At 51.6% G+C, this 120002-nt stretch overlaps 2 protein-coding genes across 2 annotated transcripts in view; one reads left to right on the plus strand and one right to left on the minus strand.

The window, feature by feature from the left end:
- The first annotated feature begins 40469 nt into the window (after positions 1–40469).
- On the plus strand, positions 40470–116345 carry MYH14 (myosin heavy chain 14). The gene is made up of 42 exons (XM_090261199.1): positions 40470–40598; positions 43733–44143; positions 50751–50907; positions 52789–52816; positions 52960–53062; positions 53729–53752; positions 54974–55066; positions 55377–55440; positions 58083–58181; positions 59077–59217; positions 68600–68695; positions 69508–69626; positions 70841–70993; positions 71278–71451; positions 71779–71952; positions 73543–73657; positions 77479–77666; positions 80536–80657; positions 83031–83100; positions 83236–83396; positions 84363–84471; positions 85345–85476; positions 86290–86496; positions 87913–88050; positions 89970–90093; positions 90655–90826; positions 92419–92631; positions 93160–93304; positions 93922–94128; positions 96151–96255; positions 96336–96488; positions 97711–97959; positions 101457–101669; positions 103377–103589; positions 104342–104503; positions 106242–106370; positions 106976–107064; positions 107152–107275; positions 110166–110374; positions 113894–114002; positions 115176–115348; positions 115632–116345. The coding sequence occupies exons 2-42, from the start codon at positions 43736–43738 to the stop codon at positions 115783–115785; spliced, it is 6018 nt and encodes a 2005-aa protein (XP_090117325.1). The 5' UTR covers positions 40470–40598; positions 43733–43735; the 3' UTR covers positions 115786–116345.
- Positions 116346–119848: 3503 nt separating this feature from the next.
- KCNC3 (potassium voltage-gated channel subfamily C member 3) overlaps positions 119849–120002 on the minus strand; it is an 11968-nt gene continuing 11814 nt past the window's right edge. Inside the window, exon 4 of the mRNA XM_090261196.1 lies at positions 119849–120002. This exon is cut by the window's right edge and continues 247 nt beyond it. The gene's annotated coding sequence lies outside the window, so the exon portion shown is untranslated.

Below are 120002 nucleotides of genomic sequence, written 5' to 3' on the forward strand. Positions count from 1 at the left end.
AAAACTGCTCTGCATGAAAGAGTTATTGAAAACACAGGAACAGGAAGGACCTCCACAGTCAAAGCCGATGAGAATGAGGTGGACAGACGGTCGTTGCCAACCACGTCTGCCTCAGGAGAGGGAGCAGAGGGACCCGGAGCCCAGGGGCAAACCCCCCTGTCCGCTTCATTCCCCAGACCCGATCTGCGCAAACACGTGGAAATGAAGTCTTAACATTTGCCACTGAGACCTCAAAAATGTGCAAAACTACACAAGCGGTGTGCAGTATTTGGAAGAGGAAATAAAATGTCACCTGATACAAAAATAATTGCTTTTTTTTTTTATTTGGAAAGTCATATGCTGATATCTATTAAATTGAAAAATACATACAGCCTTTGACAACGCGGGTTCACCCGAGAGCTCAGCCTTCAGGAGCGAGCAGCGGAAGAAACCCGGGAGGAGCGAGCAGGCGCCGGCGGGATCGATCGCGGTCCAGGCAGACGCTGTGACCGTATCGCGGTTCCGTCAAAGGACGGGAGCTTCGGACTCAGCGGATGTCTCTGGATTCCTGTCAGCGAGAAAAGCAAGTCCTAGAGGGAAAAATGGGGAGAGAGACTCATTAATGAGTTTCCTTCTGAGGTGATGAAAACTTCTAGAATTAGATAGTGATGGTGGTTGTACAACATTGTGAGTGAGCTAAAATCACTGCATTGTACATTTTAAATGGTTAAAATGATGAGTGCTATGTTATAGTATTTACCACAATAAAAAAGAACACCTACTAAATCCTATAGATGTGTGCATTTTCAGAGTGCTGCTCTAAGGACCCTCCTCACTCGAGGAGACCCTTGCTATGACGAGTGAGCTGTGGGAGGAGGAATGCGTCCCCCAGCCTGCCTGGGACCCAGGGCTCCGGTGCAAGGAAAGAAATCCCTCCCAGGGGGAAAGGAAGGAGCTGGGAAGAGCACTGTGGGGTTAAGGGTAAAGCGGAGAGGCCCCCTGGCTGGGGCTGGGAGGAACCCGTCAGGCAGGAATGTTTTAGACAGACGTGCCGAAGAGCGTGACCTCTCCACCATGACCTCACAAACCCTCAGTAGAGCACCGAACTTGTTTACGAATGCTTAGCTGGTGCACATTTACTGTGTCAAGTTTTCCTCGGAGGCCAAGGAAGAGGATGGGGTTTAAGTGAAGGTCAAGAAGCAGCTAAAAACTGGGTGAGCCCATGGAGACCTGGAGGATGAGCTTCAATGGGGCACGCTTCTTTAGAAGTCATGTTCCCCTGAGCCTCAGTTAACGGGGAGGGGGCACACCTGTTACAGATGGACATGCTTGGGGTCTTGCCCATCTTTATGGTCCCCGTACTACTTAATACAATGTCAAGCACATAGTAGGTGTCCACTAAACATTTATGGAATAGAATTGTATTACTATGGATCCTTATCTAGAGATATAATTGATATGCAACATTATATAAGTTTAAGGTGTACATTGCTCTATTTCTATATTGTAATGATTACCACTACAGCATTAGCTAACATTTCTATCTCATCACATAATTATCATTTCTTTCTTGTCGTGAGAACATTTAACATTTAAGATCTAGTCTCCTAGCAACTTTGAAGTATATAATACAATATTATTGATTATCATCACTATGCTGTGCCTTAGGTGTCCGGAACCTATTCGTCTTCTACACACAAATCTGCGCCCTTTGACCAACATCTCCCCAATCTTCCCATCCCCCAGCCCCTGGGAACCACTGTTCTACTTTCTGTTGCAACAAGTTTGACGTTTTTAGATCCCACATATTAGTGACGCCACTCGGTATTTTTCTTTCTCTGTCTGGCTCATTTCACTTAGCGTAATGTCCTTGAGGGTTCATCCATGCTGTTGCAAATGTCAGTATTTTCTTCCTTCTTGTAGCTGAATAATATTCCATTGCATAGATATACACCATATATTCCTTATCAATTTATGCATTAAAGAACACTCAGGTTGCTTCCAAAGAATGCTGCAATGAACATGGGCTACAGATACCTCTTCAAGGTAGTGGTTTTATTTTCTTCAAATATGTCCCCAGAAATGAGTTGCTAATTCATATACCGTAGTCCCTCTCTATATTGTGGTTCACTGTATCGCGAGATTTTTAAAAATATTATTTTTAATTATTTATCGCGGATTTTTTCCTATATCATGGGATTTTGCAGTGGTGTATATATATGCTGTTAAAGTTACATAGGTTTAAGAGTGTAGAATAAATGTAAGGTTCCTACTTCGCGGGGGCGGGGGGGTCTAGAACATAATACCTGCAATAAGTAAGGGAATACTGTAGTTGTATTTTGAATTTTTTGAGCAACTTCAGTAGCATTTTTGACAGTGGCTATATAAATTTACATTCCCACCCTAAAACAAGACTTATCCTTACCAACACTTATCCCCACATCCTTACCACCATTTATTTATTTTCTTTTTGGTGATGGCCATTCTGACAGGTGTGAGGTGACATCTCATTGTGGTCTTGATTTGCACTTTCCTGATAACTCGGGATGTTGAGCATCTTTTCACATACCAGTTAGCCATCTGTATGTCTTCTTTGGAAAAATGTCTGTTCAGATCCTCTGCCTATTTTTTAATTGAAATGTTTGTGTTTGTTGTTATTGTATGTGTTCTTTATATATTTTTGGTTATTAACCCCTTACGCAGTATATGGTTTTCAAGTATTTTTGCCTATTCCATAGGTTGCCTTTTCATTTTGTCGATGGTTTCTTCTGCTGTGCAGAATCTTTTTAGTTTGATGGAGTCACACTTGCTGATTTTTGCTTTGGTTGCTTATGGTTTTGGTGTCATGTCCAAAAAAATCATTGGCAGAATCAGTGTCAAAGAGCTTCTTTCCTCTATGTTTTCTTCTAGGAGTTTTATGGTATCAGATCTTAGTTTAAGCCTTCAATGTGTTTCAAGTTAATTTTTGTGAGTGGTGTAAGACAGGGGTACAATTTCATTTTTGCACATGTGGCTGTCTAGTTTTCCAGCACCATCTGTTGAAGAAACTATTCTTTCCCCGTTGAGTATTCTTGGCTTTAGATAAACATTTTTTAACATTATTTCTAATCAAAACGTGCCGGTAGTGACACAGTTGATGCCTATCCCCAAAGCCCAAAGGACTTTAAAGCCTCCGTTCAGTCTTCCATTGGAGGCTTTGAAGCCGTTTGTCTGTCCATTGCCGTACCAGGCGCTGAGACACCTGATGCGTATCTTCATCTAGTACTACAACCTGTGGGCATTATATTCAGACCACGAACCGAAGTGTGCTGATGAGCTGCCACTGCTCAGGTGGCCAGCAAAAAACCACTGGGCCACTTTCCAGGCCAGATTCCTTTGCCCTTTCGGCGCCTGTGCCCCATCCCTAGTCTTGCTCTCCAGCCCCCACACCTCCAAACAGGAGCCACTGACCACGACACATGAGCAGAGCACACTGCTGGCCTCACACCATCTGGACCAAGTTTCAGGTCAAGGTAATAGCTTCTGGCATCTGCTTAGCTCTGTACATTTCCCTCAGTTCTTTCATAGGCAGCATTAATTTGGCCTCTCAATAAGCCTAAGAAATGCACAGGGCAGGTTTTATTAGCCCCATGTGATGGATGATCAAATAAGAAGTCAGAAAAGCAGGAAACACAGCAAGCAGTGGGATTCCCTTTGGGACTCTACATCACAGGACTGATTTTATGAGTAAAGTCAACCATTCTGGGAATGAAACCTCCCAGTTGAAACCAATGTGTTCATTCATCTCACCCTTCTTCTGTTCGCTGATCTTTGCATTCCTCCCATCCGGAACAGCGTTTACAGTAATGGTAAGCCTTACATACGTTTTAGAATTAAATGACACATTTTCTTCCCTAAAAGAGGAGCATATGATCAGGTAGTAATGACAAACCAGTAAACAATCAAAATGCAGTGGTGTAACTATAATTATATTCACTAATTCCATCAAAGTAGTATTTGTTAAGTACTTCCTATATGCCAGGAGCTGGGAAGAGACAGGCGGTGGCATGTGGGATTTCAGCAGCATAGACTCGAGTGGCTGCCAGGAACCAAATCCCAGCTCTTGGGTTTTAGTTTTGGAACATGGGCAAATTATTGAACGTCACGGAGCTTCAGGGTCCTCATCTATACAATGGAGAGCACAAAACATTCCTGACAGGGTAGTAGTGAGGATTATATTAGTTCCTATACATAAAAGCTTCAGAATGGTGCCAGGTCTGTTTAATATGCATTAGCTAGTCACCATTACTAGTTATTACGACTAGGAAGCAGTGATGTAAAAGGCAGAGGCTGAAACTAGGAAAAAAGACTCAGAATTTTTCAAATTACAAACTTAGATTAAAATATATTATTTTTAAAATAATCACCACCACAGAAATATACATATGGTCGGTTGATTTTTTTATAAAGGTGCAAATGGAATTTGACGGGGAAATGAGAATTTTCCATAAGTGATGCTGGAACAACTGGACATGCAAAAAAAAAAAAAAAAATTCAAGCTTTACCTCACACCATACACAAAATTTTACTCTTAATGGACCGCAGACCTAAATGAGAAAGTTAACGTTACAGAACTTCATCCCATAATGCTCCCCCATACCCCGGTGCAGTCGGCTCTCCCCTCCCCACTCTCCCCTTGCCTTCTGTCCTCTCGTTTTGCTTTTCTTTAAAGAAGCTATGTGAAATGGAATCGCACAATATTTGGTCTTTGGGTCTGGCTTTTGGGTTAGACTAATGATTTTGATTCACTCGTGTTCTTGCACATGTCTGCAGTTTGTCTGTTTCCACTGCTGAGCGGTATTCCATGGTATAGATACACCACATCGGTTAACCCAGCTACATGCGAACACTTGGGTGATTTGCAGTTTGGGGCCATTCTGCATAAGGCTGCTGTGACAGGTCCTTGAATGGACTTAGGTTTTCTTTCACTTGGGTAAACAGCTGTTCATAGGGTAGGTGAATGTTTATAAGAAACTCCAGGCTCTTTTTCAAAGCAGTCGTACAATTTTGCCCTCCTGCAGCCTTTAAGCCAAACTGGGAGGATGATGAAGATGGGGGGGGATCACTGAGCTAGCCTCAGGCCACCTGAGGAGTCACACATACGGTGTCATCTTGCACAAAAAAGCAACCGTTCCTCCCGAGACAGACCCTGAGGAAGACAGACGCGGAACTGAGGTACAGAGCAAACTAGCGCCCCCATCTGAACCCAAGCCACACACGAGGCCTCACGTTGGCCTCGGCCCCAAACATCTGAAGAACAAGAGAGACAATTTTTTTTTTACCTTCCAAGCTTGCATTCTTTATCCACGTGCTCACCCTTTGGGATACAGAATTGAAAATATTTAAGAAACTGGAGGATGGGACTATTCCGTATGTAGACCAAGGGCCCTCCTCCTGAATTGTTTCCATTTCATGTGAGTATTTGATTCCTATTTGCCTCATTCGCCTAGATTCATTTAGGCAGTGACCGAAGTCCCGTGAAATCCAATAGTGCTATGAAAAGCGACAGGAAACCCGAAGAGCATTCTGTGAAAAGGTCTCTCTGCAAGTTCTTCACCGACCACAGCAGCCGTGAGGCCACTCCGCCCCGGGCTCAGGGCCAGAGCGAGGAGAGCGCTGAGCACCAGACAGGGCTGGGCAGGGCCGGAGAAGGAACAGGGCGGGTCACAGGGCTAGCTGGCTGCTGCTCAGGGCTACAGCATGGGGCCAGAACCAGCAGGCAGTCGCAGGGCCAGAGTTGAGACGGGCTCCCCGGGTGTGGGGTGGGGCTTTTCAGACGCCATCCTGCAGAGCTCCCAAGTTCCCACAGAGGACGTGAAGGGGTGGGTCTATGAGACTCTGCGCGACTCTGTCTTCACCCAAAGCATCTCTGACTTTCAGTGGTTTGTATCCTAAGGGTTGTACAAGGCTCATTGCTCTTTTTCTAAGACCAAAAAAAAACCATCTTCTTACTAAAAACAATTTTAAAATGACTAGTTGAGAGGTAGAGCCCAAATTTTAGCCTCTACAGAGGCAGAGAGAAAACCTACATGTTTTTAAGCAGGCTGGCGAATATATAAAAGGGGGTGGTGGGGACTGTGGCCGACTGGAGGGTCTATACGCCCTCCATGGGGCAGCTACCACAGGGCCCCAGTGAGCTGTAGCTCTGAGGGACTGAGGACCCAGTCTTGCCAGACCTGCTGATTTGCAAGAGAACCCAGCCAAACAGATTTTTACATAAAAGCGCTCAATTACTAAAGATCACCAACTAATTCAGTTTATCTTATAATATCATGTAGATCCAAAAAGCATATCAATACCTGGATTGGCCTCTCAATCACTAACTGGCTCTGGTTTGGAAAATACTAGAAATCATAGCAGCTTTTCATTGTTGCGGTGGGGAACTCACACCTTTCTTGAATGTAGAAGAGCTAGTTCTGTCTTTATGTTTTCTGCTAATCATCGTGTCCTCCATGCTTAGCCCGGAGCCTGGCCCTTCACTGCCCAAACCAGCTGTGGAATGACGGGGTGTGTCGTTGTCACCTGGCTCTCTGTTGCACCCACTTAGGCCTCAAATCTCAAACAAATCTCCACTTCTGCTTTGATATTCCAGGTGGCAACCTTGTGGGAGGTAGACCATTCATGGGTGGGCAAACCTGGCACATCTGTATTTTTCTGGGCACTGCTGAATAATCTAAAAAGACAGGCTGTGTACTTAAGCCAGTCCAAAGCTGTGCTCTGCAGTTCCCAGGTCCTTTTAGGGTACAAGAAACTTCGGTTCACGCCAGGAAACCCCCCACCAGCATCATTTCCACTTAGGAAGGATGGAAGCCTCACTGCTCTGAGGAACAACTCCGGGGCAAAAACACTGATGGTCCTGTGGCTGGAGGTCCAAGAGCTGGCATTCCAGAAGATGCCCATGGTAACTGGAAGCAAGTCCTTCCACGCTTCAAAGTCAGGGGTTCGGCCGACTCTGCCGGACTTGCACAGGATATAACTGAATGATTCTGTGACCCATAGCTCACCTTGACCTACCTAACAGCTAAAAAGAATTGAAGTTGGAAATCAGAGAAAAGTTGTCTTTGTAAGAGTATTTAATGAGCAGTGAGCACCCTTCCCAGCCCTGTGCTGGAGATGTATTCTGTCTTCATCTAAGCCCAGTGACGGGACATCAAGGAACCATATGGAGTCCTTCCCTTGCGTTACCTGGAGTTTGAAGGACACCAAGAACTTTCAACCTCCCTCTAATGGTGCCTCTTCCTAAACAGGAGCTGCTATGGTCTGCGCCAGAGACGTAGACATGTCCTCTTCTGTCCAGGGCAAACGTGCATGAGTGTGTCCAATGAATCAGACATGAGCCACAGGAGAGGAAGGCCCTTTGCAGAACTGCTTAAATTCTGCCCAAGAGATAGATCTGCCCCAGGAGGCCTGATGACCCCAACCAGCGGTGAGTGGCCAGACCTAGATTCCTAAGAGCAGAGGGAGAAAAACAGAACTGGCACTCAGAGAAAATGTAATATTCCCAGTACAGACCCAGAGAAACCCACAAATGTACCCCAATAAGTGAAGTCAGTTTTGCTCATCTACTAACTTGCTGTAGTCCGAAGTAGTCAACACTTGATTCCATGAACACCGGGCACACCAGCCCTTTCCTGTCCCTCACCTCTCCTCCCTCCTCTGTTCAGACCTGGAGGGTCAGAAGCCTCATCTAGTCAGCTGGGGGCAGGACAGGAGGCAGAGAGAAACAAGGTGTAAAACTGAACAGGGAAAACAGGGAAGCCTGTTTTCCATGCTCTGAAGTGTGTCCTTCATTCTGCTGGAGACGCAGCTCTCTGACGAGGCAGAGATACAGTCTGTTGGGTAATTGCAGAAGATAACCCTGGCAACGGCATGGACAGAGACTGGAGTCTCTTTGGAGGTCACTGCTGTGATTCACGTGAAAGATGAAGGCCTGGATTAGGAGAGCTGTGGCTGGAACGGAAAGAGCGTGGATCTGAAAACCTGTCTGGAGGCAGCATTGTCGGGAACTAGCCACTCTTTGGCTAGAAGGAGTGGAGGAAAGAGAGAAGTCAAGGGTGACACCTTCTTAGAGGCTGGGCAACAGGTAGCTGAATGTGCCAGGAGCCTAGATAGGAAATAGAGGAGGAGGAGGAACTCGGAAGGAAAATAATGAGGTCAGTTTCAAACATGGTGAACCGGAGGTGCTATTGGCAGGACTTTCCTGGGAAGACGCCTGAGAAGCAGCTAGAAGTCCGGTCTTGGAACAGCAGAGAGGTTAAGGCTGGTGAGATGGATGCATCTGTCCCACCTCGGCATCCTCTGCAGGAGTGGCTCCAGCATGAGGCACTCATCCACACTGGAAAAATTCTTCCAATTACTTTTTGGCACATCTTAGAAGCAGAAGAGAAAAATGGATCGCTTTTTTACATTTTCATTACATTCATTCTAAAATTATACTCTCCTGATTTCCAAGGACTTCCAGTGCCTGGTGTTGATATATAACCACGTAACTTCACCCTCTGTATATAATGCTGAATTACTTACGCCTCTCCCAGGGCTCACTCCTGACATGGGATGTCAAACAGAAATAGAACATGCATCTCCTGCATCTGGGCTGAAACCTTACAGAGAAGTCTATGGGCGGCCATAAATAACCCCGCATGTTCCTGGAAAGGAGCTGTGTGTGCGGACAGCGTAGGGTCACTGCAGATTTATGAGCGCGTCCCCCAGGCCGCGGCTCGCACAACCAGCGCAGGGGCCCGCGGACGGCGGGAGGTCCGAGGCAGCACCACGATGAAAGGACGGCTGGTCCCAGGGCTGTGGGACACCTGGGCACCCCAGGGTCACAGGACACCTTTCCATTCCATTTTCTAGCGTTTCTACTGCTACTCTTACAGCCAGGAAAAGACCCTGAGGGTCACTGAATCCTGAGTGTGTTTTCTTACAGCCGTTCGAATCTGTCACCAAGCGCACTAGACAAACTTCTGCTATTGTGGCTACAACGTCTCCCCGCTCTTCCACAAGCGCAAAGGTCGGCCTTAGATGAACTGTGCGTGGGTGGGCACTGCCTTCCCGTCTCTTCTTGCTTTTCTTTCTCATTTCCCACACTCTTGGTTTCCTCTCTCTCTCTCTCTCTCTCTCCCCCTCATTATCCTATGAAAATCCTCTTCTTGTGCATAATCTGGAGTAAATGACTTTACCTCTCAAGCCCTTCACTTTCTCACTTGTAACATGAAAGTGTAAGACCAAGTGCTTGTCAAACTTGAATGTGCAAGTGATGCCTCTGAGGATGCTGTTAGAATACAGATTCTGATTTAGTATCAGAACACTGGAGGGGGCCCAAGGCTCCACGTCTCTAACAAACTCAGGTGATTTTCATGCTGTTGACCCGAGAACCTCACTTTAAGTATGAAAACAATCCCGGACGGCAGGGCTCCCTTTCCTTGTACCCGCCGTCCGTTGGTAGAGCCTGCGAGGAGAGCCGTGGTGGGAGTGCTGGGGATACTTCAGCCTCCGTGGGGGGAAGTTGAACGTGGTAAAATGCTTTCAAAATAAGCACATCAGATATCTGCCTTCAATGAAAGAGATGATCTCTAAGGACTATTATCATTCCATATTTTAAAACATTTGTGTTTTTCTTCAACATGGAGCATTTCTCAGAAGCTGTTTACATATGAAAGAGTCTAATGAACTCATCAGTGTTGAGGCTGAATTATGGAGGACTTTTTAGAAATAAAGAGAGTGGAAATCATAAAATAAGGGTCAACAAGCAATCAAAAAGGATAGACGGTTAACTAACCAAAAGTTGGCTCATAGAAAATGGTCTTAAGATAGCACTTTGGGAAGAATGTTCAAGAGAAAAGAGAAGATGTAAATAAACACTACAGTAAGTAGAAAGGGAAAAATAACTACAGACATAGGAGATGTTTTAATAATTTTAAGGAAATATTATGAGTGAACAAACACCAGAAAACGTCAGAATCCAGAAGCAATGGGTATGTTGTTTTAAAAGTATAAAAATGAAAAAATTTTAATGTGAAAGAATGGAAAACTTATTCAGACAAATAATATTTAAGAAAACGAGAACGTAATAAAAAGCCTTCTCCCCAAACTCACACCCAGACACAAAAGCCAGGCACAGAGGGACTTACAGGTGTGTATTATCAAAACTTCAAACAACAAATAACCCTTATATTATACAAGTTTCCTAATAAGAAATAATAATAAAAAGGTTGTTTACTTGACTTGGGGTGGTGAAGCCATAACACATATACAGATGATGTATTACAGAACTGTATACCTGAAAGCTGTGTACTTTTATCAACCAATGTCACTTCAATAAAGTCAATAAAAAAGTTTAAAAAATAATGTTGAAGAAGGAAAAAATGTATAATCTAGGTGTCAAAACAAAACTGGGACAATACAAGGAGAGAATATTGTAGGTCCATTTCACTTAGAAATACAAAAAAAAAGTAAAGAAAAGAAATATAAAACACTAACAGAATGTAACATATATTTAAAAATAAGTCATCATAATAGTTTACCCCAGATATTGGAGGATTATTAAACATTATAACATCTATCAATCCACTTCAAAATTTAAAACAGAAAAGTCATGGTTATCTCAATAAATAATGAGAAATCACTTTATTTAAGTCAGCACATTCTTAGTAAAACTTCAGAGGATAGGGATATGAAGTTTATCTTTCAAAAACCTATAGCAAACAAACTACATAATGAAGATATTTTAGAAGGTAGGGAATAAAGCAAAGATACACATTTTAACCACTACTGTTGACCACAGTTTGGAAGGTCTTACCCAATTCACTAAGATTTAAAAAAAAAAGCAAAAGATTGCCCTGACCAGTTTTGGTCAGTTGGTTGGGCATCGTCCCACAAGGTGAACGGCCACCAGTTGGTTTGATTCCCGGTCAGGGCACATGCCTAGGTTGCAGGCCTGGTCCCCAGTCGGGGAGCATGCGAGAGGCAACTGATCGATGTTTCTCTTTCATGTCAATGTTTTTCTGTCTCCCTCTCTTCCTTCTCCTCTTAGAATAAATAAAATCTTTTTAAAGAAGGCCAAAGATTGAAAAAACAGAAAGAGTTGCTATGCTTTGGAGAGACACTGCTCATTTATACAGAGAGCTAAAGGAAATTAAACTAACAAATATTTAAGTTGATGAGTAGATGAATGAATGAATAAATGAATGAATGAATGAGATGGTTCAGCAAGATCCCTAGACAGGAGGTCAACACAGAAACACAGCAGTATTCAAGAAGCACTCCTAGAATGGCAGCTTGGGAAGTTCCACACGCCTCCTCTGTCTTAGTCTGTTCAGGCTGCTGTAACAAAATACGACTGACTGGGTAGCTTTAAAACAACAGAAATTTATTGCTCGTAGTTGGAAAGGCTGAAGTCTAAGATTGTGCTGTCAGCATAGTCATGAGGGACCTCTACCAGGTCCCAGACTTCTTGTTGTACCCTCACATGGTGTGGGGGGCTTGCTGAAGGGTATCTCTGGGGCTCCTTTCATAGAGCAGTCATCTCATCCCCCAGGGCTCCGCCCAGTCACCTCCCAAAGGCCCCACCTACTAACAACACTGTGTTTGGGAGATAAGATTCAGTGTATATAGATTTGGAGGAGACAGATTCAGCTCATAGCACTCTCGCCAGGGGAATAACCATTATCGGTGAAATTTATAAAAACAGTAATCTAAAGTCTCTGGGAATTTTTCTAAAGGCATACAGCAAATGGAGAAACATTTGTTCACGAAAACCTACTAAATCTCAGTGAGCCAGTGGTATTTGAGTCACAACCTACTCCTTACCTGGCTCTCTCCACCCTGTCCATCCACCAGCACAGTGTGAAAGAAGTTCTACTGTGGGCAGATGTTGCCGGGAAGACAGGGCTCACTCTCACCCCATTTTCAGTCTAGGGATATAGTTACCCCTTGGGAGGAGCAGCTTGTCAGCAGTTCGTGTCCCCCAAACCCAGAGGTCTGGGCCTCCCCCACACTCATAAGGTGCAAAATCTACCCTAGACATAGCAGGCCAATAATACTTGGCCCAGGTCACCCTGACCCTAGCTCACTTGTAGGGTGGAGGCTCTGTGGTTGAAGAAGTAAGGCAAGAAAACCAGAGATTGCCACTATGCTCAGAGTTGTGCTCATGGAGCAAGGATACCGCTCCAAGGGCAGTGGGCCATTGTCCCCGGCCCCAGCTCCAGAGCAGCAGTGCAGAAGTTCTGCTCAGTGGGGAGGCAGGCTGTAGGAACGGAGAGCTGAGCTCCATTTATCTCCCTAAAAAGTCTGACTTTACTTGCAACAGAGAGTGGAAAAGTTCAAGCTAAAAAGCATTTTGATAGACAGTAAAGATTTTGTTGTGAGGCAGTTAGAGAAGATGTGTAGCGTTGGAATAGCAGTGAGCAAAATGGTGGATCAGTTAGAAGTTCAGTAAAGAGACTCAAGGAAGACAGGGAGACAGGTCAGAACTGTCGTGGGCTTGAAACAAGCTTCAAAGACTGGCTTCAGCAACTTGCCTCTGCAAAAGGCCTGACTTTAATCTGATCAAATTGTGGAGCAATATACACTCAAAAGCAATGCAGAAAATTCTATGTTGTCATAAATGCCCAGTTTCGGCAAAAAATTTGCAAGATATGCACAGAAATGTGAAAGTGTAATTTATACACAGGAATAAAAGCAGACAAAAGAAACTGCCTTTGAGGACAGCCAGATGTTGACTGGACAGAAACTTAAAAATAATTATTACAAATGTGTTAAACTAACAAAAGGATATAACATTTAAAGAATCAAAGGAAGGTATGATGGCAGTGTCACATTAAATAGAAAATATCAATAGAGGTAGAAATTATTTAAAAGGACCAAATGAAAAGTTTGGAGTTGAAAAGCAAAATAAACAAAACGAAAAATTTACTAGAGGGGCGCAAAAGCAGATTTCAGCTGGCAGAAGACAGAATCAGCCAACAGAGAGAAAAAGAGGAAGAGAAAAATATAAACGGAGCCTCTGAGAAATATGAGCCACCATTATGCTTAATGGTAACATCAGATGAAGGAGAGAGAAGGGACAAGAAAAAGTATCTGAAGAAATGCGACCACCCATCAATCTATATGCTATACAAATACAAAGATATACTATGCAAATAACAAACACAAGAGAGCTGCAGGGGCTATGCTAATAATAAACAAAATGAACTTTTAAAAATGTTACTAGAGATCAAATAAAACATATTATAATAGAAAGGTCAATCCAATCAGAAGATATAACCATTATAAACATATAATGAGTTGGGCAGGGCCTCAGAATACATTCCCCAAAATGTTTTTTATAATATTAGTCTATACATTCAAGAAGCTCACCAAGGTCAGTCCAGAGAAGATAAAACACAAAGAAATTCACCTTCAGATGTATCATAGTCAAAATGTTGAAAGAGAAAATTTTGAAAGCAGCAAAAGAGAAATAATTCCTTGCACACAAGGGAACCCCAATAAGTTTAAAAACTGACTTCCAGTCAGAAACAATGGTGACCACAAAGGAGTGGGATGGCCATATTCAAAGTGCTGAATAAAGAAGCTGTCAGCTAAAAATATTACATCCGGCAAAACTATGTTTCAAAATCAATGGAGAAACTAGGACATTACAAGGCAAACAGAAACTTCTAGCAGACCCAGTGAACAAGAAATTGTGAAGGAAGTTCTTCGAACTATCAGCAAATGGCACCATACAGTAGTTCAATTCACAAGAGAAAACAAAGAGCTCTGATGAAAATAATTTCATATGTAATTACAAAATACCATATTAATGCACATTTGTCCTTTCTTCTCTTAACTGACTTAAAAACAATTACTGATATACAGGATAGGGCAAAAGTACATTTACAGTTCTGAGTACATGAAACAGAGTTTATTCTCATATTATCACTTACTAATTATTCTATTATTTTCCACACAAACAACTGTAAACCTACTTTTACCCCATCCTGTAGATATCTAAACACATGTGAAGATATAAATTATATATATATATCTAAACATGTATCTATTCGTCGTCGGCAGCCGTCCGTCTCGAGAGACGATGGTGTAGCTTCCTAAGAGTCTATCTGCACCGCCGAGAATGGCTGTGCAGTCCGACTCGGGAGTGACACGGTATCTGTCTCCTCCCGTGTTGAAGCTACAGAGCCTGGGCAGGGTGATATGGAGGGTCTGCTGTTGCCCATGCAGCAGACCCCCCCTCTCTTCGCAGCTGAAGGATCCAAGGGAAAGACGGAGTCAATACAGCTTGGCTTCAGGTGCGCCGCAGGAGTTGCCGGTGTTGACTACAACGTCAAACCGCCTTAGGGACTCCGGCTCCGGATTTTCTGTCGGGGTTTACTCCCTTAGCCTTTCCCCTGAAGAGGTATGCCGCAAGGCAGCGGAGGTTTTTTGGAGTCAAGAGTTTTCCTTCTCTGATGTGCCCTGACTGGAAGATCGAACCAGCGACACTTAGCTCGCAGGCCGACGCTCAATCCACTGAGCTAAACCAGCCAGGGCCATGTATCTATTACATGTTGTATATCTAAACATACATAACACATATATCATACGTGCGTGTTTGTGTTCTTGGACCTCTAATCTACAGAAAGAGCCGTGTACAGCAGGAGGCGGGGACAAAGCTGCACACTTCCCAGTAACAGTGGGCGGGACAAGGGAGCACGGAGAGGACACCAGGTGGCAATTTGAATTCACAGAAAGAAAGAAAACAAAATTCTTAAATAAAGGGATTAATACAACAAACTCCATAAAAGTACTTGCTCTTCTCTATTCTCTCAGCTTCACTAAAATACACAGAACTATAAAAAGTCATAATTATAACAATGTACTGATGGGCATGGGCATGCAGCATAAACATTACACATCTACATATACATGTACCAACAGCACAAAACACAGTGAGTAGGGACTAGAATTGTACAGGTGCAACATTTCTACATTTTGCTGGAACTGAGATACTATAAATCTGAAGTAGAGTCTGGTAAAATCTATAATGGAGACCTAGAGAAGCTACTAAGAAGCTGTCTCAAAAAATATAGATTAAAAAAACCAGTAAAAGAATTAACATAGCACAATAAAAATATCTGCTTAATGAAAAAGAAAGCAGTAAAGAAGAAAGGAAGAAAAATGATATGAGACACGGAAACCAAAATATCAGACATAAACTCTATCAATAAGCGTACCATGTGTGAAAGGATTAAACAGTCCAATTAAAGGAGAGAAAGACTGGATAAAAAACAAGACCTAACTGTATGCTGACTAAAGGAGCTACATTTTAGACCCAAAGGTACAAACAGGTTTAAAGTAAAAAGAGGAAAAAGATATACCGCGCAAAGAGCAACCACAAGAGCACGGCAACGGCTGTACTAATAACAAACATACTTTAAAGCAAAGTGCTACACATTATAATGGAACTTATTATAATGAAAAGGTCAATCCAACAAGAAGATATAACCATTATAAATATATAATGAACCTAACAGAGGATCATAACACATGAAGCAAAAATTGACAACACTAAAAAAAAAAATACACAATTCAACAATAATTATCGGAGACTTCAATATTCCTCTTTCAATAAAGAGGAAAAATGAGAAGATGCGCAAGGATATAGAAGACCTGAAAAACATTATAAACCAAACAGACCTAACAGACAGGCACAGAGAGGTGTTCAGCAGGCAGAATACATCTTCTCAAATGCACATTCCCCCGTTCTCAAATGGAAAATTCCCCAGGATAAGCCATTTGGTAGGCCATAAGGCAAGCTCCATTAAATTTTAAATAACTGAAGTCCTATAAAGCACATTTCTGACTACTAGGGAATTAAATTAGAAATTAATAACAGAAGGAAAGCTGGAAAATTCTCAAATAACTGAAAAATAAACAACACACTCTTAAATCACCAATGGGTCAAAAACATCATGAGAGAAACTGAAAGCACTTTGAGACAGACGAAAACAGAAACACAGCACACCAAAACTTACGGGATGAACAGCTAAAGCAGAGCTTGGAAGGAAGTTATGACTGTAAATGCTTATGTTAATTTAAATTCTTTCTCTAATTCTCCACCTCGAAAAGCAGAAAAAGAAGAGCAAAGTAAACCCAAAGCGAGCAGAAACAAGGATGTATAAGGATTAGAGTAGAAATAAATAGGAGTAGAAAAAACAATAGAGAAAATCAGTGAAAGCAAAAGATGGTCCTTTGAAAGCTCGACATTCACAAATCTTTAGCCAGATGGACTAAGCATAAAGGAGGGGAAAAAACTTGAACTACTTAAGTCAGAAGTAAAAGAAATAACATCGCCAATGCCATTGCCAAAAGAAAAAGAAGTATAAATGAGTACTATGAACAACCATACGCCAACAAATTACGTAATTTAGATGAAATAGGCAAATTTCTATAAAATTGATGCAAGAAGAAACAGTAAATATGAATAGGCCTATCTAAAGAAAAGCTCAGGGATATTAGTGGAATGAACATAAAGTTGGGCCAGGTGGATCAGGCCGACTTTATTAATTTAGGACCACTAAGCAGAGATTCTGGACCTGACGTTGTAGCTCGAGGGGTTAGAAAGCATTCTCAGTTAGTTTGGTCCGTTGGACCAAAAGGGGATGCACACTAAGTGAAGGTGAAACATCGAGGGAAATTAGCCTGTTAGAGTGGGTTTGTCATGTAGGACCTGCCCACCCATGCCAGGAGGACCCAAAGGACGCACTTCTCACAACTGGGAAAAATACATGTGTGAGGGGAGCTCCAGGGTCCTTGAATAGCCCTGGGGCTCCTCTTTTCTGTAGTGAGAAGTTACAGTGAAAGCTGGGGCCACTGAACTGGGATCCTTCATCGCAGGAGGGCTAATTGCGTCTTGGAATGGCAGGGGCCAAATAATGGTCCTCACCGGTCAAAGACAGAGGGTGGCGGAGCCAAACGCATCACCAGGACAATCTCATTCACAGACGCCTTTGGCTCTGGCTAGTGGATCATGGTGCTCCTGGAAGAGAAGCAGATGAGCTGTCTGTTTGGTTCTTTTGAAGATTTTCATTTATTTGTTTTTAAAGAGTGGAGAAAGGAGGGAGAAAGAGAGGGGAAGAAGATGTGAGGGAGATACATCCATCAGTTGTCTCTCACACACACACCCCAGCCAGGGACCTGGCCTGCAACCCAGGCACATGCCCTGACCAGGAATTGAACCAGCAACATTTTGGTTCACAGGATGACACTCAGCCCACTGAACCACACCAGTCAGGGCTAACATGGGCAGTCTATTAAACTCCTACTTAATCTATATAAGCAGAAGAGTCCTAGGTCAAGTAAGCAGAAATATCAATTGAATCACCAACACAAAGAGTCATGGCTCCTTAACTGTGTTCCTCACTGAGCCAGTCGGCAGACCCCTTGAGGAAGGACCCCAGTACACTACCCAAACTGTATACTGTTAATTTTTCTCCTGGCTTTCCCCCAAGGCACCTACAGTCTTTCACCCATGTAACTCTGCCGTGGGGAAAGGAAAATAATCAGACTCGGGAAATTCCTGGCCCCTGCCATTCCAAGACGCAATTGGCCCTCCTGCAATGAAGGATCCCAGTTCGGTGGCCCCAGTTTTCACTGTAACTTCTCACTACAGAAAAGCGGAGCCACAGGGCTATTCAAGGACCCTGGAGCTCCCCTCACACATGTATCTTTCCCACTTGTGACAAGTGTGTGGTCGGCGCGGCTGCTCGGCGAGGCCCGACGGCCCGGTCCGGCGCGCTGCGCGGCGGCCGGCGGCGGCACCATCCACGGCGGGCTCGGGAGACGGAGGCCGGGCTCAGCGCGGGCTCCCCGGCATGCCCCGGCCGGCCGCCGCCTCAGAGCCGGGCCGCGTACGCAGGGTGGCTCCGCAAGCGCCGGGATGCGGGCCGGGCCTTCCCTCGCACCACGGTGCTCCGCTGCACCGCGCGCCCGGGCACCTCCGCCCCGTGCCCCGCGCCCCCAACAGAGCGCGCGGTCCCTGCCGCCCGGCCGTCGCGGGCCCATGGACGCGGCCTCCTGGGCCCGCTGCCTACCTGCGCTCGGGCCCGCCTCTCAGGTGCCGGGCCGCTTCGGGTCCCTGCGGTCGGGGCGCCACCAGTGTCCCGGGCGCCCCGCGGCCGCAGCAGATGCTACTGGAGCCTCTACGCACTCCCGGGGCGGGGCAGTCTGGTGGGGGGCGCAGGGAGGAGGAAGCCAGAGGGGCAGTGATCGGCGGCCCTGTCGGCCAATGGCAGCGCCGATCTTCGCCTACCAAAGGAAGCCCTCGGCCAGTGGCAGCCAGGGGCGGGGACAAAGGGCAGGGCGTAAGGTCACTTGCGTACGGTGGGGCGCGGGGATGGGGCCTTCAGGTTGGGTGGGCTGGTGTGGGGCCAGCAGAGTACTCCCAGCAGCGACGGTGGCGGAGGCGGTGGGTCGCAGCGGCCGGAGCGGGAGCGGTGGCGGAGACGGCCCCAGCGGCGGCGGAGGTAGGAGAGGCCGTCGGAGGGGCGGTGGGAGCGGGGTCGGTGGCGCCGCCTGTCGGATCAGCGGCGGCATCTTTGACAGAAGCGGGGACGGCGGCGGAGGTGCTATCGGCGGGAGGGCCCGGAGCGGCGGCGGAGGAGGCGGGAGCGGGGGCGGCGGGAGAGGCGGTGGCTGATAGCACCTCCGCCGATGCCACAGGTCCTGCCGACGCCCCAGCTACCGCCGCCGCTCGCGCCGCCGCCTCCGGCCCCCGTCCCACCGCCGCCGCCCCGGGTCCCACCGCCGCCGCCCCCGGTCCCAGCGGCGGCAGAGGTCGGAGAGGCCGTCTGAGGGTCGGCGGGGGCGGGGGCGGCGGCGATGGATCGGTGGGGCGGTCGCGGTGGGACCCGGGGGTGGCGGCGGTGGGACCCGGAGGGCGGCGGCGGCGGGACCCGGTGGCGGCGGCGGAGGTGCTATCGGCGGGAGGGCCCGGAGCGGCGGCGCTGGGACACGGGGCCGCGGCGCTAGGATGGGGTCGGGGGGGCCGCGGCGGCGGGAGTGGGGGCGACGGCGGTGGGACCAGGGCCGGAGGCGGCGGCGCGAGCGGCGGCGGGAGCTGGGGCGGCGGTGTGAGCTGGGGCGGCGGCAGGACCTGGGGCGTCGGCGGTGGTGCTATCGGCCACCGCCGCTCCCGCTCCGGGCCCTCCCGCCGATAGCACCTCCGCCGTCACCCCAGCTCCAGCTCCCGCCGCTCCCGCCGACGCCGGCCCCGATTCCACTGCCGCAGCCCCCGTTCTCGCCACCGCCGGCCATGGTCCCACAGCCGCCACCCCCGCTCCAGGCGCCGCCGACCCCGGCCCCAGTGGCGGCAGAGGTAGGAGAGGCCGTCGGAGGGGCGGTGGGAGCGGGGACGGCCGGCGGAGGTGTTATCGGTGGCAGCGGCCGGAGCGGCGGCGGCGGCGGCGGAGGCGATGGGAGCGGGGGCGGCCGGAGAGGCGGTGGTCGATAGCACCGCCGCCGCCGCCCCAGCTCCCGCTCCCGGCGCCGCCGTCCCCGCTCTCCCACCGCGGACGGCGCCGCTCCGGGCGCTGACACCGACCGCCTCCGCCACCGTCGCTGCTGGGAGTACTCTGCTGGCCCCACACCAGCCCACCCAACCTGAAGGCCCCATCCCCGCGCCCCACCGTACGCAAGTGACCTTACGCCCTGCCCTTTGTCCCCGCCCCTGGCTGCCACTGGCCGAGGGCTTCCTTTGGTAGGCGAAGATCGGCGCTGCCATTGGCCGACAGGGCCGCCGATCACTGCCCCTCTGGCTTCCTCCTCCCCTGCGCCCGCCCACCAGACTGCCCCGCCCCGGGAGTGCGTAGAGGCTCCAGTAGCATCTGCTGCGGCCGCGGGGCGCCCGGGACACTGGTGGCGCCCCGACCGCAGGGACCCGAAGCGGCCCGGCACCTGAGAGGCGGGCCCGAGCGCAGGTAGGCAGCGGGCCCAGGAGGCCGCGTCCATGGGCCCGCGACGGCCGGGCGGCAGGGACCGCGCGCTCTGTTGGGGGCGCGGGGCACGGGGCGGAGGTGCCCGGGCGCGCGGTGCAGCGGAGCACCGTGGTGCGAGGGAAGGCCCGGCCCGCATCCCGGCGCTTGCGGAGCCACCCTGCGTACGCGGCCCGGCTCTGAGGCGGCGGCCGGCCGGGGCATGCCGGGGAGCCCGCGCTGAGCCCGGCCTCCGTCTCCCGAGCCCGCCGTGGATGGTGCCGCCGCCGGCCGCCGCGCAGCGCGCCGGACCGGGCCGTCGGGCCTCGCCGAGCAGCCGCGCCGACCACACACTTGTCACAAGTGGGAAAGATACATGTGTGAGGGGAGCTCCAGGGTCCTTGAATAGCCCTGTGGCTCCGCTTTTCTGTAGTGAGAAGTTACAGTGAAAACTGGGGCCACCGAACTGGGATCCTTCATTGCAGGAGGGCCAATTGCGTCTTGGAATGGCAGGGGCCAGGAATTTCCCGAGTCTGATTATTTTCCTTTCCCCACGGCAGGGTTACATGGGTGAAAGACTGTAGGTGCCTTGGGGGAAAGCCAGGAGAAAAATTAACAGTATACAGTTTGGGTAGTGTACTGGGGTCCTTCCTCAAGGGGTCTGCCGACTGGCTCAGTGAGGAACACAGTTAAGGAGCCATGACTCTTTGTGTTGGTGATTCAATTGATATTTCTGCTTACTTGACCTAGGACTCTTCTGCTTATATAGATTAAGTAGGAGTTTAATAGACTGCCCATGTTAGGCCTGACTGGTGTGGTTCAGTGGGCTGAGTGTCATCCTGTGAACCAAAATGTTGCTGGTTCAATACCCGGTCAGGGCGCATGGGGGTGCACAAGAGGCGACCACACATGGATGTTTCTCTCCTTCTCTTTCTCCCTTCCTTCCCCTCTCTCTAAAACTAAATAAACAAATAAACAAAATCCTTAAAAAAATAAAAAGGAGTGAAGCCCTGACACATGAGCTTTGAAGACATGTAGACATGTTCAGTGAAAGGAGCCAGACACAAAGGGTCACATACTGTGTGTAGGATTCCATTGATATCCAATGTCCAGAACAGGCAAATCCAGGGACAGGAAGCAGATTAGTGGTTGCCCAGAGCTGAGGGAGGGGAGGAGTGAGGTGGGGGGTGGGGTAAGCCGGGCGGCTTGAAAGTGACTGCTAAGGAATGGGGAGTTTCTTTTGAGGGTTAAACTGCTCTGGAATCAGACAGTGATGTTGATCACACAGCATTGCGAATGTACTGAAAGCCATTGAGTTGCCCATCTTAAAATGGTGAATTTTATTGTATGTTAATTATGACTTTTCATAATTTTTAGTTATGAAATTATAAAAATAATTTTATAAAAATAAAAAATATTTTATTTAGTTATTTTTATTTATTAGAGAGAGAGAGAGAGAGAGAGACACATTGATTTGTTGTTCCACTTATTTATGCATTCGTGGGTTGAATATTGCATGTGCCCTGACCAGGGATCGAACCTGCAACCTTGGTGTAATGGGACGGCACTCTAACCATCTAAACTACTGAGCCAGTGCCCAGAAAGTGATTTTTAAAAAGTAAAACAAACAAAAGACTAACGAAAGGCTATAAGTTGTGGAGTCCGATTCCCAGCCTGACTCCATATGAGCCGCGTGACCTGGAGCACAGTTTCTTCCCTGAGTCTCCGTGTTGCAATGAGGATGTATTGGTAGATCTACCACACTTTCGTAGTCAGGGGCCAGTAGCTTGATGAATTTAAGTCCTTGGCACTCAGACCTTGTCCCATAAACGTGAGCTGGAAGCAGCAGGTAGTGTCCCACTGGATCCACTAGAAATTCTATCTGCTGAAGAGGACTCAGCTCCCGTCCCTCCTCCGCCCCAGGCCTCCCTGCCTCCCGCCAGTCCATGCCCCTCCTGGGCCCCCAGAGCTGACCTGGCACCACCTTTGCTCACAGCCCTGCCAGGGCTCCCTCGTGCCTCCGGGACAGAGCTCAGCCTGGCCTGTGAGACACCAGCCACACTCTCCCCTCCCTTGAAGGCCTCACCTCACCTGTCACATTCACTGTGTTGACTCAAGCCCTCGGCAGCCTGACTCACACCTGCATACCGTGCTTCGTCCCTGCAGGCCCCTCACCTGGAATGCTCGCCCATTCGCTCCTCCCCACCTTTCCGGTGAACTCAACGCCATACCAAAGTCGTTACCTGGCACATGTCCTTTGACCCAGCCACTCCGAGTCTAGGAATTTAGCCTTCAGATGGCACTCACGCGGGAGCTTCGAGAACGGAGCACAAGATGTTCATCGGGAGGGGACTCTTCGATGAACCCAGAAGGACACTGTTAGGTAAGCAAATGTGACTGATAGACTCCGTTACAGAGAGAACTCTCTCCAAGATGTGTTACAAAATGAAAACTGTAAGGTGCAAAACCAGGTGTCCTCTGTGCTCTGCCCCGCCCTCCCTCGCCGTGTGACCTTGGGAAAATTATGTCACCTCTCTGAACCTCCAATTACTCCTCTATAACATGGGATATCCATGCTCTCAAAGGTTACGGTGAAGATAAAATAACAAAACCATGTATATAGCATATAGTAAGCATTCAGAAAATCTGAGCTTTTAATATTAGGGCGACTTTAATATTAAAGTTGGCCAACTTTTTCTGGAAAGAGCCCGACAGTAAATATTTTTGTCTTCGCAGACCATATGGTCTCTATTGCAAACACTCTGCTCTGTTGTAGCTGAAAGCAGCCGCAGACAGTGCCTCAATGAATGGACACAGCTGTGTCCCAATAACACTTTATTTGATAAGACATACAGCTGTTGCGGGGGCGGGAGTCAGCTGGTCCATGCGCCATAGGTAGCTGGCACCTGGATTAGAACTGAAAAAGAGGTGACTGTCTATTTCCACAGGCTTTGTATGGTCCTGCAACCTCTACACTCTTCTCCAACATAGTCCTTCTCAGACCGCGCTGTGCTATCAGCTTCTCTTACGTTTAGGGCTCCAGCACTCTCCACCCCAAGACATTGAACTCCCCCAGGGCAGGAGCCTTCTCTGAGCTACCTGGGTCTCCAGAACCCAGCCTCCATCCCTGTTCTAGGAGCAGAGCAGAAATATTTGTTGAATTCATTCGCTCACAGAGAAAGAACACGCACCAGCTGTATTCCAGGCATGTTTTAGACACGGAGGTTATAAAAGTGACCAGCACAGACACAAACCCCCAGAACTTATGTTCAAAGGGGGAAGATAGACCCCAAGGAATAAACACAAGATATATAACCTATTAGATGGTCTCATGCACCGAAGAGTAGATAAAGCCGGAAAGGAGGATGAGCAGTGAAGAGGAAGGTTGCTCATTTCCACGGTTCTGCCAGGGAATATCGCCCTGAGAAGGTGCAGTCTGGAAGGACATGAGGGAGCCAGTAATGGAGGTGTCTCAGGGAAGAGGCTTCTGGACAGAGGGAACAGCCAGCACAAAGGATCCGGGATGCGAACGTGCCTGGCATTTATTTCAAGGAATGGCAAAGAAACCAGAGTGACAGCAACTGAGTGCATGAGGGAAAGAACTAAAGATCCGAGACAGGGTCAGAGGGGGATGGGGTGCATCAGGCAGGACTTACAGGCCTTATGGTGAGCACTTTGCTTTTAATATGACTGCAGTGGGAGCCTGGGAAGATGTCTTAGTTGGCTTGGGCTGCCATCCAAAATACCACAGACTGAACGGCTTAAAAAACAGGAATTTATTTCTCACAGTCTGGAGGCTGGGAAGTCCAAGATCAAAGTGCCAAAAATTAATTAATTTCCTAGTGGGAGCTCTCTTCCTGGCTTGCAGTGGCTCCTCCCTCTGTTATTCTACAGCAGAGAGAGTGTGGGATCTGGTCTCTCTTCCTCTTCTTATAAGGGCACTAATCCCATCATGGGGGCCGCACCCTCGTTACCTCATTTAAACCTGATTCCCTCCAGAGACCCCACCTTCTAATATCATCCCAGTGGGGGCTAGGCCTTCACAGGATGAATTTGGGAGGGACACAAACATTCAATCCATAATGGGAGAGTCTGGGGCAGAGAGGAATGAAATCTGACTGAGGATTTGATGGGATCCTCTGGCTACCGGGCAGGGAATAGGCTGTGGATGGAAGCAGAGAGCCCAGCAGAGGCCAAAGATGGATCAGGAGATGACGGTGGTCTGGACCAGGGTGGTGGCAGATGGGTAATGAAGAGATAGAATCTGGAGCATATTTTGAAGGTAGAGACTACGGAAAGTTGGGAATCAGGTGTCAGAATGCTTGGGTGAGGGCCACGCATGTGTGAGAAGGGGAGAGGGAGCTCTGCAGGGTCTTTTTTCCTTAAATATTTTATTTATTTATTTTTAGAGAGAGGGGAAGGGAGGGAGAAAGAGAGGGAGAGAAACATTACTGTGTGGTTGCCTCTTGTGTACCCCCAACTGGGGACCTGGCCCGCAACCCAGGCGTGTGCCCAGACTGGGAATCGAACCGGCGACCCTTTGGTTCGCAGGCTGGCGCTCCGTCCTCTGAGCCACAGCAGCCAGGGCTGCAGGGTCATTTTATAAGGTCACAAATTCCAATCAGAAGGGCTACACCTTCATGACATAATCACTTTCATGACATAATCACCTCCCAAAGGTCCCATCTCCTAATATCTTCGCTGTGGGGATCAAGATTTCAACACTGAGATTTGGGGGCGGGGACACAAACATGCAGACGATAGCAACAACCCAGATGGTATCCAGACATTGCAAGGGTCCCCTGAGTGGCACACTGGCTTCCCGCTGAGAATCAATGACCTGATGCGATTAGAACACGTTTCATAGCCCCCAGAGGAGACTGTCCTTACCAGTCCTGTTGTAATCACCCCAAACTAGAAACTCCACAGATAGCCATTCCCAGGTGGATGAATAAATAGTGTTATATTTGTACGCTGCAATGTCATCCGGCAGGGGCTGACAAACTCCGCGAAGGACCAGATAGAAAATATTCTCCACTTTCCGGGCCATATCGTCCCTGCCGCAACCCTGCAGCATGCAGAGCGACAGACAACGGCAACTGGACGGCGTGGCTGCGTGTCAATAAAACTTCATTTATACAGACAGGCAAGAGGCTGGATGCGCCCGCCTCCCGGCTGCGGTTTGCAGACCCTCCGCTCTACAAGGTGAGAACACACACAGTTCCCGCCAGAGGCCCCGGGACCCCCCTTTCGCGGGCATGTCACTGGCCCTAAAGCTGGCAGGGGTGCTGGCTGGGGCAGCCGGACGTCTGGCGCGCACCAGAGGTCCCCAACTCTGGCTGCAAGCGGGGCTGGCGGCTGCTCAGCCTCACAGCTGTCGGGGCTTCTCCGAGCCTCTGACGGCGTGAACCCGACACCGCCGACCAATTCTCAGGTTCTTAGGAGAACCACGCTGCCTGGCTCACTCGTTTCAAACCAGGAAATGAGCCGGGGGGTGGGGGGTGGGGGTGGGGGCAAGATTAGACACCTCTGAGACGCAGAGGGAAATGCCACAGATTCCAGGCGAGGAGGTTCATGTTCGTCTCTCGGAGGAGAGTGTTGTCAACAGCTCTCTTCAGGCTGCAGTGGGAGTGTCCCCTCCGCAGAGACGCCTTCCCAGGCCACCCGATCCGAGGGTGCAGCTGCTCACCCCACCACTTCCTGTCCCCCTTCTCTGCTTTGTGTGAGGGGTTAAATTATGTGCCCCCCCCCAAAGGATATGTTAACGTCGTAAGCCCCAGGACCTCCGATTATGACCTGACTTGGAAATAGGGTCATTGCGGGTGGAATTCGTTAAGATGAGCTCATACCGGAGCAGGGTGGGGCCCCTAATCCAACGTGACCGGTGTCCTCACCAGAAGAGCACCATGTGAAGACACAGATGCAGAGGGACCACGCAATGGGACAACAAAGGAAGAGGTTAGGGTAATGCAGTTGGAAGCCAAGATGCATCAGAGATTGTCAGCAACCTTCAGAGGCTGGGAAGAGGCGAGGTCAATTCTCTCCTACAGGGCTCGGTGGGAGCTGACACCTTGACCTTGGGCTGCTGGCCTCCGGAACTGCGCAGTAATATGCCTCTGCTGTTTCTGAGCGTGTTTCTCACGTTGGGAAAATTGAGAAGTTCTGGCTATTTGCTTTGTAGAACGGCCCTCAATTTAGATTTGATTGTTTCCTTTTTTTTTTTTTTAAAGATTTTATTTATTTTTAGAGAGAGGTGAAGGGAGGAAAAAGAGAGGGAGAGAAACATAGATGGCTTGTCCCTTGCACGCCCCCAACTGGGGACCTGGCCCGCAACCCAGGCTTGTGCCCTGACTGGGAATTGAACTGATGACCTTTCAGCTTGCAGGCCAGCACTCGATCCACTGAGCCACACCAGCCAGGGCCGTTTGGTGGTTTCCTTATGATTAGCATGAGGTGAAGCACCATGGGCAGTGACAGTGTGGAAGTGGTGCTGTGTCCTTCTCTGTGAATCACATCAGGAGGACCATGCTGTCAGGAGGGCTTGTTACTGATCATATTAGCTTTGACAACTTGCTTGAGACACTGTCTTCCTAGTGTCTCTGTGGAAACTTACTCTTTTAACATAGGGTTAATTCGATGTTAACTATTATTTATCATTTTTCCCCCAACACTCATTTACTGATCATGTACTATGTGCCAGGCCCTGTCCAAGATGTTGTCGCCACTAACATGAATAACACTGTACCCTCTGGGAGGTCACACTCTTCCAAGGAAGGCTGATAAATGGTCAGAAACTCACAACTGAGAGAGACTTGTAGATGACCATAGTGTCACAGGGTACGCCAGGGGCTCAGAGGGTGTGTACTGGTCTGTCTGAGGGAGTCAGCTTTCTTCCTGGAAGAGGGGATATTTGAGTTAGGTATTGAAGGATGAGTAGGAGTTCACCAGGGAGCGATGGGGAGGGAATTCTGGGTAGAGGGAGCTGTGTTTATGCAGAGATGAAAGAGAGCACTTCCAACACCACATTGAAGGGCTGGGATATTTACCTAGAAGTACTGAGAGGGCTGTGAGCAGGGGATGGACGGGTCGGCTCTGGATGTAGACAGACCCTCTGGGTTCACATGAGGACAGGCCAGAGGGGAGAACCTGCAGATTTGGGAGGAGGCTGGGATAAGGATCCAGCGGGCAGAGGAGGAAGTCTGAATTGAAGTTGGGGCCATAGATGGAGAGCAGGGCTTGGAGCAGAGACCAAGGTGGGGGGTGGCAGGAGGGCCCACCTGTGGGGGATGGGCAAGGAACAGAGAGGTGGTGACAATGGTGTCCCTGTTATCTAACCTAGGTAAGTGGACATACTGAGAGGCCATTTATCATGAGGGAATATACAGGTATTGGAGCAGGTTTGGCAGGGAAAGTAATGAGCCCTGTTTTAGCATAAATTCTTGGCACATTTGAAAGAGATCTCCTTCCAGGATGGCTGGCCCCAAGAGGGGTGTGGAGTTTAAAGAGTTAATTCCTCTGCTCTTTGGAAAAAGAAAGGGTTGGGCTTCAGTGTTCTCTCTTCCTTCTTCTGTTTCTCTGGGAATAAACACATGTCAGATAATATGGACAAGAAAGTACCTGGCATTCCGCAAATACTCATTAGATGATAGTTATGTGGGTATTTTTAAAAAATGTAATGAGTACTTACCAAGTGCCAGACAATTATTACTGTGGTTCATGGTTCTTTCTCATTCTCCTCTGTCTTTTATGTTTTCCTTTCCTCATCCCCAGTGGGAAAGCAGTTGTCTGGCACCATAACATATCCGTGTAAGGCAGTCACTACGGAAAGAGACAGGTCGGTTTCCCTGTACATACTTCTGGAACTTTCTGCAGTGTTGGAAATGTTGCCTATCTGTGCTGCTAACATGGAAAGCCACCAACCTCCTGTGGCTATTGGGCACTCGATATGTGGCTAGCCAGACCAGGGGACTGAATTTTCAATCTTATTTAATTTTAATTATCGGAACTTAAATGTACTTACGTGACTAGTGGCTACTATGTTGGGCCTACTCCTGAGGAAGTGTAAAAATGTACCCTGTTTTCCCTGAAGGCACTAAGCTTCAAGGACTGCTGAGTTGGGAGGGGAGGGAGGAGAGGAGAGGAAGGGAAAAATTGAAAGGGGGAATATTGGGACTTTTCTACGTGGATGATGGGAGTATGAATTGAATCCGCCAAATAAAAAAGGCACACATCCTTCCTGGAACTCAACAATGAAAGACAAACAACCCAATTCAAATACAAGCCAAAGATCTGAACAGACACTTCACAAAGGAGGAGACACAAATGGCCAGTATGTGCATGAAAAAAATGTCATTAGTCATCAGGGAAGCGCGAATTGAAACTGGAATGAGATCAACAGACACAACGGCTAATATTCAAAATGACTGACAATGTTGCATGTTGACGAGGATGTGGAGCAACCAGGACAGCTGGTGGGGATGTAAAAGGCAGGCAGAATAACAGCCCCCAAAGGTGACCATGTCCTAATCCCCAGGGCCAGTGAGCGTGACCTTACAGGGCAAAAGGGACTATGCAGATGTGATTAAATTAAGAATCTTGAGTTGGGGAAATTATTCTGGATTAGCTGATGGGTCCTCAATGCCTAAATGTGACCACTAAGGTATTTATATGAGGAAGCCCAAAGGGTCTAAGTCAGAGAAGAAGATGTGACGATGGACGTAGAGGTTGGCGGGATGAGGCCACGAGCCAAGGAGTGAAGGCAGCCTGGAGAAGCTGCAAAAGGGACGGAAAATTCTGCTGACACCTTGACGTTAGCCCCAGAACACCCGTTTCAGACATCTGACCTCCAGAACTAGAAGATACATTTGTGCTATTTTAAGCCATCAAGATGGCGGCAAGTTGTTAGAGCCAGCGACAGAAAACTAATACAGCCACCTTGGGAGAAGTTCTGGGATTAATGTTATTTTTCTTTAAAATTATTTATTTATTTATTTATTTTTAGAGAGAGGAGAAGGGAGGGAGAAAGAGGGAGAGAAACAGCCATCGGTTGCCTCTTGTGTGCCCCCAACCGGGCCCACAACCCGGCGTGTGCCCTGACAGGCAAATCTAACCAGCGACCTTGGCTTTGCCTGATGATCCCCAGCCCACTGAGTGACACCAGTCAGGGCAACACTGAGACTTCTGCTGAGTAGCCTCAGACCCGGCATTAGCGCCAAGTTTGAAACTGTTAATGTAGCAAACACCACTCACCCCGCACGGGTGACTCCCCGAGAAACTACCCCATGGGACTCATGTGCTGCCCAAGGCTCTTTCAGTGGCTGAGCCCAACAGACAGACAACCCACAGGTCACAGATGATGATGCTCCAACCACCTGAACCATCTGGTCAGGGCTTTTTTGTTTTTTAAATATTTTATTTATTTATTTTCAGAGAGAGGAGAAGGGAGGGAGAAAGAAAACGAGAGATACAGCACTGTGTGGTTGCCTCTCCCACACCCCCCAAGTGGGGACCTGACCCACAACCCAGGCCTGTGCCCTGACTGGGAATCGAACCGGTGACCCTTTGGTTCGCAGGCCAGCGCTCAATCTACTGAGCCACACCAGCCAGGGCTGGCTTTGTTTTTAATGAGAAAGACGTGGATGGATGCAACATAGCAATCTTGAGGACATATTATTGCATGCAGTGCCACTGGAGTCTTTCCAGCAGGAACTTGGAAGGGGACGAGGGAACGTCAGTGGGGAGGGATCTGTCCTGGATCCTGGGTCCTGAGTGCAGTGGTGGTTACAACACTGTCAGCATCTGTCAACACTCACAGATCCATTAACTACAAAGGGTGGATTTTGCCTCATCTAGGGACTTTATCTCTGCATCTATTATATAATTATGCATTATATAAGTTATACCTCAATAAGCCTCATAAGCCTGACTTTAAGAAAAAAATATTCTCTTTTTTAAAGATTTTATTTATTTATTTTTAGAGAGAGGGGAAGGGAGGGAGAAAGAGAAGGAGAGAGACATTAATGTGTGACTGCTTCTCGGATGCCCCCCAACTGGGAACCTGGCCCACAACCCAGGCACGTGCCCTGACTGGGAATCAAACCGGTGACCCTCTGATTCGCAGGTTGGTGCTCAATCCACTGAGCCACACCAGCCAGGCCACAAACTATTCTTAGGATCTGCAGGTTTTATCAGACACTGAAGGTATGGTCACAAGGTCAAGAACCAGCAGGTGCAGAAGGGAGGCATGTTTGAGCGTGGGCATTGAGCGGGCACAACTGTATCACCTGCCTGGAGTCCAGTGGAAAGGGAAGGAAGGACATTCCAAGGAGAAGGCCCTGCCTGGGCTTAGGCTGAGACTCAGAGGTGGGTCCTGGGATGGGTGTGCCAACCAGGGGGCTGGGAATGCAGGGAACCTTCAGAGGAGTGGCGTGGCGGGGGAGGAGGAGGCAGGAGGTGGGTTGAAAGCAGAAGGGGGCCCTTGGCATACTTGGTTTCTATCCTGTCACCGGGCTGTTGTAATATACAGCTGGCCATATATTCGTTAATTATACACCTGCCTTATCTTCCCGGCCCAGCCTGCATTCTATTCAGGTGGGCAGACAGTTCTGGAGGCCCAAGGGACACTGGCCACTTTGCTGGACTCTGAAGAACTGGTCCCTACTCTTGAGGAGATCCCGGACAAGCTGGGGAGACCAACAGGTAAGTAGGTGGTCCCCACACCTTGGGGAGAGGCTATAGTGAAAGGGCCACAGGTGCCAGTAGAGCTCCCTACTAGAAATCATGGAAGGCTTCCTGAAGGAGGAGGCATCAGGGTAGGCCTTTCCCAACATCCTGAGACTAATCTCAAAAATAATCATGATAGTAATAGCTGTCAATATTTGAGTGCACAAAATCACTGCATTAAGCACAAGACAGGAATCAATTGATTTAACCTTACAAATCTACAAGGTAGATACTTTGATCATCATCTCCCTTCTACAGATAAGGAAAGTTGAGGCACAGACTCTGTTCTCTGTCCCCAAAATGCTCCTGCTCTGGTTAGGGAGACAGTCTCGGATAGAGTCTCAGTCTAGTGAACTTGTGCTTTAATGGTGGCAACAGAAAGCATTGGTGGGAATTGAGCCCAGTGAGTCGGGGGAGTGGCAAGTGGAAAGACCTCTAAGAAGAGACCACCACCTAAGATGGACCCTTTTTCAGGGCATGGAGGTAGGCTCATAGAGTTGCATCATATTTTCAGTTCTCGTCTCTGTCATTTGAACACACCCTATTTTGCTTTCTTTCTGCTTTTGCCCTTTACATTCCTGGCTTCTTTCTGTCTCCTCCCTGGCACCCCATGGACAAACCCAACACGTTTAACATTCGTGCGCCCTTGGGTAGGAATAAAGGCCTGCAGGCCAGACAAGGGTTGCTTTGTGGAAATCTATCTTCTAAATTGATATGAAAGATATAAATCATACCTTTCAATTTGTTCTATAGACCTGGTTTCATTTATTTGTTTTTTTAAAGATTTATTTATTTATTTTTAGAGAGAGGGGAAGGGAGGGAAGAAGAGGGAGAGAAACATCAATGTGCTAGGAGAGAAATGTTGATCCATTGCCTCCTACTAGCCCCCAGCTGGGAACCTGGCCCGCAACCAAGGCATGGGCCCCGACTGGGAACCGAACCAACAATCCTTCAGTTCGTGGCCAGCACTCAGTCCACGGAGCCACACCAGCCAGGGCTGGTTTCGTTTCTTACTTCTCCCCATCAACATTATGTTTTTAGGTTCTCTCCATGTTCCGATGTGTAACTCTGATTTCTTGCCTCCAGAACACCATGGGGAATCTGCTCCTGTTTTATTTGTCCTGTCTCCAAGTAACAGATCCCATGGTGTCCTACACCTGTGTCAACCTTTCCTGTGGGTTTCTACTGGGAAATGAGGTTTCTGGGACACAGGATAAGTGTGTAGTTAATGTCCAAAAATTCTGTCCCATCATCTGAGGTGGATGCTGAAGTCCTAGCAGCGTTCCACCAGGCGGAGAAGCATGGAGAAGGGAACAGCCAGCCCAAAGGGCCACGAAAGTCCACAGTGCATCCTGGGGTCAGAAAATTATGGGTCAACCTCCCCAAGGGGTGGAACCCTTCACCGAATAGCTGTGTAATAAATACCTGACAGGATTGATTTCTTTTTCTTTTTCTTTTTTTTCCTAAAAAGGAAACTAGTCTTGTTGTGGGTGGCACTTTGACACCATCTATTAAAATCTCAACTGCATTATAGTCTTTGCCTCAGCAATATGCTCTGTGCACAGGAGGAAGTAGGAAGGATGTTTACTGAGCTGTCATTTGTACAGTGACAAATGGAAACCACTAAAAGCTCCATTAGCAGGAGAGGAGTCAAAAGAACCACAGACTGTGGTTGTGGAATACCATTCAGGTGTGAAAAAGATGAAGGTGAATTTAAATAAAAAATTTTAATTTTATTTATTTATTTTTAAAGAGAGGGGAAAGGAGGGAGAAAGAGAGGGAAAGAAACATCGATCTGTTGCCTCTCGCAGGCCCCCAGCTGTGCCCTGATCAAGAATCAAACTGGCGACCTCTAGGTCCACAGGCTGGTGCTCAATCCACTGAGACACACCAGCCAGGGCAGATTAAGGTGAATTTAAATGTAGAGGCATGGAAAGTTTCCTAAGACATATTGCTTAGTAAGAAAAGTAAGCCACAGTTCAATATATCAAGTATTATCCAACTTCCTAAACACAAGAAATCATCAGGAATGTTTTTGTTACTTGTTCATTTCAGCAGATCCTCTCGCAACAGTGTTTTCTGTCCTACATTGGTTCATTATGAGATTGTTGAGATGCCGTAGGAACTTAACTCTTGTTTATATCAATTAGCTTATGGTAAAATTGGTTTCCTTATACATTGTTTCACATAAAGCCTCAGAACCTATTGACTGTGTTAAGTGAGGACTTACTGTGTATAAATCAGAGGTTGTAAACTTTTCCTGTAAAGTCTCAAAAAGTATTTTCAGCTTTGAACATCATAGGGCCTCTATCATAACTCCTCAACTTGCCCCTCAGTGTGAAAGTAGTCATAGATGATACATAGACAAATGAATGACCTTGGCTGTGTACCAATAAAACTTTATTTACAAACACAGACAGAGGGCCAGAGAGGGTGTACAGTCATTTGCTGACCCCTGATATAAATATATAATACATGTTTTTGGAAGAATCCACACCAAAGTATGATCAGGGGTCCATCTGGAAGGGGAGGTGAAAAGGAAGGTGCTGGTCAAGGTCAGCGTCACCCTCTTATTTGAACGTTTCCACCTTGTGTAATTAAAATTGTTTTACTTCAGAAAGAAAATAATTTAAAGATAGCTTGGTGTGGCTCAGTTGGTTGGACTGTTGCCCAGTGATTGAAGGGTTGCAGGCCCCATCCCTGGCCTGGGCGCATACAGGAGGCAGCTGATCCGTGTTTCTCTCTTATATTGATGTTTCTGTCTCTCTCTTCCTCTCCTTTCCTCTCTCTCTAAAAGCAATGAAAAAAAAAAATGTCCTTGGGTGAGGATAAAAAAAAAAAAACAATTAAAAATAGGTTGGGTGGCCTTTTCACCCTTCCTGATTATAAGGTAATGAGTGTCATTTTAGGAATGCCAGCAGCAAGTAAAAGTAACGAGGAAGTAAAAGTTGCCCGTCACTCTACCAGCTCGAGCAGAATTTCCTAAAGGGCTTGTTTATTACACTTATGACAGAGATTTACAGAGCACTTACTGTGTGCAAGGAACTGTCCTGGTGCTGGGCACAGAGCAGTAAACGGAGCAGAATCCCCACCCTCTCTAGGGTTGATTTTCTGCAGTCAAAGAGAGTTAGACAATAAATAACAAACACAGTAGCCCTGGCTGCTGTGGCTCAGTGGACTAAACGCCGGCCTGCAAACCAAAGGATTACTGGTTCGATTCCCAGCCAGGGTACATGCCTGGGTTGCAGGCCACCTTCCTGGTTAAGGGGGTTGGGGCGTGTGAGAGGCAACCACACATTGATGCTTCTCTCCCTCTCTTTCTCCCTCCCTTCCCCTCTCTCTAAAAACAAGTAAATAAAATCTTTAAAAAAAAAATGAACACAGTAGATAAGTAGATGATGTTCCTCTCCCTCTTTCACCGCCCCCTTCCCTTCTCTCTAAAAATACATACAATTAAAAAAAATCTTTTTAAAAAAATAAGAAACACAGCAAATAAGTGAATGATATACTATGCTGGCAGATTAGAAGTGCTAGAGGAAACAGATACAGGAGAGTCGGTGTGGTCGGAGCAGAGTAATCAAGAGGAAGAGGTTTGGGAAGTGAGGGCAGACAGGGGGCAAAGGGTGAGGACTTTCCTTTGACTCTGAGCAGGCCCGGATCCGGGGGTGGACTTCCCTTAGGTGTGAATGGGTTCCTTCTGCCTGGTGTGAGGGCTGGTCTTGTCTTTGTTCCTTCCGCCTCCTCAGCCTTGGGAATGGATACACCTCCTGTTTGCGCAAAGTTTTATTGGAACACAACCACGCCCATTCGCTTACATAGTATCTATTGCTGCTTACCTGCTACAAAGGCAAACAGTAGTTAAGACAGAGACCATCTTATCTTGCCTTCTAAGCTGAGGTATAGACTGTCTGGCCTTTTACAGAAAATATTTGCTGACCCCTGGTCTAGAACAAAGCCTGGCATGTAGTGGGCACTCAATACATGTTCGTCATGGCAGAAAGGAGCCCATCACTCATCTGTGACCCACACGAGGTCACCAGCTTGCTCTTGTCTCAGAGCCAGTTCCAGCTCTGAGTCACACGCAGGAAAACATCAGCCCAGTGGCCAAAAATAAAATGCTGGAACCATTCGAATCTCTGCCACAGAGAAAATGCCCAGGCAGGATTATAGTCAGGACCCACAGCGACACTTAGCATGCTTCTTGTCCTTCTCTTTTTCTCTATTAAGACTCGAGCCCCCTTAACCCCCCCCAGGCGCAGAAGCTGCTCCCCCCAATCTTTTTCTTGTTCAAAAATCTCCCCAAACCCTCTTCCGCTGAGCAGCCCCTCCCTGGCTCTCCCATCTCCTCCTTGAAAGTTTTATTCTTGTGCATGAACTTGGCTCTTCAGGGCTTTCCCCCCACACCTCTGCTGCCCATTACTCGGATTCTGCATAACAAGCAGTTATGACTTTAGAAAACAGGACCGTGCCAGCTGGCAGGAATCCCTCTCTTCCTCTGGGAACTCTGAATTCTCCCACATTCTCATTTCCTCCCTAGCCCTGCACACATCCATCCCAATCTTCCAGCCACCCCCACGTCTGAGTTTCAGAGCTTATGCTGTACCCTCGGGACCCACTGAGGACTCAGAGCTGGCCGCTGACAGCCAGGGGCTCACAGTTTCATGGGGGGGCAGTCCCAGGGCCCAGGGAAGGACGTGGGTGCATCATCAAGGCACCCGCTCTCTGGGGCAGACTTAGATGGAGGACAGAGGGAAGGCTCTGAGTAGCCGAGGGCCTCCTTCTGACTCTGTTGCTTGGGTCTCAGCCTCTCTGGTGACTTCATATAGTGATCCACGACCCAAGCTCTGGTGGCAGACACCCAGGGTTCAAATTCAGACTCTGATGCTTTCTAGCTGTGCAGCCGTGGGCAGCTTTCCCTTGATGTACTCATCTGTAAATTGAATATTGACACTAGTGCCTACCACTTAGAGTTACTGGGAGGATTATGGGATTTGATACATATACAGGGCTTAGAATGGTGCCTGGTGCACACTAAGCAGTCAGTCACTAACAGCAACTATCAGAGCACTTAGCACAGGCATCCAGCTCATAGAACGCCCTCAGCTAAAGGAAGCTTAATATTAACATTCAGTGATGTCATAAATTACCCCAGAGACTGAGCAGCATTAATAATGTCTCCAGTGTAGACCCTTGGTGGGAATGATGACATCACTAGTTGCCAGGTAGATTTAACCCTAAATAGGGTTGATGACATCACCAGGTACCAGGCAGAATGGGGTTAGAGTGGGTGCCACAGTGTTCTCTCCTGTTGAAATGTTTCCTGGTGCCTTTGGGCACATGGAACTTTTATGGGTCTGAGGCTCATTCTTCTTTAAGTTAAATGGGGATAGTAGAAGTATCAATTTAAGAAGATTGTTGCAAAAATCCAATGAGTGAGTTAATACATACAAAGGACACAAAATCCATCACCCAGTCAGCACTCAATAAACAACAGCTCTGCCCTGGCCTGTGCATCTCAGGTGACGCATCATCCTGTACACTAAAAGGCTGGGGGTTCGATTCCTCGTCAGGGCGCATGCCTACGTTGGGGTTTGATCCCCGGTTGGGGTACATATGGGAGGCAACCAATAGGTGTTTCTCTTCTCTCACATTGATGTTTTTTTCTCTCTCTTTCTTTCTCTCGCTCTCTCCTTTCCTCTCTCTTTGAAATCAATAAACATATTTTAAAATATATAAAAATAAATAAATAAACTGCAGCTCCTGTTATCCTCACAGCAGAAGACTTCCATAAAGGATCCTCTGCCAGGGTAACAGGTGCCCTCAGCTCAGTCTTGGTTAAGAGTACAGACTCAGGGGTCTGACTCACTGCAGTCTGAGCCCAGATCTGCCACCAGGAGCGGCCAGGAGAGCCTGGGCACATTGCTGGCCTATATAGTGGGGCAATGACAGTGCCATCCTCATAGGGCTGGCATGAGGGTGCACTGAGATGATGGCAGTCGTGTTCCCAGCACATAATCAGGCCTCATAAACACGAGCTGTGTTATCACTGAAGATGCCCTCAAGAAAGGTCCTCCACTCCCCAGAACTCAGTTTCCCCATTTGCAAAGAAGTGAGCAGGGCCATGGCAACGTCAATGCTTCTCGCCTCAAGGACTTGCCTTTTCCATTGCCAAGCAAATTAATTTGGAGTTGGGTGCTTGCACTCCTGCCTGCCCTCAACCCAATGCCAACGTCTCCTCCTGTTTCTTCATTCCTCATCTCTTACCTTCCAACCTTTTCCTTCCTCTGGCTCTTTCCCTTGTTCTGGACTTTCTCTCTTGTTTCTCTCCTGCATGCTGTCAGAACACTGTTTGTAGGGCAATGAACAACAATGGTAATAGTAATCATTATCTGTTTATTTTGCCTTTCCGCAATGCATCGACTCTTTGTATGCACTGACTTATTTAATTCACACAATACAAAAACTTGTTGGCATTGATTCAAGAGCACCTGTTGAGTGCCTACTGTATGCAGGGCCCTGAAGATCCAGCACTCAACAAATGAAAGATCCTTGCCCTCATGGGACTTACAGTCTAGTGGGGAGACAGATGATAAACAGATAAACAAATCAACAAACTCTACCAGACTCATGAGCTAAAACAAAGCATGGGGAGAGAGAGTGATGAGGAGACGTTTATATAGAATGGTCAGGAAAGGCCTCCTGAAGGAGGTTACATTAGAGCGGACCTGACAATGTCCGCCATTGGGATGCAGCCATACAAAACTTGGGGAAGAGCATTCCTGGTGGAAGGAAGGGCAAATGCAAAGTCCCTGAGGCAGGCCCATGCCTGGGGAGTGTTTGAGGAATTGAGGAAGGGCTAGAAGGCCAGTGTGGCTGGAGCCAAATGAAAGGGAGATGAGATCAGACAGGGCCCCTGGGGTGGGGGTAGGTGGGGACAGGGCACATTGTGCAGGGGTTTGTGGGCCCTGGTGTCGACACTGGCTTTTACTCTGAGATGGAGCCGTGAAAGGTTCTAAATAGAGGCGGGGAGCAGTCGGAATAAAGTTGAACAGGACCCCAGTGGCAGTAGAGTAGACAGCATGTGTGCTTGGAGGGTTGTCAGAGTGGAGGCAGAGAGGCCATCATCCTCGTTGTACAGATGCAGGAACAAATGGAACCTCAGAAAAAGCCAGCAACTGAACTGAGCCCACACAGCCGCTGGGCAGCAGAGCCTGGCTGGCAGGCTGGCTGGGGCGTGATTGACATGCAGCTCCCAGCTCCCACCCCAGCTGCTCGCTTCTCTTGGAGCCTCGGTGAACACCTGTAAAATGGGAACAAACAGCTTGGAGACCGGTGGTGCATGGCTCACCAGCAACCACATGGTCACCACCTCGGGGTTCAGCAGAGCCTTTTCTTGTGACTTTGGGAAGTCGCCTGTCTGTCCTGACCTTCAGTTTTTCCATTGTAAATTGGGAAGCATTAACCAACGTTTGGGTGTAGCATGGTGGATAAGAGCAGTTCTGGAGTCAGATTTAGCGGGATTCGAGTTCTTGCTCTGCCACTGGCCAGCTCTGTGACTTTCGGCAGTAAACACCTTCTTTCTAAGCTTCGGTTTACCTCATCTGGAAGATGAAGATCTTAATAACACCAATTCCAAACGGTAGTTGTAAGGATTAAATGAGACCATGTAGGTAAATCGCTTAGCACAGCTCCTGGCATACATCGGACACGCAATACTTGGTCATTCTTACTGACAGTGGCGCCCACAACTCCCCGGTGGGCGTGAGACTGGGGGAGTGCCTGGTACGAGGTCTGTGTTCGACAAAAGTGAATTCTCTCTCCCGTTTCTCCTGCCCGCCAGCTCCCGGGGGACCCAGGCATTTTGGCCTCCCTCCGGTCCCCCCCACGCGGGTCCTCACAAAGGTCCCCATTCATTCCTCGCGTACAAAGCGGCCCATTCACCCTGGTCTCTTGGGCCTCCCGCCCCAGGCCGCCCCCCGAGCCTCGCCGTTGGTCGAACCCACTGCCCGTCGGGCCTGGGGTCCCGCCCACAACCGCGCAGTCTTGCTCCGAGCTCCCGCGCCGTTCTTTTCCCACGGCTGGCACACTCCGATAACTTCTGATTGGCTTCTCCTGCCAGCAACTCGTCTTGATTGGTGGCACCTCCCCCCATGGGCGGGACCGTAGCTTGCCGCAGCGGGCGCCGATTGGTCTCTTGTGCGCTCGTGTGGGCGGAGCTTTCCTAAAAGACCCGCCCCTCTTTCTCCTCAGGCCGAAGCCTCGGGACGGCTCTGGAAGCCGGTGAGTGCACCGGGGCTCGCTGCCCGCCGGAGGTGGCGGAGCGGGACGGGGCCCTGGGAGGCTTGGGCCTCGGGGCTGCGAACGGGGCCCCGGGGCCTGCGCGAACGCAGGGGCAGGAGCGGTGACTGGGACAATCACCTTGGGCGTGCTGCGGAACAGCTACGGGGCGGCGGGGGGGGCGGGCCGGAGCATCTATACTCCCCCCAACTCGAGTCCCTACTGTGTGCGAGGCCAGATCGGGGTCCTCGCTGGCGGCCCCTAGGCCTGTTCCGTAGGTGGGGAAACTGAGGCTCGCCTCGGGACCCTGCAAGCTTTAATACCTGAGTCATCGCCTTCAGTCCCCCGCCCCCAGAGAAGACAGCGTCTGTTTTCACTTGTAAAAAACTGCGGATCCGAGACAAGGGTCAGGCCCGGCGGAGGCAGAGGGGTGGGGAGCGACATGTTTCTGAGCACCGACACAGTACTTGGGCGCTTTTGTTTTTATAATTAAATAATGTCCTTTAATTACACGAGCTCGAAGTGGGCTCTGTTGTACCCGTTTTACAGGGAGGGGAAAGCCGAGGCGGGCAGAGTTGGCGCCTGCAGGGGGCGGAGCTGAGGCTCGCACTTGGGAGGCTGGCGCTGTGCGGGTCCCTGAACCGCTTTGATCCCGCAGTTGTCCACGGGGGAGACTGCGGTCCCTGCGGCTTAGACGGGGAAGCCGGCTCCAAGAGTTACCAAGTGAGAGGAGAAAGTTGACATCTTGGAGAACCTAATACAACACTTTCTCCCCCGAGCCCCCTCTGTACAATGGCAGAAAACCATCCGGGCTTGAGCCTAGCGCTCCCTCGTACCGACTGTGTGACCTTGAGCGCGTGACTTGGCCTCTCTGTGCCTCGATTTCCCATCGGAGAAATGGAGATGCTCATCGTCCCCATCTCATTTTTTTTAGGGGGGGGGGTCATTTTATGAGCTAACACTCGGAGAGCTGTTCTCAGAGCAGAAAACACCAAGCACATAGTAGGTGCGCTTAGCACTATTTAGTCGTCATTTCACCCGTGAGGAGACTGAAGCTCCCGAGGCCGGAGTAGTGCTTTGCCGTCCTCTTTGGTGCTCCTAGTACCTTCTGTAGGTTGTACTGTCCCATTTCCAAGGGTGGGGACCCTGAGGCTCAGAGACAGTAAGTGAAATCGTGAGGCATTGCTTATTTAAGCCCCGCCCTGGGCTCTTTCTCCCACATTTTAAAATTTCTTTTACTGACCGAAATGCACAGAGGAAAGTTGAAGCCCAGAAAGCTTGAGCGGGACTCAAACCCCGGAGACCTCAGCCCTCTCCGCGGCGGGCGCCCGACCTTTACCCGCCAGAAGGAGGGGCTCCTGGCGCCGCCGCCGTCCCTGCCGCCCACCTGGCTGCCGGCTCATCCCCGCCTCCCCGCATCCTCCTGTCCTGAGCTCGCGGCTCCAGGGCCCGCCCCCTTCCCAAGCCGGGCAGGTGCTGGGTGACATCAGAGCCAGGCTCCCTCCTGGTGACGCGACGTGGCCCCGCCTCGCGCTGGACCGCGGAGGTAGCCGCACCTGAGAACTCTGAAGGGGACCGGGGATTCCTGTGCCCCCTCCCCAGCTTCCCGATTCCTGCGCCGCGCGGTGCGCCCAGGTAGTGCCGAGGATCTTCGGGAGAAGGGGGCGGCGACCCAAGCGCTTGGGTCTCGGGGGAATGTGGGTTGGGCGCTCGGATTCCTGGATCCGAGGAGGGGGGTTGGGGGCCAGGAATCCCAGTCGGAGTAAGGACGGCGCTGGGAGCCGGAACTCCTAGGTCTGGAGGGAGAAAGGCACGCGGGCCAGGACTCGGTCTGGGGGCTGGACTCCTGGGTCTGTTGGAGGGGGCGGGGGTTGGAATCCTGGGGCTGGGGATCCGGAATCCTGGGGCTGCGGGTCCAGAATCCTGGGTTTGCGAGAGGAGCCTGGGGGCCTGGTTCCTGGGTCTGAGAAAGAGGAGCCTGGGGTTTTAGACTTCTGGGCCTGAGGGAGGAGGGGGCTGGGAGCGCACATTTCTGGGTCTGGGGATGGAGGGGACTCCTGAGTACTAGCACTCTGCTGAGGTCAGAGGGCTGGATTCCAAGGGCCCCAACCCTTGCCCCAGGGGCGGATCCCTGGCTCCTTTTCATTTTCTAGCCCAGCAGTCTCTGCCCCTCCCAGGGCAGGTGCTTTCACCTGCCCTGGTGACAGTAATGAGCCGAGGCAGAGGCGTTCCTGCTGGCTGAAGAGGGTGGGGCTGCCTGAGGGGCTGGCGGCTGAGGCCTGCAGTCTGCCTGGTCAGCGCTGTTGTCAGTCCTCAGAATCAGTCCCCAGGCATCCGCCCCTCTGGCCTGGCTGCAGTGAGGTGAGGGGGCCTGAGCTCAGGGGGCTAAGGGAGGAGGAGGGGGCTGAGGGTTCAGATTCCTTGGTCCTGGGGGCCTGGGCTCCTGAGTCTGGAGGAGGAGGGTGCTGGGGGCCTGGACTCCTGGCTCTAGGAAGGGGACGATATAGGACTGGGTGATTGCAAAAACTCCCAAACCCTTCCTGGTCAAAGGCCGAGGGCTGGAGAGGAAGTGGGTGGAGTAGGGAAGGGTGCAGCGGGGGTAAAGTCCTGGGGATGGGGCTGGGATCTGGGTGGATCAGGGCCACGCAGGAGGCCTTGGCAGTTAGTTTGTGGCCTGGGAGGTGGTGAAACACCATCCGCTGGGGGTAGGGTCCTGCCGTCTGAGGGCAGGGTTCAAGGCCCGAGAGCATCAGGAGCAAGCATCACTGTGGGCCAGGACTGCTGGCGCTGGGCTGTGAGGAGAGGGTCTAGGGGGCAGTGGGACGTGTGGCTTGGAGCCAGGTTTCCAGTGGGAAAGGCTCTGCAGGAAGGACAGGAGCCTGATGGGACCAGGTCTGAGGATGTCTCAAGAAGAGCTGGGTGTTTGGAGGGACTTCTCCAGGGGCATATTGGAGGTGCCAGGGGCCCGGAGGCCAGAGGCAGAAGCAGTAAGGTGGGGGAGACAGAAATGTTGGGGTGCTCCTGCACCGGTGTGGCCGGGCAGTGATGCGGGTGTCCGGGGCAGTGGAAAAGAATAGAGGAGCGGCCGTAAGGAGGGACAGGGAGAATGTTGTTCCTGATGGTGCTTAGGCTGTGGAGTTGCTGCGGTCTGTTCACTACTGGTCTGTGGCCCGCTGAGGGCGGGGAGGGGCTGAGTACCTTCTGGCTCACCTGGTGCCTCCATTACAGCTCACAGCTCACACCGGGTTGTGACCATCTGAGAGCAGATCACTCCACACCTCCAGCTCCTCCAGGCGGGGCCCTGTCTGACTCATCTCAGGGCCCCCAGCCTCCACGGCCTCAGGGAAGGCTGACTGAATGGAGGAGTGAATGAATGTGGCCTGTCTCCCCATTATACAGAGAAGGAAGCCGGGTCACAGGGAAGGGAGGCACTGTTGACTGAGGCAGGAGATTTGAGTCTGTGCTGCAGGCATCAGGTAGACCTGGTGTAGTCTGGGTACCTGAGTGACACACATCAGATTGACACCCTTTAGGTCTCCCATCTAGGGGGTCAACTTCCTCATCATGACCTACTCTGGCCCCCTTTGTCTCCAGTCTTACCTCGCCTGCCTCCTTCTCTCCTTCCATCACTAGAATCCAGCCTCCCTGGCCTCTCACAATGCCACAGACATACAGGAACACTCCTGCCTCAGGGCCTTTGCACTGACTATTATCCCAGCCTGAAATGCTTTTCCTCCCGATATTCCCATAGTTTGCTCCCTTAATTTCCCTCAGTTTTTTTTTTTCAAATGCCACATCAGAGAGGCCTTTCCTGTCCACTCCAATTAAAACTGCAACACCACTCAATGCTAATATCCACTGTTCCCTGCCTTATTTTTCTCCTTGGCATTTCTCATCATTTAACATACTATATAATTATTTATCTTTTTATCTGTCTCCTGGGATTACAGCAGCACTAGGCAATAGAAACATAATGCAAGCCAAATGTATAATTTAAATTTTTCTAGTAGCCACATTAACATTTTTTAAAGTAAAAATTAATGTTAATGCTATAATTTAATTCAATATGTCCAGCATATTATTGCAATATGTCATCAAATAGAAATCTGGTGTGTATCTTAAACTTAGAACCCATCTTCATTTGAAGTCTTTATTTCAAGTGCCCAGTAGCTACATGAGGCTGTTTATATTTAAATTTAAAGTTGAATGCAATTAAAAATTTATTCCTTAGTCCTACTTGCCACATTTCTTTTTTTCTTTTTAATGTTCTTTTTATTGATTATAGAAAGAGAGCAAGGGAGGGAGAGAGAAAGGGAGAGAAACATCTTGCACGCACCCCAACCAGGACCGCACCCGCAACCTGGGCATGTGCCCTGACTGGGAATCAAACTCACGACCTTTCAGTTTTTGGAAGGATGCTCCAACCAACTCAGCCACACCGGTCAGGGCCCACTTGCCACGTTTCAAGTGCCCAGCAGCCACACGGTGCTGTGGCTTCGTATTGGACAGCGCAGGGGTCTTTTTCGGGCTTGTTCACGGCTGTATGACCAGAGCCTTGAACAGTGCCGGGCTCACAGCCTGGCTTACTACATACCTGTTGAATGAGTGGGTAGAGAGGCGAATGGATGAAATGAGAAAAGAGATCCCTGGACCCATTTTGCAGAACTATGAAAAGAGGTCTGGTGAAGAAAGACAAAGGGGACTGCCTGGGGGATTTGGGGTGGGAATGGAGCCCCGCTTGACCTCCATTCTCTTCTCTTCCCCTGCAGACCATGGCCGCAGTGACCATGACCATGCCCGGGAGGAAGGTGCCACCCAGGCCGGGCCCGGTGCCCGAGGCGGCCCAGCCGTTCCTGTTCGCACCGTTGGGGCCCGGCGCAGGTGCGGGGCCTGGGGGCTCCGGCACCTCCCCGCAGGTGGAGTGGACCGCTCGGCGCCTGGTGTGGGTGCCTTCGGAGCTGCACGGGTTCGAGGCGGCGGCGCTGCTAGATGAGGGCGAGGAGGAGGCGGAGGTGGAGCTGGCGGAGAGCGGGCGCCGGCTGCGCTTGCCCCGCGACCAGATCCAGCGCATGAACCCGCCCAAGTTCAGCAAGGCCGAGGACATGGCCGAGCTGACGTGCCTCAATGAGGCCTCGGTGCTGCACAACCTCCGTGAGCGCTACTACTCCGGCCTCATCTACGTGAGTGGCCTCCTGCCCGGGAGGGCATCGGCGATGGGGAGCGGGTGTCAGCATCCTGACTTGAAGGCGCATGGGGCTGTGTACTGTCTTTATCCCACCTCGTGTGACTATTCCCACACTTAGTCGCCAAGTTATATTTATTTATTTATTTTAATTGTATTTATTTATTTTTAGAGAGAAGGGAAGGGAGGGAGAAAGAGAGGGAGAGAGATCAATGTGTGGTTGCCTCTCCCATGCCCCCAACTGGGGGCCTGGCCCGCAACCCAGGCATGTGCCCTGACTGGGAATCGAACCGATGACCCTTTGGTTTGCAGGCCGGCGCTCAATCCACTGAGCCACACCAGCCAGGGCTGTTGCCAAATTATAAATTAATGGATTACCAGGACTACCTCAGACCCCATCGGGGGTGCCCCATAAAAGTACCTTATTATTTTCCTAAAGTATAAAAACATTCTGAATTCTTAACTATGATACATGGAGCATGTTTTGAGAAAGGGATCTGGGTCTGTAATAATAATTAGTGAGAACACTGAGTATGGAAAACCACAAGCTCTGGGATAAATGCCTTCCATGTATTAATTGATTTCCTCTTACCTTATACAAGTAGAGTCTATCATTATCCCCATTTTATCTAAAAGGAAACTGAGGCCCAGAGAGATTTAGTAACAATACAAACTAACATTTATTAAGCATATACTAGGCACTCTAAAATATATTGTCTCATGGGGGTGGGTGAAATAAAATGATTGTAGCAGATTATAATTAAGTAACACATTATTTCAAGGAGATAAAAAACGAATGAGAACACATCACTTACATAAAGACTATATATGGTCCTGGTACATCTGCACAATTATAAAGCATTTTATAGATAAAGAAACTGAGGCACAGAAAGGTCAAGTTCCTTGGCCAAGGTCACCCAGTTGGATGGGGCAGACCCTGGTCCAGCTCCGGGCTCTCCCATTTTGCTATGGTGCCTCTTAAGATTGAGATGGGATCGACGGTGGTGAGGTTGGCTGAGGTAGCCCGTCTCTTAAGCAGGCAGTATCTCTCACGTTACATAATCTTTACAGCAAACAGAAGAAATAGGATAGCGGTTCTAACCCCGCCTTCATGTTAGGATTATCTGGGGAGTTTTTTTAAAAATACCAACACCTGCGTTCCATGCCCGCACATATAAATCAGGCTCTCTGGGGTGTTACAGGGTATTTGTTTTGTTTTGTTTTGTTTTTTATCCTCACTGGAGGATAATTTTTTAAAGTGATTTGAGAGAGAGAGGAAGGGAGAGAGAGAAACATCGATGTTGGTGAGAAACATCGATCAGTTGCCATTTGTACAAGCCCCGACTGGGGATCCAACCCACGATCTTTTGGTGTATGGGACGGTGCTCCAACCAACTGAGCCACCCAGCCAGGGCGGGTATTTGGTATTTTTAATAAGCTTCCAGGGTGGTTCTAATGGGCAGCCAAAGCATTATTAAGAGCAAACAGGATTAGAGATTGACAAGGAATGTCAGCAATAATAATGAAAAAATAATAACAGTGGGTGGCTGGCAAATATTTGTTGAGCACTTATGATGTTCCAAGTACTGTTCTAAGTGCTGCATGTGGGCTATCAGCTCACCTCCAGGCCAGGGACTGTTGTTATCACCTGATGTTCAGGAATGTTAAGTGACTTGGGTCCCAGGTCACAGGGACATGAAGGAGTCTGGCCAGGATTTGAATGCAGGCAGCTGGCCCCAGAGTTAGGCTCCAAACATCAGTTTGGAGCCTGGGGCCTCACTCATAAAAATACCTAACTAAAAGCCAAAAAAGCAAAGTTCTGGTTTTCTATTTAAAAAAACTACGAAACCTCAATGAGCGTAATAAAAACATTTCAATAAATGATGTGATATATAAAGAAATGAAAGTAAGTCAACTGGCCCCAATATTCAAATATTCAAATTTGTGACCCTGTTAAGGGTCACAAAGCACAAGATGTGAATATTTGTGTGAGTTCTGACCCCTGTTTGGGAAGGAGGAGGCAGGCTGTGAGAGGGCCAGTGGCCGGCTCAGGGCCCCTCGGCTAGTGGTGGCAGATGTGGGGTTTGACCCTGTCTGACCCTGGATGGGGTTGGCACCTCCTCCGGGCTACACAGGCCCCGTGGGTGTCTCAATCGCCTTTGTAGGTCCTGGGAAAGAGGCCATTCCTCTGGGCCTCACCAAAGGCAGGGAGATCGGAGGGACCCCTAAAACACTGAACTACTCTTTACCTTTTAACAAATACTCTGAACCCTCACAGCAACCTTGCAAGGTGTCTGCCATTACCCCCATTCTTCAGGTGGGGAAGCTGAACCTCGGAGAGGGGCCAGGACTTGACCAAGGCCCCAGAGCTAGGAACTGGCTAAGCTGGGATTTGAACCCAGATTATCTGATTCCAGACCCCACATCTTATCTCCTGCAATAGGAAGATAATTGGGAAAGTTCAGGGGAAAAAGTGGTGAGGCCTAAGCTAAGGCTGTGGCCCAGGAACCAGTGGCCTGACAAGTGGAAGTGAAATGGAAGATTCTGGAAACACAGATGGGAAGCGAATTGGCACTTAGTGAGGGCCTGATTTCTTATTGGGTTTCTTATTGGGTGCTGTTCTAAACTTCTTTCCAATGCGATCTTTTCTTTTCTTTTTTTTTTTTAAAGATTTTATTTAGTTGTTTTTAGAGAGGGGAAGGGAGGGAGAAAGAGAGGGAGAGAAACATCAATGTGTGGTTGCCTCTTGCGCGCCCCCAACTAGGGGCCTGGCCCGCAACCCAGGCATGTGCCCTGACTGGGAATCGAACCTGCAACCCTCTGGTTTACAGGCCGGCGGCGCTCAATCCACTGACCCACACCAGCCAGGCCTCCAGTGTGATCATGTTGACCCACTTCTACATATGGCCGTGAGGTAGTTTGAGGAGGGGAAGTGTTGGTCCAGCATTAGTTAACAGCTAATGTATTATGTGCGCTTGGTGTTCCAGGGTCCATGCTGAGCCCTGTATGTGCAACATGAACTTGGGATAGCTTCTAGCATCTGCATGTGGGAGCACTGTTCCCATCCCCATTTGATGAGAAAACGAGACTCAGATAGGTTACAGTGCCTGCTGAAACCACCCAGCTAGATGTTATACGTGCGATTCAAGCTGTGCCCAGGGGCCCGTGATGGATACATATTTGTTTTGTTTTTGTTTTTTAAGATTTTATTTACTTATTTTTAGACAGAGGGGAAGGGAGGGAGAAAGAAAGGGAGAGAAACCTTGGTGTGTGAGAGATACATCAACTGGTTGCCTCTCACATGCCCCCAATGGGGGACCTGGCCTGCAACCCAGGTATGCACTGTGACTGGGAATCAAACCGGTGACCTTTTGGTTCGCAGGCTGGCACTCAATCCACTGAGCCACACCAGGCATGGCCATATTTGTTGACTGATCACTGGTGATGGGAAGGCAGTGTTGTCCAGAGGCAAGTGGGGCTTCCAGGGCACCAGAAATCTGGTTTCTGCTATTTAATAAGCTATTAGGCCTTGAATCACTCTGAGTCACTGTCCTTCACTGAGAAGCTTGGGGCAGGGAGGAACCTGCTTTTATTTATTTATTTTTAAGATTTTATTTATCTGTTTTTAGAGAGGGGGAGGGAGAGAGAAAGAGGGAAAGAGAAACATCAGTGTGAGAGAGAAATGTTGATTGTTGCCTCTCGTACACCCCAACCCGGGATGGAACCCGAAACCCAGGCATGTACACTGATTGGGAATCAAACCGGCGACCGTTTGCTTTGCAGGATGACGCCCAACCCACTGAGCCACTCCGGTCAGGGCAAGGCATCCAGTTGTTGAGCAGTTGTGATGCTCCCTGCTCTGGGGGACACTGCGGGCCTTCACTTTTAGAATTCTTCTAGGGGATGATGTTAAAAGCCCCATTTTCCAGGGCTGGAGACTGAGGCTCAGACAGGACACATCCCTTGTGTGAAGTCACACAGCTAGAATCCCAGGCTGCCGTGGCTTTGAAGTCTGAGCAAGCTCTCAGCTCCCAGGTGGGATGGGTCCTTGGGAGTCTCAGGACCCATATTTAGAGCGCCTTTATGGGCCCCGCCTTGGGCCGGCTGGTTTTTATTCTTTATCTCCCTTAATCCCCACAGCTGCTGTAATGAAGTGGGGAGTGTCGTTCCCAGTTTCTCGAGGAGGAAACTGAGACTAGGGAGAGTCGCGGGGCTAAGTGGGGCCGCGTGGGTCTGCCTTTAGTGTCCCCAGTGCTGGAACAGCTACTCTGGACCCTTCCAACAGGTTTCCCCAGCTGTGCTCCGGGCACCCGGCTGTCCCCAACCCTCTCTGGGTGCACCAGCCTCTGCACGATGCCCCCTGGCCTTGGCAGCCAGCTCAGGTTCCTGCCGGGGTGTCGCCCAGGAGACGAGGTGTGGCTGGCAGGATGGGGCAGGGGCAGTGGGATCCTCCGCCCGCCCGCTCGCCGGGAGTGCGGGCCGGGGCGCCAGCAGCCATGAGATACCCTCCCAGGGAATGTGGTCCGGCTGCCCCGCCCTCTGAGAGCCGGGGGCGGAGCTCCCCGGAGCACCCAGCAAACCGGTTGCTCCGCTCCCTGCTGGCCACCCACCCTCCCACCGTTAAAAGGTTGGCACCTGGGAGCCCGGCAGCCCGTGGCGGTGGCCACACCCTGCTCTGCTCGGGAAGCACAAGCTGTCAGGGAGCCAAAAGCAGTCCTAACTAGTCACTGGCCGGGTGGCTAACCAGCTGAGTAGCTGGCTCGGTAGCTCACTGGTTTAATAGTTAACTCTCTAAGCCACTAAGCAGCTACCTCGCTGGCTAGTTGAGCCGGCTAACTGCAGCTAGTTAGCTCTCTGGGTTGGTTTAGCTAGGTAACCAGCTAGCAATCTAGTTGTCTAACTACCTCTGCCTGTCCTGAGTGTGTGTTGTCTGCCTGGTGCTCTGGATCAGCTGGAAGAGTTCTTAAATGGTCCCACCTTCCTGAAGCCAGGCCCAGCGGGTGTGTGGACAGATTCAGGAAGTCCATGAACTTGGACGCAAAGGCATATTACATCTTAAATTCCGCGTGCCTAGAACCTGCCATTGGGCATTTCCTCCAGGAAGAGCAGACCCCAACTGTGAGAACCAGTGGTATAATAGACCATCGACAATATGCCTGTTGTACGCAACAACATATTGAGATGTCATGTTTTTATATTCACATTCTAAATTTATATGTCATCATAGATGGCACTTAGGGGCTTATGTGATCCAATTTGTCTCAGCAGTCCCTGCGAGTCTGCTATTAATAGACACCACGGAATATTCCTGTCGTGTTTCAGTTGCTGCTGGCACTGCGCGCGCTCTTCCCGGGATATTCCGTGGGCATCCGAGCGAGTACGTGGAAATATTCCTCTTCCGCCCCGTTCGATGCCAGCAGTTCTCGCCGGGTTTCCTGTCACTTGATAATGTTTTGGAGACCGTGCCCTACCCTTACACTGAGAGTGTCAGGAATCCACTTCAGGAACATGGGTTCGGTTCATTTCCAGTCCGTGCCCTTATAAAGAAAGCTGCAGCGATGAAGTGCTTCCCAGACAAGGTGAAGCTAAAGGAGTGCATCACCAAGCCCTTATTATATGAAATGTCAAAGGGGCTTGTTTAAGAAAAAAGATCAAAACTATGAACATTAAAATGACAACAAACTCACAACTATCAACAACTGAATCTAAAAAACAAAAACAAACTAAGCAAACAACCAGAATAGGAACAGAATCATAGGTATGGAGATCATTTGAAAGGCTATCAGCTGGGAGGGGAAAGGGGAGAAATGGGGAAATGGTGCAGGGTTGAGAAGCAGAAGTGGTGGGTAAAAATAGACAGGGGGATGTTAAGAATAGTATAGGAATTGAGCGCCGGTCTGTGAACCAAATGGTTGCCGGTTCGATTCCCAGTCAGGGCACAGGCCTGAGTTGTGGGCCAGGTCCCCAGTTGGGGGCGCACAAGAGGCAACCACAGAACTGATGTTTCTCTCCCACTCTTCCTCCCTTCCTTACCCTTTTTCTAAAAATAAATAAATAAAATCATTTTAAAAAGGATAATTATCAATATAAAATAAAGAAAATAGTTTTTTTTTAAAGAAGAAGAATATAGGAAAGGAAGAAGTCAAAGAACTTATATGCATGACCCATGGGCATGAACTAAGGGGAGAATTGCTGGAGGGAAGGGGGGTACCAGGCGGAGGGGGGCAAAGGGAGGAAAGGGGGGAAAATGGGACAACTGTAATAGCATAATCAATAAAATAGACTTAAAAAAAAAAAAGAATCTGCAGTAGGTGTGTTGGCCCGTGGCCCTTCTGTGGTGAATGAGTCCAGGGCTGAGAGGCTGTGACCCGAGTCTGCTGGTTCTCAGGGTGAACCCTGCCCCACACAGCACCTCTGAGCAGTTTGGAAGGATTCTTTCCTGCCATCAGCCTGAAAATGTTTGTAACGAATGTTCGAATCGACGTTGTCAGGCGTCCTCGGCAACCGTGGCGGACCTCCTCGTGCGGGGCACGAGCTGCCCAGCTGTGGACCCCCTCGGGCCGCAGGCCAGCGGGTGAGACCCTCCCCCTTCTTGTCCCCCGCAGACGTACTCGGGCCTTTTCTGTGTGGTCATCAACCCGTACAAGCAGCTCCCCATCTACACGGAGTCCATCGTGGAGATGTACCGGGGCAAGAAACGCCACGAAGTGCCTCCCCACGTGTATGCAGTGACGGAGGGCGCCTACCGAAGCATGCTCCAGGGTGAGTGCGGGGCGGGGGCTGCGGGGGGCGGCCCTTCGGGGGGTGGGGCTGGGGATCGGGATCAGAGGACAGGTCCAGGATTTCAGACTCCAGGAGGCTTCTCTTGCGGGGCGGGAGGGAACGCAATGGCAGGCTCAGTGGATGAGGCTCCGGTCCTGCGTCAGGCCCCTTTCTATCTGCCTCTGTGTTCCCTCTTCTCTCAGCAAGGACCAGTTGGGAGCCAATGGGTGCCAGGCTTGTGCCAAAATTTCTCTTGAGACAGTGATTCTTAGAGTCTCCATTCATTCATTCAACATTTATGTTTTTGACACAATCTGCATTGTCATGGGGTGAATAGCAGCCCCTTGCGGGTGGGCAGATGGGGTTGCTGTGTCCAACTGGGCAGGTGGTGGCACTGTCTGTTAAAGGGGCCGCCATTCACGCCGTGACAACAGGAAGCAGTCCTGATGACGTTACTCACATGTAACATACATGATGCACTCGTTATATCATCTATTTTAATACATATTTTGTATATATTAAAATGTATGTTAAACAGCCCTGGCCGGGTGGCTCAGCTGGTTTGAGCATTGTCCCGTACACCAAAAGTTTGAGGCTCTGAACCTCGGTCAGGGCACACACCTAGGTTGTGGGTCCGATCACTGGTCTGGGCGTGCACAGGAGGCAACCGATTGACGTTTCTCTCTCACACCAGTGTTTCTCTCTCTGCCCTTCTCTCTGCCCCTCCCTCCCTCTCTCTCTCTCTCTCCCCCTCTCTCACTAAAATCAATAAATATATCTTCAGGTGAGGATTTTAAAAAATCAAATGTTTTAAAATGTACACCTTACTGTCATGTGACATAATAGTATGAGCAGTATATTTATATTGTACGTATTAAACTTATAGCATGTAATATATGCTACGTTTCTAAGGTATGCTATGATAATATATTTATATCGTATGATGGGGGGGCTCTCAGAGTGCGGCCCCCCAACCAGCAGCATTGGCGGCACCAGGGAACTTTCAGAAATTCACACTTGGGCTCCAGACCTGCTGAGCCAGAAACTCTGGGGGAGGTTCAGCAGTCGGTGGTCTCACAAGATCCCCTCCCCGCCCAGGTCCTTCTGTGAACCCTGATGCACACTTGCTGGTCTGATAGACAATCTATAACATATCTATTTTATGCAGCAGAACATATTTAGATGTCACATTTTTATATTCACATTATAAATTTATACTTAATCGTAGGTAACACTTATTTGGTTATATAATCTAGTTTGGGATACATTGATTTGTATAATTTTCAGTTGTTATTTATCCCAGTTATTATATCTTAAGAATAAAGGTACAATAAAGTAAGGGTGAGTGCCTACTCCACGCCAAGGGCTTTTTATGGATTACCATATTTAACCCTACAGCAACCCCATGAGGCAGGTGAGCTCATCTCCCTGGCCTCCAGATGGGGACACTGAGGCACGGAGCAGTGCAGGCAATACCCAAGGTCCCACTGGTGGGTGGGTGGCTGAAGTGGGATTTGAACCCAGAGTCCTTGACCGCTGCCTCCCTGCGGTCCAGGATCGTGCTCTCCTGTCTTTGGAGCTCATGCTCAGCACAGCGCAGTGGCTCCAACTGAAGCCTGATGAATGAATTTCATGCCATTTATTGTTTTCTCAAGTGAGGAAACTGAGGCTCAGAGAGGGACAGCTGCTTTCCCAGGGTCACACAGCAAGCAGGAAGCCGAGTTGGGTTGGGTATTAGAATCCAGGAGGATCACGCATCAAAACCAAAGCTTTCCCTTAGCCCCTGGGGAATGATTTTGAAATGGGAGTAGCCAGCATAAGGAGCCAAGGTCCTTCAGAAGAGACCATCCCAGGTGATATGTTCCCTTCTGTCCCCTGCAGATCGTGAGGATCAGTCCATTCTCTGCACGTGAGTAATCCTGAAGGGATTCCTGGTGGAGGTGGGGTCTGAGCTGGGTGTGGCTCTCCTTGGAATGGGCAGGGGTTTACCTGAAATCATTGCTAATCCCTCTTTGCTAACTCCTCTTACTTCCCCTTGTTCCCCCCCCATAGTGGGGAGTCTGGAGCCGGGAAAACAGAAAACACCAAGAAAGTCATCCAATACCTTGCCCATGTGGCATCATCACCGAAGGGCAGGAAGGAGCCGGGTGTACCGGTAAATGACCTGCCTTGCACATGCTCTAGACCCTGCCACCAGCAATGCCCCCTCCATCTCAGGCTCTGTATTCCCCATAACTCCCTGCCTCCCTCATGGGGGAACCTAGTTGTGGGTCTTCTCCTGGCTTCCCATGCTGCTTGTGCACCTATGTGCCTGATATAGTGCTAGAGGCAGTGATAGGTGGACAATAAATGCAAGGCCCAGTTCATGGCCTTGTTGCCCTTTGGAACAACACCAGGCACATAGTAGGTGCTTACATTCCTGAGCACCTACTATGTGTCAGGCCTGATTTAGGTACCTGCAATGCCCTGGTTGGCTTTATAAGTGGGCATTTATATAGTGCTTGCCCCTTTGCTCACATTGATTTAACACTCCAGTGAGGTGGGCATTGTTTTCCTATGTTAAAAAATAAACTGAAGGCACGGCTTGAGTGAGTTGATTTCAGATGTCATATGCCCAGCAAGGGCTAGAGTGGATTCAGACCCAGGCATTATGGTCCCCCCAGATCCCCCCACTCCACATGCCTCGTCTCTCCTCGTCATCCCTACCCCTTCCCTGGCCACTACCCGAGACCACCAGTTCACCTGTGTGTCTGTCCACGTTTCATGTGCTGTGTCCTGGTCCATGTCCTGGTCCGTGTCTCGTGTCCCGTGATTTCCTCAGGCCTCCACCAGCGCCATGTCTTATGTGAGTAGCAGGGAATCACCCTAATGCCACCCAGATCACCCCAACTCATGGTCTTTCTGGCATACAGGGCCCAAGGCACTGGTGGGCACACCTGCCAGGGACCCACACTGACGCTTATGGCGGTCCTACTAAGTGTACACCAGACCCTGCACTGTCATTTAATGCAACCCTACTGTGTGTACACTGGGCTACCCACAGTTGTTTTTGGCAGCCCTGCTGCGTACATACACCCAGGGTTTGTGCTGTCACTTAGTGTGGTCCTACTGTGTGTATACAGATCCCAGTCTGCACTGCTACTTACGTTAGCTTTACTGTGTGTGTGCAGACTGGCCATAGATACCAACATGAAATAACTCAGAGACCAAAAGTACCACTTATTGCTAATCTGCTAAATGTTTGTAGGTGGGGCCCATAGACCCCATGAATTCACACAACCCAGGGACCCACGCTGCCATTTACTTCAGGCCCTCAGCTCAGGCTAGTCTCTGAGGGCTTGCAGAGAGATTTAAAAAATAGTCCATGCCCTAGAGAGCCTGGCTAGAAAGGAGGAAAAGAAAACTGCAATTTAGTGAGCACGTACTATGTTCCTGGCTCTGACACCAAGATGGCTGTGGGGAAGTTTAAAGTAAGATCCCTACCCATAGGGAAGGAAACTATCATTTCTTGAGTGCCTATAATGTGCCAGTTTGAAACACTTTATATAGGTGGTATAGATTTTTCCTTAATTCTGCAAGTAATGCATGAGTACATATTCACTGTAACAACAACAAAAATAATCAGATAAAGTGAAATTCCTTTCTCTCAGTGCTCCTTCATTGGAGTGCCTTATACTGTTGATATTTTGGTGTGTATCCTTGCAGAACTTCCTCTAAATGTTTACAAACACGTATAATATACCTATAGAAATGCACATCTTATTTGGTGGCGTTTTTCTCCTTGATGTATTTTTTTTGTCAATGGCATCACATTATAGGTATTATTCTGCAAAAAAATTTTTTGTTTGTTTTACTTTGTTTCCACTCAACATTTGAGCTTGGAGATGTTTCCTTGTTCCCTTCACAATAGACTGGCAGGCACCACCTGGATACAGGGAAGTAGGCACACACCCAGATAAATAAAGGTCCCTCGCACACACATTCAATCAGCTGTAACCAGACCCCAGCCTCCTGCCCATGTTCTCACTGAGGCGCCATCTCCTCCCCCCCAATCCCCCCCGCGCAGGGCGAATTGGAGCGGCAGCTTCTTCAAGCCAACCCCATCTTGGAGGCCTTCGGCAATGCCAAGACTGTGAAGAATGACAACTCCTCCCGATTTGTGAGTGCTGAGTGAGGGCAGAGCCCGGCTACATGGGGAGCGGGCAGGCAACATGCGTGCGTCTACTGAGGGAGGAGGGGCCAGGGGGCTGGGGGCTTGGGTCCTGAGGAGAGAAGCCAAAGGGGCCTGAACCTTGGATTCCCCAGGGAGCCCCCTGCTGAGACCCCCGTGATTGGGGTGATGGGAAAGAGAAAGGCAAGAGGCAGTGCTGGCTCTGGGAGGGGTGAGTGGGGGAGTGAGTTGCTCTTCAAACCCTCTGGAGGAAGCGGACCCTCAGCTCAGCCCCCCATCCCACCCCCTTACCTCCCAGGGCAAATTCATCTGCATCAACTTTGACGTTGCTGGGTACATTGTGGGCGCCAACATCGAGACCTGTATCCTTCAGGGCCCTGACGCTGCCTGGGGGGACGAGGGGCAGCGGCCAAGGGTGGAGGCTCTCGGATCTCATGCTGCTTACAGGAAACAGGGGTCTGAACACACAGGGGACCCTGGCTCTTGCTGCTCAGGAACGGTGCCTCAGTTTCCCCTCCGTGGAAGGGGAAAGGTCACAGAACCTTGGGAAGAAAGGAACAGAGACAGCACCTGTACCTGGAAGGAAGAGGGCAGGGGCTTCTGCTACCTTTTTTTTTTTTTTTACAATTTTTAAAAAGATTTTAGTTATTTGTAGAGAGAGGGGAAGAGTGAGAGAAAGAGAGGGAGAGAAGCAGAGAAGCATCACTGTGTGGTTGCCTCTCACACGCCCCCAACTGGGGACCTGGCCCGCAACCCAGGCTTGTGCCCTGACTGGGAATCGAACCGGCGACCCTTTGGTTCACAGGCTGGTGCTCAATCCACTGAGCCACACCAGCCAGGGCTCCACTGCTTTTATCAGAAGGCCAGCACAGCCTTGCTAAGGGGCAGTGGGTCGGGGTTCCCTGGACCCTCCTCAGGTTCATTGATTCACTCAGAGGACTCACGGGCCTCACCTTATAGTCCTACTCACATCAGAATTCATCGCGCGAAAGGGCACAGCACTGTCAGCAGAGGGGAGGCGCGTGGGCTCAAGTCCAGGGGAATCCAGCGCAGCGCCCAGAGCTCTCTCCCCGTGGAGTCACACGGGACACGCTAATGTTGCCGGCCAAGAGGTGTGACAACACGTGGTGTGTTCCAGGGAAGCTCATCAGCGACTTGGCACCCAGGGTTTTTCCTGGGGGCTGGTCCCCAGTCAGCACCCCCTGCCTGGAACACACCAACACCCCAGGCTCCCCAAAGGAAAGCAGGTGTTCCGCAGAAGCCAGGTAATCTTGTACAGCGTAGGCTCAGGGAGCCCCTCCTGCAATGCGGGTCCCCAGAACCCAGCCCAGGGCAGGCTCAGGCCTGCTGCGCGCACACCGTTCTGCACAGGCGGCCTGCGAGCTCGGTAGGAACTTACAAGGGAGACGGCGGGAGCTCCCAGAGTGCAGAGCAGACAAATTGTGCAGACCTGGGCCCCAAGCCAGCTCAGCGCTTTGAGGCTGCTGGGACGATGGGCACGTGACGAGACCTCTCTGTGCCTCAGTCTCCTGCTCCGTGGAAGGGGAAGGACCACAGAACCCGCCCAAGAAGGAAGGGTTTAGAGGACAATGTGGGTCAAATTCTTAGCACGACCTGCACCACGTAGTACGCACTCAATAACAAGCTCTGGTTATTAGAAGTTAATGATTGGACTGAATTAACCATGTCCTTACTGATGTTAATATTATTGATTAATAATTATTCATCATAATGTTAACGATATTAATAAGAAACTATATCCCCATCCCTGAGGGTGTCTGGTAAACTCGCTGTGTTCTGAAGTCTGAGGAAGGTTGGGAGGCCCAGGGTCCCCTGCAGTCCCCACAGTCCCCGAGGCCCACGGCTTCGCTGCATCGTGGCTGCTGCGCACGTGGGTTCTGAGAGCTCAGCGCCCTTCCCACCCCACCTCCTCTTTTTATCTTCACACTTGTCTTCTCCACCTGCATGTGAACGTTTTCTCCCGTCCACACCCCCTACACACCTCTATCTGCCCCCACTGGGCACAGCTGTCTCTGCCTCCTGGCCTGGCACCCGGGGGTGGACAGGTGCTGCCCCCAGGCCAATCTGATAGGCCTCAGGCTCCACCAGAACACCCCCAGCACCCCACATGTCCTGAGGGTTTCCAGTGCACCTGGTGGGTCCTGGGACCGCTCAGCTCCTCCTCTGCGCCCACGAGGCAGGTGTCCTGGGTCGCACAGGTTGTGTGTGCTTTCCCCATCCCTCCCTGCCTGAGGGACCCTCTCCGCCTGCTCCGCATTTGCCCAGCAGGTTAGTGACCCCACGGCTTTAAGTCGATGGGCCTCAGTTTGCAGCCCATTGTGGGCCAGGCTCTGCGTTACGAGTGTCACGCAAAATTATGGCATGGAGGGGCAAAGGAGTTATTGGCCGTTTTGTTTACTCTGAAGTGTGTCGCCAATTTCAGCGCATGAACAAGTCATGTGACTTTCCTAGGAGGGAGGAGCCAATAGCCTCAATATCTATACAGGGAAACTGAGGCTGGGAGGGTAACTGACCGGTGGAGATATTGTTTTTTTTATTTTTATTTTAATATTTTATTTATTGATAGAGAGAGGGGAAGGGAGGGAGAAAGAGAGGGAGAGAAACATCCATCAGTTTCCTCTCGCACGTCCCCAACTGGGGACCTGGCGGGCAACCCAGTCACGTGCCCTAACTAGGAATTGAACCAGTGACCCCACTGAGCCACACCAGCCGGGGCAGGAGATATTCTTGCTATAGCTCACTTATCCCACAGCAACTCACTGATGGGTGTTGTGATCAGGCCCCTTGCACAGATGGGGAATCTGAGGCACAAGTGCTTAAGTGACATGCTCAAGGCCACTCCTCTGGTTAGTGGCAAGGTCACCGGGCTGGGCTGTGAAGGACTTCACTGCATTATGGGATAGCAGGGGGCCAGAATGGATCGAGGGGGTCAGGCAGGGTCCCGTCCCTCCCCTCTTCTGCACCTTGACTCACCTGCACCCAGACCTGCTGGAGAAGTCGCGGGCCATCCGCCAGGCCAAGGACGAGTGCAGCTTCCACATCTTCTACCAGCTGCTGGGCGGCGCCGGAGAGCAGCTCAAGGGTCAGTGTTGCTGCTGAGGGGCGCGGGGGGCACATGGGCCTCTGGCTTCTCTGGGTCCCCAGGGGATGAAGTGGGAGGGGCTTGTATGTGTGAGGCTCCTGCTGGGTAGTGGATTCTGTAGCCTCCTGGATCCCGCTGCCCCTGGTTCCTGCCCCCTCACCACTTTTGCCAACAGGGAGTCTGGCCACCCACCCCGCCCCACCCCCGCTGCCCCCCGGCCTGTGCTGCTGGGTGGGTTCTGCTGCCCTCTGGTCCTGCTGCTGTCTCCTGGGTCTTGACCACACTGGCCATGTGGCCACGTGGCTCCTGTTCACGCTTCTGTCTCTTGTGCTCACTCCAGCGGGTGTGACTCCAGCGTCCGCTGCCTCGCGGGTCCCTGTGGTCCTGTCTGTGTGGCTTCGCGGCTCCCCTCCTGCCTGCTGGCTACGGACAGTGGCCCCGCTGCCCTGTGGCTCCCTCTCCTCTGGCTCCTGCCACCCTGTCACTTGGGCCTCCTCCTGGCCCCTCCTCACCCAGGGTCCTGCTCACGGTGGCTTCTGAGCCCGCGTGCCCTCTGCTGCTGGTCCCCGCTGTCCCACAGCTTCCGCTCACTCGGGCACCCTCGGGCCCGTGGCTTCTGCTGCAGCAGCTCCTGCCTGCTCTGGGCAATTCCAGGACTTGAGAATCTCTATGGAAGGAGGGAAGATCAAAGGCCTAATAAATGCTAATCACCCACTCCACGCCCAGCACTTCCACTGAGCCCATGAGGAAAGGATCCTCGCTCATTTAGCAGAGGAGGAGCCAGAGGTTCCCAGTGGGGATGTGACTCACCTGGGGTGGGCTCCGAGGAAGCCGGGATGTGAGTCTGACTCCACCGTTCACCCTTGACCATGGCCTCCGCCCTTTGCCCCTACAGCTGACCTCCTCCTGGAGCCGGGCTCCCACTACCGCTTCCTCACCAACGGGCCAGCGTCCTCCCCGGGCCAGGAGCGGGAGCTCTTCCAGGAGACCCTGGAGTCCCTGCGGGTCCTGGGATTCACCCACGAGGAGATCACCTGTGAGTGAGCCCTGCGCCCCGCGCAGCGTTGGGGTGGGCTCTGTGTGGGTAGGGCGGGGGACCAGGTCAGCTGTACCCTACTTTATTTGCTCAGGCGTTTATTGGGCAAGTCCTGTGTGTGGACACGGGGGCCACAGCAGGAAATGACACCGGTAAGCGTCCCTGTCTGGGGGAGACTGACTAAATGAGCACCACGACCCAGATAGATAAGGAATTCTGTGGTCTGTGCGGAGGTGACGAATGTCGGGGAGAAAAATAGAATAAGGAATGGGGACGCGAAGGGTCAGCTTTAGGTAGGGAATCAGGAGGGGCCCACTGGGATGGTGATGTTTGAGCAAAGGCCTGGGGGAGCTCAGTGAGTGAGCACAGGTGATACAGGGGAAGGGCCTTTCAGGCAGGGGAACAGCCTGTGCAAAGGCCCTGAGGCAGGAAAGGCACAGCAGGTTTGAGGCATTGAACCTTTGGTCTAGTATGTGACAGAGGAGAGTGAGGGGTGAAGCTGCAGAGGCAGGCGGGGCCTCCAATTCCAGCCTGAGGGGCTGGGACTTTGTCCTGGGGGTGCTGGGAGCAGGGCAGGGGTGTGGCTCTGGGCCATGTGGAGGATGGACTGGCGGCCAGGAGGAGGCTGAGGTGAGGGTGCGGGGAGGAAGGTGTTGGTCTGGGCTGAGCGGCCCTGGTGTGAAATACCCAGATCCTCAGCCCGGGCTCTGTTGGTTTGCCTCTGACCTTGTCACCACACAGGACGCTTTCACAATAGCCCTGGTGCAGAGCTCTGTTTGTTCGTTCACTAGGGCCAATGTCACAAGGCACCCCACGCCGAGCCCCTCGCATGGCAGGAAGTGACAATGGTCTCCCAGGTCTGGAGGCCCGCAGTCTGAGATCAGGGTGTGGGCAGGCGTGGCTGCTCCTGGGAGAATCTGTCCCCCTGCCTCTCCCCTGGCCTCTGGTGGTTTCCTGGCAACCCTCCCAGTTCCTGGCCGTGTAGACGCATCACCTGATCTCCACCTTCGTGTTCAGGTGGCGTTTGCACCGTGTGCACACCTGTGTGCCCAGTGTCCACCTGTGATAGTGACGCCCGTCATGCTTGGTTTGGGGCCACCAGTACAACCTCATCTTAACTAAAACGATTATGTCTGCCATGACCCACTGCCCACATAAGGTCACGTTTGGAGGGGTCCTGCGGTTAGGACTTCAACATATCTTTTTCTGGGGGAGGGGTGTGTGATTCAGCCTATAACAGGCGCACAGAGGTCGACCTCAGTCTGTTTTCTGGCGGCAGCCTGACGTTTTGTCGTTTGCGTGCACTGTGATTTTTCTCACTGGTCCCGTGGAGAAAGACCCGGATTTCCAGATCTGAGCAGGGCCAGGGCCGGTCTCGTTCTCTGGGCCCTGCCACTGCCAGAGGCCCTGGGAGCTGTTGCTGGTGGCTCCAGGGCCCACGTGGAAGGGCTGCAATCAGAGCGCCAGCTTGGCTGTCTACCCGGCCGCAAACTGGCGGCCTCCTTGGGCGTATTGACACAGGGTCCCAGGCCTCCCCTGCCGGGTTTCCCAACCACGGTTGCATAATCCCCACGCCTGCCTGTCGCAGCTCCGCTCCCTGGGCAGCTGGCAGACAAAGTCAGATGGTGAGGGGCTGGGCCTCGCAGCCTGGCCCCTCAGATTCCACCTGGCCTCCTGACACATGTCACCTTAAATAGCCCTCAGGCATAACGTATGACATGCAAACATGACCGAGGGTTGTCCTGGGAGAACCAAGTCTCCTAAAGCCCCACCCCCTCGAGCCCTAATTTCTCACTGTTAGGCTTCCTACATCACCTTTGAGAAATTTTAGACGAGATAGGAAAGATGCACATTATTATTGTTATTATTATTATTTTTTTTTATAAGGACAGGCATTTTCTAACTTCAGGGCTGATGCTTAGCTATCCTGGTGATTCAAATGTTAATATATTTCCTACTGATTTAAAATTCCCCGCACAGCAGCTGCTCCATGCAGGCTCTACCTCCTGACCTTCCTTCCAGCATCACCCACTCGCGAGTGAAGACCACCTGACACATCAGGCCCTGGGTTGGGTCCCAGGCGGCACTGTGGTTACTCAGCTCATCACCCAGTGCTCGAGAACTTTGTTCCCCACTTTCCCTACCAGACACTAGATTTTGGGCATCATTCTGTTTCAGTCTGTATAGATGAGCTTTAGTCTTTTTTGTGGCTGTGTGAGTTTTCATTGTTAGGTGAACTAGGAGTCTTGTTTCCAAACCCTGTTCCTTGCAGACAGACTCTTAGGGTGATTCCAGCCCCTTGCTATGGGAATGGCCAGAAAAATGCCTTGACTCTCCATGTACCCAGGTCTTTGTGCTCACGGGTGAACAGAACTGTGGGAGCAATTCTTAGAAAAGAAATGGTGGATCCAAAGAGAGGTGCAACTTCTGTATTTATCCAGCTTAAATTAACTGCCTTATTGAGATATAATTGAAACATCAAACCATTGACCTGTTTAAAGTGTACAAGTCAGTGGCTTTTAGCATATTTACAGAGTTGTGCATCCATCACCACCATCAATTTTATTTTATTTTTTTATATACAGTCTCTTTTTTTTAAAGAGATTTTATTTATTTATTTTTAGAGAGAGGGGAAGGGAGGGAGAAAGAGAGGGAGAGAAACATCAATGTGTGCTTGCCTCTCGTGCGCCCCCAACTGGAGACCTGGCTGGAGATGCGACCCACAACCCAGGCATGTGCCCTGACTGGGAATTGAACTGGCGAACCCTTTGGTTTGCAGGCCAGCGTTCAATCCACTGAGCCACACCAGCCAGGGCACCGCCATCAATTTGAGAACGTTATCAGTGGCCCAAGGAGAGAACGTGCACCCTTAGCTGTCACCCGTGGGTTTGCCCCGCCAGCCCCTGGCAGCCATTCATGGGCTTCTTGTCTCTATGGATTTGCCCATCTTGGACCTTCCCTATAAATGGAATCATATGAGAGGAAGGCCTTCGTGGCTGGCTTATTTCACTCAGCCTGGTGTTTCATGCTTTATCCATGAGGTAGCATGTAACAGAGCCTCATTCCTTTTTATTGCTGAATCATTTTGATTTTTATCTTTTTATTACTGGAAACTTTAAACACATACGAAAGTAGAGAGTAGAGGGTAATGACTCCCTGGACACCTGATCCAATAATTAATTACCCACTCGTGGCTTCCTGGGTTTCACCTCTAATCCCACCCTCCACTCGCCCAAGCAAGCCCCACCCCCCTTGTGAATTTTAATTGTAGACAATCTACCTCGTCACCGTCCAGAAGGTTGCGATAGTTTCCTGTCCCCTGAGCCTCTGTTTCCTCCACCTGCGCCTTCTTGGGAGCTTTTTGGCTTTTGCTGGTGTGATAGGTGGATCAAGTCATTATGGTTGATTTTGTGTTTCACTTTCAAGGAGTGGCGCCAGGAGGTCACCTTTTCATAGACTTTCCTTTTGACAAAAGGAGATGGAGGTTCAGGGAGGTGGGCACCTGCCAGGAACTCACCCCGACTGATCAGCAGGTACTGACTCCAAGGCCAGTCCTGGATTCTTCCCAGACAGGCAGGTGGGCACCTCTGGGTCACCCCTGGAAGCCAGGGCGGCAGGGCAGAGAGCGTTGGGGGCCAGCCCAGGCAGGACCTCCATTGTCCATCTGCCTGCATGGCGCCATAAATGCTACGTCAGAGGCTGAGCCGGAGCCTGACCTCCAGGGAAGCAGGTTTCCCCTCACCTGAGGCAGGAGCAGCTTTGCCAGCCCCAGGCCTCCACAGGCCGGGGCTTGCTTACCATCGGCTGGTCTGAAGTCAGCAGCGAGAGCCAACTGCCAACTCCTCAGGCATCAGGTTCATCTCGGTGCTTGGCACCAGCGCAGGCTCCTAAGCCAACTGTAAAAAGCTATTTTAAAGGCCACGGAGGGGGGGTGGTGAAGACAGGAGCTATGATGTCAGTGGAGATGGAGAGGAAAAATTAATATTTGTTTGCACACCCAGCTTGCCCTGCAAACTATACCAACTTTTTTTTTTTAGATAGAATTTACATACCATAGAATTTGCTGTTTGTAAAGTGTACAGTTTAGTTTGTAGTATAGTTATAAGGTTGTGCACTACAATCTCTCTAATTCCAGGAACTGTGTCCTGTTTTAACAGTGATTTTTTTTTTTTCTGTACTAGGCCTTACATTTTAAAAGGTATGAAACTGAAAAAGACGAAAAAGTGTATAATCATTCAAGTGTCCCCAGCTCCCAGGAGGCCACATCTGTTATCGGTTTCTTGTGTGTCCTTCAGAGCAAGGCCTGTCCAAGCCCTCAGGCCAGTGACATCCCCTTTTGTTTTCAGGGTATTTTTTTAAAAACTTTTTTATTTTGAATAATTTCAGGTTTACAGAAAAGAATGCAGGAACACACACTCTTCTCCCAGATTCCCCAGTTGCCACATGTGCTTTATCCTCTTTTCTTTCTAATTACTGAGCCGTGTGAAAATAGGGGCGTAGATGAGGTGCCCTTTTGCCTTTTGTATTAGCTTCCTAAAGCGGCTGCCACAAAGGACCATAAACTCAGTGGCTTGAAACAACACACGTTTATTCTCTTAGAGTTCTGAAGTTGAAATTCCAAAATCAGTCTTAGTAGACAAAAATCAGGGTTTTTTCTGGAGGGTCAGGTGAGAGTCCATTTTCTTGCCTTTTCCAGCTTCCAGAGGCTGCGCGAATTCCTTGGCATGTGGCGCCTTCCTCTGTCTTCAGAGAGAATCGCTAACCTCTGCTCACATGGCTTCTCCCTTTAAAAAAAAAAAATATTTTATTTATTTTTAGAGGGGAAGGGAAGGAGAAAGAGAGGGGGAGAAACATCAATGTATGGTTGCCTCTCGCACGCCCCCAGCTGGGGACCTGGCCTGCAACCCGGGCATGTGCCCTGATCCAGAATCAAACTGGCGCGACCTTTTGCTCTGCCAGACAACACCTAACCCAATGAGCTACACCGGTCAGGGTGGCTCCTCGCTTTTGTAATGACCTTTATGATTACATTCAGCGCCCACCTCGATAATCTAGGCTAGTCTCCCACCTCACAATCCTTAATTTGGTTATGCCAGACAGTCCATTTTGCTTTGCAAGGTGACCCTCACAGGTTCCAGGAATTCAGATGTGGGCATCTTAGCATTATTCAGCTACCACCCCCCGAATCTGTCCGTGTGTATTTCCTAAGAACATTGGTACAGTCACAGCACAGTATTCTCATCAGGAAGTTAACATTGCCACGATTAGTACTATTTTCTAATCCCAAAACCACATTATCCCAATAATGTCTTTTATACAAAAAAAAAGTTTTTCACAGACCATATGCCAATATGGCATATGTGCTTTCTAGCAAAGAAAAAACGTTTTTTTAAGTTATGTGTGTGCTCGCGCGTGCACACACACGCACGCACACACACATACACTTCCCCAGTCCGGGATCACAGGTTGAGTTTAGTCATCACATTTCCGTCTCTATCCGTCTGGCCCCGTTCCTGAGTCTGCCTTTATCGTTCATGACCTTGACACTTTTGAAGATTACAGACCAGTTGTTTTGTCTCAAACTTGGGTGTGTTTCCTCACGATTAGATTCGGTTACACATTTTTGGCAGGAGTATCCCGGGAGGGTACACCCCCCTCACCTCTGCGCCACCCTCTTTCTCTAAGTAAACTGCGTAGCAGGGTAGCGCAGGCACCAAAAATTGCGCCATAGACTGTAAGCGTCTAGCTCAGGACCTCGGCCAGGGAACGCTGGGTATAACCGGCCCCTTCCCATCACCGGCACCCCCTGAATGTAACCATTATTCTGGGGTCTGACAACATGGAGTTGTGTCGCCCGTTCTTGAATTTGGTACAGACAGACCCATACCGTATGCACACTGGTGTCTGGCTTCTTCCACGCAACCCTGTGATTGTGAAATTCATCCGAGTTCAGTGAGTGGCCAGCAGGGGGCGGCGAGGCGCTGGCTCCGAGCTGCCCTCGCTTTGTCAAGACTCCCTGAGCAGGAAGTGTTGGTTTGTGCGCTTCTGTGTGTGTGTGCTCTGTGTACGTGTTTACATTAGAATTCTACGTTAAAGGGAGGAGACAAAGGGAACCACAGTCGTTAAGAATATAGACCCCAGAGTCAGGCTGCCCGGGTTCGAATCTCAGGCCTGCCGCTTATGAGCTCGAAGATCCTAGGCAAGTTCATGACCCCATGTGCCTTGGTTTCCCCATCTGTCAAGTGGGGGTTTTACTCAGTTTTCCATCTGTAAAATGCTATTGTAGGACTTGCCTCATTGAGTTCTTATGAAGCTTAAATCAGTTCTTTTGTGTTTGGAACAAGACCTGGCATGGAGAACGTAAAAAAGAAAAAAAAAGAAAAAAATCAGTGTCCGTTTCAATCCGTAAATCGTGAAGACTGCCCTAGAACTGGCGGCTGATGAGGCGCCTGGGTGCTTGCCCCATCTGTAGCACCCCCGTGAAAGCAGCGGACGCAAGCCCAGCCTGGTGTAGGCGTGTTACGCGGTCGACACACGTGCCGCGCGCGGCTTGGCGGTGGGAAGCGAGAGGGTTCTGAAATGCTGACCGCATCTGAAGAAAATTCTGAACAAAACCAACACCAGTTTTTCCTCGGATTGCACAGTGGCTCCCGTCCTGGAAAATTCACTGTGTGTAAAAACCAAATCCTTTTGTGTTTACACGTAAAACAGTTGGGATTCGTGTCTGAGCATTAGAGACCATTATTTCACGATGTGACTGTGCAATGGGACGTTTAGGAGTCACACGGGATGTGGACAGTTCTTTGCGTTCCCGAGGAACGTCTGCTTCCTGTCCTCACTCCCGATGACATCCAGGAACACCCCACACGTTGCCTCAGTGACCCCCATCTTTATGTCAACCAAACGCTACACGTTTCTGAGACGTACACTAGGGGGCAGCATTGCCCCCTTCTGACACGCTTTCTAGAAGCTCTGCACAGACAAGGAAATACAGACAGATACTCTTAGACGCATGGATGTGCTGCTCACCTCCTGATGAGCCCACAGTAAGGTGAAAATGTCCTAAGTCGAAAATGCACTTAACACAGTGTGAACGTCATAGCGTAGCCTAGCCAACCTGAAAGGTGCTCAGGGCACCTGCATTAGCCTACAGTTGGGCCCAACCATCTAACACAAAGGCTATTTTGTAATCAAGTCTCGAACACTTCGTGTGATTTATGTAATTGTGGCTTGTTGCCTTCCTGCTGGACAGTGATCTTGAGTTTCATCTCAAGGGTAATTGCTTTCTCACCAGAAGCAGGAGACACAGGCAGGTGTTTGTAGACATGATGGGACAGGAAACCACAAAACACAGTACCCCCAAAATGCAGGCAACACAGCACCCTTAGACTATGGGCTGTTTACCCTTGTGATCAGGTGGCTCACTGGGAGCTGGTTCTTAGGGGAAAAAAAATCAAAATTCAAAATTCGGAGTATGGTCTCTGCTGGAGGTGTATCTCTTTGGCACCATTGTAATTTTTTGTTTTTTAGATTTTATTTATTTATTTTTAGAGAGAGGGGAAGGGAAGGAGAAAGAGGGGGAGAGAAACAACAATGTGTGGTTGCCTTGCGCATGCCCCCAACTGGGGACCCGGCTCGCAACCCAGGCATGTGCCCTGACTGGGAATCGAACTGATGACCCTTTGGTTCACAGGTTGGCGCTCAATCCACTGAGCCACACCAGCTGGGGCACCATGATTGTAAATTTGAAAGATTTTAATTTGAACCATCATACGTTGGGGGACATCTGTACATCCTCATTCATGGTTTCTGTTCTTGGGAATTACCCCCCCACCCACATTTATTTGTAACCCCAATACTCCTGCATTTGTGGTCATTGAGGTCATTCACAGAGCGGGGGGTGGGGGGTGGGGGGGGAGCTTGAGTTGCCCAGTGCACACTCACAGGGGTTGCCCAGCCGTCTTGTTTCAGCTCTCGTATTGTACACCAGTGTCCTTTGTGTGGTCGGTGGAGTTTTTCACGTTTTTGTGCTTTTTTTCATTGTGATGGTGAATTCTCTGTCTATAATGCCTTCCAAGCATAGCGCCGAAGTGCAGGGTAGCACTCCTAAGCACAGGGCGGCTGGACTGTGCCTTACGGAGAAAATACGCATGTTAGATGAGCTTCCTTCAGGCGGGCGTTACAGTGCTGCTGGCTATGAGTTCAATGTGAATGAAGCAACAGTGTACGGGGAGGGGCAGAAGCAGGTGTACAGCTGTGAGTACGCGCAACACGGACTTTATTCTTGTATTGTTTATTAATTATATTATTTTCCATATAAATAACTGTAAACATAATTTTGTCCCGCTCTGTCTATCAATGAGGTGTCTTTAAATGGAAACACACATTGCTCTGGCTGGTGTGGCTCAGTGAATTGAGCCCCGGCCTGCTAACTGAAAGGTTGCCGGTTCAATTCCTGGTCAGGGCACCTGCCTGGGTTGCCGGTCAGGTCCTCAGCTGGGGTCGTGGGAGAGACAGCCAGCTGATGTTTCTCTCCCTCTCTATCTCCCTCCCTTTTCCTCTCTCCAAAGTAAATAAACAAAATATTTTTTAAAAAATAAGCAGAAACACACGTAAAACAAAGTGATGTATTGATCAGTTGATGAAAACGTTGTGGCCAGAGGCTCACAGGAACCAAACCCTGTATGTCCCCTTAGGAGCACTCATTCGCAGTCACTACGTCAGCATTCTTGGTGACTTTGTGGAACATTTCTGCAGATGACGAGAATCAACTGTCCTTCCTGTTTTCTGCCTTTTGTACACAGAGTACGCCATGAACACCCTTCTGCACCTCGCACCTTTCACTTGATAGTTCAGAAATCCTTCCATATCGCTCATCCATTCTCAAAGTTCTTCTAAGTCTTATCGGCATCATTTCATGAAACAGACAGTATGAGCAGACACTGAATGGTCATACCGTGAACCTCGAACACAAAATACAGGATTCACTTATCTATTCATGTGTTTTAAGTCCTGCCCAGTGTCGCATGTGAATTTTAAGCTCAGGATGGTGGTGTAAACTGACATAGGATTTTTTCTTCTCAATCCTCACCCGAGGATTGAGGGTATGTGTATTGATTTTAGGGAGAGAGAGAAGAGAGAGACATCGGTCAGTGGCCTCCCGTACATGCCCCGACCGGGGACCAAACCTAGGCACGGGCCCTGACCGGGAATCGAACCCGCAGCCTTCTGGTGTACAGGACAATGCTCCCACCAACTGCACACCCCAGCCAGGGCTGACATGGGATTTTTAAGCTAGATTTCTGAAGGGACAGTGAAGACCACACACAGTGTCTGGAGCCGTAGTGATCTCTCCACCCCCCCCCTCTCTGCCGCCCCTTAGCCATGCTGCGGATGGTCTCTGCGGTCCTTCAGTTCGGCAACATCATCCTGAAGAGAGAACGAAACACCGACCAAGCCTCCATGCCAGACAACACAGGTGACACCCCCTGGCCTGCTGCCCAGCCCCGTGACCCTGCATCCCTTGCCCCACAGACAGAGCACCCCCTCCCGGCCGGGCTGCTCTGACTCCCTGCCCTTCGCTGAGTCTTCAGCATTTTCTCACCCTTCTTCTGTTATAAAAATATGTGATCCCTGCTGAAAGTCTGAACAACACTAGCCTGCCAAACAGGGGACAACAGGGTCCCCAGTCGTCCCAGCGCCTTGGAGAGACCTGCCATCAGTGCTGGGCACATCTCCTCCTGGCCTCTGTGCTTGCATATGTGTATATTTTTTCCTTTTCAAAAGCAGGATTATAGTTGATATTCTTTTTTTTTTAATCAAAATGGAAATAGTTCTGCTTCCTAATTATTATAAAATAATATGAGCTGGATGGGGAAAAATCTGACAGACAGAACAGTATATAGACAGTCCGTTCTTTGATTCAAAGTGAAATACACGTATCATGAAATGCACGCCTCAGTTTAACATGTCATGAGTTTCCAACGTAATGAGGGTGGAACAGCCATTCAAATGGATGAACTCTGCTCCTCTAACCAATCCCCAAGTGCTGGACGTTCAGGTTATTTCCTGGTCATGTCCACTGTAAACAATGCGGTGATGAACATCCCCGTAGTCCAGTCTTGGCTCACCCGGGATTATTTTCGCCCACTGGGGGTCCCAGAGGAGACTTGCGGGGCCAGAGGATGCGCACACTGGTAGGACCTGTGCGGCCTCCGGGGGGAAACGCCGGGCAGCCGCGTCCTGGGACAGAACGCCGACCTCACCCACCTCGATGCCTGTCTTCCTCAGCCGCCCAGAAGCTCTGCCGCCTGCTGGGACTCGGGGTGACGGATTTCTCCCGCGCCCTGCTCACCCCCCGCATCAAAGTTGGCCGGGACTACGTGCAGAAAGCGCAGACCAAAGAGCAGGTGGGCGGTGTGGCGGGGGGTGGGGGGCAGGTATCGGGCTCCCGCCGCCCTCCGACTCCGGCGTCTAGGGAGTGGCTTATGCCGTTTTTCCTCGCTCGCTCACGCAGACTGGTGCTGGCTGCTCAGTTACCGGCTCCGGACTAGGCACCGGGAATAAAAGCAGCAATAGAAACGTGGAACTCAGGCTGTAGTAAGAAAACCTAATAAACGAAGATTAACAGGATGCTTGTAGACAGGGGTCGACAGGGGTGCCGTCTGCCAAGAAGGGGGTTGGGCGGGGGGGGGGTCTGGCAGGCCCTCTCCCAGCAGGTCACGTTCCAGCCAAGACCTAGACCGTTCAAAGTGGAGGGCATAGCCCATGTAAAGGCCCTGGGGTTGAAACAAGCTTGGCGAGATGGGAACACTAAGGAGGTGGGTGAGGCTGCAGGCGGAGAGGTTGGTAGGGGACAGATCACGCAGGGTCTTAGGGGCCACCCTAAGGAGGTGAGTTTTATTCAGGGTGCAGCAGGAGGCCAGCGAGGGTTTAGGCCAGGGAGCGATTTGATTCAGGTTGTTTTTTTATAAAAACCCCCTTGTCTTCTGCATGGAGGGTGGAGTCTCAGGGGCGCAGGTGGAAGCAGGGAGTTGGGAGGAGGCTGCCGCCATAATCCAAGCCAATGACAGTGTGGCTCAGACCAGCGGGCAGGGCTAGGGGTAGAAAGAAGTTAACATGGGCTAGTGGTTTTCAGGATCCAGCTCTTGGGCAGAGGCCTCTGCTGGGCCCCAAGCTGGGTGCTCGAGGCCCTGGGATGAAGAAGACACAATAGGGGAGGCAAGGACCAGAGACTGGAGGTCACACTGGCCGTGATTCTGCTCTCAGGGGAGGTACTATTAGGATCCATTTTACAGATGAAGAAGTTGAGGCACAGAGAGGTTTATTCACAGCCTGAGGTAACACAGCCTCTAAGTGGCAGGAGCAGGATTCAAACTCAGGTTGTTGGCTCCAGAGTCCACCCTCTTAACTGTTATGTTAATTGTTCCAGGAAGTGGGGTCAGGAGGGCAGAGGATTAATGAACTAATGAGCCCTGAGGACTTCAGGCAGTGCCTGGAGCACAGTAGGGCTGAGGAATGGAGGGCTGCTGTTAATGTCATCTTGAACGATGGTGGGGGCCCGGACAGGCCGGGCCACTCATGTGCAGGCTGGACCCTCACTATGCATCCCATCTGCATGCAGGCTGACTTCGCCCTCGAAGCCCTGGCCAAGGCCACCTACGAGCGCCTCTTCCGCTGGCTTGTCCTGCGCCTCAACCGGGCCCTGGACCGCAGCCCCCGCCAGGGTGCCTCCTTCCTGGGCATCCTGGACATCGCCGGCTTCGAGATCTTCCAGGTCTGTGCTGTGTGCCCCACTGGGGACTGAGGGCGCCATCACGCTGCCCTGTCCCCTCCCTCTGTGCCCCTGCCCTCCTCACCCCCTCCCTCTCAGCCTCTGTCCCCCTCCCTCTGGGTCCCTGCCCCACTTTCTCCAGGTCTCTGTCCCCTTGTCTCTGGGTCCCTGTCCCCCTCTCTCTGGGTCCCTGTGCCCCCCTCTTTGGGTCTGTCCCCTGTCTCTGGGTCTCTGCCCACCCCCCCAGGCCCCTGTCCCCTCTCTCACACATCCCCTCCTCCCTGCAGCTGAACTCCTTCGAGCAGCTGTGCATCAACTACACCAACGAGAAGCTGCAGCAGCTCTTCAACCACACCATGTTCGTGCTGGAGCAGGAGGAGTACCAGCGCGAGGGCATCCCCTGGACCTTCCTCGACTTCGGCCTTGACCTGCAGCCCTGCATCGACCTCATTGAGCGGCCGGTGAGTGAGCCCGCGGCCACTCCCTCCTCACAGCCCTCGCCATCTCACCCCGCCCCCTCCAGGCCAGGAGCCAGCCCCTCGCCCTGCTGGCCTCAGCCTCCGCATCAGTTACGTGGAGAAAACGACGTAGGTCTGTGTGACCGGTAGCAGATCAGGCCCCGGGACACACCCGCCACAGGGCCTGGCTCCAACCACGGGGCTAATCCTTGCTGTTACAAACTGTGGTTCTCCGTCCAAGTGTCGCTTACAAACACTAAAAACCAGCCGCAACCTAAGTGTCCAGTATTTGGGGATCTGACCTACTCTCCCCTTCCTGTCAACGGTCAGGCCAACCCCCCTGGACTCCTGGCCCTGCTGGACGAGGAGTGCTGGTTCCCGAAGGCCACGGACAGGTCCTTCGTAGAGAAGGTGGCCCAGGAGCAGGGCGGCCACCCCAAGTTCCAGCGGCCGAGGCATCTGCGGGACCAGGCCGACTTCAGCGTCTTGCACTATGCGGGCAAGGTAGGGGCGGGGCCAGCCTTGGGGCCTGCGGGTGGGAGTGGTGACAACCTGGCTGCAGATGTGGGGAAGGGTGCAGAGGGACGGCAGGGCCACCGGGTGTCCACTGGGACAGGACACAGCCAAGGCAGGGGCCAGGAAAGCCCAAGGAAGAGTGAGAACTATCTGACGAAGTCAACAAAGGCTTCCTCAAGGAGCGGGTATTTGCAGTACGCTTTGAGGGATGGATAGGAGTTTGCCTGGAGGACAATTATGTGCATTTTATCCACTCATTCAGCAAACCCGTGCCTTCTTTATTTTCTTTTTTTTTTTTTAATTTTTAAAGTATTTATTTATTTATTTTTAGAGAGAGGGGAAGGCAGGGAGAAAGAGAGGGAGAGAAATATCAGTGTGTGGTTGTCTCACTCACCCCCCAACTGGGGACCTGGCCCACAGCCCAGGCCTGTGCCCTGACTGGGAATCGAACCAGCGACCCTTTGGTTTGCAGGCCGGCTCTCAATCCACTGAGCCACACCAGCTGGGGCTAAACCTGTCTTTTGTGCACTCAGCCCTGTGCTGAGCAAAGTTGGGGACCCAGGTCGGACATGGTTTCTGTCCTTACAAAGTTCCTTATCTGGAAGGGAGGCAAATCCAGACAACCGGGATGTAAGTCCAACAAGCGCCTTCATAGGGGCAGCGAAGGGCAGCGTCAAAGCCGACGCCCAGAGGAGGGAGGAACACCGGGGAAGTGTCCCCAGGGGAGCGTAATGCTTGATCTGAAATCTAAACCAAGGGTCGGCAAACCTTTTTTGTAACTGCTTCCCGCTCTGCGGGCCAGACACTGCCTGTCACAGCTACTCAGTTGTGCCGTTGCAGCGTGAGGGAAGCCACAGGTAACACATAAATAAATATACTAACGGGGGCTGCATCCCAATAACCCTTTACTTACAAAAAGAGGTGGCTGTCTTGACTTGGCTTGGGGGCTCTATGGTGTGAACGATGTGTAACGGGTGCCGGAGAGGCCAGGTGAGGGCGCGAGGGACTCTGCGGGCCCAGGGGACGGTGCGCATCACGGCGAGGGGGCAGGAGCCCGGGTGTCCTGCGTGCGGCTCCAAGGTGCCCAAACATTTGCTGAGACCTGCTGGGGCCCAGGCCTGTGCTGACACGAGTCAGAGCCGGGCCCTGGCCTCAGGGAGCCCCTGTCTGGTGGGCGGGGGTTGTGGTCAAGGCCGTGACGGCGGAACTCTCAAAGCAAAACCCTGCATTCTCCCAAGCAGCCGTCTGTGGGAAAGCGCACAGAGAGGGAATCCCCGGCGGCGGGGACAGCTCGGGGGGAAAACCTGAGGTGGAAATGCGGTTGCACGTGTGAGGAGGGACAGTGGAGAAGCCAAGGTGTCTGGAGTAGAATGAAGAAGGGAGAAAGTGGTGATGGACGGGGTCAGCGGTGGGCAGGGAAGGAAAGGGAGAGGAGTCCCGCGGGCGGAGGGTGCAGTTCAAGGTATGGACACGAGGTGGCACCAACGTCCTCCCCCCGTGGTGAAGCCTGGAGCTGGAAAATCAGGGGAGCCCGTGAACCTCCAAGTTCACCACGCTCCAATGCCTGGTTTCATTCAGGTCGACTACAAGGCCAATGAGTGGCTGATGAAAAACATGGACCCTCTGAACGACAACGTTGCCGCCCTGCTGCACCAGAGCACGGATCGGTTAACGGCGGAGATCTGGAAAGATGGTGAGGACTGGCTTTCCCCCGGCCCTGTCCCTGGGGCTCTGGGCATCCCTGCTCCCAACCCACAGTGTGAGCACCTTTGTTTCGGGGGCTGAGTTGTCTGCTCTGACGCAGCACTTCTGCAGGCCAGCCAGTTAGTGTTCCCAGTTAGTGCTGATTGATGGATATCTCAAGCCAGCATCGTATTCAATGATAAGACACTCCTCCTTAAACAAGACAAGGATGCCCACTGTCAGCACTGCTGTGAAACACTGCTTTGGCAATACTAGCCTATGCAATCAGACCAGAAAAATAAATAAGCATGTGAGCATTGCAAAGAAAGCGATAACATTATTTGCAGGTGGCATGTGATCCCCTAAAAAGAGATTTGACTGGAAAAGAATTAATGACAAGACAACTCAGAAGGGTGCTGTTTATCAGGTTGGCCAACTTTCAGACTTTTCTTTCTTTGCTCTCTCACAAAGTTCCCCTTAGGGCCCCCAGGAAGAAGAAAGAAACAATGGACTGAGATAGAGTTTTGGAGTTGTCTTGCTCCAACAAGACCCATGTGAATTTTTCCCATCAGTCTTTTCAGAATGACACTTCTAAGAGGCATAAGCAGAAAAGCCAAATGCCTTTGTGGTAGAACCCCATACTTTCCAAGCTGCCCCCTATCCTTAGAGGGGGTTTGAGAGATGATTTTATACAGCTGGAAGCACCAACATCTTGTTTTTTTTCTGATTTCAGGTTTCTAGAATCTGTCAGTTTACCTTTATCTTTTGTAAAGATTTTATTTTATTTTTTTCAGAGAGAGGAGAAGGGAGAGAGAAAGAAAGGGAGGGAAACACCAATGTGTGGTTGCCTCTCGTGCGCCCTCAACTGGGGACCTGGCCCGCAACCCAGGCACGTGCCCTGACCGGGAATCAAACCTGCAACCTTTTGGTTTGCAGGCTGGTGCTCAGTCCACTGAGCCACACCAGCCAGAGCTTGCCTTACTCTTTGATGGGAGTGAAAAGCATAGTTGTAGATGTGCCAGTCCATGCAACTAGACAAGAGAACAAAATAAGCAAGATGAGTGGTTCCCAAAACCAACTCACAGAGCGAAAGGGCATTGGGTCCCTTGATCTTGTGAGCTGACTTAAGAAAGAAAAGTCTGATATTTGTGTCTCGTGGAGTTTACACAGGAGGGATTGAAAAGCAGTGTTTGATGTTTAGCAACAAAACCGGATTCTGCTAGAAGCTCTCCTTCCGAATGAACGTCCCCCCACCCACCCTGCTTGTTTAGAATCTGTGCTTCATTTACATGATGTCCCAGTGACCCCTCACACGTCCCACCCCGCATGTGGCTGACTCAAAGCGTTCCAAGAGGGAGAGTGGAAACGGCAAAGCCTCTTGAGTCCTAGACTGGAACGTGGCACAGTGATCCTTCTCCCACAGCCCTCCTGAACGCAGGAGCCCACACTCGAGGCGCTGCAGGTCCCACAGAGGGGTAGGGAGTCGGGGCTAGTTTTGCATCAGTCCCTGTGACAGCTGCCCTGAGCCCAGAGCGGGAAGCCCAGCATCCTGGCAGCCCAGGGGAAAAGGCAGATGAGGACAAGCCTCAGAGAGACCAACGCCACATGCCGGGCAGAAGCCACAAGGTCGTCCTCGAGCTTCCTGGCCGTCAGGGGGAAAAGATACCTAATAGGACATACAGACTCAACCTCGAGGGAGAGAGACCTTTTCCCTCTGGTACTAAGGCTCATGGAGGACATTTGTCCCTTCAGCTGACATTGATGCCCTCAGTGGGTAGGCACAAAGATGAACAGGACAGTCTCCCTGGTTTTAGATGTTTATGGCCAGTATTCAGGCTCTCCCTCCTGCTCTGGCCCGTGCTGTTGACTAATAACCCTCCTCTTTTTTTCCTTCCTGCCACCTCCTGTCCCTCTTCTCATGCTGCTCCCTTTGCATCCCCCATCTTTTGCATCTCCCCACATCTGTCCTCTCCCCACATCTGTCCTCATTCCCCAGAACATGGGGGCTTCCAGCAGTTCTCTTTCCTTGGCTCCTTCCCACCGTCGTCCCCGGGATCTCCAGGGAGGCGCAGCTCTGCCATTTCTCCACCAGGGGGTGGGTGCTACTGTGCATCGATGGGTGAGATTTGCCAGACGAGGCGGGCGGGCCTGTTGGACCGGGAACCTGGTTTTGAACACCCGTCCCCTCTTTTCTCCATGAGGAGGTCTCTCATGCTTCTTCTTCCTCCTTGCCAGCCCTCCCAGCAGTTTCCAGACTCAGTGCTAACTAGACTCTTCTAACTAAACTGCATGCCAAAGTACAATGGGGCTACTACCAGCTGGCATTTATTGAGCACTTACTATGTGCCTTGCATTGTGCGAAGCCCTTTTATGATCATTAACACGTAGAATCCTCTGTATGACCCACTGAGGCAGGTGTTGGTACTAGTACCCCCCCTTACACAGTTGAGGAAACCGAAGCACAGAGAGGTTAAGTCGCCAATCCAAGATCACACAGCCACTAAGTGGCAGAGCTGAGATTTGAACCCAGGATTTTGAGTCCCAGAGCCTCAGCTCTTACCTGTTCTATAAGAGCGTAATAAATGGCAGTTATCATTTTGATAATAACTGTAAGGATGGTGGTGGGAGGGAGATGAAACCTGGGGAGGAAAATGCTATATCTGAGCCCCCACCATACACCAGGTCCTGCCTAAGTGCAGATGACCTGGTTGACCCATGATGACCCTCATCACTGGGGACATCAGATTCAGCCCCAGCTGTAGGATCCTGAGAAACCCGGCATGATTTGGTCATCGAATTCTAGAAAAAAGCTTACTGTGAAGGCAGATTGCCTTATTTCACAGATTGCACATAAAAGCCAGACCCTATTGCAGTTTTAAAAATCCTCACCTGAGAACATATTTATGGATTTTAGAACAAGAGGAAGAGAGAGAGAAAGAGAAACATCAATGTGAGAGTGAAACATTGATTGATTGTCTTCCGTACGCACCCCAGATGGGGATCAAACCTGCAACCTTTTGGTGCATGGACTGCAATCCAAACAATTGAACCACCCAGCCATGGCAGAGACTATTACATTTTTTAAAACATAATTTATTTATTTGTAGAGTGAGGGGAAGGGAGGAGAAAGAGAGGGAGAGAAACATCAATGTGCGGTTGCCTCTTCTGCACCCCCAACTGGGGACCTGGCCCACAACCCAGGCAGGTGCCCTGACTGGGAATCGAACCGCAGACCCTTTGGTTCATGGGCTGGCGCTCAATCCACTGAGCCACACCAGCCAGCGCTCTATTACATTTTTAATGTGACTCTGTTTCATGTTCCTACAAATGCAGTTGTGCTTGTGATTACCCTTTTCCTTCTCTGTGCCTCGGTTTCCTCATCTGTAAAATGGGAGCGACTCTCACAGGCTTTTAAATCAGCCAGAGTATGTGAAGTGCTTTGAACAGGGCCGGGCAGAGACTGCGCGCTAAGTCAGCATTTGCTATTGTTGTCTTCACCTGTCGGTAAGGAGAACGGAGATCATGTCCTTGAGGAGGAGAGGGGTCAGCGATCAGCCTTCGAGAGGACTCACCCTGCCTGGGTTTAAATCCTGCATCTGCAGTTTCTAAGCTGTGAGGCTTTGGGCGCTGCCTTCCACTTTTCTGAGCCTCAGTTTGCCCCCCAGTACAATGGGGCTGGTACTACCTACCTTACCAGGCTGTGGGAGGCACTTTATATATAAGATGCCAAGCCCTGTAAATAGTAAAGCCCTTAACCTTTGGCCAACTCAGCCCCTCCAAACTGACCACTGAGTCCCTTCTCACCCTTCATCTGATTTCCTCTTCACGCAGTGGAGGGCATCGTGGGGCTGGAGCAAGTGAGCAGCCTCGGGGACGGCCCACCGGGTGGTCGCCCCCGCCAGGGCATGTTCCGGACAGTGGGGCAGCTCTACAAGGAGTCCCTGAGCCGCCTCATGGCCACACTCAGCAATACCAACCCCAGCTTCGTCCGCTGTATCGTCCCCAACCATGAGAAGAGGGTGAGTGACCTGGGCCGGGGAAGGGGAGCTCTGGCAGCTGGACTTGGCTGGAGCCACATCTGGGCCCAGCTCACCGCTGACCAGATGTGTGACCCCGAGGGACTTGCCTCCCTCCCCAAATGAGTGCTCTGTTAGGAAAATTTATTTGTTCATTGGACTTACATTTTATTGAGCACCTACTAAGTGCCAGGTACTAGGGATATATTAGATAGAAGCACAGACAACCCCTATCCTCACAGTCTAATACAGAACACATATGTTCAACTAATCACCCAAAATGAATGACTGGTTGAATTTGTAGGAGTGGTAAGTACCACGTAAGGTTTTATCTGCTCAGTGAAGTCAGGGAAGGACCCCTGGAGGAGGTGGCAACTGAGCTCTGAAGCATACATGGTATTCTGAGCAGAGAATAGTTTGTGCAAAGGTCCTGTGGTAGGTTAGAGCATGGAAGGCACAAGGGATAGAAAGAAGGCCACTGGGACTGGGGATGTCATGCAGGTTTGGGGAGACCATCTCTGGCCTCCCAGGGCACTAAAAAGTATTTTTGTGGGTGAAATCAAAGAATGGGCCTCGTAGAGAAGGGTCAACATGAGAGGAAAATGAGACCACGAAGTTAGGGTGCTTGAGGCTTACACTGTCCTTGGAAAATAGCTGTAGTTATTGGGTTGGTGGATCTCTGTATGTGTGTGTCTCTTTCTCAGGTCTACAAACACCATATTTTATCAAATCTAAGACACATGTATTTCTGACACTTTAGCATTTCTGAACTTGGGATATGGCTTATAATCAATAGCTTGTCAGAGTTTAATTGACAGGAGTTTTGCTTTCTCGGTGACATATAAAATAGAAGTGTCTCACTATTGATGGGACTTACAGTTGATAAAATATGACATCCATAGACATCCACTTCTCCAAGAAGCCCTGGTTCTTTCTGGTGGAGAATGGTGCTTAGAGTCTTAAGACCTGGGTGCTGGGTGTGCTCAGGGCTATCAGGGTGGCACTCCCAGGACCTCTCAGTAAGCAGAGCTATGTTTTTATACACAAATGTATATACAAGCACACACATAGGTTTACACATGCACACACATAAATGTATACACATGTTTACTTCTGTATTTATTTTTATAACTATCTTTATACTTTGCAAACCATGCGTTCACACTATGTCAAGTTGCAGTCCAATGCCATAGAGTTCATTGTAATTCTTTCCCCTGTACAAATTCGTAACTTTTTTTTAGCCACAGGGGAGACCTCGATCTTATAATATAGTACATATTTACCTGTTTTATTGGTCCCCTTTTATGAAATCAATCTCCTGGCCTTGCTGAGTGCTTACCCACTCAAGCCTGCCAAATATCTTGTCAAAGAGTGGGATGGAGGGAGAGAGTGGGAAAAAAGGAAGGAAGTTCTTATGAGACCGTCTTATTTATTATGTCCAATTTCCAGCTGTTTTCAGCTAATTCCTGCGGGCTCTTTCGGTGGTGAGAGAGTGCCAGCTAAGGCAGCCTAAGCGAAAGTGAGAATGTGTAGATTCACGTAATTGACAATTCCACTGTTGGGTTCAGATACAGCTGGATCCAGGTGCTCAACTGGTGGCATCAGGAACCTTTTTCCTTTGCTTGACACTGCTTTTCTGTGTGTTGCCTTCACTTTGAAGGAACCTCTCTGTGGGTCTCTTTCTCTCTCAGCACCCTCAGGGTGGCAAGGCAGCCCCCAGTGGGTCCAGCCTTCTATCTCCCAGTTCAGCAGCCCTAGGGAAAAGGGCATCTCTTGCCCCACAGCCCCAACAAAAGTCCCAGGGCAGGCTCTCATTGGCCCAGGATGGCTCTGTGCCCACCTCCGAACTGGTTACTCTGATTGGCCAGACCTGGGTCACATGACCATGCATGGAGCCAGGATGAGATTCCACCCGGTCACTCTGGACTGAGATCAGAGGGGAAGGCATGGCTCCCTCCCACAACATTGAAGCCTTATTGCCGGGACAGGGGAGTATTATATAGTCACAGACAAACAGAAACTCCCTTTTGCCAGAACACGAACAACCTGAAGTTAGGTGCTTTTATCTCCTTTTTCACTGCTCAGTCCCCAAAACCTAGAGCAGTGCGTGGCATGTGATGGATATTCGGTAAGTGTTTGATGGATGCATGGATATAAAATAATATGCCTAAATGGCTGTAGAAAAAGATCCAGCCCGGTGGTTTTCCTGAGTTAAATCCCACCGCCCAGCGGTTCCAATTCTGCCCTAGGCTAGGGCAGGAGCATTGGGTGTGGGGTTTTGTGTGTGTGTATGGGGGTGGTTTTTGTTGTCTTAATTGTTTTAAGCTTCCCATGGGCCCTAGAGTTTAGCCGGGGTTGGGGACAACTAATCTAGAAGGTTCCATAGGAAACGAGGGATTGTGTTGACTGCTCTGGGGACATGGGCAAGGCAAAAGGTCTCTCTTGGAATGTATCATTTAAATTCGTGTACTGTTTACCATTTTTGCCATTCTTACCAAAAATAGTGATTTATGGGCTTTGTTCACACCACACACCTTGACCGACCATCCTCTGCGCTAAGTCAGCGCTTCCCGCTCCTGTTCTGTTCTACTGCGCACTTACCGTTATTTCTTTCTTTCATTTATTAGTCACTTCTCCACCTCATTTGCTGTCAGTCTCTCCCACTGGACTGCGAAGTTCCCCAGGGCAGGGATTTCTGCCTGGCACGTAGTAGGTGCTCAGTAAATTATAGGTGGAACCATACGCAATGGCCAACCAGGGCTGACCTGCGAAAACGGCCGTTCCACGTGGTTTCCCCGGACGGCTGTCGTCCCGCGAGTGGCGCCCCCATGCGGGCGCCGCTGACCCTGCGTGTCCGTTCCACCGCCCACAGGCCGGGAAGCTGGAGCCGCGGCTGGTGCTGGATCAGCTGCGCTGTAACGGCGTCCTGGAGGGCATCCGCATCTGTCGCCAAGGCTTCCCCAACCGCATCCTCTTCCAGGAGTTCCGGCAGCGGTGAGCGGGGTCAGGGGCGGCGCGGGGCTCGGGTCTGGAAGACACCCTACCTGCATCCAAAGCCTCTCGCTGCTACTTCTGAGCCGGGACAGCGGGCAAGTTCCTGAGGTTTGCTGAGGCTCAGTCTTCCCCTCTGTGATGCGGGCCAGCAGTCACCCGCTCGTGCGCTCCCGGAGAGAAAGGGCAGGGAGCATCATATTGCGATCAACGTGTTGCAATTGGCATTTCTTAAAAAAAATTGCAGTGGAATAGGCTAGAATAGAAAATATCAACTTAGAAAAAAAAGAAAGCAAATAATATGGTAAATATTACAATAAAAATTACGCTTCACACAAGCTGTATATATCAATGCTGTCCATTAGAAATAGAACATTAGACCTGTATACAATTAAAATTTTTGTAATAGCCATATTTTTTAAAGTAAAAAGAGGTAGGCAAAATTAATGTCGACAACATATTTTATTTAACTCACTACATCTAAGATATGGGGTAAATTGAACATGTAATCAGTATAAAAATTAGTGGTGAGACATTGTGCATACTTTTTTTCCTACCAAGTCTTAGAAATGTGGCGTGTCTTACACTATATTTCCATTGGTCAAAGTGAATTATAGTCCTATCAAGACAATGAAGTTGTGTTAAAGAAAAACATATTTTACACTGCTTCAGTTTTTACATTTAAAGTTCAGTTAGTGAAAAGTAAATACAGTTACAAATCCAGTTCAGCTCTTGCCGGTGTGGCTCAGTTGGTTGGAGTATCGTCTGGTGTGGCTCAGTTGGTTGGAGTATTGTCCCGTACACCAAAAGGTTGTGGGTTTCATCCCCAATCAGGGCGCTATAGGAGGCAACCAATCAATATTTCTCTCTCTCCCTCTCCCTGTCCCCCTTCCTCTTCCTCTAAAATCAATAAACAGCCCTAGCTCATATGACTCAGTGAATTGAGCGCTGGCCTGTGAACCAAAGGCTGCCGGCTCGATTCCCAGTCAGGGCACATGCCTGGGTTGTGGGCCAGGTACTCAGTTGGGGGTGCATGAGAGGCAACCACATATTGATGGTTCTCTCCAAAAAGAAAAAAAAAAAGGAAAATCAATAAACATGTTTTTAAAAATTCAGTTCCGTTGCCCAGATGACATTACAAGGGCTTGGCAATCACACATGGCCGGGAGCTGCTGTACTGGACAGTACAGGTCTGTAGTTTGCTACTCAAAGTGTGGTCCCCGGAGCAGCAACACCAGCAGCCAGCAGCTGGTCAATATGCAAATTTCAGACCCCGCCCAGGCTTACTGAACTAGGATCTGTATTTTAACAAGACCCCTGGTGATTGAGAAACCCTGATACACACACACACACACACATACACACACATTCTCAAACACCAGTCTTAAAAATGTATATTATATATGACATATAAATGTGCATATATGTGTTTATAAATGGTATAGATAATATACATTATTTTATAGGAAATATTGAAATCTGGGGAGAGGGCACAGCAGGGGCAAGGCTCTGAGGACAGACCATGTATATGTTTATAAAATGTATTTTTTAAAGATTTTTTTTATTTATTCATTTATTTTAGATGGGGGGGGCAGGGAGAAAGAAGGAGAGAAACATCTAAATGTGTGAGAGACATCCATCAGTTGCATGCCCCCTACTGGGACCTGCAACGCAGGCAGGTGCCCCAACAGAGAATCAGACTGGCGACCTTTTGGCGCGCAGGCCAGCTATCAATCCAGTGAGCCACACTAGCTAGGGCTATAAAATGTTGTTGTTGTTTTGACATTCTGAGTTACACTCAGAAATTGGAAAGAAATTGATGTAGAGCAGCCCAGGGCCTGACCCATAAGATTCAAAACATCAACTGCTGTTTAAAAACATTTTTTAAATTGATTTTTAAAGAGAGAGAGGAAGGGAGAAAGAGAAAGAGAGAAACATTGAGTTGTTCTTCCACTTATTGATGCTTCTTGCATGTGCCCTGACCGGGGATTGAACCTGCAACCTTGATGTATCACGATGCTACTCTAACCAACTGAGCTGCCTGGTCAGAGCTCAGCTGCTGTTTTTGTTATTCTTACATGCCCATTCTGAGACCCTCCGTTATTTTCTGTCTCAGTGAAAAGTGGTGGCGAGGTAATAAACGCTCATAGTCAGCATGAGGTAGGTATCCACGGAGCCGGGTCTGCTATTATCGAAGTTGGCGGCGGTGGTGCTAGTGCTCTTAGCTCAGGGTGTGGCTGAGGTCGAACGTCCACTTTTCTTACTGTTCTCGTTATTGTCATTGGTTATTGCTAGCTGTCACTCTGAGCCCAGTGTCCGGCCATGGTGACAGTTTGCTGTAACTCTCGACTCCCCACCCCTGCCCGTCCCCTGAAGGTATGAGATCCTGACACCCAATGCCATCCCCAAGGGCTTTATGGACGGGAAGCAGGCCTGTGAGAAGATGGTAAGTGTGTGTGTATGTGCGCGCGTGTGTGTGCGCATGTGTGTGTGCGCGCACGCACAACCCCAGGAGGGAGGAGAGGGGCTGGGACCTCCCCTCTCACAGTCCCTTCTTCTTATCATCCCCGATCCCTCACAGATCCAGGCCCTAGAACTGGATCCCAACCTCTACCGTGTGGGACAGAGTAAGATTTTCTTCCGGGCGGGGGTCCTGGCCCAGCTGGAAGAGGAGCGGGACCTGAAGGTCACAGACATCATCGTGTCTTTCCAAGCAGCTGCCCGGGGATTCCTGGCTCGCAAGTGAGGCACCACACTGTCTTCTGGGGTCCCGCTGACTAAGGAGGGGGGCGCACATGCAGGGAGGGGTTGACCAGATGGCCCCAGATGGCCCCAGATGTCAAGGCCTCCAAAATAGTAGAAAGGCTGAGAGGCAAAGGGAGGGAACCACCAGGTGCCCACGCCTCTTGGCTCTAAGGCCCCTGGGGCCCCTGTGAGCTAGGCCCAGTGCAAGGCGACACTAGAGACTCGCAGAGCTAGACTCTGTCACAGGGGGACCAACCCTCCCTGTTTGCCTGGGACTGCAGGTTTCCCAGGATGCATGATTTTCAGTGCTAACAGAGAAAGCCCCAAGTCCACTAGGTCGGGGTGGTCACCCTACTGGCCAGTCCCTCGAGGGACTTCAGTCTGGAGGGGGAGACAACAGAGGCACAAAGCAACATAGTCTGGGGCAAGATGTGCTTTGATGGGGGCCGTACAAGTGCATCAGGAGGCCCCGCAGAACAGGGCGCCCCCCAGGTCACACTTGATGCCCAGGGGGGCCAAGCAGGGTGGGAAAGACTCTCTGGGCTGCAGGAATGCAGGAAGTTTGCAGGAGCATCTCCTTCTTGGAACTGGCCCGGAGGAAGGATCAGCAGATAAAAGACCCCCAAATACAAGGCTGAGGGGCGGGGGCCTTGCTTGGGGTGCTAGGGAGCCTCAGGAGTGGGTGGAGAAAGACCGCTCTGGAGGCTGGGGGCCTGGGGAAGGGGCTAGGTGAGGGTGCAGGTGGTGAAGGTGAGGCTGCGGGGCTGAGGAGGGTCAAGGCCGAGAGGGTCGAGGGCGCAGAACTGATGAACTGTCCACAAGATTTACCAGGAGTAGAACGGTGCTTGAGCACAGTAGGCACTTAATAACAGTTGACGCAGTGAAGGGAGCTCTCTGTTGCTAAGGGGGCAGGGCCTGGGGGGCTGAGCGCCCACTCTCCCACGTGCCCGTCTCCCCGCCCAGGGCCTTCCAGAAGCGGCAGCAGCAGCAGAGCGCGCTCAGGGTGATGCAGCGGAACTGCGCGGCTTACCTCAAGCTGCGACACTGGCAGTGGTGGCGGCTGTTCATCAAGGTGAGGCCGCCTGAGCAGCAAGGAGGTGGGGGCCTTGTGGGCAGGTCTGCTGGGGCAAGTGACCTCCTCTGTTTGGGCCTCAGTTTGCTGCATCTGTAAAATGGGACCAATCAGCCAGACCTTTGTTCATCGGGATTCTTTAGGTAGCAAGTGACCCAAATATCCCATTTCAACCAACATGGAAAAAAGAAGTAGGACAGCTTCAGGTGCAGCTGGATCCAGAAGACCCCTTCAGAGTCAACGATCCACGGGAAGGCCTCACAGAAATCAGAAACACTGTTATACTCATGGTTGCAGTTTATTACGGTGAAAGGACACAGATTAAAATCAGTAAAGAGAAAAGGCACACAGGCCAGAGTTCAGGGGCCCACGCAAGCTTCCGTGTGTCTCTTCCAGTGGCGTCATGTAGACAGCTCCTAACCTTCCAGGCATGACGTGTGACCACACATATGGGATGCTGCCTGCTGGGGAGCCTCACCCAAGCCTCAGTGTCCAGGGTTGTCATTGGATCTGTCACATAGGGGTGGCTGAGCCCCGTGTGGATGACCTCTGTTACTCGGTCTCCAGCCCCTCCAGAGGTCAGCTGATACCATCCCTCAGATATACCAAGTCATCCATCAGGCAGATATTCAAAGGGCTTAGCGGCTGCCTCTAGGACCCAGGCAAGGGCCCGTCCTTTCTTTGGAATGAGCAGGGTTTGGGCAGCCCAGGCCAGCTGAGCTAACCCTTTTCTGCACCGAAAGGGCCCGAAGAGTGAGGTCGGTTATCCCGCATTCTTTGGGACCCAGGAAACCGGCCGTATGCTCAGTGTGAACGCTTAGCTCCTGGGCCCAGCCGCCTCCCAGCCATTTCACCACCTTGACCTGCCCCTAGGTGAAGCCACTGCTGCAGGTGACACGGCAGGATGAGGTGCTGCAGGCGCGGGCTCAGGAGCTGCAGAAAGTGCAGGAGCTCCAGCAACAGAGCGCCCGCGAGGTGGGCGAGCTCAAGAGCCGCTTGACACAGGTAAGGGGGCGGGGCTGAGGGTGGGGCGGGGCTGGGGTGGAGCCAAATTATAAGGGGCGGGGCTTCCGGCCGAGTCCCAGGTTCCCCGGGCAGGGCTATGGCGAGAAGGGGTAGGATAGGTCAGACCCAAGGTGCACTGGGGCTGAATAGGAGTTGAAACTCTGGTGTGACTGAGCCGTGGTGTGCAGGAGGCAGGACCCTGGGGTGTAGCCAGGGTCTTGGGTACGGGGCTGGTTCCTGCCAAGCCAAGATGCTCCAGGCCTAGGGCTCCAGGATGGGGCAGAGCACGGGAACAGCTCTGTAGCAGGGTTAGGGTATACAGGTGGTCGGCTTCTCACTGAGAATTTTTCTGTTTGCTTTTCCTAAATCATGTCCTTTGGTTAAATTGCTGGGCGGGCGTAGGAGTGTTAAATGAAATGTAAGATGGTGGAAAGGCCTCTCTGGGAATGTCTGTAGGGTGGACTGGAGAGGGGGAGACTGGAGGCCCTGAGGCTGCGGAGAGTGTCCATTGGGGGAGAACAGGCCTGAGCATGTTGGGGCTATGAGGACAGAGAGGAGGGGACAAGGCAGAGGGAGTCGGGGAAAGAAGGACAGGGCCGGGGACTGACGGAGTAGTGAGGGACAGGGCGGCACCCAGGGCTCTGACTCGGTGACCAGGGGAATGTGGGGTCATCCTGAGATGGGGACCTGGCGGAGGAATGGGTTCCAGGGCTGTACCTCAAAGAGCCAAGCAAGTCAGGGGACAGGAGGGACCTGGTGTCCACTGACTGGGAGCACCGCCTGCTAACCGCTGCCCTCCCACCCCACCCCCAGCTGGAAGAGGAGCGTGCTCGCCTGGCAGAGCAACTTCGAGCAGAGACAGAGCTGTGCGCTGAGGCCGAGGAGACCAGGGGGCGGCTGGCAGCCCGCAAGCAGGAGCTGGAGCTGGTGGTGTCGGAGCTGGAGGCCCGCGTGGGTGAGGAGGAGGAGTGCAGCCGCCAGCTGCAGAACGAGAAGAAGAGGCTGCAGCAATATATACAGGTCTGGTCCCCCTGAACCCATGGGCCACCGCCCCCTCCCTTCTGTCTACCCTGCCTACCTTTGCTTTTCTCCAAACAATGTTGCTTTTGGCCATGAATTTGCAGAGAACAGCTCAAAGTGGGTTAAGCAGAAAGAACACTTTTTTGGTTCAAAGAATGGGAGACTCCAGAATGTGTAAGCTTCAGGCATGGCTGGATCCAGGTGCTGAAGTGACTTCCTCAGTACTCTGCCTCTCCCCATCTCCTGGCTCCATTTGCCTCTGTGCTGCTACATTCACAGGCAGGCTGCTCTAGCGGGGTTGCCCTTCAAAATCTGGTGTATATTTTACATTTAAGACTCATCTCAATTTAGAGGCTGAGTTTCCATTTGGCAATTCTTATATTTCATAACTTCTGTTGAAAAAGTCGATTTACATACCCAAGTTGTTCCAAACATACTTAAAAGTATCCCACAGATTAACTGGATGTCTTATTTGAAATTTAAAATAAATAAAATAAAATAAAGCAGGACACGTAATTGCTCATTCACACTGCCCACATTTCAGGAGCTCTGGGATGTTTTCGTTGCCTCCTCTTTAGCTGGTGGGGGAGGATGGGATCCTCCCCTTCAGTTACGGAGACAGCCTGACACACCGCACCCGACCCTGGGCAGATGAGATAGACAGCAGTTTACGGGTCACGAATACTCACAAGCAGAATGAAGCAGATACCATGCCCCAGGGAGCCGCCGGGGGGCGCACTCAGGAATAGTGTGAACAACTGTGGCTGTGGGAGGCAGGCTTCGTAGTGACAAGAAGGGGAGGTGACCCTGGTTCCTGCAGGAAGATGCGATGGTTGGTTTGACTCATTCCCAATGGCAAGCCACTGACTTCCCCTCTGCAGGGACAGGCAGGCACGGTGCCTGGTCCCTGCGGTACAGAGGGCTCCTTGGCTCGGGGACCTTGTCCATGGAGCAGAGCGGGTAGGAGGGCTTATGGCCAGGATGCTATAGTTCCCCCCAATTTTACCAGATGTCAAGGCAGCTCATAATGTTGAATCGTAATTTCTGGGTTCACACCTAAGTCTCCACATGCCATAGGGGACAGTGCCCACCTACATGACATGTTTATTTATCATGTTTATGTTGATCTAAATCTTCACGCACGCACGAGAATGTAGTTTCCACAAGGACAACAGTGTTTGTCCTCGGTGCCTAGAACAGTGCCTGGCACACACTAGGCACTCAGTCAATGCCTGTTGAGCTGGTGAGTGGAACAGAAAGACCAGAAAGGGTTTTATCCTCCCCGGCCTTGCCCAGAGTGTGGACCCATCTGAGTCCCGAGCCCCAGGGGTCCGTGGACCGTCACCTCCACCCCATCCTCCCCATCACACCCCGGCCCCAGCCCTGGGGCCTCACTCGCCCTCCTCCCCATGGCAGGAGCTGGAGTCTCACCTCGAGGCAGAGGAGGCTGCCCGGCAGAAGCTTCAGCTGGAGAAGGTGACGACGGAGGCAAAGCTGAAGAAATTTGAGGAAGATCTGCTGCTCCTGGAAGACCAGAACGCCAAGCTGGGCAAGGTCAGTGACCGTGACCCCCCGGGCAGGGGGCGTGGGCATGTTGGTGGGTGTGTGGGTCCCTCTGCCTGTCTGCCCCCAGTTCACCCTGCCACAGGGTCTGTGTCCCTCGCAGTCTGGGCTGTGTTTCCCTTGATCCCTGTCTCTCTCCTTGTCTCCCTCTGTCACATGGTCACTCAAGAAGGTGCTGACTGAGCAATGACTGTGTGACTGTGTGTCGTTACCTGTCACTCTATCACAAGACACCCCAGAGCCGCACAGCTGCAAACAGCCACCGTTTCATTCTATCCCATCGTTCTGCAGCTCGGCCTGTGGCCCTCTCAGGCGGTCACCTCTCAGGTGGCCGGGGCTGGGTGTCTGGTGTCTCCGTGCCCCTCTGTGTGGCCTGTCTCCCCATGAGAGAGCCTGGATGCCTGGCACAGCTGCTCAGGGCCCCAGGGCAGGGAAGCAGAAGCAGTCAGCATCACCTCCATTGAATTCTGTCCATCAGGTGTTGGCGAACATTTGTTCTGGAAGGCCAGACAGTGAACATCTGCAGGCCACTCCGTGGCTGTCACGGCTGCTCAATTCTGCCATCGTGGCTGAGAGCAGCTCCAGACTGTTCACAATCAGACAGGCATGGCTGTGTCCCCATAAAACTTTACCTGTAGAAACAGGCAGCGGCCTGGGTTTGCCCTGCAGACCGTGCTGTGCAGACCACCAAGCTTAAAGCAGTCACGGATTCGGAGGCAGGGAATTAGACTCCACCCCAGGATGAGGGCATGGTGAAGGGCCTGCCGCCGTCTCGAACCAACCACGGCCAGGGCTGCGTTCGGCACAGGGGACGAAAGCCACCCATGCCCTCCCAGGGGAAAGGGATGCTACATGAGTCACCACAGGAAATAAGCATAATCACACTGTGTGACTTAGTTATAATTACTGTGGCAGGAAAGAACAGAAAACTGTGGAGAGGGGTGGCCTGATCTCTTCTGGGGGTGGTCAGGGTGGCCTCAGGCTTTCTGGAGGACCCATGCCTGAGCAGAGCTCAAGGATGCACAGGAGTTTTCTGGAACCTTCCTGTGGTGCTGTGGCTATTCTATCGTACTCTGTTCCATTTCCTTCTTTAAAAAGAAAAGATTTTATTTATTTAATTTTATTTATTTATTTATTTATTTATTTATTTATTTATTTATAGAAAGAGGGGACAGGAGGGGGGAAAGAGAGGGAGAGAAACATCAATGTGTGGTTGCCCCTCGCACACCCGCAACCGGGGACCTGGCCCACAACCCAGGCATGTGCCCTGACTGGGAATCGAACCGGTGATCCTTTGGTTTGCAGGCCAGAGCTCAGTCCACTGAGCCGCACCAGCCAGGGCCCATTTCCTTCTTTTTAAGGGTCGTGCTGACCCACTGCATGGATTTCTAAAACTGCTCTCAGTTTGGAAAGCTCTGCTCTGGGCTGGTGCCTCACAAACGCTCACGAGCACAGACCCGTGCACCTGGGGAGCCTGTGCAGCAGGCCCGGTGTGCGACCGAGACCCAGATTCTCCAACAAGCTCCCATTTGAGGCTGACGCTGCCGGTCCACGAGCCACACTTGGGGCAGCAGCGAGGGTCCAGCACTCACACACGATGCCGCAGGCGTGGGTTGCAGTGTCGTTTACAAGAGCAAATGATTAGAATCACCCTCTGGGCTCATCCGGGGTTGGTGGTCAGTGAGTGGTGCTGTATTTCCAATAACGCGAGTCTGCACCGCAGTTAACAGGCATGACCGGGCGGGCTGGGATGGGTGTACAGACCCTAGACTAGAACGGAAGGGAGGAAGGGATTGGGGGCAGGAGGATCGGAGGGAATGGAGACAAGCAGACACCCCAAAGAGAACGATGCCTGAGATGGGGGTCAGGCAAGGGCTGCCCCTGACGGCCCCACCTCCCACGGCCCTCAGGAGCGGAAGTTGCTGGAGGAGCGTCTGGCCGAGTTCTCGTCCCAGGCCGCCGAGGAGGAGGAGAAGATCAAGAGCCTCAATAAGCTCCGACTGAAATATGAGGCCACGATGGCAGACATGGAGGGTGAGTGCCCTCCCGCAGTGGGCAGCCGTGGGGGGGCTGTGCATGCTCCCTGGGGACCCCTGGGGCCAGCCTCCGGTGCCACACGGAGCCTCAGTGGTCGTATCTGCTAAATGGGGGTAAGAAGGCTTGAGACAGTGGGTGTCCTCTTAGCTCTTACGTTGTTTCTGTCTCTCGGTGCCATTTTCTTGTCTTGGGTCTCTCCCTCTCTCTGACTGTCCCACTCACTGCTTCAGATGCTTTTTTGGTCCCTCTGCCTCTCTGTCTTTTGCTATGGACTCAGAAGCAGAAGCAGAAGGGATCAAGCGCCGGAGGCCGGTGGCCGGGAAGACAGGGAGGAGAGGGCAGGGCAGAGAGGCAGTAAGCAGGAGCAGAGGCCGTCCTTGGGGGCGAGGAGAAGGGGGCAGTGTCTGAGGGTCTGGCCGGGAAGCTGGAAAGAGGAGGGAGATGCTGAGCCGAGTCTGACACCTGGCAAGTGCCGGGCCGTGGGTCTCCGCGGGAGCTGCCAGGCGTGGGGCATGTGGGTGTGGAGCTCGCGTGCATGGCCCCCACTCCCGTTTCCAGACCGCCTACGGAAGGAGGAGAAGGGCCGCCAGGAGCTGGAGAAGCTGAAGCGGCGGCTGGACGGGGAGAGCTCCGAGCTGCAGGAGCAGATGGTGGAACAGCAGCAGCGCGTGGAGGAGCTGCGGGCCCAGCTGGGCCGCAAGGAGGAGGAGCTGCAGGCCGCCCTGGCCAGGTGCGGGGTCGGGGTGGGAGGTCGGCGGGGTACGGAGCACTGCACCTGGCCTGCCAGCACGGGGGCTCACCCCAGCGAGGCCCTCCCGGGGGCGGGGCCGCTCACTGGCTGTGCACCCGCCACCCCCTCTCTGAGCCTCAGTGTCCCCTGTGTGAACTGGCCTTGACGAGAGCTCCAAGCCCACCTGCTTAAGGGAACGATGAAACTAGGCCCTGGTGTCTAGTAACTTGCATGGTTCTGGGTTCAGAACTGGGGCAAGAAAATGGGATTTCTCCCTCCCCTGCTCAGCCTCCCCTCACCGAGCAGCCCAGGCTCAGCGTGACTTGAGAAGCGGTCAGACCATCGTAGGCACCAGAATCATTATAATGACACATTCATGATTATTGAACACCTCCCATGTCCTAGATGTGGTGCTGGGCTTTTCAAATGCTTTTGATCCACGGTGCTTTATGCAAACCGAGACACCCTTGACTGTAGGAAAAATGTGCTTCTTAGAACTGCTGGTCCACAGAGAGTGTGTGTGTGTGTGTGTGTGTAAGAACACGCACCCTGAGTCTGACTTCTGGGTTCAAATCCTGGCTCCTCCCCTTTCTGGTCATGTGACCTCACCCAAATGACATCACCACTGTAGCTTCAGTTTCTTCCTCTATAAAGTGGGGGTTAGTGTAGGAATTAAATAAGAAGGTGCTCATAAAATGCTTGGCACACCCTGAGCCCTCAGTAACTGCTGGGTGTGTCTGTTACCACTTTTCATTACTTTATTGCTTTGTTCTTGTTATATTTTTAATAGACTTTATTTTTAGAGAGAGGAGAAGGGAGGGAGGCAGAGTGGGAGAGAAACATTGATGTGAGAGAGAAACATTGATCGGTTGCCTCTCCCACGATCGGGGAAGGAACCTGCAACCCAGGCATGTGCCCTGACTGGGAATTGAACCAGCAACCTTTGCAGGATGATGCCCAACTAAGCCACACCAGTCAGGGCAGACTTTCCTATTCTTGATAAGGGGGATCATACAGCATTCTTATTAATTTTATTGCCATTCTCAAGGCAGCCCGTGAAGTAGGGTGTTCATGCCTCTCACAGACCAGGAGCCTGCTGTTTAGAGAGGTTGTCACTTGCCAGGCAGGTGACCCAGCAGCGGATACAAACCCCTGTCAGCGCAGCCCCCCATCAGAGCTGCCCCTCCATTCCACTTCTCTTTGCAAGAGGCTGTGTTCTATAGAGGTTATGGGGCGGGTCTCCGGGGTCAGCTCTGCCACTTGCTGACCGTGTGCCGTGGGCATATGCTTTCCCTGCTCTGCGCCTCGGTTTCCTTGTCTGGCATAAGCGTTACCATAGAGCAAAGGGCTTGCACATGGCAGGGTCTTACTTAGCAAGTGTCCCTGGGATTAGTTAGTGTTGCTCCACTTTTACAGCTCAGAAATTGAGGCTCTGAATCCTGGAGGCACATGCCCAGGGGCAGAGCTGTGTGTGAACCCAGCACAGGTCCCCCCAAAGAGGCCACATCTGGCCTCTTCGCCCCCAGAAGAGGAGGCCTTCCCTGCCCCTTGCCTGCCTCTGTAACTAACTCCAAGGTCCTGTCTGCCCCCAGGGTAGAGGAGGAGGGCGGGTCACGGGCCCAGCTGCTCAAATCCCTTCGGGAGGCGCAGGCAGGACTGGCCGAGGCCCAGGAAGACCTGGAGGCCGAGCGTGCGGCCAGGGCCAAGGCAGAGAAGCAGCGGCGGGACCTAGGCGAGGAGCTGGAGGCCCTGCGGGGCGAGCTGGAAGATACGCTGGACTCGACCAACGCTCAGCAGGAGCTCCGGTGAGGCCCGGCTGCCCGGCGCCGGCACAGCCTGGGCACGTGCAGGGGTGGGGGAGGGAAGAAGGCCTTGGGTGCGAATTCTCCATCTCTACAGAGGGTTCGTCATTCAACAGTTGTTTACTGAGTACTAGCTCTGGACCAGCTGGGGACAGAGATGAGTCAGACCCAGGCATGGCCCCCAGGAACTCCCAGTCTTGGGGGAGGCAGATTTGGGCAAAGAGCAGACCCGGTCCAGAAGAAAGTGGGCTTTGATGGAGTCATGTAGCATGGTAAGAGAAGGCCCCTAAGCCGCCTCCACGGGAGGAAGTTCAGGAAGTCATCCCTGGGAAGGGGCCTTTTGAACAGGGTTTTGAAAGATGAGTAGGAGTTCACCCCTAAAGCCACATTCCCCCCTCGGCGTACACTGAGGTCCCATTCTTGGACAGATACAATAAACGGAAGCCCAACCAGTTGTTGGGGGGCTCCCCCATAGTCCCTGCCTTCCCCTGTTCTGAAATTCTGTTCCCTGCCCCTGTCCCCCAATCAAAGGTCCAAGAGGGAACAGGAGGTGACGGAGTTGAAGAAGACTCTGGAGGAGGAGACACGCATTCACGAGGTGGCGGTGCAGGAGCTGAGGCAGCGCCACACTCAGGCGCTGGGAGAGCTGGCGGAACAGCTGGAACAGGCCCGGAGGGTGGGTTACGGCAGGAGTGGGGGTGGGGCCCAGGGAGGGAGGGCAGGATGCTGGGTTGGAGGAGGTGTCCTTGGCAGGTTCCAGGCCAGCCCATCTGCCTGGGGTTCCTTCCTCACACATCCACGTCCTCGTTCCATCTTCATTCAGCATTCGCTGGGTGCGCACCAGCCGTGAACAAAACCACCAACGAACCTTTCCCTGCGGAGCTCCTGTTTTAGCAGGAAAGGCAGAGTGTAGACGATGTAAACATATTCATAATTGATACTGGGGTAATGAGTGCTACAGGGAAATGATGAACAGGAAAGGGGGATCAGGTGCTAAGTCAGGGGCTTGTGACTTTAAATAGAGGCCATGGAGGGGCTCTGTGAGAAGTGACATCTGAGTTAAAAAACTGAGGGAGCTGAGGGTTGAGCCATCCCAGCATCAGTGGGGAGGTGAGTTCCAGGCAGGGGGCATAACCAGTGCACAGGCCTTGAGGCAGGAATGTGCCTTGTTGTTTAAGGAACAGTGAGGACTTCCAGCGGGAATAGCCAGTGCAAAGGCCCTGAGGCAAGAACGTGCCTGACCTGGTTGGTGGGGGGAATCATAAATCTTTGCTTGTTTCTCTTCCCTGCCAGGGCAAAGGTGCATGGGAGAAGACCCGGTTGGCTCTGGAGACCGAGGTGGCTGAGCTCCGGGCAGAGCTGAGTACCTTGCAGACCATGCGTCAAGAGGGCGAGCAGCGGAGGCGCCGCCTGGAGTCACAGCTGCAGGAGGTGCAGGGCCGGGCTAGTGACGGGGAGCGGGCACGAGTGGAGGCTGCCGAGAAGCTGCAGCGAGCCCAGGTGAGTGGGGCAGGCGTGGTCTCTGCTGTGTGGCCTTGAGGGAGACGCCTGCTCTCTCTGGGCTTCTGTTTGGTCCCTTCCAACCTTTCTAACATAATCACACATGGCTAGCTAGTACTTGATGAGTGGTTATTGTATACCAAGCATCCTGTGCATTTCACTGGGTCCCCCTGACTCTCCTTTGATGGCAGTGCTAATATTGTTCCCACTTTACACACGAGGAAGCTGAGGCCCAGGGAGGTGAAGCTGATTGTCTAACGTCACTCAGAGCCAAAACTCGAACCCTGGCCTGCCTGGCCCTGTAGCTCCTCACCCTGCCAGGCTTCTCGTCTGGCTTTCGGTAATCTGTGGTCTGATCGTCGGCGGCGGCGGCAGCCGTCCGTCTCGAGAGACGATGGTGTAGCTTCTTAAGAGTCTATCTGCACCGCCGAGAATGGCTGTGCAGTCCAACTCGGGAGTGACACGCTATCTGTCTCCTCCCGTGTTGAATCGACATCTTGTGATGACGCTGGAGTGTCCTCTCCAGTGAAGCTGAAGCTACAGAGCCTGGGCAGGTTGATATGGAGGGTCTGATCAGAAAAACGCAGAGTGAATGCCTGGAACCGGGTGAGAACAACGTCATTCTGTGACTCTGCGAACAGTGGGTTCGATGTTGTTGTTTTTGACTAAATGACCCAACACATGTTCATTATTGAGAATACAAACAGCAAAAAGAACAGAGGGAAGAATGCCTTCAATTCCCCAGCCCCAACAGGGGAAAAGAGATGAAGAGCGTGTATGTACTCATTAAAGGTTAGGCTGCTGCAACAGAGAGACCCCAGCATTCATCATTTTAAATAAAATGCACGTGTCTTTCCCTCCCAATGAACATGCTCAAGGTAAGCATTTCAGGCTAGCAGGACACTATACTTGCTCCATGAGGTGGCCCAAGAGCCAGGGTCCTCGGCCTTATTGTTCCACAGTCCCAGTGGGCATCGACCTCATCTTCAGAGTGGAATCTGGGGTTGTGGGCACAACCGGGCTCCAGTTTAGGAAGGGATATAATTTGCATATATCACTTTGCTTGCATTCCATTGGCCATACTATAATCACATGACCATAGTTCCCTGCAAGGGAGGCTGGGAAATGTAGTTTCTAGTGGGCGGCCAGGGGCCCAGTTAATAACCTGTCACAGCGGGACCAAGGGAGAATGGATTTGGAGGGACGCTAGGGTCTGCCCTAAATGGAACCATGCTGTGCAGTCATCACGGTGCTAATAAGCACTTTACACGTTACAAAAGTAAAAGTGTCACCGAAAGGAGAGCTTGATGGCTGATAGCGGAAGTTCTAGGCCACACCTCCCAGCAGAAGTTTCCCCAGCATTGGAAATGTTCTGTATTTGTGCTATCCACTCGGCTAGCGAGCACTTGAACTGCGGCAAGTACAACCAGGGAACTGGGTTTTTACTTCTATTTAATTTTACTTTACGCGACCCCATACGGCTAGGGGCCGCCATTTTGGACAGTACAGCTCCGGAGCCATTCTGCCTGCGCTCAAATCTCAGTTCCACCACTTGCGGCTGTGTGCTCCTAAGCACATTTCCTAGCTTCTCTGTGCCTCCGTTTTCCTTCATGTCAACTGGGAATAATAGTGGTGTCTCCCTCAGAGGGTTGGTGTGCGGACCCAGAGAGCCAAAAGTTGCCAAGTGCCTGGAATAGTTCCTGGGCACTTTCTGTTTATCCACTCATCAGCCGATGGGGATTTGAGTTGTTTCTGCCTGTGAGTAATGCTGCTGTGAAGGTCCCGGTACGTGTTGTGTATGGACATGTTTTCATTTCTCTTGGGTACACACCTAGGAGCGGAATTGCTAGGCAGTATGGAAACTTGTGTTTCACCCTTTAAGGAACTGCCAGACTGTTTTCCACAGAGGCTGTACCATTCGCAGCCCCACTGGCTGTGTGGTAGATGCTGCAGGTGGAGGTGGAGGAGCAGATGGGCTGGGCTGGGTGGAAGCCGCTGCTGGAAGGTGCCCCTTTCCCACAGGCCGAACTGGAGAATGTGTCTGGGGCTCTGAGTGAGGCCGAGTCCCGAGCCATCCGGCTGAGCAAGGAGCTGAGCAGCACAGAGGCCCAGCTGCACGACACCCAGGTGACCGCAGCCCCCAACCCCACCCAGCCCCTCCCACCCTTGTGCGCACACCTGACATCCATTCTCTCCTCCCTCTACAGGAGCTACTGCAGGAGGAGACCAGGGCGAAGCTGGCCTTGGGGTCCCGGGTACGCGCCTTGGAGGCTGAGATGGCGGGGCTGCGGGAGCAGCTGGAAGAGGAGGCAGCCGCCAGGGAGCGGGCGGGCCGTGAGCTGCAGACCTCCCAGGTCCAGGTGAGTGGCGCTGGAGGGAGACCTCAAGGGAACACTTAGTGCCCCGACCTGTTCCTCCTGGCTCCCTGGCTCAGAGATGGCCCCACTGCCCAACCAGCCACAGCCCAACCTTCTGGGTGCCAGTCCCACCGCCGACTGTCCCTCGGCCCCCACGGCCTGTCAGTGCAGAGTCCTGACTTTCTGACTTAGCCCCTACTTTCCGTCCGCACAGCCCCAGCCCTGCTCAGGCCTCCTCCTCTGCCACCTGGGTCCTCATCTCCGCCTCCCTTCAAGCCTCCCAGCCTCCTGTCTCTCCTCTTCTGGCTCATCCTCCACGCGGTCTCTCTGCCCGCAGAGCTGACCCTGCCCTTCCCTGGCTCACAGCCCTCCCATGGCTTCCCAGCTCCTCCCTGAACAAAGCTATGGCTCTCGCCTGGGAGGCCCTACATTCTCTGGTCCCTCCTCTCTCTCTAGCTGTGTTCACCTCTCCCGTTGCCTTCCCCATTTCACTTGGGAAGCGCTTTTCATGCTTCAGGACTCGCTATTGTGGAAAGTCTCTGGCCACCTCCTTGTCCATCCCCCCCCCCACCCGCTGAGCTCCCACGACCCTTCTTTCTCCCCTGTCCCCACTCCAGTCATCCTGGGCTGGAACAGTCTCTGCCCATGAGTCCCCCCACCAAATGGAGAGCTCCTTTAAAGCAGGACTTTGAGGTAGATCTGGTCCCAACATAGGCCAACCTAGAGCCTGACTTATGGGGGGCCTTGAGAAATGCCTGTTGAGTGAATGAATAATGAATGCATGCCTGCAAATACCCTTCTTCAACTGGCAAACTCCTATGCATACCTTAAGTTCCATCTCCAATGCTGCCTCCTCCAGGAAGTCTCCCTTAAATGTTCTAAACAGAGTCTAAGCCCCTCCTGGGGACTCCCATGGCCCCCACACTTCTACCTTAGCCTCCATCACCCTGGCTGTGACACTTAGTCCTCTCCATCAGATTGGGGGTTCCCCAGGGCAGAGCTGGGGTCTGATTCATCTTCTGGGTCGCAGCGGGAATAATTTTAATCTCGTGGAGAAGCTTATAGAACTCACCACCTCAACCCCACTCCGAGGCAGAAGAGCCCAATCCAGTGAGTCACTTCCCTCTTCAGGCCTCAGTCTCCTCATCTGGGGAACGGGGTGCTGCCAGCTCACACCTTGGTCACAGCCATGACTGCCACCCACCCTCTCTGTGCTCCCCCTCAGCTCTCGGAGTGGCGGCGACGCCAGGAGGAGGAGGCGGGGGCGCTGGAGGCAGGGGAAGAGGCCCGGCGCCGGGCCGTCCGCGAGGCCGAGGCCCTGACGCAGCGCCTGGTGGAGAAGACGGAGGCGGTGGAGCGGCTGGAGAGGGGCCGCCGGCAGCTGCAGCAGGAGCTGGACGACGTCACCATGGACCTGGAGCAGCAGCGACAGCTCGTGAGCGCGCTGGAGAAGAAGCAGCGCAAATTCGACCAGGTGGGCCGCCTCTGGGACCCCGCTGGGACGCAGGGGTGCTAGTCCGTGCCTCGCGTCGTCACTGTGGGCAACCGGGACCAGAGGGCAGACGCTTCTTCCCTCTGAGTCTGTGAGCCAGCCTGGCCATGTCTCTTGTCCCAGAATAACTACTGTTAGCACCCCTTTTACTCCCAGACGTGTCCTCAGGGTGCACCAAAGGGGGCTGGCGAGGATGAAATGAAATAACACATCTTGCTTCTCCTGCTGGCTCCCTGTGCCTCGGGCAAGCTGGTTTGTCCATTTCAGCCTCAGTGTGCCCATCTAGGAAATGGGGATACTATTAAGCACCTGGAAATCTGAGGGTGAAATGAAGATCTCAGCACCCCAGAGCATTCACCTCAGGCAACCCAGCCCTGGTCAGTGTGGTTCAGTTGGTTGGAGGGTCATCCCATAAACCAAAAGGTTGCAGGTTCGATTCCCAGTCAGGGCACATGCCTAGGTTGACGGTTTGGTCCCAGCTGGGGTGCGTATGAGAGGAAACTGATTGATGTGTCTCTCTCACATCGATGTTTCTCTCCCTCTCTTTCTCCCTCCCTTCCCCTCTCTAAAATCAATAAACATGTTCTCAGGTGAAGATTAAAAACAAAGAAGAGATTAGGCAATCTGAGTTTCAGCCCCTTCCTGACTGTGTGGTTTAGGAAAATTGCACCGCCCTCTCTGTGCCTCATTTTTTTAATCTAGAAAATGGAGGCATCATTGTTCTACCTTCACTTTTGAAAGGTATTTTCACTGGATGGAGAATGCTAGGTAACCGGTTTTATTCTCTCAGCGCTTGGGAGCCACCATTCCATGGTCTCTGGCCTCCCCTGTTTCAGAGGAAAAGTTAGCAGACATTGAAATTATTGTCTCCCTGTGGGTCACGGGACATGTTTTTCTAGATGGTTTAAGTTTTTTCTCTTTACCTTTGGTTTTTAGCAGTTTGATTATATGTGCATCTGTGGGTCTTGTATGTGTCCTGCTTTGGGTTTGCCAGGCTTCCTGGGTTATTGTTTTTGATCAACAGTGGACAATTTTAGCATTATTTCTTCACATATTTTTATGCCACTTCTTCCCTCTTTCCCTTTCTTCTCAGGCTCCACATACTTGTATGTGTGACTGCTTAATGCACTCCCAAAGATCAGCGTGGCTCTTTATAGCTCCACTTTTTTGTATTCTAGGATTTTATATGAATTCTTTTAACAGAAACCTCTTTTTTGGTGAGCATCTTTCACTCCCAATATTTTGAGAGTCATCCATGTTTTTGCATGTAACAATAATCCATTCTTTTTCTTTCCTTTCACTTTTTTTTTCTGCTGAGTATTGTTCCTGTATAGATAAATCACATTTTGTATCTCTATTAACTACCTATTGATGAACCTTTGGGGAGTTTCTAGTTTGGGCTCTTATAAATAAAGCCTTAGTCTTTCTAATAGCATGTAGGGGTTTTAATCCACATTTCCCGAATGAACTACGGTGTTGAGCATCTCACTGCTTATTGCCATCCACACATCTTTGGTGAAGTGTCTATTCAAGTCTTTGCCTTTATTTTTTAAAAGTTGGATTATTTCTTATTGAATTTGGAAAGTTTATTTTATATTCTGGATACAAGGTCTTTATCAGATATATAGCTTTGCAAATAGCTTTATCCAGTCTTACACTCTCTTAACAGAGTCTTTCTAAGAGCAAAACTTTTTAATTTTGATGAAGTCCAATTTATTTTTTTATTTGATTGATTTTATTGATTATGCTATTACAGTTGTCCTGATTTTACCCCCTGAAGTCCAGTTTATTAATGCGTTGTTTTATGGGTTATGATTTTGGTGTTGTGTTTGAGAGAAATCTTTGCCTAGCTCAAGGTCACAAAGATGCCTCCTCTGTTTACTCCCTTGAAGTTTCCTGGCTTTAGGTTTTACATTTAGGTCTATGATCCACTCTGAGTCCTTTTTCATATTACCATGGCTCCAGGTTATTTTTTTAATGTATATGGATATCCAATGGCTCAAACACTACATGTTGAAAAGGCTCCACCCACTTGCTTCTGCGTAGATACTGAGAACCGGGTAGTGTTAGTTCTCTACTTTTTTCTTCGTTTTTGAAGTTGTTTTGCCTCTTCCAGGTCCTCTGCATTTCCCTATGTATTTTAGAATCAGTTTGTCCATTTCTACACCACAGAAATCCTCCTGATTTGAGATTGTGTAGAACCTATGGGTCAATTCGGGAAGAATTGACATCTTAACAATACTGAGTTTTCTGGCCCAGGAACATGATCTGTTTATTTAGATCTTCTTTAACTTATTCTCAGGCATGTTTTCTGGTTTTTGGTTACATTTTTCACATCTTTTGTCAGATTTATATCTAAGCATTTCATATTTTTGATGCTATTTTAAATGCTATTGTTTTTCTTTCAATTTCTGATTGCTAAGGAATAGAAATCAATCAATTTTTGTATATTGATACTGTTTATTACAGTCTAGCTAAACTCACTTATTAGTGCTGGTAGTTTTTTTTATAGATCCCATTGGGTTTTCTTCCGGTTCCTCTGGGACTCCAAACACATGTCTGCTTGACTGCCTGGTGCTGTCTCGTGGGTGGTTAAAGCTCTGTTCATTTTGCTCTTCCTTCGCTCTGTTAGGGAATTTCTATTGACCTGTTTTCAAGTGTATGAATTCTTCTGCGTCCAGTCTGCCCTCCGTTTCATCCAGTGACTTTCTGGGTTCACTTATTTTATTTTTCAGTTCTGTCTGGTTCTGTTTTATGGTTTCAAATCCCTCCTGAGATAACCCAGTCTCTTCACTCATAGTCTCCATCTTGCCCTGAAACTTATCATAGTCCTTCTGCGATAGTATCTAGGCCGTCTGTGGATCTGTTTTCATGGACTGATTTTTCTCTTGACTGAGTCCCACTCTCTTCCCTTCTTTGCCTGCATTGTAAGTTTTATTGTTTTCAATGATCTTGTCTTACTATTTTTTAAAGATTTTATTTATTTATTTTTAGAGAAAGGGGAAAGGAGGGAGAAAAAGAAGGAGAGAAACATCAATGTGTGGTTGCCTCTCATGCACCCCCCCAGCTGGGGACCTGACCCACAACCCAGGCTTGTGCCCTGACTGGGAATCAAACTGGCGACCCTTTGGTTCTTAGGCTGGCACTCAGTCCACTGAGCCACACCAGCCAGGGCTCAATGACTGTGGCTTAAAACAGTAAAGGTTGAAGTACACTTTTAAAATATAGGTGTATTTTTTTTCTACCACTACCCCAAGAAGAAGAAACACCCTTTCCTCTTTCTGTATCTAGAGTGAGGGGCTGATGAGTTTGATCTATTCAAGAGCTGAGCTGGTGTGAGACACGTTGCAGCTTGAATCCTCTGCGTCCCTCCATGTCTCTGCCTCTGTCTGTCTGTCTCTGTCCCTGGCTGCCCCATCCCCTTGTACACTCCTTTCAGCTAATCTATTTCCCTCACCCCATCTCCCTCAACCCGGAAGCTCCTGGCAGAGGAGAAGGCCGCTGTGCTGCGGGCAGTGGAGGACCGCGAGCGGGTGGAGGCCGAGGGCCGGGAGCGTGAGGCTCGGGCCCTGTCATTGGCCCGGGCGCTGGAGGAGGAGCAGGAAGCGCGTGAGGAGCTAGAGCGACAGAACCGGGCCCTGCGGGCTGAGATGGAGGCCCTGCTGAGCAGCAAGGATGACGTCGGCAAGAGCGTGAGCGGGGGTCCCCTTTCCCTGAGAGACCCACGTGACAGCTGTGTGCACACGTGTGCTGTCACGTGCAGAACATGAATAGACCCAGTAGTCCAAGTGTGTGTTCATGCACAAGCACAGAACAGGGGCAGAGATGCTGACCAAACACATGTGTTCACCTACACATACCATAAGAATCTTCCATCAAACACACATGTTCACACACAAAGCATGAGGTCTGCTCACCAAACATGCATGTTCCCATGTACATGTAGAGCATGGGAATCACATCACATATGTGTGTGAATACTCAAGAGACAGAAAACATGAAGAAAATGTCCTGCAACATAGAAGCTGAGAACCACTCCCCAAACATGAGTATGTACGTGCGCGCATGCGCGCGGGCACACACACACACACACACACACACACACAATGTGAGGAGACCTGCTGCGTCACCCCCAAGCCACACAGGTCTCTGTCTTCCCCCGACGCATCCGTCCCTCCAGGGCCCGTGAGGGGTACCCCAGGCCTGTTCCCGGGCCCCCTCACTCAGCCAGTGCCCCAGCCTTCTGAAAGGTCCACCCTCCACTTCATGCTTCCTTCATTTACCCAGTAAATATGTCTGTGGGGCACCAGCCATGACGGGCCTACAGACAGAGGCCACCTGACTGATGACTGGAGGCACTGGCACATACGTGTTTAGTTGAGCACCTGGCCTCTGGCATTGATGCAATAGAGCTTTTAACCAGGCCTGGAGAGAACCCCCAGACTTGGCCTGAACCCCCAGGGATACTGGAGCCCAAATCCAACTCATACTCCAACTACTAAGGCCTCTTCTTTGTAGTGACCTTTTTGGGGAATAAGATATTGATGAGACAAAGTTTGATTCCTTCAAGCAAACAAAGTGGATTGGCAGGTGCCAAATAGGAGGGCAGACCAGTGGTCCCTTGCAAGGGCTAAAAGTCAACCCTGTCACTGAGCAGTGGTCGCTGAGCAGTGGTCCTGCTCAGAAACAGTCCCTGCCCCGTGGAGCCTCAGTCCCGTGTGGGAGGCCGGTGTCGCACAAAAGGACAGTCAAGCACATGTGACATGACCAAGTGACTACAGCTGAGGTGAAAGGGACTCAGTGCCAGGAGCATGGGCAGCAGGGAGGCCCTGACCGGCCGAGGGACGTGTCTCTGAGGAGGTGACAGAGAGGGGGGCGGGGGTGGGGGAGAGAGTATCTGAGAATTTGTGAGCCCAGATCTGTTCCACAGGGCATATGGGATTTTTAAATAATTTATACCTCCCTGAAAAGTCTGGGTACCCCCCAAGCTGGAAAAAAATAGGAGCGAGTGGAGACGGTCTGGTAGAAACAAACCCTGACAGCTCTGGGGTCACACCTTCGGCCCATTTCCACGCAGCATTCCCAAAGGGGAAGTCCCAGGGAAGTGAGCTCACTATCCAAAACAGTCCACCATGTGTGAGAGTCAGCTGACCTAAGACTTGAACTGGACTCTCAAGAGCTCCCGATAGTAGAATTATTGTGCTTAGGTTCTTAACAAAACATTGTACATGATTCGGAACGAGACGTAGTAAGTGGGTGCCCAGGAAATGTGAATGAGTGAATGAATGAACGAACTAGGATGGGCCCATTGACTTGGGGTCCCCTCACTCTCTCCTAGGACAGATCAGGGTCTGTCCAAGGGACCCTGCTGCCCCGTGCTCACTCTCCTCCCCCACCAGGTGCATGAGCTGGAGCGAGCCCGCCGGGTGGCAGAACAGGCAGCCAGTGACCTGCGAACGCAGGTGACGGAGCTGGAGGACGAGCTGACAGCCGCCGAAGATGCCAAGCTGCGCCTGGAAGTGACTGTGCAGGCTCTGAAGGCACAGCACGAGCGGGATCTGCAGGGCCGAGACGAGGCTGGGGAGGAGAGGCGGCGGCAGCTGGCCAAGCAGGTACCAGCAGGCCACGCGGGAGGCCGCAGGGCGCCATCCAGCTGGCTGGGCCTTGGGGGTACCGGCAGCAGGAGGGCCGGAGGTCCCACCTGCTCCCTGGTGTTTCTCCTCAAGTCCCATCTGCTGGCCACCAGCCTCTTGCTCCCCAGCCCATTCCCCATGGTGACCGCAGCCCACAGCGCCCCCACATCCCCATGTGTTCATCACAGGCTCGCTGACCCGCTGGGCCACCTGCACTTTGATTCATTCCTCTTCAGTCCTAGGGGCTGCAGTGGGCAAGGCCCTAGGGTGCTGCACATGGGAGGGGCAGGTCAGCTCTGAGAGTCAGAAGGACCCCTCCGGGGCCACGTGGGCAGCGGACTGCAGGGGGAGAGACTGGAGCTGGGAGGCCTGCAAGGAGAAATGGAACCTGTGACCCAGGCTGGGGTCTCTGGGTGTTTTTTTATCTCCCCTGATCCAGCCATGGGTGCAGGGCCAAGACTTTGCCCCCTGCTTGGGGGGTGGGGCACTGGGGAGCCACAGGAGGGCCATGAGCAGGCGAAGGGCAAGTTCAACTCTGATGTAGAGAGACCCTTCTGGAGCAGGGAGATGGGAGCAGAGGCGGGGGCTTGGGGTGGGGAGAGGCAGGGGCAGGAGGAACCGGGCTGCAGGCCTGGGCAGGGGCTGGAGCGTGGACACGCTGTCCCGAACGCGTAGAGGGAACCTGGGGCTCCTGTGCCCTGAACTCACCGGCCCGCCCTCGCCCACCCTAGCTGCGGGATGCAGAGGTGGAGCGGGACGAGGAACGCAAGCAGCGCACTCTGGCGGTGGCCGCCCGCAAGAAGCTGGAGGCGGAGCTGGAGGAGCTGAAGGCCCAGATCTCGGCCGCGGGGCAGGGCAAGGAGGAGGCGGTGAAGCAGCTTCGCAGGATGCAGGTAAGGGGCGGGGCTGAAGCGCGGGGATGGGCGGCCCCACCGCGCGGGGGAGACCGGCCGGAGCCCCTCCCTCTGCACCCCACCAGCAGCACCCAGAGGAGTCATCATCCTTATAAACACCCATGCCCCAAAGGCTCACTTGGTTCTTTTTATATTTTTATTGCCTTTATTCGAAGTGTTTAATTTTTAAGTCCAGTTCTCCCATCTTATTTTTTGAAAGGGAAATACCTCCGCATCGCCCCCCGTTATGAAAGATTATGAAAGTTATGCTTGTTTTAGAAAAAAGAATTAGATAATGATGTATTAAGGTAGTTCATCAATTGTAACAAATGTCTGACTCTGTATGTGGGAAACCTCTATACCCTTCTGCCCAATATTTCTGTGAACCTGAAAGTGCTCTAAAGAGCCAAGTCTTAAGAAAAAAAAAAAGTGTAGAACTGGGCTGTCCAATACAGTGGGTACCAGCGCGGTGTGGCTATTGGGCAAGTATAATGTGGGCAGGTATAACTGCATACTGAATCTGAAGACTTAGTACAAAATAAATAAATAAATAAATAAAAACAGCTCAATATTTTTTATTATAAATGGAAATAACATTTTGGATGTATTAGGCTAAGGTAGTGTTCAAACTAATGTCACCTCTTTTTTTTTACTTTTTCACGTGGGTGCTGGACAGTGTAAACAGCATTGTCCTCGCAATATGTCTCCACTGGGCAGCAGTGGGATAGAAAGATCCCTCCCAGAAAGTCAGAGCTGCCTCTCTGTCGTCACTGAGAGAAAAACCCCTACACAGAAAAGCTATTATTATCAAGCACATAACTTTTTAAAGTTTTTATTTCTTTATTTTTAGAGGGGAAGGGAGGGAGAAAGAGAGGGAGAGATACATCAATCGGTTGCCTCTTGTGCGCCCCCTACTGGGGATCTGACCTGCAACCCAGGCATGGGCCCTGACTAGGAATCGAACCGGCAGCCTTTCGTTTACAGGCCTGCACTCAATCCACTGAGCCACACCAGCCAGGGCTCAAGCACGTAATAATAATAACAGTGATCATTGTCCTACTGCTCTCAAGCCCACTGCAGTCCCCACTATAGTTATTAACAGCTATGCACTATTCTGTTGTAAAGACACAGTGGGTTTTTAAATGGTGGTTTGAGTTTTATGTTTCTTTATTTTAAGCACCCTCGAAGAGAAATCCCTATGCTGGCATTTTTACACATTCTAAGTAGGATAGCCAAGTAGCAAAGCAGCTAGAAGGGTACGCCCTGGAACCAGGTAGCCTGGGTTCAAGTCCTGGCTCTGCCATTTACCACCCTGGCCGTTTGTAAACCTCTCTGTGCCTGAGTTCCTCCATCTGCCACCCAGGGAAGAAAACAGTTCCCCCCTTAACTGGCATTGTGAGGATTAAGGAGCCAGTATGTATATAAAACAGGGCCTGGCCCGAGGTAAATATCAGCGAGTATTTGGCATCATTATTATTTCTGCACAGTCCAAATATTATAACTATTTTAGGCTTACTTTAATGTTAGGGGACTTCTTTTTTTAAAGAGGAGGCAGCTGAGGCCCAGAGAGGGAGAGCTCTGGTTCAAGGTCACACAGCAAGCCGCTGTGGGCAGGTGGGGAAGTCCAGGTCTGCAGTGATCTAGGGGAGCTGAGGAGCCCCCACAGGGCTGCTGCAAGGGGGGGTGTTCCCTGTGAGTGAGAACCTGGCGGACCCACCCACCCGCTCCTCCTGCCCAGGCCCAGATGAAGGAGCTGTGGCAAGAAGTGGAGGAATCGCGCAATTCACGGGAGGAGGCCTTTGCCCAGAACCGGGAGAGTGACAAGCGTCTTAAAGGGCTGGAGGCGGAGGTGCTGCGGCTGCAGGAGGTGAAGCCAGGAGGGGCGGTCCGGGTGGAAAGTGGGGGTGAGGGTGGGCGGAGCCCTGGGGTGGGTGCGGGCAGGGTCCACCCACACCCGGCCTGGGAACATTAGGGAGCCCTGGGAGAGCGCTGAGCAGGAGACAGGCAGGGTCTGCTCTGGGGCCTTATGGAGGGTGGGCAGCAGTGAGGGAGCTGGAGGCAGGGAGGCCGGGAAGAGAGGATGAGCCCGAAGTCCAGCTGTGGGAACATGGAGGAAGGACCGAGGCAGAGAGTGAAGGGACAGGATGCACATGGCTGTGGGTAGTAAGGGGTCAGAGGAGGTGAGAACAGACCTGGAGGTCTAGCCACGGTGACTGGGGGCACCCATAGGGGGAGCAGTTTTGAAAGGAGACACTGGAGCTCAGTGAGGAGGGTGAAGGGCCTAGGGGGCCAATTTAGGAGGCTTCTGTCTGTAGGTTGAAGTTCACGCCAAAGTCACCCAGGGACGGCATGTTCATGTGCAGTGAAAAAAAAAAAAGGCCGAGAGACTTGAGGTGTGAGAAGCAGTGAGGCTGGTGCCCAGCAGCCCCCCGCTCACCCCCACTTACCACCCCTGCCGTGTCTGCGTTGCAGGAACTGGCCGCTTCAGACCGCGCCCGGCGGCAGGCCCAGCAGGAACGGGACGAGATGGCAGATGAAGTGGCCAACGGCAGCCTTAGCAAGTGAGTGGCCCACGGGAATGTGGGGCAGGGTGCCCTCCTCTGGCCATCCTGCCATCTCACCCCCCACCCACGGTCACGTTCTCGTAGGGCAGCCATTCTGGAAGAGAAGCGTCAGCTGGAGGGGCGCCTGGGGCAGATGGAAGAGGAGCTGGAGGAGGAGCAGAGCAATGCAGAGCTGCTCAGTGACCGCTACCGGAAGCTGCTCCTGCAGGTGAGCACCTCCCCGTCACCCCTGCCAGCCCAGGTCCCCACCAACCTGGGACCGTACCTTTAATCAACAGACATAGGAAAAGAGAATGTTTGAGTTGGGTTTTGAAGGCTGAATAGAAGTTCTCAAGGAAGGGGTAAGTATTGATGCCTCCATTTACTTGTATTTATGAGGCTTCTCAAGGGTGGAATCCAGAGGTGAACTATGGAGGGTCTCTGTCCTGCAAAATTCCCTGGGGAAACAGACATGGAACTACACGGTCACATTTACGGTGGCATGTGTGACAATAGACGTATTCTGGGCATGAGGGAGGTAGAGTAGGTGAGAGAGAGAGAGAGACAGAAAGGGAAAGGTCTCCACAAGAATCACAAGAAAGCATTTGGAATTTGGAAGAAAGGACATTTGGCTTTTTTTTCTTGTAATGCATTCATTGGTTGCTTCTTGTATGTGTCCTGACCAAGGAGAGAATCCACAACTGTGGCCTGTCAGGATGATGCTCTAACCAACTGAACCTCCTGGCTAGGGAGGGGCCGGCTGGGGTTTTCAAGCATAAGTAAGAGCTAGGCAGACAGAGAAAAGTGTATTTTCATTTGTGTATTTATTTATAAGATATTTTCTGAGGCTTCTAGAGGCCCCGGTCCTATTCTGGGTGATGCTGGGGACCTGGAGATGGGTCATTTCGGGTCCCTGTGCTTAAGGACATCCTTGTGTCATGGAGGAGACAGGGTACCCCAACAGAGAAATACTAACGAACATGGAGGAAGCACAAGACAATGAGAGAACTTAGATGGGACACTGACCCAGCCTGGAGCCTGGGGACCATCAGGAAAGACTTCCTGATGCAGGTGATGCCTGAGGAGGTCTTATAAGAAGTTAAGAGTTTGCCAGACAGACCACAGAGGGCTGGGATTTCCAAAGAGAGACGTATGTTTCCATTATTTCATTAATTTTTAAAGACACATTTTGAGCCCTGGCTGGTGCGGCTCAGTGGATTGAGTGCCGGCCTGCGAACCAAAGGGTCACCAGTTTGACTCCCAGTCAGGGCACTTGCCTGGGTTGTGGGCCAGGTCCCCAGTTGGGGGTGTGTGAGAGGCAACCACACATGGATGCTTCTCTCCCTCTCTTTCTCCCTCTCTTCCCCTCTTTCTAAAATAAATAAATAAATAAAATCTTAAAAAAGAGAGAGAGAAAGAGTTCAAAGACATACATATACTTGCCCTGACCAGGTAGCTTTAGAGCATCGTCCCAATACGCCAAGGTTGCAGGTTCAATCCACAGTCAGGGCACATATAAGAATCAAGCAGTGAATGCATCAATAAGTGGAGCAAATCGATGTTTCTCTCTGTCTCTCCCTCCCCCCCAAAATAAATAAATAAATTTTCAAAAGTAATAAAAGACATACATATAATTTTTTAATTGGTGGGATTCAACTAGAGGATCTAGGGATGAACCTTTGAGTAATAAAACTCAGGAAAGGGGCGAGGAAGTGATTACCCTGAAAGCCAGGAAAGTGTGCTATTTTAGGGGGGCGGGGGGGCTGTTATTGGGGTGGGTACAGGTGGGGACTTCTGGAGTTGCCAACTTCTGTTTCTTGACCTGAGAGGGGATGGCAGTGGTGTTTTCCTTTTGTTGACTCATAAAGTCATGTATTTGATCAGTTTTTGACTATCACAGTTTTACTTTCCAATTAAGAGCATTTTATTTTATGATTTCATTTATTTACTTTTAGAGAGAGGGGAAGGGAGGGAGAAAGAGAGGGAGAGAAACATCAATGTGTGGTTGCCTCTCGCATACCCCCAAACTAGAGACCTGGCCCACAACCCAGGCATGTGCCCTCACTGGGAATCAAACCGGGGGCCCTTTGGTTCGCAGTCCGGCATCCAATCCACTGGGCAACACCAGCCAGGGCCAATTAAGAGCTTTTAAAAAAAAGAAAGAAAAGAAAATGCTGATCACCACATTGATGAGTTCCTGTGAGGGTGATATAAAATATGAATCAGACTGGATCTGACTCATGTCTGTGTTCCCGGCACAGGGCCTCACTGGAGTATGAGCTGAATAAATAAGCAGGAGCTCTTGTTGCAGGTGTGTTTACATGTTCTCCATGTAGTAGCTACTGTTCATTGAGGCAGCATTTCTCAAAATGATCCTGCATGTCACTCAGAACCCCCTGAGGTGCTTGTTCAAAAAGGGCCTTCATGGACTGCACTCCAGACCTGCTGTAGCAGAATCTCTGGAGGATGGGGCTGCTCGGTCTGCATTTTTTTTCACAAGTTTCCCAGATGACCCTGTTGCCAAAAAAAGTGTGATAACCCTTCGAATAGACTCATTCACAGTCAGAAGTAGACTTTATAGCATTTAAACAAGTCTGTGATAGTCCTGTGGACTTACTAAAATAGCAAAAATTTATCCAAAAGGTTAAAACTCAGTGCTGGGAACTGACTGGTGCGGCTCAATTGGTTGGACCATCATCCCACAAAGCAAAAGGTCGCAGGTTCGATTCCTGGTCAGGGCACATGCCTGGGTTTTGGGTTCAGTCCCCATTCGGGGCATGTACGAGAGGGGCAGCCAATCGATGTTTCTCTCCCTCTCTTTCACCCTCTCTTCCCCTCTCTCTAAAAGTAAATAAAGAAAATATTTTTCAAAAAATGGTCCCGGTTGTCAGGACTATAATTTAAAAAAACAAAAATGAAATTCTGGGGCTGGTGCCCCTCCTGGCTAGTAAGTCAGACTGGAAAAATGCACACTCCCAGCCTGTGTTGACTGTCGAGTCCGTGTCAGGCTCTGTGCTCTGCACTTAACAATCATCAGCCCACTTCATTGCAGGTGCCTGAATTTACCTGCCTCCTCCCCTCTGAGGCCCCACCGTGACATCCTGCTGTCACTGTTGCAGGTGGAGTCGCTGACCTCAGAGCTGTCCGCTGAGCGCAGCTTCTCAGCCAAGGCAGAGAGCGGGCGGCAGCAGCTGGAGCGGCAGGTCCAGGAGCTCCGGGAGCGCCTGGGCGAGGAGGACGCCGGGGCCCGAGCCCGCCAGAAGATGACCATCGCCAGCCTGGAGTCTAAGCTGGCCCAGGCTGAGGAGCAGCTGGAGCAGGAGACCAGGTAGGTGGGGGAGGGGTGCACAGCTGGAGGGTGACCCCCACATCTGGCCAATGGGATGAAGGGGAGTTGTATCACAAACACCTGGCTTAGAAACATCTCGCAGACTTCCTAATGTTAATGGTTGCTGAGTTCCTTTATCACTTAAGATGCTTTGGGCTGTAAGTACCTGCCTTTCCACCACAAGTACGATTTAAACAGTTGCCTAGCGGTTAGAGTAGCTATTGCTGCATAACACACCCTCCTAAAACTTAGTGGGTTAAAACAACAACAGCTACCCTGAAGCCTATGTAATTTTATTAACCAATATCACCCCAATGAAGTCTATTAAAAATTAGCATTTACAACATGCAGAATAAGATTGAACACATTTTCATGTGCTGACTGGCATTTTGGATACCCTCTTTCATGAAATAAATGCCGGCTTAAGTCTTTTGCTCTATTAAAAAAAACAGTTTGTTGTCTTTTTTTTATAGATATTTTAAATAATTCTCACCTGGGGATATGTTCATTGAGTGTAGAAGAGAGGAAGGGGACAGGGAGCGAGTGAGAGAGAGAGAGAAAGATTAGTTGGTTGCCTCCCATATGCACCCTGACTAGGTTTGAACCTGCAACCTTTTGGTCTACGGGGTGATCCTGCAACCAGCTGAGCCGCCTGGCCAGGACAACAGCTGTGTGTTATTGGTCATGAGTCTTTGGACTGGCTGGTGGTGTGTGCTGACCTGAGCCTAGCGGGTCTCACTCATGCACCTTTGCTCACCTGAGAGTCAGCTGGATTGGCCTGCTGGTCTTGGCCAGGCTCTCCTATGTCTCAGATCTCGCCTAGGACAACTAGGCTAACTTGTCTCTGCTCCCGGCTGGCCCAGCATTGTTCACGTGGCAGAGTCACACTTGCAAGAGTGAGGGAAAGTGTTAAAGGCCTAGCCTCAGAACTGCTATAATGTCACTTCTGCTGCATCCTGTTGCTGAAGCATGTCACACGGCCAGCACATGGCCAGCTCAGATTTAACCAGCTCAGATTTAGGAGAATGGAGAAATGGACTCCACCTCTTTTTTTTTTTTTTTTTAAAGATTTTTAGAGAGACGGGTAGGGAGAGAGAAAGAGAGAAAGAGAAAGAGGTGTGGTTGTCTCTCGTCTCTCACATGCCCCCAACCAGAGACCTGGCCCACAATCCGGGCATGCGCCCTGACTGGGAATCGAACCTGCAACCCTTTGGTTCGCAGGCCGGCACTCAATCCACTGAGCCACACCAGCCAGGACAGGAGCTTTCTTTACTGATAAGTCTTTGTACATCCCTCCTTTTGATCCCAGGGCTGTCCCCTGACCCTAAAAGACCTATGAAATGGACAGGGCGACAAGAAGAGATCCTACGAACTAGTAGGGCTGGGGGAGCATAGTTGAAGGAGAAGCTGGGTCAGCTGGAGAAGGGCTGATGTTGAAAGGCTTCCTGAAGGAGGAGGCATTCGAGCTGGGCTGGACAGGAATGGGGCGTTTCCAGGGCATGGAGTCCCCTGCAGAGCGGCAGCTTTCGGGGAGCATGTGAGGGGCATTGGGAGGAGTTGTGTTTGGTCCTAGGAGTCTGCAACTGAGGACAGGGTTCAGGGAGCAAGAGCCTCGAATGCCAGGCTGAGGAACTCTGTCCTTGGGGTGATGGGGAGCCACAGGGGGGCTGGGAACTGTGGAGGGACAGGGCCAGTGCTAGGTATAGACAGACCTCTGGAGCCAAGTTGTGCACAGACAGAGAGTCTGGGAGCTGGGAGGCCAGGGAGAAGGCTGGATGATGTCCAAGCTGGGGCTGGGGCCATGGGAATGGACAAGAAGGATGAAGAAGAGAAAGTCAGGGGCAGAAGGGATGGATGGAGCTGGGGGCTGATGGGCTGGGGAGTTGCAGTAGGAGGAGGACAGTGTTTGGGATTCAGGCCTGGTGACTGGGGAAATATTGGATGTTGGGGGAAGATGCTGAACTCATTGGGGATCATGATGAGAGTGAGGGGTCTCAGGCACAGACCGAAGGAACTGGCCCCAAGGGTTCATGGAAAAGGTGGTTCTGGGCCATGGGGCTGGCCAAGGACCCAGGGCCTCATGGGAATTGTAGTTTGAGCTCTCTGGGGAGGCCTTCCAGAGGCTAGTGGCCCCTCCCCCCATTATACAGACAAAGAAACCGAGGCTCAGAGGGTGTTAGTGATCTGCTACAAGTCCCCCTGGCAGCCAGGCATGGCCAGCTGACCAGTAGCTAAAGGGGTCTCTCCTCCTGGCATCCCTTTCCATGGCTCGGTGCCCTTTCACTTTCCCCGTCCCTGTGCCTGCCTCTCAGCACATCTGGGCTGCTGTGCCCATTGCTAGGACTTCACCCTGGGTGTGGTGGCCCCTTCGGGAGAGGACCGGTGAGCCGGGGCCTTGGGGATGGAGAAATCTGAGACAGGAGAGAACGGATCTGAGAGGAGAGAGCAGGTGAGCATGGCTCCGGGTATCTGGCCTGCAGATCTAAGTGGATCCCAGGGAACCGGAAAGAGGAGCAGGTCTGGGAGAAAGCGCTGAGCCCAGCGGGGAACAGGAGGGCTGTGCGGGACCTGGTGGACCGCTGAGGCCAGGGCCTGAACCACGGCGGAGCTCAGGAGGCAGATTTAGCAGACGGCAGCCTGAGGATGATCGTGGGAACGTGGGGCAGGGCGAGGGAGTTTGTCCGGGGAAAGCATGTGAGTGAGAAGGGGAGAAGAGAAGGGAGAGGGGGGAGCTTCGCACTTCCAGAGTGTCGCAAGGACGTGGACACTCAGGGAAAAAATTGAGAAACAAAATACAGAGGGAGAAAGAAAATCCCCAGCCAGGTGGAGGGAAGGTTAGGTGGGAGAGGACGGGGCCGGAGCTGGGGGCTAGGGCTCTGAGGACAGAGACGAGGGGACAGGACAGAAGTCAGGGGACAATGGGACAGGGTTCGGGTACTGACAGGCCAGGGGGAGGGGTGGCAAAGGAGAGACAAGGAACCTAGATGGTGCCCAGCGGTCTCACCTGGGGACTGGTGGTCAGTGGCTCAGTTACCTGAGAGGAGGATCAGGGGAAATGCAGTTGAGTGGGAGGGACCTAATGGGATATGGAGAACTGTTTGAGACATGGAGACACTTTTAAGTACATCAGGCCCTGGCTGGTGTGGCTCAGTGGATTGAGTGCCGGCCTACGAACCAAAGAGTCACTGGTTCGATTCCCAGTCAGGGCACGTGCCTGGGTTGCAGGCCAGGTCCCCGATTGGGGATGTGTGAGAGGCAGCCACATATATAGAGAGGTTTCTCTTTCTTTGTCCCTCCCTCCCCCTCTCTCAGGCATGGCATCTTAGTAGAAACCAAGGATGTAGGTGCCCTGGCGTGGGGAGCCTGGGTGCCAATGTCTGAGTGAACATGGGAGTTATTTGCGGGAAGAAAAGAGGGAAGAGGTCAATTCAAGACCAGGACAGCAGCCGCTGGATGAGGCCAGGGGACAGATCCCCAGCCTGAGCCTCTCCCGACTCTCCCTTTCGTGTCTCTCTTCAGGGAGCGCATTCTCTCGGGCAAGCTGGTGCGCAGAGCCGAGAAGCGGCTTAAGGAAGTGGTGCTGCAGGTGGAGGAGGAGCGGAGGATGGCCGACCAGCTCAGGGACCAGGTGAGCAGCTGTTGGCACCAGGGAGCGGGGAAGTGGGGTATGTGGCCCCACTGACAGAAATAGCAGCACATGCCATCTCTGGAGGCCAGATGTTTCCATCACAAGAGGCCACGTGCAGGTACTGGACGGGAAGTGAGTGCTCATGCTGTCCCAGGGCTTGGGACCATCGCAGAGAGCTGGAATCAGTGGCCTGGCGATCCATGAATTCTAGGATGTGGGAAAACGGAGCTTTCTAGGAGCGGAGACAGCCGAGGAGAGTCTAGGCCAGGGCTCGAATAACAACACACGGTGTTTATTGAGTGTTTTCGATGCGTTGGGCATTGCTCAGCCCGTAATGCGTAGCACATTGATTTCTTATCAGAACACTATGGTCGTGTCCTGTTATTTTCCTCTGTAGTCAAGGTGGAAACTGAGGCCCAGAAGGGTGAAGTAACTGGCTCAAAATTATTTAGCCACAAAGAGATCGAGCCGGAGTGCAAACCCCGCCAGCACCAGCTGCTGAGTCTACACATTTAATTTTTGACCAGCTCCCGCATCCCAAGCTCTGTGCTACCCGTGTTTTAAAAACCACATGCTTGCATTCTCTCGCCAGCCTGATTTCCCGCATGAGGTCCGAGAAATTTAAAAGGGGATCATTGGCGTCAAGGTCACAGTTAGTAGAGACAGAGCCCCGATCGGATCCCAGATCCATCTGACTCCAGAGACCATCGCTGTGTCCTTAAAAGCTCAGCTGCATTTTATTTGCCATTCGTTCCACAAACAGCTGTTGAGCACCCGCTATGTGCTGGGCACTGTGCTAGGCGTGAGAGATGGGGCTGTGAGTGAGACAGAGCCGGAGCCTGTCCTCATGGAGCTCCCATTTTCAGCACAGAAAAGGGAAGACGCAAGGAACCTATACACAGGCAGAGATAATTACAGACTTTGACCAGAGCTATGAAGAAAAAAGGGAGTGAAGAGCCAGGTGGACACAGAGGGTTGGGGGATCCTCTCGTCGGAGGTGACACTTGAATTGAGACCTGAGGGGTCAGGAAGAGCCAGGCAGAGGGCATGCCGGGGACAAAGGCCCCGGGGGGACGGAAATGAGCTTGTTGAGCTTGGAGCATATTGAGCGATGAGAATGAGGGGTGAGGGTGGCACCCCGAGACGTGACCCGGCCTCCCTGCTCCCACCAAGATGGAGAAGGGGAACCTCCGAGTGAAGCAGCTGAAGCGGCAGGTGCAGGAGACGGAGGAGGAGGCGTCCAGGGCGCAGGCAGACCGCAGGAGGCTGCAGCGCGAGCTGGATGACGCCACGGAGAACGCCGAGTCCTTGAACCGCGAAGTGACCACATTGAGGAACCGACTCCGGTATGGCCGCCCCGCACATGCACGCCCTCACTCCATTCCCCTCTCTGTCCCCCGCCCCCGTGCCCTGTCTCTCTGTCCCCCCATAGCTCTTTGTTCCTCTGTCTCTCTTATTCTCTGTCCCTCTGTCCCCTCACCTCTCTGCCCCACTCCCTCCGCTTCTCCCTGTCCCATCTCTCCCCTCTCAGTACATCTCTGTACATCTCTCTGCATCCCCCCTTCTCTCGCTTCTCTCTCTGCTCCCTTCATTTGACCTCGGTCTCCTGGTCTCTGCTCCTCCCCACAGACGCGTCCCGCTCACCTTCACCACGCGCACCGTGCGCCAGGTCTTCCGACTGGAGGAGGGTGTGGCATCAGACGAGGAGGCCGAGGAGGCCGAGCCGGGGTCTGGACCGCAGCCCCCCGAGCCTGAGGGGTCCTCAGAAGCGCAGCCCCAGTGACCCCTCCCTGCTCCCAGCCGTCAGCCCCTCCCGCCCCGGCAGGCGCTGGTCCCACAAACCCACCCTGTGGCTTCTTGCACTTTGGAAATGGCGCCGCCTGCTGGCACCACAGCACTTATGAACCCTGCCCCCAGAGGGCCCCCTGAGCCCTCCTGTAAACACTGAGGAGCCCGGAGCAGGGAGGCAAGGACCGGGGCTCTCTCCCTGGAGTGGAAGCTCAGGTGTGGTCGGCGCGCGGTGGTCCTACACAGCTCCCATCCTTCCTTCTGTTGTTAACGGTTTTTATCAGGAAGGGAGCGTGGCGCCCTGCCCTCTTCGGCCAGGGCTGCCGTGTCCCTCCTCCTGTGCCCCCCCCCCCCACCAGGACTCCACCAGCCTTTGATTCTTGCAGAGGGGCAGGATAAGGGGGCCTGCATCGTGCCCTCTTCCCATGCTCTGCCCTCCCTTCTGGTTGCTATTGTGTGATCACAGTTCAGCTGGAGTCCCCGCAGGGGCTGGAGGAGTCTTCCCGACCCTCAAGTCTCCAGCTCTGGCAGAAATAAACTCCAGCCCCGACCGGACCCCTCTGGGGTGGTGTGTGTTCCTGCAGGGGGGTCTCTGATGCGTCCAGATGGGCACCGACTCCTTCCGCCTGCTGGGGCTGTATGTGGGACAGGCAGTCTGCTGGCTCTGATCACAGCTGGCCGGTGTCGGGGGGCCGCCTGGGTACTGGACATTTCCCCTCACCCCAGCCTCCTCCCTCCGTTACACAGATGGGCAGACGGAGCCTCAGAGCCGCAGCGCCCCTCCAGACCTCCCAGTCAGTGAGTGCTTGCTGTACTTGGCCTCTGGCTGACCTGCAAGTCTTGGCAAAACAGTGACAGTAGTGACTCTGTTAGAGACCATTTATTTAGCTGTACCGAGCACGAGACATTTGTCTCGATTCTCAGAACAACCACTAGAGGCAAGGATCTTACTGATTTCCAGCACCTAGGACAGTGCCTGGCACCTAGTTGGCTTTCACATGTTTGCTGAATGTACTAGATTACCCCGGCCTGGCCTTTTTTAAGAGTGGCAAAACAAGCCCAGCCTAGAGAGGTTGAGAGACTTGCCCGAGGACACACAGCTACCAAGAAGTCGAACCGCTGCAGACTGGCTTCATAGTCAGCGATATGGAGCGCGCTGCCCTCAGTCCCTGAGCACGCACGGGACCCTGGTCTGCTCCTCTCCTAGGTGGGTACTAGTCATTCTCACTCAGGAGCTCACATCACCCCAGTTTCTTCAGACTTTCCTGTTCAGGGTGTAGGCAGACACTCACCCCAAATCACAAGGTGAGTGCCAGTGATCATGGGGATGTCTGGGCCCCCCAAATGCACACCCATGCCACTTTAATCTGCCCCTACTCATGAAGACCCAACCCCTCTGTCTACCCCCAAAGCCCCACAGCCCCAACTGGGAGGCCTTCCCAGCACACAAACAGGACGCAACTTTTAAATGAAAAGGAAACTTTAATTTTGGTGGGGAATGAGAGGGTGGGTGGAAGGGGGCATGACACTTTTTCTTTGGGGGGGTGACATGCGGCAGCTTCTGCATTGGGCGGTTCATGCACCCAGGGTGGGCGTGGGGAGGCTTGGGGGAGGGGCCATGCCGACCCCTCCCTCCCTGCCCTGGGGGTGGGCTGAGAAGACCCGCCGTTAGCACCAGAGTTGGACGATTTGCAGACCTCCCCTCCCCACACTGACTCCGGACATCCGCCCCCATCCCTGAGAGCGCCCCCTTGCCACTCCCCCCGTACACGTGGACAGGCCAGGCCCGCCCCACCCACATTTGAGTGAAACTTATTGCTGTGTGTGTTGGGGAGGGGGAGCCGCTGAGCTCAGGAAGACCCCTGCCATTCATTCCTCCCCAATCGCCCCGCCCCCTGCCCCGTGCCCGTGCGTTCCCGGAGCGCAGGAGCGGCGCGACATGCGTGTGGGGAGCGCGTCATGCAGCGCATGCGTGTAGTTGCGGGCACCCTGGCGGCCGGGAGGAGGGCGAAAGGGGAGCAGGACTTGGTAGTCGTCCCTTTCGCTCGCTCTTTCTCCCTCCCCGAATCCCACACTGTTTATTGATTGGGGGGATGAGAATCTCGTTTTGTAGAGGCTTATAAATGATCGTGGTTATCTTTAAAAGCTGAACTAAAAAGCTGGGTACGTGTGGCAGATTGGCGAGCAGTGGGGGTGGGGGGACGTTGGGAAGAGGTCCGTACCCTTTGGAAAAGATCCTCACCCCCTTTCCCCGCACCGTTTGGCTTCCGTGAGGGTCTGGGGAATCCGGGGGGCTTTTTTTTTTTTTTTTTTTAAGAAGTTAAACCCTTTGGCAATATAATCAGTCCCCACCCCCATACCCTGGTGTCTGGAGCCCCTAGCCCTTTGCCCCGCCCCGCTCCCCGCAGAACCTGCCCCACCCCTCACCCCTGATTCGCCAGGGTTTAGGGTCCGAGGGAAGGATGGGGGGGTACTCAAAATGCCCCTTGCATAGGAATCGTTGTATCAAGATCGTGCTCAGTGACACCCTCCCCAGCCCTCGGGTGGGGAATGGGGGTGGGGGGTTCCTGAGGCTGTGGGAGCAGAGGGAGGAAGGTTGCTAATTCTGTGGACCCCCAGCTTCAAAAGGGGGGTCCTCTAAGGATTCTGGGACCGATGTGGTCTCCGGGCTTGGGGGAGGTAGCGCATCCTTGAGCCAGGATGGGATATGAGAAGTGATTTTCCACCGCGGGCGGGGCGGGGCGAGGAACGCGGGGAGCAGCGGGCTGGGGTGCCAGCCCGAGGGGGTAGGTTGTCGTTTCCTAAGCTGCTGATATTCCAGTGTCCGTGCATTCGGGCACAGTCTCTACTTTAAATGGAGACACTTCTAACCTAAATAAACGGTGTTCTGGCCAAGCAGTGGTGTCTGGACTTACCGGCCTAGGTGCGAAGTGCCATGAAAGACAAAACCTCTCGTGTAAAGACAAAATCTTGCAAGCGTTTGTCTTTGCACGGCCTAAAACCTCAGCGCATCAGCAGAGGCACAATCACGACCCTCTGGGAGACAGTGGTGTCCATGAAGAGGGCATCTTTTGGGTATCATTTAAGGGAAGACACTGTTGGGGGGACAGAGTTGGGCATAAGAAAGGAGGTGCCCTGGAAATGTCAGGTTCCCTGAAATTGCAGACAGGTTGGGCCCATCTGGGAAATTCTAGCGGCAGGGGAACCTGAGGTGAATGTCTGATGCTGGAGATTTGGGGGTGTCTGGTGGTTTGAGGCCTGAGGATTTGGGGGTGTCCAGGAAATGTCTGAGACCGGCAAGGTTTTGGAGCATCCCAAAGGCTGAAGGCGAGCTGCAGGGCTGGGCCACCTCTTGGAGGACTGAGAGGTGCCGGGATGCACTCCAGGGAGTGGGGGGCAGCATCTGTGCGCAGAGGTTAAGTTCCAGGAGTGTGTGGAGGTTGGGGGGGGGTGCAGGGTGCCAGGGTCAGTGTCAGGAATTCTGGGTGCAGGTCTCATGTCCTGGGAATCTGGAGGGAGTGTTGGGGAATTTTGTGTGCTAGGGCCAGACCGTCCCAGGAGTTCTGGGGCGGGAGGTCTGGGTCCATGCAGCAAGAACAGAGGCGAGCAGATGGGGGTGGGGCGGGAATGAAAGGGTGCAATTCATCAGAGGGATCCTCCTAAAGGCCGAGGGGGCAGCTGTCCACAGCCCCCTCCCCCTCCCATCTGAGCTCAGCTCTGGTTTTTGGCTTGGCTCCCTGTTGCTCCTTCCTCCACATGGTCGCTAATTGTTATTTTTTTTAAACCAATGCCCTCCTGGGGTGAAGGGTAGGAGGCTAGGAAACCCTCCTGTGGCGTAAAGGCCAGCCCGACCCCCTTGAGGTCCCCACTGCTTCCCAGAGTGCCCCTTCCCTCAACCGCGTGGCATGCAGCCCCCCGCGCTTATTGCTGAGGTGGAGTTGTGAGGGGAGGGGGTCCAGGTTGGGGGAGGCATGCAGAGTAGGGGGGATGTGCCCCAGAGGTCATTGGCATAATTTGGACGTATTTACACGAGTTGATGGGAGGGGATGTCCTATGGCTCATGGAGACCTGAGAAGGCTTTATTTGGGGGGCAGGGGGTGGAGAGTTGAGGAGCGTGGGCTTTGGCCCCTCCTCCTCCTCCATCCTGGGGCCCAGGTCGGGGTGAGGGGCCCGGGGGTGTCTGCTGGCGTGGTCGTCTCCGTTGCATATTAG

Source organism: Furipterus horrens, unplaced genomic scaffold (genome assembly GCF_987537825.1).
Source record: "Furipterus horrens unplaced genomic scaffold, mFurHor1.1.pri manual_scaffold_13, whole genome shotgun sequence".
NCBI classification, from domain to species: domain Eukaryota; kingdom Metazoa; phylum Chordata; class Mammalia; order Chiroptera; family Furipteridae; genus Furipterus; species Furipterus horrens.

Coding starts and splice junctions, on each gene's coding strand:
- MYH14 (XM_090261199.1), top strand. CDS start 43,736: ATGGCCGCAGTGACCATGACCATGCCCGGGAGGAAGGTGCCACCCAGG. Junction 58,182..59,076: donor CGCCGGAGAGCAGCTCAAGG/GTCAGTGTTGCT, acceptor TTGCCCCTACAG/CTGACCTCCTCCTGGAGCCG. Junction 69,627..70,840: donor AAGCGCAGACCAAAGAGCAG/GTGGGCGGTGTG, acceptor ATCTGCATGCAG/GCTGACTTCGCCCTCGAAGC.